Below are 110512 nucleotides of genomic sequence, written 5' to 3'. Positions count from 1 at the left end.
TCTGTTAGAACTCAGTGTGAAGATGGCAGACTGGCCACCCACGTTCCCCTCCTCTCCCCCTTGGAAAACCACTAGTAATAATAGTAAAATGGCCTTAGTTTTCTTTTCCCTAAAATGGGGCTAATAACTATAACCTGTCTCTTGACATTATTGTGTGCCTTAAATGAGTAGATACATGTAAAGTGCTCAGAACGATGTTTGGCACATAGTAAGCATTATTAGGTTGCTCTCTGGAGTTGATGGAACAAGAAATAAAGGTGAAGTACTTTTACTTACTAAAATTATAAAAATAACCAATAAAGAAACTAAATATAAGAGGATGAGGCAGGAGAGATGGAGTGATGGAAGTGAGATAAATCCTCATCTTCCATACCAGGAAGGAAAAATACAGAATGTCTCAAATAACCAGGAAAGCACATTAATTAGAGATGTAAAGGTATCCAAAGAAAGACAAAAGAGCTAACAGTTGTAAGGTTGGGAGGTAAGAAGAGCTGCAGCAGGGGCTGCTGGTTTTTCAAGTGTGTTCTTGGTTTTTGTTTTTTTCCTTTTTTCCCCTTTATAAAGCAGAATTTCACAGCTCTTTCAATTTAGTTCTTCTTCAGGATACCGTAAATCTGGGTCCCTTCTGACCAAGTCTGGCTGTAAATGATTGGGTGATTCAAAGGATGGGGAGGTCTTACCCCATTTCACAGATTGCGAAGCCAAGACAAGCCAAGTCAGGTGATTTGCCATGAGAGCTAGCCTGACCCGCAAAGCCCAGAAAAGGGGCGCCCTGCGCCCTGCCTGCAATTCCGAGAGGTTTTCTGTAATAACTGTCACCCGCCGGGCGGCGCCTGGCTGCAGGCAGCAAGTCGTTACCGAAAAAACCCTTATCGAAGGGCGTCTGGAGAACCACATCCACCCACCCCAGCCTCCCGGGGGTGGGCTGTTCCGGGCTGTGAAGCCCTGGGCTGGGGCAGGGAGGGCCGTGCTGTCAGGACTTAGGGGTACGCTGGGGTTACAGCTTCAGGGACGCCGGATCCCCGACGCGCCACCTCCACTCCTGCAGTGAGACCCCCGCCGCCCTGCCGCCCCGGCTTTTTCCCGGTTGGGCAGTGGACACACGGCGGGGCGGTCAAGGGTCGAGTTTCTTGCAAGATTGCCTGGTGCTGCAGTCAAGCGTCGCGAAGAGCCGTCCCGGTGGCTCCCCTGCCTCCCCCTAGCGGGGATGGAGCCGGCGGAGCTCCGCCCGGAGCGGGCAACCGCCACCCAGCCGGACCCGGAAAGAAGTGGTGGTGGTGGCGGGGGTCCGGCGCTCACTACCTCTGGGTCGGCTCCTAACTGAGCACCTACCTACTACGTGCCGAGCGCAGTGCCGGGTGCTGGGGATGCGGCAGAGAATATGGCCCTGCCTTCAGGGAGCTTCCATCTGGGGGTCGGGGTGGGGGGCTAATGTGAATACGAACTATTTTACGTTTTACACAGAAAAGTTGGATGAAGCCTTTTTAAGAACCCAGTGAATGTGCAGGAAGAGCTAGAAAGCGCCATGAGGAAGAATGTTATTGTAACGGACCAAACCCACCTCCTGGAGTCTTCTAGAAGGAAGGAGAAAGGGGAACCCAGAAGAAGAGGTGCTGGAGGCGAGAAAGGAGAGGCAGGCCAGGCAGCTCATGACGAGCTGGGCAGATAGTTCGTCTTTTATTTTAAGAGCAGTGGGAAGCTGTAAGGCAAGGAGAACACAAAAGGATGCTTCTGGCTGCCGCAGGGAGGGTGCAAGAGGAAGCAGGACTCTGTTAGGAGGATATGGCAGTGGTCCAGGCAGGGTGAGGATGCTTTGGGCCGGGGCAGCGGGCAGGGCTGGATTTCAGGTCTCATTCCTCCTCACCCCCAGCAGGGCGCCCTTGTGCAGTGAACAACTGCTCAGCTCTGGGCAGAGGCCCAGCAACCTGGGCCAGCACCGCAAAGACTTTGCTAACACCCAGCCCCGCAGGGAAGAGGAGGGGTAGGCCGGAGAGAGAAGCCCCGGACCCTGTCCGCCCCAGGGCCCAGAGCTTCCCAGTGCAGCCCACCACGCCTAGCGGAGCGGCTCTCAGGATTGGAAAGGGGCGGGGGCACCACTCTGAACCGGAATGATCTGGTTTAGAGCGGCTGGCTTTTCGTCCTCCCTCTCCTTCCGCGACAGGCTGGGTTTTGCCGCAGTCCCTGACCAAGGTAAACAGAGAGGAGGGAGGAGGGAAGAATGCTCTGTTTCCATGGCAACCCAGAGGGCAGTCGATATGGCGCTCTCGGGTGTGTGAGTGTGGTTTCAGGAGGAAGAAAAGGCTCATTAGAAAAGCAACAGGGAGTAAGGCCAATCCCCACGCACGCGGTGTGGGGTCGTTCTGGAACATGATGTGGGTCTAGAGGAGGGGAGGGAAGGAGGCAGGAGTCAGGCACTCGCGGTGGAGTGGCAGATGAGCCAGAGGGCTGGGGACACACCAAAGTGCTATTGTGACATCTATCGACCTGTCACTCATCCTCACACCCAGGAAGCAAAAAACAGAGATGCCAGAGCTCTCAGAGCCTCCCCAAACTCACACCTGGCTGTCCCTTTCCAGAAAAGTTTTTCGTGGAGCAGCTCAGCGGAGGGGTAGTCACAGATTAGATCCAGAGCCCCAGGCCCAAAGACAGGGTTTGTCTGAAACAAACAACTGCGGGTGAGCTATGGGACACCGCTGTCCCTTCTGTGCTCTCCTCAGGGGCCTTCTGGGCTCTTCCTGTACCTCCTTTAGACCCCTGGAAGGCTGACACCTCAATGTGGCATGATGACTATGGAAAAGTCATCCTTTTGCTGAAGTGGGGAGTGTGATGAAATAGACTAACTTCCACACAGGATTTTGGGTGTAGGGTCACAGAGGAGTGTCCCCCTCAGTCCTCCAGAGGACAAGGACTGTCTTTTTCACCGTGCCACTCTCCAGCTGCTGACTGGAGCCCTCTGTCGCACTGCGGTCTTCCCTCAGGAGCAACATGAGGGCATCATTGACCGCTTCTGGTTTCAAGGCTTCACGTTAGATTCATCAGAAACTCGTTCCACCAGAGGAATCGGCCCAGCAGCTCCTGGGAAGGGCCTTTCTCTCATTTATCTCACCTGTGTGCGCAGGGAGGGGAGAAAATCTGGAACAGAGGGAGCTTGTAGGCGGTAAGCTTCCTGCCCCAGCGAAGCAGAAGGAACCTGCTCAGAGGAGAAGCGGCTGCAGTGACACTACAGGGGAAGCTGGAGGGAGGTGCCCTCTAACCTTAGTTTCCCCAGGCCATGTAGAGAATCCTGGCAGTGGGGCTTCAGAGCCCAGGAAATGCTCACCCACATGCTCTCCAGCCCACACCCTTCTCTTAGCCTGGGCCCTCAGGCTGTGGTCTGCCTGGGGGATAGACACCTTCAGGACAGAACCGGGGTACAAGGGAATGCCAGGGGAGCACAGAAACAAGGCACAGAGATGTTCTCTTCCCTTGCAGAGCACCCAGAAGTGTCAAGTTTACTCAGCTCTTTCCATGGCCCGTGGATTCCAAACTTCTTTGACCTCAACTCCCGCCACCCTCTTCCGGCCACAGCACCTCCTCGCTGTTCCTTGACCAGTCAGTCATGCGCCTGTGTCAGGGCCTTGGCACTGGCTGTTCCCTCTGCCTGGAAGGCTCTTCCTCCAGCATCCACAGGGCTCAATCTCTCACCTCCTTCTGTTCTTTATTCAAATGTCATCTTCTCCATGAGGCAGAGCCACGGATAGAGTGAGGTGAGTGAGGCAACTCAGCCTTCCCTGACCCCTCTATTTACAATTGTAGACTGCCACCCCCACTAGGAGTCCCTATCCTCTTCCCAAAGCATGGAACACCATCTCATTTAGTATTTATCCTATTTATTGTCCAACTTCTCTATTAGAATGGAAGTATCATGAGGGCAGGAATCATCTCTGCCATGTTCTTGTTCTGTTTTCCCCCAGATCCTAGAACAGAGCCTGACACACAGTAGGTTGCTCAATATACACTGCTGAATGGATGGATGGATGGATGGGTGGAGGCGTGGAGGGACAGATGGATGGATGGGCTGGTGGATGGATAAATGAGGCCACGGGTTCAATAGGTTTTGTCTTTCACCTGTTCTCAAAACAAGTAAAAGGTGTTCTGCATGCAGCCTAAGAAGATGCTGGCAAAGTGACCTAACACTCTCTTGGTAAGGCACACGTGGGATGCACAGGACTTACTATTAAAAAGAAAAAGAAAGAAAACTAGCTTTTAAAAAAAAGAATGAAGATGGACTCTGCTATTTCTACCAGACCTGGTAGCCTCTGCAGGCTTTAAGATTCGTTCTGTAGGACAGTGATGATAGCATGGGTAGAGCCTGAGACTGGAGTCCAGGAGCCTGCCCACTGGGTGGAGTAAAGTGTAGTGGAGGGCAATAGCCAAGGTGTGCTCCCTGCCCCTACCCCATGCCAAGGACTTTTGGGGATTGCTCAGGGTGGGCAGCCATGAAGCAGCTCTCTGTGGGCTTTGAGCCCTAATGGGACACGCTGGGAGGTCTCTACCACCAAGAGACTCAGTGGGTGCACTGAGAGAAGATGCAGGAAAGGCGGTGGAAGGGGTGGGGGGAGGGACCACTCAGGACCACACTAGTTCTTCTCTCAGGCAGGGAGCCCTGACACCTGCAACTGCAGGCTCCGCATGCCTCTCTGCTTCATAAGGCTACCACTGTACCGCTCACTGACGCAAAGTCCCCTGTAGCTAACTGGCAACAGCAGGTTCTAACAATGTCAGTCAAACCCCACTTGCAGTGTGAGTCACCTTCAATTTCCTGCTGCCTGCCTCTTTCCTGATTGACCTGATAAATTCAGGACAGCTCTTATTGCTTTTGGCAAAAAAAAAAAACCCTGCCATTAAGATTTACAGAGCCAAAATCTGGTACAATGTAATCTTCAGAGTACTTTGCACAGTGAGTTTCAGAAGATGAGAAGTTAGCATTTCAGAGGTAATTTCATAAAAAGGATGATCAGATTAATCACTGTCAATTTAATAATGGTGTCTAAAATAATTAATTAGCTTTCTTGGAGTCAGCAGTGCGAAAAGGGACCCTAAAAGGTACAAAAATGACTTGTGTCAGACAGTAAGTATGTTTTGGGCACCAGATCTTGAGAAAATTCTCGCTGGTGGAATGTCTGGCATGAGTTCTGTGGCACAGAGACAAATAAGAAAAGCTCTGGGAGTGCCCAGGTCTCCCTGAGACCCTTTGGATGTGACTGGTGGAGACTTGTCTGCACCTGCTGAGTGCCTGCTGACCTGCCACGCGTTGAACTGTCCTGTGACACCTGGAAAATGTGTCTAGCCACGCTGCGGGTTGACAGGCTGCTCTGATGGGAGAGCCAGGGGTGAGTTGTAGTCCGTTTGTGAAATTACCTGTGAGACTCCGAAATGGAATAAAATCAACTCGGCCGTGGCTGGTTATAAACAATCTGAATGGTTCCGTAGCAACGTAGCACTCAATCAGCTGCCACATGCTGGGGCAAGGCTATGTCCCCAGCAGGCATTACGGGTTGCACTGTGTTCCTGAAAAAAAGATATGTTGCAGTCCTAACCTCTAGTACCTCAGAAGGTGACCTTATTCAGAGATAGGGCCTTTACAGAGGTAAATTAAAATGAGGTCATTAGGATGGGTCCTACCTAACCCAATATGACTGGTGTGCTTATAAAAAGGGGAAATTCGAACACACACACGGACACACAGAGAACAGCATGTGAACCTGAATGCAGAAATCAGGGCGATACATCTGCAAGCTAAGGAACACCAAAGATTGCCAGCCAACCACCAGAGCTAGGAGAGAGGCATGGAACCCAGTCAACACCCTGATCTCGAATGTTTAGCCTCCAGAGCTGTGTGACAATATATTTCTGTTGTTTAAGCCACGTGGTTTGAGGTACATTGTTATGACTGACCTATGAAACTATTTCTGTGGGGCATCATGGAGACTTGGGTGTTACTGTTCTTAATGGTCCTGTACTTTTTGTTTTTTACAAGATAGTCTTTTTTAGAGCAGTTTAAGGTTCATAGCAAAATTGAGAGGCAGGCAGACAGCGTTTCCATGTACCCCCGGCTCCCACACAGGCACAGCTTCCCACTGTCAGCGTCCCCCACCAGAGGGGTACATCTGTTGCAATGGATGACACATCATAAGCAGGCAGAGTCTACTTTTCCTTAGGGTTCACACTTTGGACAAATGTTTAATGACCTGTATCTACCATTATGGTATCATACAGAAGAATTTCACTGTCCTAAAAATCCTCTGTGCTTTGCCTTTTCATCTCTCCTCCCCTCGACTCCTGGCAACCACTCATCTTTTTACTGTCTACCTGGTTTTGCCTTTTCCAGAATGTCATAGTTGGGATCATGCAGTATGTGGCCTTTTCAGATTGGCTTCTTTCACTTAGTTTCCTCCACGTCTTTTCATGGTTTGACAGTTCATTTCTTTTAAGTGCTGAATAATATTTCACTGTCTGGATATCCTACAGTTTATCTATTTCTAATTTTTTTCTTAAAAAAAACCCTTTTTTTAACACCAGCTCAGGGCTGAGTAGTAGATATAAGACAAATCTGAGTAGTAGGTATGAATATTCTCTATACTTTTGCTTAAAGGATTAAAAAAAAAGACTCAGCTTCTCTTTACTGGGGTTGGTGGCTCTGAGCCTGGGGCCGTGTGACTTCTGTCTGGGGAGACCCTGCCCCAGGACAAGGCAGCGAGCGGGTGGGCTCTGATGCCCTGTGAGCACCTGCACTCAGCTGGCCAGGCCGGGAGGTTTAGTTAACATGAGCTTTAAACAATACATAGCTTTGAGTCTCAGTGATTCTATTTAGAATGTGATCTTCTGGACCTTGCTTTCCTCCTCTCTAAAATGAGAAAAACTGCCCTCAGAAGGTTGCGAGGATCAAGCACGAGAAGAAAAACAGAGTGACCTGTAAAGTGCCAGAATGTCAGTAGGTGTCTGATTCGATACTTACTGGGTGATTGATGTCACACTTTACAGCCTGGGAGAAGCTCTGGTCCCAGCCTTGGGATCCACACCAGCCACCCAGGTGCCACCCACCAGCCCCTATTCCCACCTCAAGCCCTTGCTGACCTCACGAGGATCTCTCTCCAGGGTTTGCTTCTCGTGCTTCAGGAAGTGAGCTCTTCTTCACCACCACTTCTTCCCACCATGGTCTGGCCACCCTAACCTTTGTAGCCCAGGGTGCTCCCTGGGAGGATGACGGACGGCCAATTCCTTCAGAAAGGGCACCCGTGGCCAAGACGCCGATGACCTCTGGGGCCTGCCTGTGGTGTCCTACCTGCCAAAGGGGGGCAAAGCTTCCACAGGTTGTGGAAAGGAGTCTGAGGGGCAGCGAGGTGAGAGGGGGAGCTGGCCAAGTGGCTCAGGGCTGCAGTGTGTCCTTCAGTGGGGCGATTTACCCCGAACGGCCTCATCTGCTACAGCCCTTTTGGGGAAGAAGAGCCCAGCCCCTTCCTCACGGTGGCACTTCAGAGAGCAGAGCCCGAGCCTCAGCCCCAGTTTTCAATCCTGCCTCCTGAGGAGTCTTCCTGCTCTCTTAGCCTCTTTTTCCCAGGGACACATCAGGTGGGGCTAGTCAGCCATTGCCAGAGGGGTGTGTGTGGGAATTTAGGGGCTGCCTCCCAGTCTAGAAACTCAGGCTTCCTCTCAATGTCTCCTCGAAAAAGGGAAGGTCAGCATGAACCGCCAATACTCCTCCCTCCTCCCCCCTCGACGGTCACCACTGGGCAGTTTGCTTGCTCTGGCTTTCCTTCCCAGATTGAGGTGTAAGTTCCCCCGGTGAGAGCAGGATGGCCTCGGGAAGAGGACTGGGAAATCCTAGACTTGGACTTGAGGGAAGAATTCCACACCTTTTCTTGTCTTTTCAACCAGTGTCATTTATTTCCTGCTTTTTAAGTCTTTTCTACATTTCTTCCCTGGGAGCTTTCTGTGGTGCTGTTAACCCTTCCCGAAGATCCCGTGTTGGAACTGTGGACCTGGAATAGGGCACAGAGGAGGGCTGGGTTGGGGTGAAAGCAGTGGGATGCAAGAAGCAGATGATACTTTAGATATAAGCTGTTTCCGGGCACAGCTTTTCTTAATTTGGGTAAACTTGGATCCTAAAGTGTTGTAATCACTCACTCTTCCCCCGGAGGGAAGTCAAGCCCAGATGGTGTGATCCATTTCCCATGCACTCTGGCAAGGTCACTGGAAGGGCCAGCTGGCAGCTTTCTTGTTATTGTAGAGTTATTTTATCCTTTAACGTTCTACTGATTAAAGTCCTTAAATCTCAAGAGGCCAGATGGAAGCCAAGTAATATTGCCCTTTTGGTTTCCTTTTAATGAGATCAGGACTGGGAGAGGACTGGGATAGGACAGAAATGGAGAAGCCGTCTGCTGGGTGCCCTGGGGCTCGTTGCCCAGAGGGCTTGGTGAGCCGTGAATTACTTTCATCTTCTTCCCTATAGGGAGTGTTGTCAGTCTCTATTTTCCAGAAAACTCTCATAATAGTTTCTGTAGGACTTTGCGCTTCACAGGCTTCAATTAAAATTTGACTCAGCCTGGGGAGTGGGAGGCTAAGAGGCCTGTCAAGACACTTGACCCTGAAAGCCCGGAATTCCTCCTGCTCCACCCCCGGGCTGCTTGGCATATAATCGTGGAGGGGGGCATTGAGGATGTGCTGCGCCCTCCCCCAGATCCTGCTGCCTGGGGACTAATGGTGGGGTGCAGCTTCAGGTCCTGCTCCCCGCAGAAGAGCTTGAAGCAGCCCACCAGCAGCGGGGCACTCCCAGTCCTGCTGGGCTGGAAGGGCCCGAGCCCACCCAAGCCAGCTCTCAATCGAGAGGATGCTGGTTAAGGACAGCCACCTGCTGCGCTGTCCCAGCTGCACCCATATCTGCTCTATGTCTGCCAACAGTTGCCTCATCCCCACGTTCATCTAATGAAGCGGGTGGGGGAGGGCCGGCCAGGCCAGGGTGCTGAGGAGGCAGCTGCAGGGAAGAGGGCTTTGCAGCGAGGTGCCTGCCAAACCCCAGTAACTCCCACCGGCCTCTTAGAGTCTCTCCTACCCTCTCTACATTGTCACCATTTTATTTTACAAACGGTTTTTAGCACCAGCTGTGTACAGAACCCCACATTAGACCCCAGGGAGCAAAAAGGAAACAAAAGAAACAGAAACGCCTCTGCTTTCAAGGATATTTTAATTTAGGTCAAGAAACACAAATCTACCCACCAAAGGGCCTGAGAACAAAACCAAACCACGGGCAGTGCATACTTACGAAACCAGGAGGTTTCAAAAGATGGGGCGAGGGGGCAAGTCGGAAGGACTTTTTAAAAAGTTGAAGAACGCTTGTGCGCAGGGAATGACTGCGACCCAGGGAGATGTTTGCTACCATGCTAAGGATGGGCCACACCTGCCAGCGCCCCGCAGGCGTGGACGAAACCTGCGCACCAGCGCCGCCTGCAGGCTGGGGTTCTGCGCCCCCTCCTGGCCGGATCAGCGGCTTTTAGGCTTGAGGGGCCTGAAGGATTATTTGAGGATTGGTGAAAAAGTGCAGATTATGAGGCCTCAACCCTAGAGGTTCTGCTTCAGTAAATTGGGGGTCCGCTGTAGGATCCACTGTGAACCACACTTTGAGAATCACTCTTTTAGGAGCTCAAACCGAGGCCCTTCCCTGTAACAGCCTCTGGAAGGAAACATTAAGGGCCTGTCCTCTGTTCAAGCCTCCTCTGCACGCAGCGCCTTCACCCCCAGTGCTGTGCCCCCCCTGCACACAAGCCACACACACCACATCACAGACAAGTCACACACCACACCACACACACCCACATACACCACACACACCACACACCCACACACCACACAAAATACACACCACACACACCCACATACACCACACACACACCCACACACACCACACAAAATACACACCACACACACCCACATACACCACACAAAATACACACCTCACACACCCACATACACCACACACACACACCCACACCACACAAAATACACACCACACCCACATACACCACACACACACCACACAAAATACACCACACACACCCACATACACCACACAAAATACACAGCACACACACATACACCACACCCACATACACCACACAAAATACACACCTCACACACCCACAGACACCACACACACCCACATACACCACACAAAATACCACACACACGCACGCACACCGGAAGATATACCAGGGGCCATTCACCCCTGTCCCGCGCCTCTAATCTGTGACGCGCCTCTAACCTGTGATGCGAGGTACGGTGAGTTGGCCGCCCACGCGGTGACGCAGGGAGGCGGCAGGACGAGAGAAAATGCGTCACCGCCTCACCGGGCTTCAAGGTGGGGCGAAGGTCCCGGCTATTGTTCCCTCCCCAGCTCTGCCGTGAGAGAGCCTCTTACCTCAGCGCCGAGACGTATTGGTCTCATTTTGCAGACGGAGAAGATGGAGGCGGGGAAGGAAAGTGATCGGAAGGCGAAAGCAGCGAGGCCCTGAGCCTCTGAAGCGTCCATACCTCCGCGGAGGTACGGGAGGAGGGAGAGGACATTGACGGCCTTGTGCGGGGTCGGGCAGGGGACAGAGGCCGGCAAGCCTGGGCCTCGCCCGGCCCAGGGCCGGAGCCGAGCGGCCTCCCCCTCCTGGACGCCTGTCCGCGCCACCCCCCAGCTAGGGCAGAGAAGCTTCTGGCAGGAGAGGGGCAAGCATCAGTGACCAGCACAGGGTGTGAAAAACTCCCTCGTCCTCGGGAGCCATTGGCACAGCTGTGGGAAGGCTAACATCTGGCGCGTGGCCGCCGGGTGACCTCCTGGATCCAGGGAGGAGCTGGTGCTTGAATAACTCCAGGGCCCGAGAGGGGGAGAGGCCGCTGCCGACCTTCCCCCTCCCCCTGCGCGGGCCGGGCGGCAGCGGCGGCCCGAGTGGAGGGCAGAATGCAGGGACAGAAGCTCCCCGGGCCCCAGCTCGAGCTGGGCCTCCCGCAGCCGCAGAAGGGCGGCGCCGGCCTGCTTTTCTGAACAGTCCCTCCCGCGGGCTCCCGGTCATCCCCGGCCTCGGCCCTCCGTCCCGCCTCCCACCGCCACAGCGCTGACGAGCCACCGAGAAGCAGAGCTCAGGGAAGAGGTGCCAACGAGGTGCCACGAGGGGGAGGGACAGCGCGGGGCCGTCGGCTCTGAGAAGGGTCTTCTAGAAACGGCCGCAGGGTGTGCATCTTCCGGGGATGCGGGGACCCAGGAGCCTGAGGGACGAGGGCCCGGCGGCGCGGGCAGCCGCGCACAGCTCTCCAGCCTACGGCGGGGGAGGAGAAACAGTCGGGTTTCTTTTGCCCATAACTCCCCAGGGCGCCAGAAAACTAGTGGGCAGCAGCCTAGGAGTCCTGGAGAGGAAGGGACAGCCCGCAGCGGTGTGGCCGTGACCGCCCGCGCCTCAGGGCCCTTTCCTTCCCTGCGGGGCCCCGGTTCTGTCCTCCGGGCGAGAGCGGTGCTGGGAGGGAGACTGGGGGGCCTTCTGCTTCCCTCCGGCGCTTCAGAAACCCCAAGTCCTCCGTGTGTGGTGGGAGAGGGGGAGGGGACGGGGGGAGGGCTGGAGGGCACGGGTTGGTGGGGACGTCAGGCCTGCTCGCTGGGAAGGTATCTGAGGCCAGCGAGGCCCAGAGGCAGAGATGCCCGCAAACTCTGGATTCCAGCCGGGAGCAGGCGGCCATCAGACCCCAGGCTCCCGACCCCACCTCCTGAGGCCCCCGCAGGAAGCCTGGCACCTTTCCTGGTGACGGCTGTGCCACCTGCCACCACGTCTGCACCCAGGAGAGCCTGCAGCCCGCGCTCGCGCGCTGCCCTGGGGACTGGATGCGACTCACTCCTTGCTTGCTAATCACTCCCTTCTCCTCTGCCTCGCGTCTCGCACAGCCTTCCCTCCCCTGGGGAAAAGCGTGCCCATCTGACACCTCGTCTGCCTGCTCCCGGTGACGCACTCACCTGTCCTTGCCGCTGCCCCTGCTCTGTGCAAGCCCCACACCGCACTCCCCGGCCTGCTGCCTCCTGCTCCAACCTCCGCCAGGATGACTGTGTGCCCATGCCTCACTCCAGCAAGTGTCCCTCATGGTGAGCCTCAGGCATCTGGCAGGCAGGCTGTGTCCAGCAGCCGTCCTGTAACCTCTCTGCCCACCTGCACACAGAGGGGCACAGACCCGTAGCCTGGAGGCATCGGACGAGGGAGCATCAGAGCGCAGTGGCCAAGCTCTTTCTTCTCAGGCCACCACTCAGCCTTTCCGTGACCAGTGGCACCTCCCCCAAAGGGAGCCAAGAAAAGGGTGACTTCTGGTTTTGTCTCTTCTTTGACTAGAGGCCCAAAGAAGAGTCTAGACAGAGTAAGCAATGGGAGGCCCCAAGACTGTCCAGGATGACTGTGACCTGACATCACGGAGCCTGTCTGATGGGGAAAATGACCCCCTCCTGCAGTGCAGCCAGGGCTCCCAGGGGGCACAGTGTAGAGGCCAGACTTCTAGAGTGGGCTCTGGTACCAGCCCCAAGCCAGACCGTGGGCACTCACAGGCCCACTCTGGGCTTCCAGGTCTTATGTAAAATGAGACAGTCCAGCTGTTTGATCCCCAAGACCACTTCTATGTTTTCTGAGCCATGACGAGGAAAAAAAAAGATCACACCTAGAAGCTGAAGCAGGCTGAAAAGCCAACATTACTTGCCTGTGGGTTTCACGGTATGTAACAGCTCCTTTCTTTCTTTCTTTTTTTTTTTTTTTTAAGGCTAAATACAGAAAAGGCTTCCCAGGCCTGTGAGCTGGGTAGTCATACAGAACCCCACGGTTAGAAGGACCCTGTGTTGGGTTTAATGCTCTGCTGTGGCTGCCTTAAAAGTCTTGATAATTTTTGCACAAGGGCCCCACACCTTCATTTTGTACTGGGTCCTGCAGATGTGAAGCTGGTGCCGGCCACAGGTACTTAGGATGTTGGTCAAGGAGAAGCAGCATGGACATGTCTGCAGTGTTTTGCTCTATAGAATTTTGGCATCTGGAATACAGAAATGTTGAACATTTCCTCATTTTCAGTGCCTGGGGAAGGGGGAGAAGGTGAGCCAATTATGGAAGCACTTGGCGAAAGTTAAATTGTTCAAGGGGACTAGGAGTCCTATGTGCACAGTTACTGCTCTTGGAGTCAAGCACATCCAGGGCTCTGTGGATTGATTCAGACATGTCCTGCAGGGAAATACTACTGCTGTTGCCTAATATCCATTGTCTGCTTCTTCTGTAGTACTAGGGTTATTAGCTGGCCATGGCCCAGAAAACAACTTTTCCCAGGTTCCTTTGCAGCTAGATGTGTCCTTGTGATTAATTGCTGGCCAGTGGGATGTACCTGGAAGTGTCTGCCACCACCCCATTGGTGTGTGCCCTTTCTTCTGAGTTGTATTTTTGATCTATAACATAGCAGAAGAGTTTTAAACCTTCAGACTAGGATCTGATGGAGTCAGAAAAACATATGCTATTGTTATCATTTCACAGTAGAGATTTATTTAAAAGTGAATTGACACATAGTTACCCTTTAATGTTTAGTTCTTCAAACAGGAAGATGAGGCTAGCATCCCATCTCTAAAGGGGATGCTGGTGAGAGGAGCAGGTAATAAGTAAAATCTCAGGCATGGGCAATGAAGAAGAACTGAGCAGGTGGGGTATGGGGGATGGTGAGTGACAGGGGTGCCATTTTAAGGGTAGCATGAAAGGGTCCGAGGAGGTGATGTTTGAGCAGAGAGCTTGGTGAAGACAGGAAGGACCTGTTACAGATAGCTGGGGGAAGAACATTCAGGGAAGAGGGATACAGTCAAATTGTTTTGCCAAAAGTGAGGATCTCTTACGATTCAGACTTTTATTTCCAACTATCTGTTGTCATCTCCATCTGGATGTCCCAACAGCAGCTCAAACCTAACGTGTTTAAAATTTCTCTTCTGCTCCAAACCAGTTCCTCTTCCTCTATTTCTGTTAGTGCCACTATCTTCATATCATAGTGACCTAGACTGAAACATTGGAGTCGTGTGCACCAAATTACCAAGTTATGACCATTTTTCTTCTACAAATGCTCTCCAGTCTTTTCTGCCACCTCTGGAGTCCAGGCCCTGGATTACTGCAGCAACCTTCTCACAGGTCTCCGTGCCTGCAGCTGCTCCAGCTTCTGTCCGTCTTCAGGACTGTGGTCGGTCATCTTCCTTAAGCACTGCTTTGACTTCCTCTGCTCAAAAAGCTTCAGAGTCTCTACAAATAAAGTCTACAATCCTTAGCCCAGTAACTAAGGTCCACCTTTCCTTCTGGTCCCATCTTCCCATGCTCTTCTAAGTACATCTTGGTTTGGATTCTTTGCAGTTTTCCGAAGACAGCTCCTCCTCTTCTGTCTTCATGTTGATTCCTGCTGCTTCCTCCTCCTACTGAAATTTGATTGCCACCTCTCCCATGAAGTCTCTCCTCAGCTTCTTGCTCAGCAGAGTTTTTTGGTTTTTGTTTTTAACATCTTTATTGGAGTATAATTGCTCTACAGTGGTGTATTAGTTTCTGCTTTATAACAAAGTAAATCAGCTATACATATACATATATCCCCATATCTCCTCCCTCTTGTGTCTCCCTCCCACCCTCCCTATCCCACCCCTCTAGGTGGTCACAAAGCACCGAGCTGATCTCCCTGTGCTATGTGGCTGCTTCCCACTAGCTATCTATTTTACATTTGGCTGTCTATTTTACATTTATATAGAAGTCCACGCCACTCTCTCACTTCATCCCAGCTTACCCTTCCCCCTCCCCGTGTCCTCAAGTCCATTCTCTACGTCTCAGCAGAGCTTCTATCCTTTAACCTATAAAATCCTATTTGCATCACTTTTCTTTCTGGACCTTTTCAACTGTAAAAGGAATACAGCATTGAGAAAAGAGTTGAAAATGGAAAAACAATCCATATTCCTATTTCAACAAGTGAGTTCACATTTGATAGTTTTTCTAGTCCTTGACGATCTTCATGCATATTTTTACATAACTGTAATCATAGTAGACATACAACTTTGATTTGTTTTTACTTCCACCCAACATTTCCCCCATCTTTCCACAGTCTTTTCAAAGTTGTAGGAGGTTTTTTTCTGTTTTTTTTTTTTAAAGGTTTCTCTTTTAAATTAATTAATTAATTTATTTATTTTTGGCTGTGTTGGGTCTTCGTTTCTGTGCGAGGGCTTTCTCTAGCTGCGGCAGGCGGGGGCCACTCCTCATCGCTATGCGCGGGCCTCTCACTATCGCGGCCTCTCCCGTTGCGGAGCACAGGCTCCCGACGCGCAGGCTCAGTAATTGTGGCTCACAGGCCCAGTTTGCTCTGCGGCATGTGGGATCCTCCCAGACCAGGGCTCGAACCCGTGTCCCCTGCATTGGCAGGCAGACTCTCAACCGCTGCGCCACCCGGGAAGCCCATGTAGGAGTTTTAAAAAAAGGTCAAAATAAGTCTATAAGTGTCTCATTCAAGGATGTATCTCACAGAGTTGATGTACTATAATTTATTAGACCATCTATCACTGAACATTTGATGGGTTTTGTTATAGTCTAGCTATTATAGAGTAGAAGTTATTTCAGAGAAAAAAGAATATCTTAAGCCTTCTCTGTATTCCTAGCACCTAGCAAACACTTCAATCAATATTTATTGGATGGATGGATACATAAATGAACAAATGCACGTAATGAACATCCTTAGACATAACGTTTTTCCTGATGAATATTTTCCTAGCCAAAGAGTATTAAAAGAGCATTAATATTTTATATAAAATATTAATATTTTAATATAAAAATTAGCATTTTGGTGGGCTTTGCACATTGTGGCAGATTGTATTTTTCAAAAATGGCCACATCAATATATGTCCCATCCCACGTGCTGTGATGTGGGACATCCCTCCACTGAGAGGTGGGGTCTATGTTCTCTCCCTTTGAAACTGGTCAATTTTTTTTTTTATTTTGTTTATTTATTTATTTATTTATCTATTTATTTATTTATTTATGGCTCCGTTGGGTCTTCGTTGCTGTGCTTGGGCTTTCTCTAGTTGCAGCAAGCGGGGGCTACTCTTCGTTGCGGTGCGCAGGCTTCTCAATGCGCGGGCTTCTCGTTGTGGAGCACAGGCTCTAGGTGCGTGGGCTTCAGTAGTTGTGGCACGTGGGCTTCAGTAGTTGTGGCTCACGAGCTCTAGAGCGCAGGCTCAGTAGTTGCAGCGCACAGGCTTAGTTGCTCCGCGGCATGTGGGATCTTCCCGGACCAGGGATCGAACCCGTGTCTCCTGCATTGGCAGGCGGATTCTTAACCACTGTGCCATCAGGGAAGCCCCTGGTCAATTCTTTGTAGCTGTCTTGATCAACAGAATGCAGTGGAAGAAACATGGAACTTTCAAGCCCAGGTTATAAAAGGTAATATGCTCTGTCTCCACCTCCCCCTCTTTCTCAAGATACTTGCCCTTGAAATTCAGCCACTATATTATGAGGAAGCCCAGGCCACATGTGGAGGCCAAATGTGGGCCTTCTGCCCACATTCCCAGTTAGGTCCCCAGTCAATAGCCAGCATCAACCACTAGACATGGGAATGAACAGCCTTAAAATTATTCAGTCGTTCAGCCCCACACATTGTGGAGCAGAGAGAAGCCATCCCCATTGTACCCTATCTGAATTCCTGACCCATGGAGAGAGATACTAAATGATTATTGTTTTGGGGGCAACTTGTGCAGCAGGAGTGACTGAAACACACACGTAGTCAGTCCCATGTTGTGTTCCGAAAGGGTTGTACCAATTTGCACTGCCATCGGCAGTGGAGGACTATGGCAGATTCACCACAACCTCATGAGCCCTGGAGTGTGGCCTCTTCGTGGGCATTTACCCCAAAGTCTTCAAATCTCATCTCTGCTTCTCAACTGTAAGCTCCTTGAGGGGATACATCACTGCATTTTTGTTCACAGTTCTTAGCTGTCACTTGGTAAATGCTCGTGCATTTGTACATTTGTTAAAAGTGTACATAACTAGGGTATACATTGTCCTGGCCAGGAAGCACAGACTCTGACCGTGTAGTAGATTGAAGCTATCTTGGTTTCCTCATCAGAGAAAGCAGATTTCAGAGAAGCAGCTCAGAAAACACACCCTCTAGTCCGATTATACATAAACTTGGAAGAAACTGTACGGTGTGTTAGGAAACAGGATAATGGTATCCTATAACTGGATCAGAGTGTTCCTAGCCCTCATACCTTGCATCCACCCCCAATACAGCTCCAGCTGTGAGAGATTGCAAGATGCCTCCAATTTTGCATTCTACCGAGAAACTACTGGCAGATACGTATCGAGATGGGTTTTCTCCCCCAGCCATGTACACACTCTTTACTATTGAATCAATTTTCATACAGCCCAACAAAGAGGAATGCATGGAAATGTAGAGCGGGCCCTCTGGCCTTTCCTTCTACAAGTTTAGATCCACTGCCAGTTGCCAGCTCCTTGCTTCTTTTCTTCTCTGCCACGCTTCCACTCACCGGCCAGAGAGCTCTCCATGGTCTTCAGCATGAAAAGCACACTCGTCGAAAATTACAGTCCAAGAAAAGAAAAGGATTGCTTTTCAAGTGAATTCTGTCTACTTAACCCAATTATTAATTTAACAAATATTTACTGAACACCTAACATGCACCTGCCCTCAAGGACCTTAAGGAAGCTGCAGTCTAATGGAAGCTCCATCATTTACAGGAGTTCTGTTCATCTGAGAGGCCTGCAGTTTTCCTTGGGTATTTGTTCTAGCATGGCCCTACTATTATACCTGCCAGGATAGGGTCAGGAGGGCAAGCCAGCCTGGGGGTGGTTGAGTGGAGAGGGGTATGTGTGGTGAAATAGAGTTGTGGGAGAAAGTAGTAACTTACTCAGAGAGATACAGTAGTTTAAATGAAAGATCATTTCTTTGGCTACACAGAAAAAATATGTGTTTTATTTAAGAGACACTGTATTCTAGGATATGGACTTTGCCTCTATGGGTTCTATCCAAGGCACTTGGTCTAAGTGGAGTCTAACCACCGCTTTAAGGTAGTTAACTCCAGGAATTTTCAAGATGGCATTAAAAAAACTTTAAAGAGTGCATGCAGAACACTTAACTGGAAGCAGAGCATTGTACTGAATTTATTCTTTTTTTTTTTAAACCAAATTGCTTATTTTTTAGTGCAAAGTTTATTTATTTTTTTATAAATTTATTTATTTATTTTTGGCTGTGTTGGGTCCTCGTTTCTGTGCGAGGGCCCTCTCTAGTTGCGCCGAGTGGGGGCCACTCTTCATCGCGGAGCGCAGGCCTCTCACTATCGCGGCCTCTCTTGTTGCGGAGCACGGGCTCCAGACGCGCAGGCTCAGCAGCTGTGGCTCACGGGCCCAGTTGCTCCGGGCATGTGGGATCTTCCCAGACCAGGGCTTGAACCCATGTCCCCTGCATTGGCAGGCGGACTCTCAACCGCTGCACCACCAGGGAAGCCCCTTAATTTATTCTTAAGGGTGGTTAGCTAACTTGAGATGGAAGCCATATAACACCTTTTCAAACCACCAGGTTTTGGGGCTGATGGCTTTAGTTTAGACTTCATTCTGCCAAGTCTCACTTTCACGAGTTAGCAGGACTACTCGTCTGCTCCTCAGGCTGTCCAGTGGATGATACCCTCCCCATTAGGAACAAAAGGGGCCTTTCTTTGGAGTTGGAGCTCAGTAAGCTAATGCCTGTATTCTGGGCCAAAACTATCACAGAGTTGCCTGATTCCAGTCTACGTACCATGTGTTTGAGGAAGAATCATGCCTGGCTGCGGCTCCTGAAAAAACAGGTTTTGCCCCCAACAGAGCTGATCACCACCTTCTGACTTTCCTCCTATGGAATGCAGTTCATGAAAGCAGTCTGATTCAGGATTGTTATTTTTTTTCCTTCTAGTTTAGAAATGGGAAAGGAAGGAGACAGTGTTTTCTTGGTAGACCAGAAAGCCCAGCCTTCAAGATACAAGGGCGGTACTGTCTCTGATTGGGAAATGGCCAGGTCTGGGGTGGGGGAAGGAAAGAGGGAGCAATAGGCAGATACAGCTGGGCTAGGACAGTTGGGGCGGGTGTGAGTGTGTCAAGGCATGAAGATCTGTATACATCTCAGCATGATCCAGGAATGACAGAGTTGCTTTACAATGCTAAAAAGGGTCATTTCCTAGTTTCATCCTAATGTTATTCTGAAAGACTTTTTAAAGCCATTTTATTCTTACCCAAAAGCACTGTCATCTGTTATTTTCATTCAGCTTCTCAATGATCTCTGAGGTATGAATAGTATCTTTTTTATACCCAGAAATCACAGTGTAAAATGTTAATTGCCCTGCCCCAGTAGTGACAGAGCTCAGTCCTCCAAAGTCTCAGCCCATTCAGGCCAGTGGCTCGTCTAGCCAGACTGACTGTGGAATATTCGTTTCGGGGGCATGAAAGGATTTAGTTATAGCTTTACATTTCATCCACAGCAGTGCCTGGGATTGTTTGCATGTGACTTTGCTAGAGAATATCTTTGGGGTCACTGTTGTCCTAGGTGGACAGAATTCTGGGCACCCATGAGGCTGTTCTTCATACCCATCGTGCTGTATTGGACTCTTCTCCCTAACTCCGACTGAGGTGCCACCCTCTGTAGAATCCATAACCTGTCCCCCAGGTCAGTGCAGCTCATTCAGTGTGGAAATGGAATTACTGATGACCATTCAGGGGTCAAATTAGAGATGTGGCTCAGAGGTAATGCCTAACAATCCAGCAGGCTCAGCACAAAGCCACTGGCATACACAGTGAGATGTGGCAATGTCACTGGGGCCTAAGAAGCACAGGTGCTGATGTGCAAACCCCTCTCACTCTAAGTGGGCAGATTACCGCCCCCCCCACCCCCCCAAGGATCCTTCCCCAAGGCCTTCTTGCCAGAGACTCCAGCCTTCTGCTGCTTATCCTCAGGTATCGTTGGCCCTACCTACGAGCAGGGGAGTGCTGTCACTGAAGCCACCTGGACGGATGGGTGGGCCAGCTAGCCTCTCCTGGCCCCTCACAGTGGACCCTGTAGCATCTGGGACAATGTGCTGCTGGTGAGTTTAACGGCCTAACCTCAGGTCACTAAGGAAGACCCCCAAGAGTACCGGGAATTGGTTGTGCATTTTCCTAATGCCTACACGTTTTAGGCAGTGTCCCTGCTGCAGCTCTTCAGGCCTGGGAATGTTTCCTCCTCCTTAGGCCTAGACACAAAAGGAAAGTCAGTGAGCCTGGCTGCTCAAAAGGTGTCCTTTGACGAGAACTCAAGCCTTTCCCAAAAGGTAGCTTTAGCCATCATCAAAGTCTTCCTGAACAGTAGCACAGCTCAGACTAGTAAAAAACTCAGGTCTTTCATGAGGATGAGACAAGCTATAAGGACCCATCCTTAGAGACTAAAAGTCACTTCTGAATTCATTCATATGGCGGCTGAGTGCCAGAAAAGGGGCACAAATCTAATCACCCTGGGGGAGAAATGACTGCCAGCTGCAGTGGTCAGGATCAGCTCCAAAAAATAGCAGGTTTAATTAGAGCAAAGTCTCAAGGGAAGGGTAGACTGTAGAGGGGGAGGGGACATCCCCAGGGAGTGATCAGGATGGGCAGGAGATACATGCAGACAGCTCAGCAAGGAGCAGCCTACAATGGCTGAAGCCAAGGATCCAGGTGGATAAGGCTAGCTTGGGGCCAGATTGTGAAGGGTTTAAATGTCAGGCCAAGGAATTTATCAGGAGAATGAAATGATCAAACAAGTGTTTTAGGAAGATGAATTTGAAGAGAGTGTGCAGGATGAATTGGAAAATCTGTAAGCATGGCAACAATTAGGAAGCTGTGAGATTAATTAGGCTGTTGTAGTAGTCCTGTGTGAGTTGATAAGGGTGTAAATGAGCATAGTGGCAGCAGAAATGGAAAGGGACAGCTGCAAGAGACATTGTTAAGAAAGAATGGATGAGATTGCTGCCTGATTGGATTGGGGACCCAGGGAGCTCAAGGAGTCAAGATGACAGCAGAGTTTTGAGTGTGGGCGACTGGTAGTACAATGAACAGAAAAAGGGATGTTAGAAGAGGGAGCTGTTTCAGCAGATGTGTATTCAGTTCCACACATGGAGAATGTGCACGATATCCAAGTGGAAATGTCTGACAGGTCACAGGAAATTTAACACTAGAGCTCAGGAGAGACAGTATGGTTGGTGATGAACTTGGGAATCAAATGCAGAGGTGATAACTGAAGTCACAGAATGAATGAGATCTCTAAGGAAAAGCATAAGCAGTGAGACAGAGGACCAAAGCATGACCTTTGAGGAATGCCCGCTTTCAAAGGATTTATATCACAAAGCTGAGTTTAGAAGTGCCACCTACATGCTGCATGTCTTCACCACTAAAATATCAGTTTAAAGTGTATATCTATTTGAGAAAGTCAAGCAACACAGCATTTTTATGCTATAGTAGGAACTAAATTATAAACATGCCTCTAAACAAATCTGGCTGAAGAAAAGGCTGATATTCATAGAGAAAAAAAGAATAAGTGATACAGTGAACATAATCTAGAAGATTAGTGGATTTGATCCCATGAGGATGAGTCAAACAAAGAAAATAAAAACTTGTGAGAAGTATTTACTCATTTTAACACAAGCACCAAAAAATTTACCATGTTTGCAGTGCACTGTCTTCCTGAAGTATGAATTCAAACTAATTCATCAAAGTATTTTTAATAAAAGCTACAGTAAGTATATGCTGGCTCAAACATTTGTGAAGACAAGTTAATATATGAAAGCTACCCAGAGTGTAGTAACCCACACCACCCTTAGTATGCAAACAAAATATCTTTTCTTTTTAATGTGTACCCCTAGTTTTTTTACGTGAAATATTTACCGTATATTGCATTTCTGACACATAAACTTTTTTTAATATAAGAAATGACACATCATTTTTTATTCTTTGTAATTGTGAAGTAGACACACCAACTTTTGAAACAGTAGACTTCGATTTTAACATGTTCTTATATTTAACATGTTTAATTGGTATTTTATCATAACAAATTTAACATACATCAAAAGCAGTTAAAAGATAGAAACTTCCTTTCCTTTGGACATCTGACTTTTAAAAAACAGGAACAAGATTTACAAATTATACAAAATGAGCTGCATATGTAATACTGACACGGAGTTACTGAGAAAATACTAGTTTTAGTTGTTTCCAGGTAAAGCACTCTCTAGTAACATGTCAACCCAGAAAATACATGCAATTGCTGACTAGCCTTAGATATACTACATATACATGTAAGAAAATAAAGATGGAGAGTCAAGCAAAACTTACAAACTTGGTAATTGCTTACTCTCCAGATATTTTGAACATATCTAAAAAATTTAAACAGATAAGATATCATATCTTAAAGAAGGGAACTCAATACAATATTATGGAACAGTGAAACTGAGTTATTAAAACCAAGGCAATTGTTTTCTTGATGTCTTCAGCCTCTTAACTAAGACCTAAATAGTTTAATTCTATCAGCTAAATTTAATCCAAGAGTTGACTTTTTATTTTTTTATTTTTTATTTATTTATTTATTTATTTATTTATTTATTTATTTATTTTTGGCTGTGCTGGGTCTTCGGTTCGTGCGAGGGCTTTCTCTAGTTGCGGCAAGTGGGGGCCACTCTTCGTCGCGGTGCGCGGGCCTTTCACTATCGCGGCCCCTCCCGTTGTGGGGCACAGGCTCCAGACGCGCAGGCTCAGTAGTTGTAGCTCACGGGCCCAGCCGCTCCGTGGCATGTGGGATCTTCCCAGACCAGGGCTCGAACCCGTGTCCCCTGCATTAGCAGGCAGATTCTCAACCACTGCGCCACCAGGGAAGCCCGACTTTTTATTTTTATAGTTATTGATTTTTTAGTTTACAGTCTTTTATTCCTATCAAGTCTTTGAAACCGGTGTGATTTTACACTTATGGCGCATCGCAATTTGGGCTAGGCGTGTTTCAAGTGCTTAACAGCCTCAGGTAGCTGCTGTATTGAACAGCACAGGTTTAGAGAGACATATAAAGAAATTCACATGCCTATGTGATTTCAAACCATGGTCGGTGATATGAAGCAAAGGTGAAAGGTACCAAGAGAGAAAACAGTCAGGGGATCTGCGGGAGGTGGGAATGGAAGGAGTCGGGGGAGGGAGAGCTTCTCTGGGAAAGCAATATTTAGGCAGAGCCTAGAAGGGTGCTGAGGAGGGTTGGCTAGACCAAGAGTGGGGCCGGAGTGTCTCAGGCAGCGGGAGTGCACGGAGGCCCTGGGATGAGAGCTGAGAGAGGGCCAGTGTGGCTGGGCACGGAAGGAGAAGGGCAAGGCAAGACTGGAGTGGAGGCAGGGGAGAGGGGGCAGAGGGAAGATCAGGCAGCATCTTTCAAACCATGTTCAAGACTGTGAACTTCATCAAGAGTTGACTTTTTAAACATTAATACCGTCAAACCTCTTCCAGTAATATTTTTTAAATGCACATGAACTATTATTTAAAAGTTTATCTCATTTTTAAAAATATGGGCCTTGGGCTAATTTGTTGAACACTGGGGTAATATAAACATTAAAAAAAAATAAGCAATTTGCTTTTTTTTTTTTTTTAAAGGATACCTTGGAAAGACAGAAATTGCTACCTTACAAAGTTCTTTTTTTTAAAAATTATTATTAATTAATTAATTTATTTATTTTTGGCTGTGTTGGGTCTTCGTTTCTGTGCAAGGGCTTACTCTAGCTGCGGCAAGTGGGGGCCACTCTTCATCGCGGTGCGCGGGCCTCACTATCGTGGCCTCTTGTTGCGGAGCACAGGCTCCAGACGCGCAGGCTCAGTAGTTGTGGCTCACGGGCCTAGTTGCTCTGTGGCATGTGGGATCTTCCCAGACCAGGGCTCAAACCCGTGTCACCTGCATTAGCAGGCAGATTCTCAACCACTGCGCCACCAGGGAAGCCCAGCAATTTGCTTTTTTAAAAAAATTATTTATACTAAATAACTCAACTGAAAAAACAATTTTTGTGGGGAGGAATCAGGCAGATGATTCTCATTTGGGGGGTTACATTGAAGAAGGACTCAATTAAGGCCGAACGGCACTGTTTTGGCCAACAAAAATCTGAAGGGTTGCAGTTTTTTTCTGAAATGATAAAGTAATGTTTCTTGGTGTAGAAGATATAGGGCACACTTTTACAAAGAAGTTTCATAATAGCTAATTTTTTGTTAAATCTAAAGAGTCTGTAACATACACATATGTATCTTATTTCAGAAGAGGCTGTGACTCAGAGATACTTAGATTCAACTTCTGATTCAGTCAAATAAAGTCCAAAAGTTTGGAATTAAATGACCCACTACTCGCCAAAAATCCACAAAATATTCACACCGGATAGACCAAGATTAACTCTCCTATAAAGAGAAAAAAAAAAGTTTTAGTGGAATTGATTGCCCAGCATTTAAGGTCTTTTTTCAAATAACTAAAATAGGAGTCTTTACAAGGGATACATGTTTAACATTTAGTGCTTTCTGAAATAAGTTATGTTACACATGGTTTATCAGGTGAATTCTAGAAACAGTAATTACTTTCTTAACTGTGCTTAAAACCCAAATTTAGAATAAATGGACTTATGGAGCGTGGAAAATTAATTTTTCAGTGGACCTCAAGGATTATTACAACAGATAGAGTTAAACAGGACAATTTTAGCAAGTAGGATTTAAGTAAAAGTGTCAATTAAATTTTTAAAAATTGAGGAGTTAGAAATGCTAGGCCTCTCAGAGAATTTTACCTGTTCAAAAAAGGTCATTTCATCAACTGTGTTTTCCCATTTCTCCATACCCTCACCAACACTGCAAATGATAAATTTCAATTTGATAGAAAAAAATGTTTTAATTTTGGCTTGATTGTATATGAGACTAAGCATCTTTTCATGTTCATTAACCATTTGCACGACACTCTTCTATGAAAGTCTCTCGTGTCTTTGACCATTTTCTATATTTTTCTTTTCTAATTAACATATATGCTCCTTATACATGATGGATATTAACTTGGCTTTGCTCTAAATGTTGAAATTATAATGCTTTGTCTCAGTTTGTCATTTAGTTTTAAACTTTATTTATGGTGTCTTTTGCTAAACAGGACACTTAAATTACCGTGCAGTCAATTCTGTCTAGATTTCTTTTCCCTTTTGGATGTAAAACATTCATCTCATTCCACTACCGCACAAATATGTGGCACTGAACTGATAATGGATTTGTATCAAACTGCTGTGTTATGGGCATGATTCCAAATGGTCTATATTTGAGCCACTTGCTTATTTCCTTTAAGCAAAGGAAACTTCCTTCCTTTAAGGTATAGGAGAGTGGTTTTTAACATTTGATTGTTCCAAAATGTACTAAAAAGATTAATCATATTTTAAAAGTTAATTTCAAAGACTTTTCCCTTGGTTAAAAAAAAAAAATCCCAAATAAATAAAACAGATTAGTTTTAGTCTAAAATGTTTCATTTTCCACATGTAAGTTCCTCATTCAGAGAAGATAAGCACTTTAAATATTATACCAATTCTTTTGGGCCTCTGCGTAAATTACTGCCCCACTAAGATGTTACAGAAAACCCAAATGAACTTTTTGGCCAACCCAATACTTTTAAAGATTTTACATTTTTATGTATATGACAAACTATATATGGTACTCAACACAAGCTTCATGCTATCATGACAAATCACTTATGTATCAAGTATCAATTTAGATTTTTAGAGAAAAGATAAATTTTCAATTAAAACCAAAAATTCATTATTTATTTAAAATACTTCTAAATTAATTCCTCACTTCAAAATAGTCTTCCAGAAACACTGTTAAGAATTACAAAACAATATATTTATAGCACATTCCATTTTTCTAACACATATATATCTATCACTAAATACTGCTAGAAAATTTAGGAAAAAAGTCTGTATTTACTGACATAGAAGAATATCCAAGATATACCATAAGATTAAAAGGCAGGTCACAGAGTAATACGTTTGGGTACAATATATTTTTAAACAAAATGAAAACTAGAAACAAAATCAACTTTCCCCAGAAAGTAGTCTGAAAATGTACACCTGAAACTGTTAACACACTGGATACCTCGAGGCAGAGTTGATCAGAAGAGAGAGTTGATCAGAGGGGAGTTTTCAATGTCTAGTTTATATACTGCTATATTGTTTAAATATTTCTATACTGAGCATGCATTATTTTTGTAATTAAAAAAATAAAGAAAAAAGAGCCATGGTAGCATAAATATTCTTTAACTCAGTATATCCAACGCATTATTTCAACATGTCATCAATATACAAAATTATTAAGAGATATTTTACTTCTTCTTTTTTGGTACTAGGTCTTCAAATTCTAGTCTATGTAGTTTACACTGACAGCCCATCTCAATTTGGACTAATCATGTTTCAAATGCTCAATGCCACATGTGGCTGGTGGCTGCTGTATTGGACAGTGGAGTTCCAGAACCTGTATAAAACAGGACACCTATAAAACTGAAAAGAAGCATGCATACCAAACTGGAACAGACCCCTGATATTTTCTATTCAGCCCTTCCCTTTACATTTTTTTAACCTCAGGTTACCTAGTGCAGGTAGAGATGGACCCAGAACCCAGATTTTCAGACTTCCAGTCCTTGCATTACCAGATTTACCCAGCATTAGCTGAGGTCCATTTACTTCAAATATTATTTGAAGGACTAAAATTTCAAATCACCTAAATTAACAAGACAGCAATTTTGAGTTTATTGTAACAGTATGTGAGCTTCATTACTAAGTATTTAGAATAAACAAAGTAAACAATTTCAACTGACCATTTTTCCATCCCAATTAACAATATTATGGAACCGGTGTTGACTTAGTCTCTCTGAAAGTGTAAACATTTTGCAGAAGGCTTTGTGTCTGAAATGGGATAGCCTGAATAAATAGGACTCCAGTTTTGTTTTTGTTTTGGTTTTTTAATTTTAAAGTGGCAAGAGCCTGATATATCAGGGTTGTTCCTCTGGGGGACACAGCTGTAAAGCCAATGATGTGGTCAAATTGCCTTTTTATCAATGGGGAATGGAGGTTCCAAGGAATTACTGTAATGGACTTGCTCAAGATGGCAGAGCTGGTTAGTGACAGGGCTGAGTTGGACTAGAAACCATACCTCTTACTGTTCAGTCCACAAATCTTCAGTATATGATGCTGCCTTCTGCAGAATCTTAACATAAGAAAAACAGTATATAAGTTAAGTACTTGTATTTTTAAAGCATAAATACTTACCCAAGCATTCCTGACTCTTTGGTCTTTATGATGTAGAGGAACATTAACAATGTATGAAACATATTATTTCGGCCCTGGAACAAAGACAAAAAATACAGCAAGATTTAAACCTAACCAAACCAAACCATTCAGCCTGATAGGTAAATGCAGATCCTATCAATTTATATTCTACTAACTCGGAATTCCATGTAATTCAGCCTTTCATTCATTCATTAAACAAAGTGCCCACTTTTGTACTAGGAAGTGGGAATACTGTGGTGAATAAAACAGAGAGGATCCATGTAATTGAGGAGCTTAAGGTCTAGTAGGAAAGGCAGACAGGAAACTCAGAATTACAATAAAGTGTGATGAATGTTATGAGAAAGAAGGAGGTGTAGGGTGCCATGGGAACATATGCATTAAACCCAGAGTGGTGAGGCAAGCAATGCCTCCCTGAGAGAGAAATTTTTAAGTTGAGACCAGAAAGATGAGCAGAAATAAACACACTGGGAAGTTCCCATACTTGGGGACCAGCATTTATGAAGGTCTGGATGGGAGCTATTCTGAAGCTGGTACCCCTGTATCCTACACACAAAAAATACTCTACCCCCAAAATTAACAGCATAAACAACAGTGTTGGGATTAAAAAACCTTTAATCACACTTCAAAATACATTATGATATATGTTAACAGTGTAGTAACATATTAAATGTAAATTTATTTTATCTACAAGGGACTATGAGGCAGCATTTTGCCAGCACTAAAATCAAACTATTATATATAATTTCTGGTCTGTGAAATAGCTCCTGATTTAGATTTTCAATTTACTGATTAACTTATACCTGCTTATTCTGACTTAGTGTTTTTACTAAAAAATCTTAGGATATACGATTTTTAAAGACAGTGTTTCTTTAAAAAACAAACAAAAAAAAGGATTTGCATGGAACTTGAATGGCCCAAAATATTTACACTTACAAAGTTGAAATATTAAACTTAAAAAAAAAAAATTCTCTCCTGGGTATCTGATGAAGTGAAGGATACAAGTTATGATTATAGTCTATGTAAAATTTCTTAGTATAGATGCTGGTAACAAAAATAACTGCAAAGGTCATCAACAGAACTGATGTTTGTAATCAAAAGTAAAATACCTGGATAGAAGTGTAAACTGGTACAATCACCTTTTTTATAAAGTAATTTGATAATATATTTTAACAGCCTTGAAAATATTCTATAACCCAGAATTCCATTTTTGGACTTCAGGCTAAAAAACTACCCAAAATGCAGACAGCTATATGCATAAAGGTATTTATGATAATGAAGACTTAGAAACATCCAAAATATCTAACTGTAGGGGAGTGGTTAAATAAACTATGTTATAATTTTATTGTGACGTTTTAAAATAGCCATTAAAAAATGTTTTAACGAAGATTCTTAAAGGCATCGAAAATTATGTTATAACATTAATTTTAAAAAGGATATAAAGCTACATAAATAATATGATTTCAACCCATAAATAAGTACAGAGAAAGACCAAAATGAAATTTACCAAAAAAATTATACCAAATGTTAACAAGAGCTTCCTGTAAATAATGGAATAATGAACTTTTCTTCCTTTTCTTCATACTTCTCCAAATTAAGCACATATTACTTTTAGAGTTTTAGAAAAAGGGATATAAAACTAGCACTTTTTCCCTAATTTAAAAAGTTTACCTATTCCATAAACAAGAGAATCTAATTTTAAAAATATTAACAAAGCAAGTCATCCATGACATTAGTAATAGCAACTGCTACATTTAGAAGTACCTTTGGAAGACTGTAGACATGACGCTGGTAGATTAGCTCATAATGGGGAGGGTTGATAGCACTCTGATAAATGCAAAAAACATTCTCATTTGTCACGTCTGTAAAGGAAATATGCTACATTAAAAAAACAAAAACAAAACCACTAGATGTATTTCATGTGAAAAGCTCAATTCATCCTTTTAGGAGTGGTTGTTTATACCTGGTTTATTTGGTGTCTGAACAAAGTGCTGAGAAGTAAATGTTTTTCCATCAGGGTATTTAGGATGTGGAGGTAGTCTGGAATCAAGGTAGGTACAAAACACATGCATGATGATCTGAAGACGAGGAAACAATTTTTCAAAGTCAGCATGAAAATCGATCAAGTATGTGGTACTTTTAAAACATGTTTATAATGACTCCAATTTTTAAGTTTTTCCCCAAAGAAAGAATTAGCAAAAATGCTTTCAAGTGGTTGTATCTGTAAGATGAAATCTATAAAATGAAAAGATTAGAGCAAGACATTCCCAGTTTTCTGTTAAGTGGATCATTCACACCCATATAGGTAATTAACAGCAAAGTCAAAATAAAATACACATACATTCAATTCTGAATTTGAGTATCAGCATTTAAAACTTCATTTTCACACATAACAGTCACTATAAAAAACAAAATAAACATAATTTTGAAAAACTCTTAAATGCTCAAAAACTTTATACTCTTTGATTTCATAAATCTAATTCTAGGAATCTTTCGTAAAATCATAATCCTAAATAAGAAAGAAACATGCATTATGTTACTCCTGGCAGTATTATTTAAGACAGAAAAACAAAAATCCCTCCCCCACTACGTTTCCCAAACTTTTAGGTCCAATATAGGAGAACAGTTAGATGACAGTGTGTAATGGTGCAAATAAGAACACTGAAAAGTGAGAAAAAGCAAGAGACATAATTTTACATATGGGGTTATTATATCTATATCGATAAAAACATTAAAATTAGCACAATCTAAGTAAAGGAAAAAAAAAGAGGAAAGTATACCAAAATATTAACAGTGGTTGGGTTAAGATGCTGGTACAAAAAATTTTTTATTTCTACTTAGTTTCTAAGTTCTTTTTATTTATTTTATTTTCATTTTCATTTTTATTTATTTATTCATTTATTTATTTATTTTCTTTTTTGGCCTCACTGTGTGGCTTGTGGGATCTTAGTTCCCTGACCGGGGATTGAACCCGGGCCCACGGCAGTGACAGCGCTGAGTCCCAACCACTGGACTGCCAGGGAATTCCCTCTAAGTTCTTTTTAATACTCATTTTTATAAGGGAAAAATAAACCCAGTAACCAAAATGTCAAACTGAAAAAACAAAATAAAACTGGGTACTTACAGCAGAATCAGTGGGCAGGTCTGTATCCCACTTGCGGCCTTTGAAGTCTCCACCTCTATTCCATCGAAATGAGCTCATACAGCCTCCTTGAGAAAGTTCTGTAGCAACAAAGGTAAAATAAAATAAGCTAAGAATATACAAGAAAGAAGGAAAAAAAAGGCTAAGGGGTTACAATAAGGAAAGTGTAACATCATAAAAACCTGATCAAAACATGCAGACAAAGAAATACAAGATATAAAAGATTAATTTAAATAGAACCATGGGGACTTCCCTGGTGGTACAGTGGTTAAGAATCCACCTGCCAATGCAGGGGATACAGGTTTGAGCCCTGGTCCAGGAAGATCCCACATGCTTTGGAGCAACTAAGCCTGTGCGCCACAACTACTGAGCCTGTGCTCTAGAGTCCACGAGCCACAACTACTGAGCCTGCGTGCCACAACTACTGTAAGCCCGTGTGCCTAGAGCCCGTGCTCCGCAACAAGAGAAGCCACTGCAATGAGAAGCCCGTGCACCACAACGAAGAGTAGCCCCCACTCGCCACAACTAAAGAAAGCCCGCTCACCACAACTAAAGAAAGCCCACGCGCAGCAAAGAAGACCCAATGCAGCCATATATAAATAAGTAAGTAAGTAAGTCATGATAAATGTTTATTCCTAAGTAAGTCATGATAAATGTTTATTCCTAAACCTCAGTCCAAACCTAGAATAGAGAAGGGGCAACATTATATTTTCAAATTAAGATTTATGATAAATCTAAAGAGTGAAATACTATTTCTAAAACTTGTTTTAGTGATGAGAACATTTTACAGAGTTTATCCAAATAAATGTAGGGAGGCATAAAGAGAGTATGTGGGAGTATCAGGGAGGCTAAATTTCCTGAGTCTCAAGTCAGTCTTCTCAGAAGATCATATTTCCCCCAAATAATCAGAATATAACAGAAATATAAAGAAGCAACATATTACATATGACTTATAAAAATCGAAAGAAATAGGATCAGCATGCTGAAATTATAAAGAATGTCATTGTGGCATCCATTCTTGGTAGCTTAAGAATAGAAAATGAGTGAAATATTCATGTGAGCCCATTTAGCTCATATTTAAGTTTCCCTATTTAGAACAAAATTAGTAATTAATGTATTCAAGGCTAACTACATTATTTTGACCATTTTTAAGCATATAGAATGTAAAACTCAAAAGTTGTTCAAGTATAAGCCTTAATAAAGCCATAATTAAATACATATTTATAAAATAAGATCATACTTCAGTGATACTTATAATTAAAAAAAAATTTTTTTTTCCATGTTACCTGTATAAAATTTCAAACTAGTGAAAAAGCTTTCATTTTTTCCCTCTTCAAATCTATAATTACCTTTGATCCTTTCAAACAAGTATTCCTGATTTGGCGTGAGGTCTAGATACTGCACGATTGTATTTAGAGTTGGAATGAGTGGAGCTTTGACCAGAGCAGCCTGCTTCAAGCTAGTAATACTAGCCTCTGTTAAAATTAAAACACACAGAACACAGATTATTCCTCATGTGGATCTTTGAAAAAACTTCAAGTGCTCTTCCTTCAATAGATGTTGAAGGAATAAAGGAAAGCAATGATAGTTTATCTTAACAATCTGCATTATCTCCTTTACCTACAATTTATTTGATCACTTCTGGCAAGGTGGCCAGATTTACACACATAAACACATGCATACTCCAAAAACAGCCAAATCCAGTTTGTCAAATCTATAAACAACTAATACACAGAAAATTTTTGTGGGGTATATATAAAAAGACACATGACAGCTTTCAAAATCAGGTTGAATTAAAAGTTGTCCATTATGCCAGTGACAAGTGAAAACTTTTTATGACAGTGATTTCTCTCATCACTTCATGAAAGACAACTATCCAAAGAAATGAATAAACCAACAGAAAGTTTCAAAATGTCCAACCATACTAGTAATACCCAATGTTGGGAAAAAGGCTTTCTTATATGTGACATTATTGCTAGAATATAAATTGGTATAAGCTTTTTGAAGGGCTATGTACATTAAAAGCCTTAATATATTTATACCTATTGAACTTACAACTTCACTCCTAAGAAATTATCCTAAGGAAATAATTATAAATGTATACAAATATTTAGGTAAAAGGACATTTCTTATGGCATTATTAATAACAGTAAAGGGAAAATCTTCTAAATTTTAAATAATAAAGATCAGTTAAATACAATATATTACATACATAAAAGAAATACAAACTAGCCATAAAAATAGTACTGGAGAATATTTAACAAAATAGAAAAAGTGGAGGGAAAAAAGCAGGTAACAAAACAGTATGACCCCAATTTAATTAAAAATATATACATACATATGTACTATTTGCTCAACTCCTAAATATACACTTTTCACATTTTAAAATGTTCTTAAATTATGGTATAACTTACCATTGATATATATAGTATCATAGTATTTTTCTCCAAAAGAAATAAGTGATTGTGATTTAAAACTGATTGATTGTGGTTATCTACTGAAGCGCAATCATGGGTAATATTCTTTGTGTATTTCTGTACTTTCCAAATTTTCTACAATGAACATATGCATGTTGCTTTCATAGTGATAAAACAATGTTATTCTTTTTTAAAAAGCACATCACACTGGTAAAAATGTTGTGAAAGATACATATTTTTATAGCTTATAAAAAAGCTCAAAAAGGATAAGCATAGGTTCAAATAACATTACCAAGAAAGTAACCCTCTGACTTTGGAGTCAGAAAGCTCTGGCCTCAAATCACTGCTCTGTGACACTGGGCAAGTTATTTAACCTCTCTGAGTCTTAGTAGCCTGATCCATAAAATGTGGCACTAAAAGCTAGCTTTCAAGGTTAATGTGAGTGTTGTATACATTATATATAAAACATTTGGATACTCAACACGTGGGTACTTTAGTGATGCACAACTCTATACTTATTCCAGAGAATAAAGACTGATTAAAAGATACCCAAAAGCAAGTGGAAAGTGTTAATGTGCAATCCAAAGCCCTTACATATTTCAAAGAGAAATTTACTCTCTAGAAAGCTGATTGACTAAAATATTCCTTATTTATTTTGAAACCTAATTATTTAACACTAAATAAGTTACAGTATATATATACTTTAGGCAAATTATATTACACAAAACCTTAACAATTTTATTTTTAGCAGGTAAGAAAGTTGAAAAAAGGGGATTTTAAATTAGCACTGTACACATTTTTTATGCTTTGTACAATTTGTAATTAATATCTAATAAGAGACTTGTATCTTGAATATATAAAGAACACCTACAACTCAATAATAAAAAGACAAATAACCCAATTTAAAAATAGGTAAAGGGGAAAAAAAACTGGGTAAAGGATCTGAAAAGATATTTCGCTTATGAAGATATATGAATGGACCAGCACATGAAAAGATGCTCAACATCATTAGCCATCAGGGAAATGCAAACTAAAAACACAATGTAAATACCATTTCATATCCATCAGGACAACTGAAAAAGACACATAATAACAAGTATTGGCAAGGATGTGAGAAACTGGAGCCCTTATACACTGTAGGTGGGGATGTAAAATGGTGCAGCTGCTTTAGAAAACAGTCTGGCAATTCCTCAGAAGGTTAAACATGGATTTACCATATGGCTTAGCAATTCCACTTTTAGGTAATACCCAAGAGAAATTACAATATATTCACACAAACATTTGTACGTATGTGTTCATAGCAGCATTATTCATAATAACCAAAAAAGTTCATCAATCAGATGATGAACGGGTAAACAAAATGTGGTAGATCCAAACAATGGGATATTATTTGGCAATAAAAAGAAATGAAGTACTGATAAACACTACAACATGGATGAACCCTGAAAATATTGTTAAGTGAGAGAAGCCGGTCACAAAGGACAACATATTGTATGATCCCATTTAGATGAAATATCCAAAACAGGCCTATCTAAAGAGACAGAAAGTAGGCTGGTAGTTGCCTAGGGCTGGAGGATGGGTGGTGATGGGAAACGGGTCTACGGGGTTTCCTTTTTGGGTGATGAACTATTCAAACTTGACTGTGGGGATGGTTTGCACAACCCAAACCTTTGAATTGTAGACTTTAAATGGGTGAACTGCATATATCTCAATAAAACTTACATTTTTAAAAAAGTGATATTATAGACATTTAGTTTTTTTCTTCACCTCAAGATAACAAAAGGTGTTGTTAAATAGCCCATTACATGAAGAAATTTTCCACTTGGCAGATTCACTGAAGGAACTCAAACGCTGGGCTCTATTTTCACATACCTCCTATTTGCAGCTCTGGACAACCCATTCGCCTCATTTGTGTGCTGACAGACTCAATCTCTTGTACAAGTGGCACTAATATTGTCTCATTGATCCACTAGGAAGAAATGAGGTAATGATTTTACACACACAATTTTAAAGCATTTCTCAAATAATTATTTTCATGAAACTATTTTTACTGTCCTGTACTTGAATATTAATATAGTGAAAAAGAATGGAAGTAGCAGCTACCTGAAGTCTAGAGAGAGATAAGTAACTATGCTAATGGAGTATAACTTGACTAAGTTATATTCTTAAATCACATATGCCTATTTTTTGAAGATATAAAACTTTCAGTTACATGTTAAGTTTTTCTTAAATTCTTCTTTCTAGGATCATTATACTTAGCTAAAAGGATCATCTTCAGTTTACATTTCTAGGTAATTATTCACACATTTACACATGTAGCATTTATACTGGTTTGTGGTTAGTAGAATAGTTTTTAAAACTAACATAACTGATTAGCTATCAGCAGGCTCACTCAATCCCCTAACCACGTGGAAAACAGATTTTACTGTATTTGAAACTACTTTGTGAATATTACAATATTCACTTTAGGACTAGGAATTTCAAATTCCACTTTGCATGGCTGATATCAAACTCATTCTGGGATGTGAAAAGACTGCCCAAGGAAATACCCCATCTAGTTTGTGTGTTATGTGTTTTGTGCTTGTTCACAGCAACTTCAACCACCATTTCTGTTTTCACACTTCTGTTTAACCATAAAGTAGAAGGATGAAAACAAGCTTCAGATCAAATACAAGTCTATAGAATTCATTATAAAATTTTTGAATTAAAAAGCCTCTGAAAATGAAGTGTTTTTATAATCTATTTAGCAAGAAAATTTGATATACTGGCAAGACCTGAACTGAATTCCTGTGAAGCTATTTTTAGACTTTATCCTACCTAGTGTGACAGTGCATATGCTTTGCTGCAGAAACATTAATGTGGTTGATTACTGAGTACTAACAAGACCCTGCTAGTGTATTACAAAATATATGGTATATGCATATACTGCTTTTTAAAAAAAGCCACAGAAAACCCTAAATTTCAGAACACTGTAGCCTAGGAATTCAGATAAAGGATTGTGTTTGTATTTCTTCTAAGCTAATACTTCTGACCAAGACTTTATAAATATATTAACATTTTTAGAGAAGCCTATGAGTGGAAATAAAAGAAAGTACAGTTCTAGGACATCATTTCACTTGTTCATTCTTCTAACATTTATTAAGTGTATCCTACTTGCCAGCCACTCCTAGGCTGCAACAAAATTATCTACTAGGTCCAGGAGAGAGATCTAGGCCTCATTCCCAGAAAACCTGATTGAGTAGTTCTAGGGCTGGCTCTGGAATTCTTATTCAAAAAAGCCAATCAGGCTTCTGGTTCAAGAAAGTAGGCTACTATTTTCACCACTCCCTCTTGATACCCTATTTAAATTATAGTAAAAGAAGAAAAAAGGAGAACAAGTGATTTCAACATATTTCTAGAAGCTGTAGAGTGGGTGGATGAGTGTTGAAGGATCAAACAGTGGAAGAAGCGGCAGCCTCTATAGAATCTAAGTGGAGGAGGGGCCAATTCGCCCCCCGGAACCGGGACAAACAGGTACTACAGAGAACGACAGAAAGAGGCAGGGTTGAAACCAGGGAACTAACTCACTCTGTATATGCAAGAGCTGGCCTTGCCAACCTCTAGGCCAAAGATTAGAAGGTTCTTCTTTGGAAAAATCGAAGAAATTGATATATTCTGAAGTAGCTTCAAGCATATGTTATGTTCTCTAACTCTGAAGTTTTCTGACGTTAAGGACCTCATTTTTGCTTCCCTCACATTTCTAGACACATAACAGGCTCTGACAGGAAAGCTCTTTGAAAAGTAAAATTGAGATGTTGGGAAAGGGAAAATCTTAGCAACTAAATACACTGTTCCTTTATCCACTCAAAATACACTGATTTGCTAAATACGGAGGGAAAAAAAAATCCCAAGAATACAGACACCATATGGTAAACGTCATGTTTATTCTTATATATGTGCCACACATACTGCACTTTTAATAATACTTAATTCTGATATTCTAATAATTAACATCCCTAATTGATATTCTAACAACATACTTTGTACATTAAGAGGCACTAATATTGTCCAAAGAGTAATGTCAGAACTTACATTTCTGAACTTGGCTGTCCATGAATCCATATGATCAAGAAGTTGTCTATTCATAGTCACTCTTGCCCAGACCTATTAAAAATGTTTAAAATGAACAATCAAATAAAATGCCAGTTATCAATCATTCCTTCCCCCACCCTCAGAAATATTTGGAATACTTTGGAAAAAAACTTCATGAACATCAATACTGATCTAATTAATATGCAGTAGTTGCTATTCATGCACACATATATATTTAAAATTCCTTACATTGATATGTTTAAAGAACATTCTTCTTGCTTTTAAAAACAAAATTCAAGTCCTTTATTTGCTTTTAAACTGATGAAGTTACAGAATATCAAATGTTCTAATCTAAATGTATTTCAAGAGCAAGAGTCTTGTATATGTTAAGTATGAGTAGATACTTGAGATACCTTTTTAATATAAATGAGTGCAGAAAAATGTTTTAGGCAGGAAAGTAATGTTAACTATGTGTCATAAAGAGTAAAACGTACAATATAATTCAGTTTTGGGTACACAAACTTAAGGAGTCTTTCTACCGTTTAATGTGTGCCAGATTTATGTTTCTAGCCAGTAGAAGTGGAGGTTACAGAAAAAAAAGTTCCAGAAGAAGAGACGACTTTCTAACAATCTGTAAATCATAAATATCAAGTCATTTTTATTTTCCATTTACCTCCTCTGCAGCTTGTTTAGAACTGAGATCAGCTTCATCTTTGTTAGCACATGGGGCCTGAGACCTACAGGCAAGCTGATACTGAAACTTCTTTAAAGTTTGTGCATAATCCCCCACAGAACGACTGTAGTTCCAGAAAGTAGGACTGGTGGAAGGTGAAGTAGAATCTGGGCTTCCTACAATGATTAATTAAAAGAGTATCAGTGTGTTGTAGTAATTTTGATATCTGGAGTTGGTATATGAACTCTGGGTATCCAGGAACCTAGGCAATGGCAATCAAAGACAAAGTCTCCTGTCCTCCCTGCTCCCAACGTTCTCTCTTCTTCAGAGAAATGGACTGCTGGTGCTAAAAATTAAAAAGAACATTTTCTGAGCAGTATCACTTTAAGAGCCATAAGCTCTGTAAGTGGCTGAAAGTGTCTGTTTATTTTTGTTGTAAAATTAAGCTTGTTTCATTCTCTTAAGACTTTCAAAGGATTCAGAGAGAAACAAAAGACAAATTTCTTCAGGAAATAAATAGGCTAAGGAGTTCTTGCTTGAATTTTTGGAAGCTCTTTCTGAATGGGATAATTACAGCCTCTTATTAATAAACTAGCCTTTTGGCTAGCAGCTAAACTCACTCTTCCCTGCACTACACTGTGTTCTATTTATAGTCTGTAGTAATTCCTGCCTTGTATTAAGAGACCATCTGCTGATTACACTTCTAAATTTATAAATTTACTTTTAGGAAATGTAAATAGTCACATTTAGGGACTTAATACTACAGAGGAATCTACCACAGTACTTATCACACTTTAAGGTCTGTTTCTTTTTCCAAATAAAATTTGAGCTCTTTCAGGGCAGGGAGTTATTTTTTTCCCAAGCATCTAGCACAGTACCTGAATAAACAGCTAATCTTCAATGACAACGATATGATACTTATGAAGAGTTTATTTTTACAGAGTTTACCTGATATCAAAAATATCAATTAATATTTCATACCCTCACACAAAAGTCACAAATACAAACTAGTTTTTTTTTTTTTTTAATCTTAGCAGAATTTTTAAAAGGAATGACTGTAAAATAATAAAACTGGTTTTCTAGTGATGTTTACAGGCACAAAAGACGAGAAATCATGAAAGGGATATGTGGCAGCATTTCAAGTCACAGCATAAAAACCTTGAAGGTTAGCCAGTCTTGTGCTAGTAGCACTGGTGAAAGTACGTTTCATGCTGGCATGAAAATAAATAATTACATATAATAAAGAAATACCACTCTTGGGGTAAAAAAATTTCAAGTAGGACTTCTGGTAACACTGACTTAGAGGAATGAATTAATGTCAAGAAAAGAAGTTTTAAACAAGCACAAATGATTTAATAAATAGGGAATAAAAAAGGAAGGTAAGAGACATGGTCATGATAGAGCACAAAGTTTATCCTATTTTGATTCATTATTTTGACTATTAACTTTGAAAATGATAATCCAGCTTTCTGAGAGAAAACTTGAACTTAAGAAAAATTTCAATAAAGAGTGGCTTTAGATGACAAAAGAAGTTTTATACAGATGACAGAAATATGTTTTTATATCTGTTGTACATTAGCCAAAGTACAAGGAAAATATATATAGCAAGTGACACAACAGGGCCTCTCTGTAATGACCACCACCACCAAAATAGCACAAAACCTGTAGCTGGAGAACCACCAAGACCAAAGAATCAAAGCACACAGAGATTTGGAATTCTGGCAACATAACAAATCAGGTAATCTGAAACATCTCCAGCTATATATATGCTTATCAAATAAAATATATAATTTAAATGAATAATGGAGCTTGCAAAAGAGGAAGAGTCAGTGGCTAAAAATGAAGAGGGAATTGAAAATCAGAGTGGCCAGCGGCCTGTGTGTGAGCTGATGCCGTGGCTGCTCTGGAGAATTCTGTAGGCTTTGGGAAACCTATCAGCTTGGATTTCAGTGCCTGGGAACTGGAAATGCGGATACAGGTCCAGGAGAGGTAGAGAGCTGGATTGAGACCTTCTTCCTGTCTCTATTCCCTGCACCCCGCATAGAGCCAGGAACCTCAAAGGGCCACATTCTGTGGATAAGGAAAAAACATCTGTCCACCGACACCAGAAGATAACAAGGAAGCTTGTCTCTCTTAGGTTGTTTAAAAAGAAACCCCCAGAGATTTAAAAATTACAGATCTATCTTCACATGGGTTTACAGTGCCCATTTACACTCCCTGTGAGGTCCAGGAACCTCCAAGCCCCAAAATTACTTAAGTTAGTTCAAGGTCAATGATGTTCCTTAGGCACCCGGTAGAGGCAAATATAAAACTGCTAGCAGGAAACAAGGCTTCCATCCAGCCTGCCTAGGACAGAAAAAGCACAGATAAAACCCTGCTGAAGATGAGCTTACCAAAAACAAACAAAAATTACATAAATCACAGGGAAACATGTCTCCAAGCAAATGAGTCAACAAGAAAAAAATGTTAGCATGTAATCTCCAAGAACTTTAGATAACTGAACTACTGGACGGAGACTTTTAAAAAGCATGTTTAAAGTGATTGAGATAGGAAAAAGAATTGAAAACATAAGAACAGAACAAGATACTCTAAATCAGGCATATCTGAAAGAGAACCAAATGAAACTTTGAAAACTGGAAAAAAAAAAAAAAAGACAAAGCGCTCAATGAGTTAGTTAAACAGTAGTTCAGACACTGCTGAAGAAAGAACCATCAGTCCAAACTGGCTAAAACAAACAAACTGTGGGGTGAGGAGTAAAACAGAAAGCTCTTCTTTATAGAATGCCAAACCACTAAATGTAGAAGAAATGAAAGTATTAGAAAGTCTCCATTTTGCAACCACTACTGTATTAACTCACTCGGGACAGGATCATCAATGGATGCTAAAACCACTGGATGAAAGCCTGCTGGGGGAACAGGATAGTCACAAGTCTCAGAAGCATCACACTATAGATTGTTTATTAATTACGGAAGGGAAAAACTCTTACAAAGAAATCAGGCCATCACTATGACCAAGTGATCCAATTTAACTTTACCAATAAAGGGACAAAATGATATCATGTGTCCCCTGATGTGATACATTGAAGGGAACACACCACCACCTAAGTTGTATTCTTGCCAAAAATGTATTTAAACTGAATCTAATAATGAGAAAATGATCACACAAATAGAAATTTGCAAAACTTGCCTTATATCTTCAAAATGTAAATGTCATAAAAGACAAAAAAGAAAACAAAAACTCACAAATGTTCTAGATTAAAGAAGACGAAAGAAGCCTGACAATTAAATGCAATACAGGATCCTTGACAGGATCCACCATCAGTAACAGAAAAAATAGCTACAAAGGTCATTATTGGGTCAACTGGAGGAAATGTAAGTATGAAGAATAGTAGTAACTTAAATATGAGAATCATACTGTAGTTAGAAAGGAAAATGTCCTTGCTCTTAGGAGATGCATATGAAATACTTAGTGATGAAGTGGCCATTCAGCAAAAGAGTGTGTGTGTGAGAGAGGATACGTGAGTGCCCGGTTTCTCGCTGCTGGAGAAAGGAGCTATAAATATGTAAAGGGAGGAGGCCAGAACAAACCCTGTATAGTTGGACTGGGATTGGAGGTGTCATAGGAACTCATGGTTTTTAATATATATAGATGGATAGACGGAGAAATATACAAATGGATGGGGGTGTGTGTGTGTGTGTGTGTGTGTGTGTGTGTTTCCACATATATTTCCTAGCTGTCTGCTCAGTGGACCTAGATTAACCATGGCATATCCAGTGCCCAGACATTAATTTCTAAATATCTTTCTCCACTCAGCAATCATGGCCATGATTGCATGAGAAACAGACTAACTCCAGAGTTAGTTACTACGGAAAGTATAAGAGGAGCCTGGATTATCTTGAGGGAGGCAGGGGGTGGCATGGGGTGGGGGCAGTGTTCAAAGAATGACACCGTCATGTCAAAAGAACACAGACTAGTGAAATCTGAGACATCTAACCATCAAAATAAATGACCTAATTGGAGAGAAGAAAACGCTCTATCTTACAGTAGAATACCAACAAATAAATGTAAAAGGTGGTTGCACAACGAAGTGAATGTACTTAATACCACTAAATGATACACTTAAAAATGGTAAATCTTATGTATATTTTACCACCCACACAGAAAAAGTTTAAAAAACATAAAAGGGATAAATAATGAAGGAATGATGGAATTAGAAAGGCACTATGACAACCAACATAGTAATAATTAAATTTGCAAAGATTATTAAAAGGGTGTTAAAACTATTAAGTGAAAATTTGATGAGGAACAGAATATTTATAGTCTCAAAGTAGTTCCCAACAAAATAACTATTAATTATTTACAAATACTTAAATAAAAATACTTAATTACCTAAAACCTATGGGCACAGAAGGGTTAAAAGTATACAGACAGATATAGATATACAAGGCAAATACTAACCAAAAGAAAGCTAGTATAGCTGTGTTAATGTCAGACAAAATAGACTTGAAGGCAAAAAGCCTAAGAGATAAAGATAAAAGGAGTAATTGACTAGAAGGATATTCTGAATTTACACGCACTTATAATAACAATCTCATGTATATTTAGCAAATCTGACAGAGTTATGAGGAGACATTTAATGGGAAACAATCAGTGGGAGCATTTAACACACTTTCTTAGTAACCAATAAATCAAGCAGATAAAAATTAATAAGACTCCCCTGGTGGCGCAGTGGTTAAGAATCCGCCTGCCAATGCAGGGGACACGGGTTCAACCCCTGGTCTGGGAAGATCCCACATGCCGCGGAGCAACTAAGCCCGTGCGCCACAACTACTGAGCCTGCGTGCCACAACTACTGAGCCCACGTGCCTAGAGCCTGTGCTCCGCAACAAGAGAAGCCACCGCGATGAGAATCCCGCACACCGCAACGAAGAATAGCCCCCACTCACCGCAACTAGGGAAAGCCCGCACGCAGCAACGAAGACCCAACACAGCCATAAATAAATAAATTTAAAAAATAACACCATCATGAAGCTTGACTCAATGAGCAAACATGAAGCCCAATATTTAGAGACTGTGCATTCTTTTCAATATACCAAGAACCACTCCTAAAAAGTGGTCATAAATAGCAGGCCTAAATACAAGTCTCAAAAAAATAAAAAAATTAATAGGGTACAGATCAAAATCTCTAGCCAGAGTACAATTAACTTAGGAAAAAACAGATAACAAAGCCTTTCATTTCACATATTTGGAAATTAAAAGCAACACCAATCACCAATAATACTTCCAAACAATATTTCTACATAAGTCCTATATGTCAATGAAGAAATAAAAATGGAAGTCAGAAAATACCTGGATATGACAAAAATATGTAGAGGGTACATAGGGTTCTTTGTATTCCACTCTATAATTTTTGGTATCCTTGAAATATTTCAAAATTTAAAAAGAAGAAAAAGCATGTATCAACAAATAACAATATCGACTTGTTTCTTTGACATTTGTGGCACTTTCAGGAAAAATTAAATTAAAAATCAATAGAGAGATTTCAAGTGACACAAAGAGCCACGGTCCAATAACTGGCTTCCTCACTGTGGCCATGCTTTAGCACCTAATGTGCTTTCTGTGAAAGTTCCTGAGGGGGAAAAATCATTACTAGGCTCAATAGCCTAACTTGGTTTCAATAATAGACTTTGTAATAATCAAATCCACCCCAAATAGATTAAGATTTGCTAACATTGTTTCCCAAGGCAAACCAGAGACAAGTTAAAAAATGTTCTGAAAACAACAGCACTTCTGGAGTAAATCCATGCTCTCTCCAGCCTCCCTGCCACACCAACCTTCCCAAGGACTACCTGAAAGGAGACAACTATCACTTCACGAAGCTCTGCTGCGGACCGCATCAAAAACAGTTTTATGACCTCAACTTTCAAACAAATTATAACTTACATTATATGAAAAAGCTTTCAATCGTAATGTAGACAAAAGGTTCAAGATTTCTGTTAGCTCAGCTATATTTTACATCTTAAATTTTGGTGAACTTAATTCTTCTAACTGAACAAAATACAAAAACAAAATATATTTCTCTCCTAAGCTACACAAGGTGTATTATTAAAGGACTTAAACATTTATGTATGGGATCAAAGTAACAAAAATAATAGGTTGAAGATAACGTAAAATGACACAAAAAATACGTACATTAGATCTAAATAAAATATATATGTACCCAGCTTAACTCTATGCTGTTTCTCTTCTTCACTTCTAAGAAAAGTATCCAAGGTTCGTAGGTCTGTCATGTAGTCTTCTTTGTCAGTAGGGGAGTTGTAGACGGTGGGTGAAGAACGGTAGCGAGATCTCAATCCACTGTTCTCCACTGGTCCAACAGTGGTAGGGTATGGAGAAGATGGAGAGGGACTATAGCTGGCCAACTATACAAAATAAAAGAAATTTATTTTATTTTTCTTTAACTGAAATTTCTTTCTTTTGGTTTTTGACTTTCAAAAAGTACACACCAATTAGAATGGCCAAAATCCAGAGCACTGACAATACCAAATGCTGGCGAGGATGTAGAGTAACAGGAACTTGGATTCATTGCTGGTGAGAATGCAAAACAGTCACTTTGGAAGACAGTTTGGCAGTTTCTTACAAAACTAAACATACGATTACCAAAACAAACATCCTCCTCCTTGGCATTTACCCCCAAAATCTGAAAATTTATGTCCATACAAAGACCTGCACACAGACGTTTATAAGAAACTTTATTCTTAACTGTCAAAACTTGGAAGCAACCAAGATGCCCTTCAGTAGGTCAATGGATAAACTGTGGTACATCCAGATGATGGAATATTATTCAGCACTAAAGGAAATGAGCTAGCAAGCCATGAAAAGACGTGGAGGAAACTTAAATGCGTATTACTAAGTGAAAGAAGCCAATCTGAAAAGGCTACATATTGTATGATTGTGGAAAAGGCTGGGGTAGGGGGAGGATGTATAAGCGGAGCACAAAGGATTTTTAGGGCAATGAAATTACTCTGTATGAAACCATAATGGTGGATACATGTCATATGTTTGTCCAGACACATAGACTGTACACCACCAAGAGTGAATGCTAATGTAAACTATGGACTCTGGGTGATAACGATGTGTTAGCACAGGCTCTTCTATTCGTACCACTCTGCAGCAAGATGTTGATAGCGGGGGAGGCTGTGCCTGTGCTGGGGGCAGGGGTACACAGAAAATCTCTTTTCTATTCCTCTCAATTCTGCTGTGAACCTGAAACTGTTCTAAAAATAGTCTATTTTCCAAAAAAGTAATATATGTATATTTTAAAAAATGAAATGCATGAAGAAAATAAGCCATACTTGTAACTCTACCACCTAGAGATACTACAAACCTTTTTCACATTTCATGTATTTTCAACTCTTTAAATGTACATATATGTTAATATATTTTTGTTTTCATATAATTGAGGTAATACCCTTTAGCATTATATTGTTTTTTTAAAGTTAACAAGAATTTTTCTATAAAAATCCTTTGTAAATATTCTTACTAGCTATATAATACTTCATAATACAAATCTATCATAATTTATTTTTACATTCTTATATTCTAGACATTTGGATTGTCTAAAATTTTTGGTTACTGTAAATAATGTTATGATTAGCATCTTTGTGCATAAATCTTTGCTTAATTTCTGATGACTTCCTTTAGGAGATCCCTAGAACTGAAATGACTTGATCAAAGCATATGAACATTTTTAATACACATTTCCATTCTATTAAATGAAAATGTTGTACTAAGTTATCCTCCTATCAGAAGAGGACAGGAACACCTATTTTGGTATGTGTCCATCAGCATTACTATTTAAAAATATTTATGATATATAAGAATTTTAAAAAAATGTATATTTAATTTGCATTTTCCTTATACTTATTAAGTTAAACACCTTAAAAATACAATTACTTGTCAGTAGTATTACCTATTTTATTAACTACTTACTCCAGTACATTGACAATTTTTTTCTACTGGGGTTTCATGATCAATTTATATTAGTTTGTAATAAATTAAGGATTAACAAATTTTATAATATTTAATGCTGTTTACAAATAAAAATGTTAATCTTCTTCCACACTGATTTTTCTTTTATTTCAATTAACATGTTAAATCCTTATATATATTATGACTGTGTCTGGGCTACTGTTTCATTAACTGGTTTTATCTTGCTCAAGCGGTGTAATATTTTATGCTTCCTTGACATTATCTTATTTCATTCTCTCAATAAGTGGTAAATATTATTACTGTATTAATTTTAGGTATAAGAGGTTAGGTAACTTGCTCAAGATCATACCAGGACACCATTCCAGTTTTCTGACTCTATTCTGTTCCAAGGCAGTGATTTCCACCATTCTGTCTTCCAGGTCACTTATCCATTCTTCTGCCTCAGTTATTCTATTATTCCTTCTAGTGTATTTTTCATTTCAGTTATTGTATTGTTCATCTCTGTTTGTTCTTTAGTTCTTCTAGGTCTTTGTTAAACATTTCTTGCATCTTCTCAATCTTTGCCTCCATTCTTTTTCCGAGATCCTGGATCATCTTCACTATCATTATTCTGAATTCTTTTTCTGGAGGGTTGCCTGTTTCCACTTCATTTAGTTGTTTTTCTGGGGTTTTATCGGGGACATAATCCTCTGCTTTTTCATTTTGTCTAACTTTCTGTGATTGTGGTTTTCGTTTTGCAGGCTGCAAGATTGTAGCTCTTGCTTCTGCTGTCTGCCCTCTGGTGGATGAGGCTATCTAAGAGGGACTGGGTCTTGCTCTGGTGGGCAGGGCCATGCTCAGTAAAACTTGTCTGCTGATGGGTGGGGCTGTGTTCCCTCCCTGTTAGTTGTTTGGCCTGAGGCGACCAAGCACTGGAGCCTACAGGATATATGGTAGGGTGGCCTCCAGGAGGGCTCACGCCAATGAGTACTTCCCAGAACTGCTGCTGCCAGTGCCCTTGTCCCCACAGTAAGCCTCAGCCACCCCCCACCTCTGCAGGAGACCCTCCAACACTAGTGGGTAGGTTGGTTCAGCCTCCTATGGGGTCACTGCTCCTTCCCCTGGGTCCTGGTGCGCACAAGACTTTGTGTGTGCCCTCCAAGAGTGGAGTCTCTGTTTCCCCCAGTCCTGTGGAAGTCCTGCAACCAAATCCTGCTGGCCTTCAAAGTCAGATTCTCTGGGGATTCCTACTCACATTGCCAGACCCCCTGACATGGGGCTCAGAACTTTCACTCCAGTAGGAGTTCTGTGGTATAATTGTTCTCCAGTTTGTGGGATGCTCACCTGGTGGGTATGGGATTTGATTTTATCGTGATTGTGCCCCTCCTACTGTCTCAGTGCAGCTTCTCCTTTGTCTTTGGTTGTGGGGTATCTTTTTTGGGGGGTTCCAGCGTCTTCTGGTCAATGGTTGTTCAGCAGTTAGTTGTGATTTCAGTGCTCTCACAAGAAGAGATGAGCACATGTCTTTCTACTCTGCCATCTTGAACCAATCTCCTCCAGTTTTCTAACTCTGGAGCTTACACTTCTAACATGTTTTATTGGATCAGAATGATCTGTTCATACAATAGCAAAATGCTGACAACTGTTGAAGATGGGTAATAGATACGCAGGAGTTCACTATACTGGTCCCTTCATTTTTGTGTATGTTTGAACATTTCCATAATCAAAAGTTTAAAAAGTAATTGTTTCTTGAAAATTTAAAAGAACTCAATGGTAAAACTTCTGGGCCCTAATGTGTTCTGTGGATGTATTTGATTAATAGTTTTTAAATTTTCTTCCTTGATTTATTTAGGTTTTCTACTACTCTGTCAATTTTAGCATTTTTTTTTAAAACATCTTTATTGGAGTATAATAGCTTTACAATGGTGTGTTAGTTTCTGCTTTATAACAAAGTGAATCAGTAATACATATACATATGTCCCCATATCTCTTCCCTCTTGCATCTCCCTCCCTCCCACCCTCCCTATCCCACCCCTCTAGGTGGTCACAAAGCACCGAGCTGATCTCCCTGTGCTATGCGGCTGCTTCCCACTAGCTATCTATTTCACGTTTGGTAGTGTATATATGTCCATGCCACTCTCTCTTTGTCCCAGCTTCCCCTTCCCCCTCCCCATATCCTCAAGTCCATTCTCTAGTAGGTCTGCATCTTTATTCCCATCTTGCCCCTAGGTTCTTCTGACCATTTTTTCTTCTTCTTTTTTTTTTAGATTCCATATATGTGTTAGCATATGGTATTTGTTTTTCTCTTTCTGACTTATTTCACTCTGTATGGCAGTCTCTAGGTCCATCCACCTCACTACAAATAACTCAGTTTCGTTCCTTTTTATGGCTGAGTGATATTGCCTTGTATATATGTGCCACATCTTCTTTATCCATTCATCTGTTGATGGACACTTAGGTTGCTTCCATGTCCTGGCTATTGTAAACAGAGCTGCAATGAACATTTTGGTACACGACTCTTTTTGAATTATGGTTTTCTCAGGGTATATGTCCAGTAGTGGGATTGCTGGGTTGTATGGTAGTTCTATTCTTAGTTTTTTAAGGAACCTCCATACTGTTCTCCACAGTGGCTGTATCAATTTTAACATTTTTTTTCCCCAGAAAAATAATTATTCATTTCATTAATTTTTCCAAAGTATTACTTTGGTTCAACAGACACATATAGCATCTATATTCCATACACTGTGCTAAGGAAACAAAGATGAATAAAAACACATAATCTTGTGCTCAAGGTTATAATATAGTAGAAAACAAGATAATTAAGCAATGTTATGGGCTTTATGTACAGAGCTAATTAGGAGATACTAATAATAGTTTTTAAGAAATAAAAATAACTTAAATATTCAAGAGTAAACTAGGGTATATCCACTAGATGAGTATTAATTAGCCATTAAACAGAAATTATGTTTGGGTGGTAGGACGATGAGTGATTTTTTCTACTAATTTCCTAACTTTCTGTAATGATCATATGGTACTTTTCCCATGAAAACAAAGTAAAACTATTTTAAAAAGTCATATTTACCTATGGGTTATGAATTACCCTCATAATATTTAACTTATACAAAATTTTCTAAATTCCATTACTCGCCAAAATTATTATTAGGTAACCAGTAGTATGGAATTTCATTACAAAGAAATATTATGTAAAAGGGTAAGGACAGACAGTGTGTTGATTTCATTTCCAGACATCTCTCATAACTATAGCGATATTAGTCTAACTAGTGACAGTATCTGAATATGTGACCATCCCAGGAATTCCCTGGTGGTCCAGTGGTTAGAACTCCGTGCTTCCACTGCAGGGAACACAGGTTCAATCCCTGGTCAGGGAAGTAAGATCCTGCAAGCCACGTGGTGTGGCCAAAAAAAGGTACTTGAAAATGTGACCATCCCTCTTTTAATGCTTCTTTTATAGCCTTATGCATCAGGCAGGAGCCACAATTTCAAATTTGTCAATTTTGTTTCTATCAAGCCTAAAAATTAAAACAAAAGTCCACTCTACTGTGGGAGATGGAATGAAGGTTTCTCATCATCCTATGGAGAGTATTCATACTCAACAGTCAAGTTACACGACAATCCCAGTTTCTAGCTTAGAAGATACTCCAATATGATGAAAAGCATTAATACTCTATAAGGATATACAAAAGTTTCACATAAAGAAGCAAAGAAAGAGGGAAAACATGAGTAAAGGAAACTAAAGTAAAAAATCATCATAATTTCAACTTTTAAAGACAGCAGAAAGATCCTAGATGGTGAACCTCAGTTCATTATCTTTTCAAAAGCTAAATCTTTTCTTTTGTTTTAAGATGCGATATAAAGAACTTCTAACTGGTGTCAGGAAATCTGGCTTCTATTCTTAGCTCTTAAATGGGCAATTTGGGCAAGTCAATTACCCACTGGTCCTGGGTTTCTTTATTGATAAAACAAGGAGTTTCGACTCACTAGATGATTTTCAATTCAAACCTCCCAATTCTAAAACAGTAATGTGCTTGGCCAAGAGAAAAGAGTCATTACCTTGTTATAACCACTGATGGGTGAGTAGGTCACTCCAGGGCTATAAGAACCACTGCCACCTGATGACAGACCTTGTAGCTGAGGGCTGTATCCAGTTATACAGCTGGTGGTGAACTTGGGGCTGGTACTGGGTGAGCGAGATGGGCTATAACTTAATACACTCTGACCCTGAATTGAAGGAGAAGGTGGAGAGGGAGGGATTTGGGATGCTGCCAGATCATGTGGAGGAGTAGTCTGTACAACTAGAAGGAACAAACAAATAATTGTTGTAAGTATAAATAAAATTTCTATGAAAACAGATTTAATGAACTGAATCTTTTCCTTCAGGAAAAGGGCAAGTAATAGAGTGACCTGGTTGTTAAATTACATAAAGTATTACTACCAAAGGACACAAATGGTTGTTTACCATTTCCATAGAGTTCAAAATAAGAAATTGGCTTTAATGTAGCAAAAGTTAGTCATTTAATTTTAACAGTAATTAAACAATGGAACAAACTTCCATGAGGCTGTGAATGTTACTCAATTTATATAAATCGGAATGATAATCATTGATCTTAAGACAATTTACTGTAGAACTGTTTAATATAGTTGAACCAGATGGCCTTAGAAGTCCCTTCTAGCTGAGTCTATGAGAAGAGAAAATTAAATTGAGAAAGATTTATTGCCAACCTTTCACCCACCTTTGCAAAAGATATGAAACACTTACCAGCTGTTTTTAACCCTAAAAGTGTTTGCTGTCCAGGGCTAACAACCAGACTTGTTGGTGCCACAGTGTACTTGAAATATCTCCAAAAATCAAATAAAGCATTTAGGCTGAAGAGAGATGCAAGGGCAAGCTCTGGAAGAGAACAATTTATTTATTTTTTAAAAGGGGGGTGGAACATTTAAAGGGGGGGGAACAAAACCATGCATACTTTAGCAAATTAACAACAACAAAATTGAAAACTATCTTCTTATTCCTCATAAGAGTTACCACTTCACTTAATGAATGTCTATTATGTGTAGGGCATTTACCAGTGAGTTGCAAAATATTATCACTAATCCTTACAACCGTTTACAGTAAACATTTTCACCTTCATTTTAAAGATCAACCACCAGTTGTAAAGAAGTCAAGTGACTTTTGCAGTAGCTCACAGCTAGTTACTGAAGCCATGATTCTAACTCAGGTATGCAGATTCCAAAACTCTTGCTCTTCCACTTGCCACACCACTTCCCTATCGCAGACTTTAGCTTAATGTATGTATTAGACTTTGGAATTTACTTCAATGGCCATAAGGACCCTTTATACCCAAGGACTACTGAAGAGCAGACAGAGAGGAAGGATGAGGAAACTGAGGAAGCCATCAATGCAGCAGAAATCGGGTTGATCTTGAAAGGTGAAAAGGTAGAGAAGTAGGGAAGGCAATTCAGGGAGACAAATACAAACACTAATCTCACCAGCTCCAAACTTTATTTTTCTTCACAGAACTCATGATTATCTGGAATCGTATTATTAATTTGAGTGTCTCTTCTACTAGAATATTCCTTCCATGAGGGCAGGGACCTTGTTCCCTTCCTGGTGTATTACCAGTTTTGGGAACATAGCAGGCACTCAAATATTTGTCGAGTAAAGGAATGAATACTAAGCTGAATTAAACTTGAACGCAGTTTTTCACTGGAGTAACTACACTGCAGTGAAAATTAATTACTTACCTATATACCAGAGGGGCCAGTGTGTCACATTATAATATGAACTAATCAATTTTCCAGTCCTGAAAAAATTAAAAAGGCTTTTTAATAGTAACAAAACAAAACAAAACCACACAAAAATCAAAACAAACACAAAACCTGTGGAACCAACCATTGGCCTCTTAAATTTTCACTTTTTTCCCCCTTTTTGGCTAATTAACTTACATTTCAGTATATATCATTCCAGCCATAGATACATTTAGGAGTCCCCAGGCTAAAACCACTTTCCTAGCTTCTGTTTCTTTTCTCATCTTGATGGTTCTGTCAATAAGGGAAGCACTAGGGTTTGGCTCCCCTTGCATCTGTTCAAAATCAAAAAGCATGAGAATTAATTAAAAGAAACAACTTCTCCATTTAAGAAATCAAACTTGTTATAAGGTAACTAAAAATTGCATCTACTTTTCCTCATCTTCAAATGTCTTTCCTAACTTTTTCTAATTTTAATATTAGTATATGAAAAGGGAACCCTAAATTACAGCTTCATTGGCACCACATTGTAATCAACAGAGAACTGGCTGTTTCCTTCAGAGAATAATTTAACACTTCCAATAAAGAAAAATACTTTATTTTGTAATTTAAGGGTTAGTGGTTATGTTTCCAATTACGCCCTGTTGTGTTTTTGGAATATGTCACAAGGACTAGGCCAAGGGCTATAAGAAATTCAAAATACCAAGTTCTGGGAGAAAGTATTCCAAATAAGATATGTCATTACTCTCCTCCCACATGCTCGTGCATAAGTCATTAACTGCCTATGATCTTTATTTAACAGCTCTGCACACGACCGACACACGCCAGAGATCTCTGATTCGTGTTGCTGATAAAATATAAGGATTTAATTTTAGAAGGGCGAGTACTCATGGTGTGAAGGGGATACGGGTGAGTTGGGGAGAGTGAGCAGTTTTGGTCCACATTAGGATTTATTAGTTCCTCTGTTTTCCTAGGCCTCATCTCTTGCAGACAAGTGTTAAGACTTGCCCCAGATATATGGAGTCGTAGCCCAGAGAGTAAGAGCAGTACCCTTCCCGCCACCCTGCCCCCGAGTCAACACTACACAGTGCGGAGAGCTTCCCTCCCTGGCTCTCGCAGCACAAACTTTATGGCTTCTTTCCTCCCTTCCACCACGGGCAGTGGGAGGTCTGGCCACACTCCCCTTCGGCTGAACCCTCGCCAGCTCCGCAGGCGCGCAACTCCCACGGCCCGCGTGGACTCAAGAGTCCAGACACCACAAAGATGACCCCGAAAACGCACCGTGTTCTTCGCCCGGAAGCGGCTGGCTCGCGCCACTCTCCACTGCACATGCGCGAAGCCAAGCGTTAAGGCGAAAGCGACCGGCTTGTGAGGCTACAGTTACAGGAAGAACGAGACTGTCTCTTCTCGCGAGAAGAGGGGAGTGGGGGAGGGACAGGGGCTAGGAGCGTTACCAGGGAAACAGCCGTTGGATTTGTGGCGCCCGCTCAGGTGAGGGGAGAAAGCTGAGCAGCAAAAATTCAGACCAGGTTCTGAACCCGCAGTAAAAAGTAATAACTATAAGAAAATGAATTTCTATATATTAATATAACTTTAGCTTCCTTAGGGCGCTTATGGACACATTTTTAAGCAGATTTTATTAAGTAGGGCGGCCAAGTGTAGGATACAGAGTACTTGGTGATGGGTCCAGACACCATCAGTAATGACAAAGCATTTCTCATACTTATGTGTAAAAAAAAAAAAAAAATTAAGTGTTCTGACCCGATGTAAATTCTAAAATATCCGTGTAACGAGGGTACAGCAGTAACAAAAACCAAATTGTTAAAGTTGTTAGTGGTTTTGAGGGTTTTTTTTTTAAAAAAACACCCTTTACTTTTCCTGCATATTCTTTGGAAGAATTTCTAATCCTGAGGAAAAGGTTCATCAGGGAGTTCAGTTTGCTTTTATTTAACAAATACAAACGCCCACAATGTGCCGCTGAGCCGCGCGGGGATGTGAAAATAAAATCTTCCCTGGTTACCGCCTGGAGGAGCTCAGCCCGGGGGAGGCCGGCAGGTTCACTAGAAAGGCAGGTGAGGTGGGGCGCAGTGAGCCCCGAGGAGTCGCGGCGGGCCCAGCCCTGGATCCCCGCGAGCTTCCTGGAGGAGGGGACGAGAGTCTAAAGCAGACAGGCATGGTCCAGGATGCGTGCGCAGGGTCTGGAGACTTGCTTGTGGGGATGCAAAGTGTGCCTGTAATAAAAACATCACGCCATGTCATAATAAGCTAACGGATTGTTACATCTTGTACGTCCCAGTGACCAAAATTTTTTCCTAAAATGCTCCTGAGTTCCAATAGAAGAAAATGAAGTTTCCTCGTGGTATTGCATGTTAATGAAAATCTGCAGGTATGCTATGCTCTTAAAGTTCTAACCAATTTTTTTGAAGTGAAGTTTTTATACTTTTTAGATTGCCTTAGCAGCAATGGTGTTTTGCTCTAGTTTTAGATATAGAGATGAACTAACTTGAAAATTGTGCAAATGTACAGTCAAAATTAGAATACAAGTTTCCTCCCCAACCCATGTCTGACTCTTTCATAAGAAGAAATTGTACATGTTTGTTGTAATTCACAACAGGTACATCTATGTTTTCCCTCTTAATGTAATCTATGAATTACTGTGCATTTATTCAAGGCTTAAAAAGGAACACGACTACTACCTAAATTAGATGTATTGTTGGCATTATGTATTAGTTTGCTAGGGTTGCCATAGCAAAATACCACAGACTGGGTGGCTTAAACAACAGAAATAAATTTTTTCACAGTTGTAGAGGTTGGAAATCTGAGATCAAGGTGCCAGCAGGATTGGTTTCTCCTGAGGCTTGTGTCCTTTGGCTTGCAGATGGCCCCTTTCTCTCTGTGTCCTCACATGGCCTTTTTTTCCTGTGCTTGCACATCCCTTATGTCTCTTCCTTTTCTCGTAAGAACACCAGTCATTTTGGATTAGGGCCCCATCCTTATGACTTCATTTAACCTTAATTACCTCCTTAAAGTCCCTATCTCCAATTATAGCCAAATTGGGGCTTGGAGCTTCAACATAGGCATTTTGGGGAACACAATTCAGTCAATAATACATTAGAACTGTGTATGTTAATTTACAATGATATGATATATATCAAAGAGACTGAAAAAATGGATACCTCAGAGACTTAGATTTTAAAGACATTAAAGTACTTCCCTGGTGGTCCCTGGTGGTCTGCACTTCCAATGCAGGGGGCATGGGTTCGATCCCTGGTCGGGCAAGTTCTGCACGCCATGTGGTACAGCCAAAAAAAAAAAAAAAAAGACATTAAAATACTGTATTTAAAGAAAATACCGTGTATACAAGTTACAGGACAAAAAAAAAAAAAGATTATGGCAGAATGCACCATATTGAGATATGGGGCATATGCCTTAAACTTTCATAGAAGTGATTTGGACAGATCTTCCAAAAACTTAGTGATCCAAGAAATGTTTGTCAGTTCCTGTCATAGTTACTGAAAAATATGTCATAATAGGTTGCCAAGGAAGTTGTCATACACATGGAGTGAAGTACTTCCCAGTCTTCTTCATCCCTTTGAGCATGTTTTATTTTCAAAGCAAGAAGCCATCATGGGAGACCTTTTTTCTTTATTTTGGGAGGTGGATCCTCCCCCATACCTATAAGTTTTACCATTCCAAATCAAGATTATGAATGCCGGAAGGATGACTCTTGTGGGACAATAGGGAACTTCCTGCTTTGGTATTTTGTCATTATATTGGTCCTGATGTTCTTCTCTCGGGCTTCTGTCTGGGTAGGATATCCTTTTTCATTTTAAATAATATATTTACTGTATACTAGGGGATTTTCCATAAAATAAATTTATTTTACATTGGTGAAACTACTTTTTAAAAGTTTGTCTTCTAGTTTTAAAAATAATGAAGTATCATTCTAGAGAACCCAAGAATATAGAAAAGGATGAAGAAGAAAATTTAAACTACTGTAATCCTATTTCCTAGAGATAACCACTGTTAACATTTTGGAGTATGTTCTTCTAGTTTTTTTCTTTTTCTGTATCACAGTATATCGCTCTTCATCTGTCTATCTTTGATCTTAGATGGTTGGCATTATGTTTTATATATTTTTATAACCTGCTTTTTTTTAAAAAATTATTTATTTATTTATTTATTTCTGGCTGTGTTGGGTCTTCGTTTCTGTGCGAGGGTTTTCTCTAGTTGCGGCAAGTGGGGGCCACTCTTCATCGCGGTGCGCGGGCCTCTCACTGTCGCGGCCTCTCTTGTTGCGGAGCACAGGCTCCAGACGCGCAGGCTCAGTAGTTGTGGCTCACAGGCCTAGTTGCTCCGCGGCATGTGGGATCTTCCCAGACCAGGGCTCGAACCCGTGTCCCCTGCATCGGCAGGCAGATTCTCAACCACTGCGCCACCAAGGAAGCCCTAACCTGCTTTTTTAAACTTAATATTATATTGTAATCATTCCTCAAATTATATTTACACAGCAGCACTCTTAACGACTGCATAATTTTTTTTTATGGTTGCACCATAACATCTGCAATTTTGAGATATTTAGGTTGTTCTCAGTTTGTCCAAATGCTAAGTAATACGGGGATAAACTTCCCTACTGGTTAATGACCTCCAAATTCCTTTTGTAGCTGTGTGATTCTAATCAAAGATACAGAAGTTGTCATATTTATAGGATACATGTTGTAGGATTTTGGGTTTTTAGAATGAGGCATTACATTCTCCACATAGAATAAGACACAGAACTAAACTAAACAGCTAAAGTCACCACTCTAGACCACCTACTAGCAGAAAAAATGCCATCCTAAGGAGTGAGATAGCCCACTTAATCAGGGCTGTGATGCTCCCACATATTATGAGTAACTGAGCTCTTATAAATCGCTGATGTGGAATCCTTGCTGACCATTATTACCAGGCTGATGATTAATAAAACCACGACCATTTAGCATTACAGCCAGAGCACTAGGCTGGCAATGGTCAGCTAGGCTGAATGCTGTATCAGCTCTAGATGGAGAGGAGGAGGCTTGTTATGTGTATGCCAGCTGGATTCCATTGTAATAATCTAAGACTCTTCCCCTCATCACCTCCTCCCCCTAAAAAGAAGTTTCATCTAAAGTCTAAATGCTTAAGATAGATACTTTGCCAAAAGAATATTTAGAATAGTGATAGTTTATACATGTCTTAGACTCCCTAGCTAAGTACATTGAATTTGTCTAGCCTGGCAAGAAAAGCTACTTTAGAAAATTAACAAAAAATTGAAATTGGTTCTTGGCAATTTCATCATGAAGACCCCTTGAGAGGTCTAAGTTCTTTCTCTGCTCCCTTGCTTGCATCAGCTTTTGGAGTCATAGAGCCCTGAGCTTCAAGGACCTCAAGAGAGCTTATGGCCCAGCCTTCTGCTTGCAGGCAAGTAAGTTATCAGTATCCATCCTTTGTTTTCTTATTGATAAAGCCCAAAGAAATTAAGTGACTTGTCCAATGTCATGTGAGTGGTTATGACAGAGAGGCGAATAGACCCAGGTTTCCTGCCATATCATTTGTTTGTTTCATAGCATAGTTGAAATGTTGAATTATATCTATTCAGTGCTGATTAAAACCTTACTTATCTTAGAGGTTTTGTCTTTCACTTTGTACCCTTATGGCAGCTATAATCCACTCAACTGCTTCTTCTAAAGGGTCCCAGATTTGAAATCTGAGAACCACATGAGAGCTGGTCAAAAAGGATGGAATTTTTCCTTCACTTTGAACTTCATTTTCTCTGCTAAATTATGAACGTTTATTTACAAACCTTGAAGTAATGGTAAAAGCGTGATGGAAATGTGGTGGTAATTATCCTCAAACATGAAGCACACTGATTTCCTCTGGATTTGCCACTATCTAAGATGCATGTACCCTCTTGCTCTCAGAGATTATATATACTATATTTATATATATTTTTAGTGTTTATTCAGACAGCTAGTGCTGGAATTTTTCCAAACAAAACCAGTCCAGGCTCCTCTTTTTGCATATGTGGAAACTGAGCTTAGGAGGTATTAAGTGGCTTGGTAAAATCACAGTGGAAGAAAGGCAGAGCCATAGCCCAGATCTCACCACTGTCCTACCCTACACTTCAGGGCAGGCACTTCTGCTGTTTTCACTCAACTGAGTCACACACAAAGACACTTAATAAAATGCTTTTGGTAACCACAGTTCATATGATTCCACTTAGCTTGATGTAAAATCTTTCTTTTGATTTTGTGATTATATTTTGATTTGACATAAGTCAAATATGGAAGCTTTCCATGAAAAAGATATAAACCTAATAAGTGTTTTAAAACACTTCCCCCCCTGAATTACAAAAGTACCCATTATAGAAAATGTGGACATTATAGGAAAGTAGAAAAAATGAAATAAAAACCACTCCAGATTATATAGAAATAATCAACTACTATTAACTTTTTAAGGTTCATAAACTTCTAATCTTTTAATAATCATCTCTATACATTTTAAATTTAAAATAAGGCCACCCAAAAACATTTTTTAAAAAGAGGTATCTTAAAAGAGGATTTCACTGAAAGCTTTCAGAGAATGATTTCAGTAACCCAAAAAGCAAAGAGGTACCTCGTTAGAGAAACTTGCCTACCATTGTGGAGATCAGGTATTAAGAAAGGAATGGACCAAAGATCTTAGATTGCAGTTATGAATAGCCAAGTGTGGTACTTTTCAACCCAGAGGCAGTATGACTTTCTACATAAATTCATTTTTTCCCTAATTGTAGGCAATTTGAATAATTAGAAGGAAAAAAAATCAGTTTCAACACTCGAAGCCACTATTGCTAACACTTGCGTACATCCCTTAGTCTTTTTTCTTTTCATATTTTTAGCTAACTTATGATCATACGGCATATACAAATTTGCATCTTGATTTTTAACTTAATATTATAACATTTATTTCCTCATGTTAGAACATACTTTTATTATAATTTTTACAACTATATATTGTATGATTGTATGATTACATCATAATTTATTTAACTATTGCTTCCTTTTTTAAAAATTAATCTATTTTTGGCTGAATTGGGTCTTTGTTGCTGCACGCAGGCTTTCTCTAGTTGCGGTGAGCAGGGGCTACTCTTCGTTGCGGTGAGCAGGCTTCTCATTGCAGTGGCTTCTCTTGTTGTGGAGCACAGGCTCTAGGCATGAGAGCTTCAGTAGTTGTGGTGCGCGAGCTCAGTAGTTGTGGCTCAGGGGCTCTAGGGCGCAGGCTCAGTAGTTGTGGCACGCAGGCTTTGTTGCTCCACAGCATGTGGGATCTTCCCAGACCAGGGATCGAACCCTTGTCCCCTGCATTGGCAAGCGTATTCTTAACCACTGCGCCACCAGGGAAGTCTGAGCCTACTTTTGAATTTTGTATTTATATTACTCTAATTACATTGGGATAAATATTTCTGTACATAAAACTTTCTCTCTTTTGGAGTTTATTTCCCAGTGATAGATTCCCAGAATTATTATGTGCCAAAAGTGTTGAGTATTTCTAAAGTACTTGATATATTTTGAAGGAGTTGCTTTGTATGTGTATCTTTTAGCAAAACCATTTTCGGCATCAAAAAGTGGGACGTGTGAAAAATGGGGCAAATATATTTATGGAGTATTGGGGCAGAATATTTGAAATTGGAACTATTCAAAGAAATCAATTTCTTCTAGTTGCCATATTCACAGGTAATATATTATGGTTGCATTCTGGAGGAAAGTTTCTGAAGGATTTAGGAGATATAAGTCTATGAATTCACATAAAGATCTTAAAGAATTATCATAACATAACCTGATAAAATGTCCTTTAAAAAGTAATTTTAAACTGGGACTTCCCTGGCGGTCCAGTGGTTAAGACTCCGCGCTTCCACTGCAGGGGGCATGGGTTTGATCCCTGGTCGGGGAACTAAGATCCCACAAGCTGCACATTATGGCCAAAAAATTTTAAAAAGTAATTTAAAACTAATCCTAGTACTATCATATCTGTTTTTAAATGACATTTAAACGATATTTCTCTATAAAATCAGTGAGTACAAGAAAACTTTGTAGCTAATAGCTTCTTATCAGTATTATTTTCTCTCAATCTTTGTTCCATTTTGCTGGGTTCAAAACATTTTGGTAGATCCTGCTGTCAAAGCATGGTCTTCTTAATGGGCAGCAGAAGTAGGATCACAATAGTAGGAACTCAGTAAGTATTTATTGAACTGCGCTGTTTAAAATTAGACATTGTCAAAGGGCCCAAGGCAATAGTGTTTCTTAACAAGTAAATATGAGGGAAGAACAACCAACTGAGATCACTATTACTAATCTATATTTCTGAAACAGATGTCTGAGAAGAAAAAGAATGAAGACAATGGAACAAGCACTTCACTAAGTAAAGGTGAGAGCCAGTGCATATTTTATATTGGACTATGATGAGAGAAATATGTGTTGTGTGTGGAAAGCAAACAACAGAGGTAAATAGCCAAGAGCGTTATAGAGCCTCCCCAGACCTGTGGTGGCCCACTGGATGAGCACCTTGCTTTGGTGCAGAAGGACTGGTTAGCTACTTCATCAAAGCTGCTAGAGGCTATAAATTACTGGTAGGTAGAGCTCAAGCTGTCTTTTCATTCCTCAGCATTCTCCCGTCACACAGCTTGCCTTTCACACACATTTACTGCTAATGTTACCACAGGACTATGAGCTCTATATGACATCTTTTTCAATAACCTATAAATAGTGGTATGCTGATAAATGTCTAACAACTGGCTCTCCAAAAATGTGTGTATATATCATTTAAAAAATTTTACTAATATAAAGGATGTATATCAGACAATTTACAAATAATAAAACATATAATACACTTTATGGTAAATTCCATATAGACCACTGATTCTCACAAAATACTTTCTTTGATTATAGCCTTAGCCAACCTATAGCTGCAACAGATGAACGAGTGTAGTTCTAACATGAATGTTATTGATACTTTCCTTTAAGTTAAGGAGTAAGATGAAAGAAACAGAAAGATGTATGTTGGAACTTAACTTGGTTGTTAATGATGTGTATGACATCTTTGCTGAGCTGGATAATAGTTTTAGAATACTCTGGAAGAATATTTCCTCATTTTTTGGGTGCTATTCACAATATAGCGGCTATAGACATGATACCTTTAAATGTAATCTATGTCAGTAACATGTTCTCCATTACTTTAAGTCTAGACAATCAACAAAACCATAAATGAAGACCCGATTCTTAGTGCTTGTTGATTTTTATCCCACCAAAACTAATTTCAGGTTACCAACATGATGTCACTGAACATAGGAGTTAGGAAGAGATGCACAGTAGCACATCATTGCATAGTATTTCCGATATCCAGAGACAACAGACATAAATAGTAGCTTCAAGAGCAAACCTCACAATAAAATCTAGTAAAATAATTTAGGAAGTGATGAGTTTTGAGTATTTATTACATTTATTTGTAACAAATTGATTTAGTGGTAAGTTTATACAATTTAATTTTTACTAATAGCTGTGTTTAACAGCCATCTTGCAAAATTCCTGAAAGTTTATCAGTTCTTGTGAACTGGCTGGTATGAGCCAACTCCAGCACACCAGTGCATAAAGAGAAGATTCTTTTTAGTTTTCTGCTACCCAAATCACGTTCATATACATGCTTGCATCTTTAAGCTGTCAAGGCAAAGGTAAAAAGGTCCTTCTCTGGAAAAGTTTGGAGACCTTTCCCTTGATATTATATCAAGGGTCCATGAAACTTCAAAAGTAATATGTCAAGCATCTATCTGGCCCTTTTGGTTTTTAGGAGTTTTGGTATGGTACTGGAAAATGAAGTCAGCTGCCAACACTTGCAAGTGAGTGGGGAAAAGTGGTGGCTTGGCAAATGGCAGCAAAGAGTGAGCCCACACCATAGGCTTCCTTTCTAGGTAAGATGAGATTATAGTAACCAGCAATGTGCCTAACTTGTTGATTTGTTTCATTGTTGTTAGCAAGCAAAGATACTTCCTATAAGCGGCAAAACAAAGATGGTGCCTGGGATTCTTTGCAAATGATGACAAAACCAAAGCAGAACCAACTTACTCTTGTAACTGACTCAGAAGTGGCTTTGGTCAATGCATATCTTGAACAAAGACGAGCGAGGCACCATTCTGAATTCAGCCGGGTGAATCAGACCCAACCTGACAGTGATACTACTGAGTGTGAGAGTGAAGTATCTAACTCGGGAGCCTCCTCTTGGAAGGAGAGTGAAAGTGAACACCACCAATCACCAGCCAGTATTAAGAAGAGAAAAATAGCTCAGAGGCAAAGGAATATGGGAGGTTGCCAAATCAGGGAAAGGCCCTGCCTCCACTGCAAAGCCATGAGAACCAATGAATGGCTGACCCGCCATTTCCTTCAAAACACTTCAGTAACAACCCCAAAGAAGGGAGATATTCAAGAAGGAAATTCTGGACCTGGTATTAACAAAATTCAGTAATTTGAATTTTAATCCAGTCCTTACCTTACTTGAAGCCAAATGAAAGAGATGAATAAAACACAAAAAATCACCAGAGCTCTAGGTGAGGAGGCTTTTACAATAAAGTCTCTCTACTAACAACAAAAACATTCTTGGAATGCAAGAGATAAAATTTCAGATAATTCTTTGTCCAAAAACAGGCCAGTGAATTTGTTTATGGCACCATTGGAGCATCAAGATCTACATCCACTGTGATTTTTTATTCAAAAGAGCACAAGACAGATACTTTATGCCTTGAGTGTATGTATTTTGTTTATATCTGTAATACAAATAAGGAACCTCTTTGAAAATATATTTATGTTTAGAAACTATTTAAATTTATATGTTTTGGTCATCTGATTGACTGAATGAGTTAGGTAATGTTGGTTGGAATAGAATTGGCTCATATTCTCCAGATCCATATTTACAGGTGGCTCTGCCTGAGCTGTATTTTATTTTTTGGCCGGGAGGCTTGTGGGATCTTAGTTCCCCTATCAGGGATTGAACCCAGGCCCTCGGCAGTGAGAGCGTGGAGTCCTAACCACTGGACTGCCAGGGAATTCCCTACCTGAGCTGTATTGATGCACATGTGTCAGCTTGGGGCTGGAATGAGACCGGATTCCTAGAGTAGACCAGAAGGACAGCTGGGCCATGGGCTGTCCGTGGTTATTGTCCAAAGGGCATGACAAGTATTAAAGAAAAAATTATTCTGGCATGTGTTAAAATGATAAGGAAGACTTTATTCAAGACTATTTGTAATAGGGGTCCAGTCTATTGCAACTGGGGAGAGAAATCAAGCTCAACTCCAAATACAGCAAGTTCAAGTGGGGATTTATAACCAAGGAACAGGGTAAGGGTGTCAGTGGATGGAAAATTACTAAGAGGAGCCATCAAGGGTAGGGGGATTTCTGCTAAATTGACCTGGCATGATTCTTGCTAAAGGCAGACCAAGGACTTATACAGCAAAGGTAGAGGATGAGGAACTTGATCAGATGTCAAGGGTGCTCAGATATCAAGGGTGGGGGACTGTCACTAAACTTACTTAGCAGAATTCTTGCTAAAACTGGACTGGGCAGCCAAAGACAGGATGGGCGCCAAGGTTGAGATCTGGATGAGAAGAGGGCTCGGAGGAGCCTAACTCAAATTTGTCAAAGAAAGAGTCTTTATTGAAAGTTAGCTGCAATCCAGACATAGTTGGGGCTGAGTTTTCCAGTTAGGCGGGGACCCCAGTGGTGGGGAATTCAAGCAGGCCTAGTAGATGGGTGGCTATTCTGGAGGATGGCAGAACCCCAAGTGGGATATAAAACAAGGCCCAGATCCCAGAGAAGAGGGCTGACAAGGACAAGATAAGCAGCAGGGGCTCTGCGCTGGAGTTCAAAGAAGGGTTTAAGTGTTAGGGACGGATTTGGATACTACAGCTTAATACTAAGAACTGAGCCTTTTATGGGGTATTGGGAGAGATACAACAGAGCTATTACTGTGGGCTTGGGAGTTACTCCTGATAATTTCAAGTTCCTTAACTAACGGCAACAAAGAGACCCGGGAGGCAATGTGGAAGCCCCAGCCACTGGAACTAGGCCACTAGAATCCAGGACATGGGGTGACATTTCTGAGCTTATTTGTGGAGACTGTCTTATTCAGATTTCCTCAGGATTGGAACAGGTCTGAGGCTGCAAGTGAAAAGAGGACAACTTCAAGTTTCAATTCAAGCATCAACCTTTTCCACAAAGACTTCCTTTACTTCTTGATTTTACCCTCCTCCACTTTGTCCCCTCAGGCAGAACTCACTGTGCCCTCCCTTATGCTCCAATGTACCTTGAAAAGTTCTCTATCTCGGCACCCTTAACATTTTAATGCATGTATTTGTTTGCATATATATATATATATCTCCACCCTTAAAGATAGAGTCCATGACTTATCTGTATCTCTGTGACCCAGCACAGTGCCAGACAGCATAGCAGATAAATAATGCAGTTGAATCAATATGCAGAGGGATTCATGAATGCAAAAGGGAGGAGCTGAGGAAAGCAGAGGCAGAGAAAGCAGGGCAGGGGCCAATATCTAAAATTTAGTGAATGATTCTGGTATTTCTAACTTGATATGATCAAGATGCTTGTTATCTTGTTTATTTAAATAGCACCAAAACAAAACCCAAATACCAAAAGACAATAAAAACAAACTCAAAATATAGTAAGTTGCAGGGACAGGATTTAGACCCAAATCATCTGACTTCAGAGTTTGGGCTCTTAATTACTGTGATCTTAGCCATTATTCTCTGAAGATGGAAAAATCCTGATTTCAAGGTAAGTCAGTTACCACCTCCCACACAGCCATAAGTGATATCCAAGCTGATATAATCTCATCAGGAAGAGGAGGACAATGACTGTATTCTAGATAACAAGAGTATGATGGGTCCAGGCCCCAAATGTGTTGCTTGTGGATCTAAAATATAAGCAATGAACTATTATCTGAAAAGTCACGTATGTCAAAGACTACTACTTTTCATGGTCTCATCTGTGGGGCTAGCACAGGTCTGAGTTGGGGGGTGGGAGACAGGTGTCCATTGGAAGAAGGAATCATGGATGAGTTAAACCAGGGGCTATAAATATGAAGGGATTAATTAGGGTAATTTGTAAGTACATTAATCGAAAAACAGAGACCAAACGCAGCTGGGAGGACAGCCAAAGCCAAGGAGAGAAATACACTGAATCAGAGGAATAAGGCAAGGGCATTGTAGGATGAGGAGCAAAAGCATGGCCAGACTCATTGGAACTGAATTGATGAGTGAGGTACGGAACACGTGAAGTGGGAGATAGTTCCTGAAACTAGGGCTGCAAATATTAGTTGTGGCTTGGTTTTCATTGTATTCAGAGCCTGTGTGAGCTGTCAGGGTGGGGCCCCTGGGCTTCATAACAGTTCCTTCTTCAGTCTGTCCTTGCTGAATGGGATAAACTTGGCCACCTGTGGTTTTTATGGTAGAAGGTTGTAACCTGTTTGGGTAGCTTGCTTGTGGGGAGGCATGGAACGCTTGGGCTTGCTTCCTGTCTGTGGTCCATCCATGCAACTAAATGGTCAGAACTGACCTGTGTAGCAATGTCCACCTACATCAAGCATCACAACTCGTGTCAGGAACTGTGAGGGAGGGAACTATGGGATGCAGGGAAGTTTGTTTTGTTTTTTTAAACAATATATTCTTTTCTTTTTAAAATTTGATTTATTTATTTTTGGCTGTGTTGGGTCTTCATTGCTGCACGGGCTTTGTCTAGTTGCGGCGAGTGGGGGCTACTCTCTGTTGCGGTGCGCGGGTGTCTCATTGTGGTGGCTTCTCTTGTTGCAGAGCACAGGCTGTAGGCGCGCGGGCTTCAGTAGTTGTGGCGTATGGGCTCAGTAGTTGTAGCTGATGGGCTCTAGAGCACAGGCTCAGTAGTTGTGGCACACGGGCTTAGTTGCTCTGCAGCATGTGGGATCTTCCTGGACCAGGGCTCGAACCTGTGTCCCCTGCATTGGCAGGTGGATTCTTAACCACTGCACCACCAGGGAAGCCCAGGGAAGGTTTTAAGAGATGGATGTGAAATGAGAAATGAGAGTATACACATGGGAGGTGTTTGGAGAGGGGTTGGGGAATAGGGGAACTGGAAACTATAGCTACACTAGCTACACGGTAGATAGTCTCAAACTCTGAACCTCTGCCCTCCAAGATTGGGTAGTGTGGTTTTGGTGGAAGGAGAGGCAAGCCAGTAGCAATAACAGCAACAATAATAATACTGATAAGAGATGACATTTAGAGAGTGCTTGCTATATGCCAGGCACCAAAGTAAGCATTTTATAAGGATTAATTTACCCTTCACAAGCTTGCATCCAATTTTATGGATGATGAAACCGAGGCTCAGGGAAATTAAATGATATACCCAAGATCATAGAGCTGGTGAGTGTTGGGGAGTTGGGTCTTGGGTTTTGTCTGATCACAAAGATTTTGTTTTTACCATGATGATAACACATTATCCATGTTCTTAATGAACAGTGATTAGATAAGAACTTGAGAGACCAGACACCAAATACCGAACCGAGTCCAGAGACTAGAGAAGGACTATTCATGGAAAATGGAGCCAAGGGTCAGAAGCTGAGCAGAGATGGGAGCAGTTAAGTAAAGCAGGGGAGGGCTGACGCTGTTCAGTGGAGAGGCCTTATAGCATCATCTTGCCTCATTTGCAGTGAGTAAGGCTGGACAACTATCAGTAGATCAGGCAGAAACTCAGGGTGGGCTTTTGAAAAAAAGAAGGGAAATGGAAACTTAGCTGAAAGGGTTGGTGAAGGTAAGAATGAGCTTTGTACTGAATGTTGAGGAATAGGAGGCAGTAGTGACTAGAGCAGTGAGGTTGATGGCCAAAGATTTGAGAGGAGAATTGGGGGAGGACACCATCAAGAAAACCACATAGCTACAGCTCCTTCCACTGTTACTGACCCTCCCGCCTAGGGCCCCCAAAAGTGTCCTCCTGCCTGGTGTCATTGGAGCCAACAGAATGAGACTGAGTTTGGTTCAAAAGGAAAGGAAAGCTTTATTCTTTGATCAAAGAGTGGGGAGGTGTGACCTCTCGCTCTACAGTCCACACTCTTCCCAACAGGCTCTGGGCAGGGCTGCTGTATAGGGATCTTGTCAGCAGGGAGGGAGGCAGAGATCTTGCGGGGCAGGCACAGCTGCTCTGCTCAAGGCTCCAGGTTGCAGTGCTGGGCGCAGCGTCTCTGCACACGGCCTGCTGCCGCCACCATCTTGAATTGCAGTGTCGTGTGCAGAGCTTCTGCACACGGCCCACCGAGCTGAGGTGTCCGAGCGGCCATTTTGCACTAGCAACTCTGGGCTGCAGTGCCGGGTGCGAGGCTTCTGCACGCGGTACTCCATGAGCAACTGAAACTAGGCGAAGCACAAAGGAAAAGAAAAAAAAAGGTTAGACTTTATTACTCAGATTCTATTTTTATTTACTGGGAATTTTTAATGGGCTTTGCTGGTGACACCACCGCCATCCCTTTGTCTCACAAAAGAATACTATCTCCCAACAGATTCCAGGGTAGTGTTTTCAAAACAGCGACCCATTAATAGATTGTGCAGTCAATTTAGTGGGTAGTGACTAGCATTTATTAACAAATGCATCGAAAATAACAGTGTCGCACATAATAAAGGTAAGTATTGTTTTTGTTTTAAGTGTGTGTGTACTGAGTTGCAATCAATGCAAAATGTGTTTCTTAACTACGGTAGGATAGAAAATAGGAGCCACCGCTCTGGAGGAGTTTTCTTTGTCGATTTTCTGTATTCGTCAGCTATTCCACTACGTTATGAAGGCAGGTGTCACTCTATGCATTCGTGATTGTTGTATGCTAGTAATTAATAAATCATCACTCAAACACTAAAGGATGGACCAACTGTCTAGATTAGTGAAAAGCTTGAATTAAATTATACAACTTTAAAAGAACTTTAGATTTATTATTTTCAAATAGAGTAAGTGAAAGCAAGCTAACCAACTGTTGCCTGGTACACAGGGGTGGGTTTTGCCTTGGTGAATAAACAAGAGTAATTTGTAATTGACATTTCAAAGAAGTCTTAGAAACAGGCCAGCCTTTGTTTAAATCATAATTACCCTGTTTGTATGTAAAAGGATACTTCTAAAGCTTTTCAAAACAACTGGTTCTTTTAAGTAGATAATTATTCCCTTTCCAATCTTGTTTACACTATTGAGAACTGCAGTGAATTCTTTTGTTTTTTTTCCATAGATAGTACAAAGGTTAACTTCAGCCAGCCCTTCCTCAAATTATCACAAATTCCCAATTAGTGAATTCTAAACAGGGTTTCCCTGTAACAATATACCAAAGACTTGTATGATGTGTTCTTTATTGCTTTGAATAACATCTGACAAGTTTCCAAGTACCAGGCCACCTGGATATTCTCTGTCTGTCAGGAGCATATGGTCACAGAGGTGCATTGGAGGGTAAGAGGAAATACAAATCAGGCACAAACATGCAGGGGTAGTGAAGGAGACAAAAGGGAGAAAATGTCCCTCTTTTTTAGTATCTAATACCAACTAAAGTGTACATTTATAGGCACTTTTTACTGTAAAGAAGAGTTGCACTTTAAATTTAACAAAGCTACAGACGGAAGTAGAAAACCGAACTTTTTTGTATGAGACTGGAAGTTATTAGGCCCAGAGAAGCTGGCAAAAAAGACGTATTCCAAAAAAAAATTATACTTGTCCCATTTTTTTTTTTTTTGTCCCATTTTTGCATAACATTTCTCACTGCAGATTTCCACTCAGTGAACAAAAGGAAGTGCATGAAATACTTAAAAACAAAAACAAAAATGTTATAATCCCAGACAATACTGTTTTCTAGTTCTTATCTTTTATCTTCTGAGCTTGGCCTCTTTCACAGGCAGACCCTCAAGCTGCCTGATTACAGGGGCCTGTTGTCTATAATTGTCTTTGTTTATTAGGGCCCTCTGTCACTATGAAGTTTCATGTGTTCAAAATCTTGATTTAGCAGTGAGAAAATCAGGCAGGGAGCCAACTCTGCTACTAATTAGTGTAAACCAAAAGAGGGAAGCAGGGAGATAAAAACCAGGTCCCAGTGGAAGGGTCTGCAGCCAGGGTTAGTAAAAGTGATGTGGCAGGTCAGAGAGTTGAATGAGACAAAAGCGCTTGGAGAAATTCAACTTAGGGCGAGAGTCTTTTTGTCTCTTTTCTTTGATTGCACCCCTTCAGATGCAGCAAGGGTCTGTGGTAGCCTCCATCGTTTTCCTTCTGTTCCAGCAGCTCCCCATTTTGTTCCACTGTTCTCCTTCCCTTATAGGACTTAGGTCCCAGTCGGTCTGAGGCAACCCGGGTGGTGCCATTCCCCTTGTCAGTGAGTGGTTCATGCATGGGCATGTGATCTAATTCTGGAAAGGGAAGTTTGCTGGTGGGGGCATTCTGAGAAAAGTTTTTTCAGTCTTAAAAAAGACCTGCACTGGGACGAAATTGTCCCTTTTCGTTTGGCGGGTGATGTTGATGACTTCAACTGTGACAGGTACCTGTGTCCATAAGGACATTAGTCTAAATATATCAAAGTGAAAATATGGAAAAGTCTAGGTCCTGAGCTGCTGAATTAAGAAATTCTGGAATCATCCTACTTTTGGACTTTTTGTTAGGCAAGAAAATTTCCCTTATTAAGCATTTTAAGTTGGCTTTTCTTTTACTTGCAGCCATTATGGAGTCTTAATCATCTTTTATCCTCTATAATTTCTAGAGCAGCTCCTTTTGCCTATTATAAGGTGCTCAGACGTTAAATAAATACTAAGTACATGTACTCCTTTGACGGAGCCTGTGGTAGTGATGGTGAGAGCTGTTAATAGCTGAGAAAAGGTCTTTATAAATGTCGTGGACTTTTTGGGTTGACTGCCTCAACCCTTTTCTTTTCTAGGAGCCTCTTTTTTGCCCTGATTCTCATGCATGTTGTTACAGTGTGATCCTGCCTGTTTCCATCCCTTCACCCTGTCCAGGCATTGATTTCAGTAGGACTTTCTTCCAATCAAAGTTCCTTCCTGAGAATTTGGAATTGGGACCAGTAAAGAGATCAGTCTCCTTAGGTGACTGGACTTAGAGCAGGTTTTCACGTTTCCCTTCATATAGATTGGAAACCAGGGAAAGAAGGTTGTAACAAGAACAAAAGAATGAAGCAGAGAAGGGCAGAGAGATGCAATGGGAAGTTCTGATCGTTTTCAAGTCCCTGGTTCCAGTTAATTCCTAAGGCCAATCTGTTTACCCTCTCATAGGCATCATGACACTTCACTCGCTGGCTCTTATAATAAGTTCCCCTTTTTGCTTATGCTAACTCAAGTGAATTTCTATTACTGGAAACCAAAAGAATCCTTAAAACAGTTGTGTGCTGGTAAATGTTTAACAATCGGCTCTGATTGTTAAAAGCCCTGATTTTGTAGCACTTGCTGATTTCTGTGATATAAATACTCCCACTGTTGCTTATTTGACATTAACAAAGTGACATCACTGAACGTGGAGTTGGGAAGAAATGAGCACAGTGGCTCTGGTGAGCTGGTCTGTGACAGCTCCAGCACTGCCTAAAGAATACAACACACAGCATGCTTTTCAGAAAATCCATGTTAAACGGGAGGTTCAGGGATATACACTGATGGCTGCTAAGCTGGGAATTCCGGTATTAAAATCTTTTAATTAATTTTAAATGTGCAGAGTCTTGGGACTCAGGGAATAGAGGAAGTAGGATTAAGTTCTTAAATATTGAAAAAAAACTTTTAAAAGTATTCTAGTGATTTGGGTGTATTGGGACGAGGTGGGAGGTAGGGAGCTTGGACTGAGGAAGGGAAAGAGGCTGGGAGTGTAGCTGGAAAGATGGGGAAGAAGGTGGCCTGTGTGAGGGCAGGGTCCAGGCCTTGACAAAAAGGAGAATATCACCTTCTGCAGGTGAAGACAGGCATTCTAGGGGTGAGAAGCCAAGGCTACCTGGTACCCCAGGCCACCACACTAACAAAGGACTAAATTAGGTCATTTGGCTATCACCTGTAAAATCTCCTGACCTGCTTTGCTTTTGTGTGAAGTTCCTTTAAAGAGGGAAAAGCCTTTTATTACACAATTAAGATAAGAAGGTATAAAATGTATATGCAGGGTTGGAGTAATACATTTATTGTGAATGAGGTCAAATAATCAATCAGTAAGTCTGGCATCATATCCTTCCCTCCTTTTGAAGAGGGGAAGTTGGGAGGGGTGGAGAAAGATGGTATCAGGACTTTAAGAAGCCCCTTCCAAGCCTAGCCACCTTCCCACACTTGATTCCTCTGCCTGAAACACCAGTCACCAAATCTTCAAATGTTGGACTCTTCAAATGTTGAACCACTCCTCAATTTTAAGACCAGTCTCAAAGATCACCCCTCTAACATTTTCTGTGGATCTCCCAGGAAAGTTGGGTTCCCACAGTTGAGACCCCTGTTGTACCCCATCATATCTTGCTATCATGAACCCCCAATCTTTCCTATCATAGGTTTGATGTTCAAAAACTGGATTTTTGGACATTATTCATTGACACTCCTAAACCCCAGAGCTTGGATTTTTGTACTTGAGCTCATGAATGAACATTTCAAATGACTGCACTGTTTAGTTTCAATGGCATCAATATCTTTGTTCACTGGTGTTTGTACATCTATTTGAATAGTTAGTCCTTGACATTTATACGTGGAAAAATGAATGTGTCGATGTTAGTGATAAGAAGAATAGATTTTATAGATTTAGTTCATTTGAGACAAAGCTGGAAATCATTCGACATGCTGGAAGGGGTGCATTTTAGCATCAATTACATATTTGGACTTAAGCCTGTTGACTCTGCTCATTTGTAGAAAAAAAAGATCAAAATTAAAGAACACATATAAAATGCTGGAAAATATATTCCTGAAGAATATATCTGAAAGGTGATGTGAACTAATTCCTTATATAAAAATTAATTCCAGATGGAACAAAATTGAAAGATAAAACAAGGAAACCATAAAAGTACTAGAAAAATGCACTAGTAAAAAGTATCCTAATCTCAAGTAGGGAAGACTTTTCCAAGCACAGTACAAATAAAATCCAGAAGCCTGGGCACTAGTGGAAGGGTGTACACTGTTACAGCCTTCAAGAGAAGGATTTAGCAATTCAAATCCAAAAACTTACAGATATGAACCTCTCACCTACTATTCTACTTCTAGGAATTTATTCTAAGGAGATCATCATGGATATACACAAAGATTTACCTAGTATTTATATTGTTTCAAATGATGAAAAATTAGAAAAATCCTAGTGTCTTCTAATTGTCAACTGGTTAAATCAAACAGAACAAATCCACACCAACCAAAGATAAGGGGAACATTGGGACTTCCCTGGTGGTCCAGTGGTTAAGACTCTACGTTTCCAATGCAGGGGGTGAGGGTTTGATCCCTGGTCGGGGAACTAAGATCCCACATGCCATGCGGTGAGGCCAAAAAAAAAAAAAATTAATATACACTATTCAACAACTTGCCTTTTTTGCTTATAAATATATTTTTGACATAATTCCATATAAGTTCATAAAGACCTATATCATATCTTTTTAATGGTTGCATAGTATTCCATTGTATAGCTCTATCATAATTTGTTGAATAAGTTTCTTATCGATGAGCATTTATTGGTAACCTAAGTATATGTACTGACACGGAAAGGTGTCCAAATGATATCTATATAGAATGTATATATATTTCTTTTCCTTTCCAGCTCTAAAAATGTATGACTGTGTGTAGATCCACTTTTAATTTAGAGTTGCATGGTTTGGCTCTTAATTATAAGCTATATTATAATTATACTTTTAATGTATACATGTTAATTGCATCTCTCCATCTACTGTAAATTGTAAGCTCTTTGGAATGAGGGATTATCTTCACTTCTGTGTTTTCCAAAATGCCTATAAAAATGTTTGGCACTCACTTTGGAAAACAACTTGGCAGATCCTAAAAAAGTTAAACATAAGAGTTACCCTCTGGCCCAGCAATCCACTCTTTTACTTACTTAATTCATTAAGTTTAAATTTTGAATATGATTCAAAATTTCTATGTCTCTTTTACATCAACTATAGTTTTTTTCTTTTTACCTTTTGACCCCCTTTGCCCAAGTAATAATTTTTTTTAGCAAATCAGGAGGTTTTTTATTCTTCGAAAAAAAGTTTCTTGACATTTAAAAAAAAATCTTGATGAAGATCTTGAAAGGAAATTTCTAATTGCAAGTAATGTCACTGTCATCTTTTTAAATTTTTTGATTCTGTAAACTTTATATACAAATGAAGCAACCGCTAAATTCCACAGCTTTAAAAATTAAATACCTATTACCATCGTTTGACAATTTCATCGAGAGAGTATAGATGAGAGCTTAGCCAAAAATTAAAAACACATCTTTTTGGATTTGGATTTTCTCAGGGGAAATAGCCCACAACACTGCATCTTCTGTTTGAGCATATATGGCATCTCCCCTGAGCCTGGTCTTCTCCACATATGATAGGAATAAGTGTGGAAAAGTAAATGTAGCAAGTATTTGTTTTAGTGAAACCTTTAGAACCTATGTCTGAGGCTAGATTGGACACTAAGCCCAGGGACTTATAAAGGCCAAGCCTGTGCTCTGAGGTTTCAACCCTTGATATTCCCTATGAGTTGAGAAAAATAATGATTTCGCCTTTGTGGGTGTGCAAATTTATGTGTTTTTTCTCATTTTTTAATTGAAGTATAGTTGATTTACAATGTTGTGTTTGTTTCATATGTACAGCATAGTGATTCAGTATTTTTGCAGATTATACTCCATTATAAGTTATTACAACGTAATGGGTATAATTGCCTGTGCTATATAGTATATCCTTGTTGCTTACTAAATATATTTTTTAGTTAAAAAGTAAGTTGGACAGTATGTATAGTCTGTCTAAAATTTTGTAAAAGAAAAAAATAAGCTGATTAATATATACACAGAAAAAAAATTTCTGACAAGATGTATATACCCAACTGGTAATAATCATCAGAGATACAGATTGGCACAGGGCAGGGGGCAACATGAGAGGTAGTCTCATTTTTGCTATAATTTTCAGCAATATTTGAATGTTTTTACTATGAGAATATTATTTTAGAAGCAGAAAAATATGTAAAAAGTATACAAAGGTAATATAGGAGTGTTCCTTATAATATGCTTTGAAATAGTGAAAAATTGGATGTTATATACAAGGGATTGGTTAGATAAATTATAATATATCCATATCATGGAATATAATTTAGCTCTCCCCCAAATATAGTATCATCTCACACTTATAAAAGTAACCAATAATAACAGTATGTTTTTTTTTTTTTAAACATCTTTATTGAAGTATAATTGCCTTACAATGGTGTGTTAGCTTCTGCTTTATAACAAAGTTAATCAGTTATACATATACAATATGTTCCCATATCTCTTCCCTCTTGCATCTCCCTCCCTCCCACCCTCCCCATCCCACCCCTCTAGGTGGTCACAAAGCACCAAGCTGATCTCCCTGTGCTATGCGGCTGCTTCCCACTAGCTATCTATTTTACATTTGGTAGTGTATATATGTCCATGACACTCTCTCACCCTGTCACATCTCACCCCACCCCCCCCCCCAATCCTCAAGTCCATTCTCTAGTAGGTCTGTGTCTTTATTCCCGTCTTGCCACTAGGTTCTTCATGGCTTTTTTTTTTTCCTTAGATTCTGTATATATGTGTTAGCATACTGTATTTGTTTTTCTCTTTCTGACTTAACTTCACTCTGTATGACAGACTCTAACTCCATCCACCTCATTACAAATACCTCCATTTCATTTCTTTTTATGGCTGAGTAATATTCCATTGTATATATGTGCCACATCTTCTTTATCCATTCATCTGTCGATGGACATTTAGGTTGCTTCCATGTCCTGGCTATTGTAAATAGAGCTGCAATGAACATTTTGGTACATGACTCTTTTTGAACTATGGTTTTCTCAGGGTATATGCCCAGTAGTGGGATTGCTGGATCGTATGGTAGTTCTATTTGTAGTTTTTTAAGGAACCTCCATACTGTTCTCCATAGTGGCTGTATCAATTTACATTCCCACCAACAGTGCAAGAGAGTTCCCTTTCCTCCACACCCTCTCCAGCATTTATTGTTTCTAGATTTTTTGATGATGGCCATTCTGACCGGTGTGAGATGATATCTCATTGTAGTTTTGATTTGCATTTCTCTAATGATTAATGATGTTGAGCATTCTTTCATGTGTCTGTAGGCCATCTGTATATCTTCTTTGGAGAAATGTCTATTTAGGTCTTCTGCCCATTTTTGGATTGGGTTGTTCGTTTTTTTGTTATTGAGCTGCATGAGCTGCTTGTAAATCTTGGAGATTAATCCTTTGTCAGTTGCTTCATTTGCAAATATTTTCTCCCATTCTGAGGGTTGTCTTTTGGTCTTGTTTATGGTTTCCTTTGCTGTGCAAAAGCTTTTAAGTTTCATTAGGTCCCATTTGTTTATTTGTGTTCTTATTTCCATTTCTCTGGGAGCTGGGTCAAAAAGAATCTTGCTGTGATGTATGTCATAGAGTGTTCTGCCTATGTTTTCCTCTAAGAGTTTGATAGTGTCTGGTCTTACACTTAGGTCTTTAATCCATTTTGAGTTTATTTTTGTGCATGGTGTCAGGGAGTGTTCTAATTTCATACTTTTACATGTATCTGTCCAATTTTCCCAGCACCACTTATTGAAGAGGCTGTCTTTTCTCCACTGTATATGCTTTCCTCCTTTATCAAAGATAAGGTGACCATATGTGCTTGGGTTTATCTCTGGGCTTTCTATCCTGTTCCAGTGATCAATATTTCTGTTTTTGTGCCAGTACCAAACTGTCTTGATTACTGTAGCTTTGTAATATAGTCTGAAGTCAGGGAGCCTGATTCCCCCAGCTCCATTTTTCGTTCTCAAGATTGCTTTGGCTATTCGGGGTCTTTTGTGTTTCCATACAAATTGTGAAATTTTTTGTTCTAGTTCTGTGAAAAATGCCAGTGGTAGTTTGATAGGGATTGCATTGAATCTGTAGATTGCTTTGGGTAGTAGAGTCATTTTCACAATGTTGATTCTTCCAATCCAGGAACATGGTATATCTCTCCATCTATTTGTATCATCTTTAATTTCTTTCATCAGTGTCTTATAATTTTCTGCATACAGGTCTTTTGTCTCCTTAGGTAGGTTTATTCCTAGATATTTTATTCTTTTTGTTGCAATGTTAAACGGGAGTGTTTTCTTAATTTCACTTTCAGATTTTTCGTCATTAGTGTATAGAAATGCAAGAGATTTCTGTGCATTAATTTTGTATCCTGCTACTTTACCAAATTCATTGATTAGCTCTAGGAGTTTTCTGGTAGCATCTTTAGGATTCTCTATGTATAGTATCATGTCATCTGCAAACAGTGACAGCTTTACTTCTTCTTTTCCGATTTGGATTCCTTTTATTTCTTTTTCTTCTCTGATTGCTGTGGCTAACACTTCCAAAACTATGTTGAATAATAGTGGTGAGAGTGGGCAACCTTGTCTTGTTCCTGATCTTAGTGGAAATGGTTTCAGTTTTTCACCATTGAGGACGATGTTGGCTGTGGGTTTGTCATATATGGCCTTTATTATGTTGAGGAAAGTTCCCTCTATGCCTACTTTCTGCAGGGCTTTTATCATAAATGGGTGTTGAATTTTGTCGAAAGCTTTCTCTGCATCTATTGAGATGATCATATGGTTTTTCTCCTTCAATTTGTTAATATGGTGTATCACATTGATTGATTTACGTATATTGAAGAATCCTTGCATTCCTGGGATAAACCCCACTTGATCATGGTGTATGATCCTTTTAATGTGCTGTTGGATTCTGTTTGCGAGTATTTTGTTGAGGATTTTTGCATCTATGTTCATCAGTGATATTGGCCTGTAGTTTTCTTTCTTTGTGACATCTTTGTCTGGTTTTGGTATCAGGGTGATGGTGGCCTCGTAGAATGAGTTTGGGAGTGTTCCTCCCTCTGCAATATTTTGGAAGAGTTTGAGAAGGATAGGTGTTAGCTCTTCTCTAAATGTTTGATAGAATTCACCTGTGAAGCCATCTGGTCCTGGGCTTTTGTTTGTTGGAAGGTTTTTAATCACAGTTTCAATTTCAGTGCTTGTGATTGGTCTGTTCATATTTTCTATTTCTTCCTGGTTCAGTCTCGGCAGTTTGTGCATTTCTAAGAATCTGTCCATTTCTTCCAGGTTGTCCATTTTATTGGCGTAGAGTTGCTTGTAGTAATCTCTCATGATCTTTTGTATTTCTGCAGTGTCAGTGGTTACTTCTCCTTTTTCATTTCTAATTCTATTGATTTGAGTCTTCTCCCTTTTTCTCTTGATGAGTCTGGCTAATGGTTTATCAACTTTGTTTATCTTCTCAAAGAACCAGCTTTTAGTTTTATTGATTTTTGCTATTGTTTCCTTCATTTCTTTTTCATTTATTTCTGACCTGATCTTTATGATTTCTTTCCTTCTGCTAGCTTTGGGGTTTTTTTGTTCTTCTTTCTCTAATTGCTTTAGGTGCAAGGTTAGGTTGTTTATTCGAGATGTTTCCTGTTTCTTGAGGTAGGCTTGTATTGCTATAAACTTCCCTCTTAGCACTGCTTTTGCTGCGTCCCATAGGTTTTGGGTCGTCGTATCTCCATTGTCATTTGTTTCTAGGTATTTTTTGATTTCCCCTTTGATTTCTTCAGTGATCACTTCGTTATTAAGTAGTGTATTGTGTAGCCTCCATGTGTTTGTATTTTTTACACATCTTTTCCTGTAATTGATATCTAGTCTCATAGCGTTGTGGTTGGAAAAGATACTTGATACGATTTCAATTTTCTTAAATTTACCAAGGCTTGATTTGTGACCCAAGATATGATCTATCCTGGAGAATGTTCCATGCGCACTTGAGAAAAATGTGTATTCTGTTGTTTTTGGGTGGAATGTCCTATAAATATCAATTAAGTCCATCTTGTGTAATGTATCATTTAAAGCTTGTGTTTCCTTATTTATTTTCATTTTGGATGATCTGTCCATTAGTGAAAGTGGGGTGTTAAAGTCCCCTACTATGATTGTGTTGCTGTCGATTTCCCCTTTTATGGCTGTTAGTATTTGCCTTATGTATTGAGGTGCTCCTATGTTGGGTGCATAAATATTTACAATTGTTATACCTTCCTCTTGGATCGATCCCTTGATCATTATATAGTGTCCTTCTTTGTCTCTTATAATATTCTTTATTGTAAAGTCTATTTTGTCTGATATGAGAATTGCTACTCCAGCTTTCTTTTGATTTCCATTTGCATGGAATATCTTTTTCCATCCCCTCACTTTCAGTCTGTATGTGTCTCTAGGTCTGAAGTGGGTCTCTTGTAGACAGCATATATATGGGTCTTGTTTTTGTATCCATTCAGCCAGTCTGTGTCTTTTGGTGGGAGCATTTAATCCATTTACATTCAAGGTAATTATCGATATGTATGTTCCTATTCCCATTTTCTTAAATGTTTTGGGTTTGTTATTGTAGGTGTTTTCCTTCTCTTGTGTTTCTTGCCTAGAGAAGTTCCTTTAGCATTTGTTGTAAAGCTGGTTTGGTGGTGCTGAACTCTCTCAGCTTTTGCTTGTCTGTAAAGGTTTTAATTTCTCCATCACATCTGAATGAGATCCTTGCTGGGTAGACTAATCTTGGTTGTAGGTTTTTCTCCTTCATCACTTTAAGTATATCCTGCCACTCCCTTCTGGCTTGCAGAGTTTCTGCTGAAAGATCAGATGTTAACCTTATGGGGATTCCCTTGTGTGTTATTTGTTGTTTTTCCCTTGCTGCTTTTAATATGTTTTCTTTATATTTAATTTTTGACAGTTTGATTAATATGTGTCTTGGCGTGTTTCTCCTTGGGTTTATCCTGTATGGGACTCTCTGTGCTTCCTGGACTTGATTAACTATTTCCTTTCCCATATTAGGGAAGTTTTCAACTATAATCTCTTCAAATATTTTCTCAGTCCCTTTCTTTTTCTCTTCTTCTTCTGGGACCCCTATAATTTGAATGTTGGTGTGTTTAATGTTGTCCCAGAGGTCTCTGAGACTGTCCTCAGTTCTTTTCATTCTTTTTTCTTTATCCTGCTCTGCAGTAGTTATTTCCACCATTTTATCTTCCAGGTCACTTATCCTTTCTTCTGCCTCAGTTATTCTGCTATTGATCCCTTCTAGAGTATTTTTAATTTCATTTATTGTGTTTTTCATCGTTGCTTGGTTCCTCTTTAGTTCTTCTACATCCTTGTTAAATGTTTCTTGCATTTTGTCTATTCTATTTCCAAGATTTTGGATCATCCTTACTATCATTATTCTGAATTCTTTTTCAGGTAGACTACCTATTTCCTCTTCATTTGTTAGGTCTGGTGTGTTTTGACCCTGCTCCTTCATCTGCTGTGTGTTTTTCTGTCGTCTCATTTTGCTTATCTTACTGTGTTTGGGGTCTCCTTTTCACAGGCTGCAGGTTCGTAGTTCCCGTTGTTTTTGGTATCTGTCCGCAGTGGGTAAGGTTGGTTCAGTGGGTTGTGTAGGCTTCCTGGTGGAGGGGACTATTGCCTGTGTTCTGGTGGATGAGGTTGAATCTTGTCTTTCTGGTGGGCACGTCCACGTCTGGTGGTGTGTTTTGCGGTGTCTGTGGCCTTATGATTTTAGGCAACCTCCCTGCTAATGGATGGGGCTGTGTTTCTGTCTTGCTAGTTGTTTGGCATAGGGTGTCCAGCCCTGTAGCTTGCTGGTCGTTGAGTGAAGCTGGGTCTTGATGTTGAGATGGAGATCTCTGAGAGATTTTTGCCATTTGGTATTACGTGGAGCTGGTAGGTCTCTTGTGGACCAGTGTCCTGAAGTTGGCTCTCCCACCTCAGAGGCACAGCCCTGATGCCTGGCTGGAGCACCAAGAGCCTTTCATCCACACAGCTCAGAATATAAGGGAGAAAAAAATAGAAAGAAAAAAAGAGGATAAAATAAAATAAAATAAAAAATAAGAAAAAAAATTATTAAGAGTAAATGTATTCAGAAAAAAATTTTTTTTAATTTTTTAAAAATAGATTTATTAATTTTTTATAGTAAAAAATAAGAAAAAAATTTTTAAGAAAAAAATTTATTAAGAAAAAAAATTTTAATTTTTTAAAATAAAAAATATGAAAAAACTTATTAAAAATTTTTTTAATTTCTAAAAATAGAAAATACAGAAAAAATTATTAAGAAAACATATATTAGGAAAAAAAAATTTTTTTAAGTAAAAAAAAAAAAAAAATGGACGGACCTAACCCTAGGACTGATGGTGAAAGCAAAGCTATACAGACAAAATCTCACCCAGAAGCATACACATATGTGTTCTGGTGGATGAGGTTGAATCTTGTCTTGTGAAGCACACTCACAAAAAAAGGAAAAGGGGAAAATTAATATATCCTGCTCCTAAAGTCCACCTTTTGAATTTGGGATGATTCATTGTCTATTCAGGTATTCAACAGATGCAGGCACATCAAGTTGTTTGTGGAGCTTTAATCCGCTGCTTCTGAGGCTGCTGGGGGAGATTTCCCTTTCTCTTCTTTGTTCGTACAGCTCCCAGCGTTCAGCTTTGGATTTGGACCCGCCTCTGCATGTACGTCGCCTGAGGGCGTCCGTTCCCCGCCCAGACAGAACAGGGTTAAAGGAGCAGCTGCTTCGGGGGCTCTGGCTCACTCAGGCCGGGGGAGGGAGCGGTACAGAGGAGGCGGGGCGAGCCTGCGGCGTCAGAGGCGTCGTGACGTTGCAGCAGCCTGAGGCGCGCCGTGTGTTCTCCCGGGGAAGTTGTCCCCGGATCACGGGAGCCTGGCAGTGGCGAGCTGCACCGGCTCCGGGAGAGGCAGTGTGGAGAGTGACCTGTGCTCGCACACAGGCTTCTTGGTGGCGGCAGCAGCAGCCTTAGCGTTTCCTACCAGTCTCTGGGGTCCGCGCTGATGGCCGCGGCTCGCGCCCGTCTCTGGGGTCCGCGCTGTTAGCCGCGGCTCGCGCCCGCCTCTGGAGTTCGTCTAGGCGGCGCTCTGAATCCCCTCTCCTTGCGCGCCGCGAAACAAAGAGGCAAGAAAAAGTCTCTTGCCTCTTCGGCGGCTGCAGACCTCCTCTCCGGCTCCCTCCCAGCTCGCCGCGGCACGCCAACCCCTTCAGGCTGTGTACACGCTGCCAAACCCAGTCCTCTCCCTGCGATCCTACCGAAGCCCGCGCCTCAGCTCCCAGCCCCGCCTGCCCCAGCGGGTGAGCAGACAAGCCTCTCGGGCTGGTGAGCGCTGCTCGGCGCTGAGCCTCTGTGCGGGAATCTCTCCGTTTTTCCCTCTGCGCCCCTGTTGCTGTGGGATCTGCGCTGATAGCCGCGGCTCGCACCCGTCTCTGGATTTCGTTTAGGCAGCGCTCTGAATCCCCTCTCCTTGCGCGCCGCGAAACAAAGAGGCAAGAAAAAGTCTCTTGCCTCTTCGGCAGCTGCAGACTTTTTCCTGGACTCCCTCCCGGCTAGCACCAAAGCCCGAGCCTCAGCTCCCAGCCCCCGCCCGCCCCGGCGGCTGAGCAGACAAGCCTCTCGGGCTGGTGAGTGCTGGTTGGCGCCGAGCCTCTGTGCGGGAGTCTCTCCGCTTTGCCCTCCACACCCCTGTGGCTGCGCTCTCCTCCGCGGCTCCGAAGCTTCCCCCCTCTGCCACCCGCAGTCTCTGCCCGCAAAGGGGCTTCCTAGTGCCTGGAAACCTTTCCTCCTTCACGGCTCCCTCCCACTGGCGCAGGACCCGTCCCTATTCTTTTGTCTCTGTTATTTCTTTTTTCTTTTACCCTACCCAAGTACGTGGGGATTTTCTTGCCTTTTGGGAGGTCTGACGTCTTCTGCCAGCGTTCAGTGGGTGTTCTGTAGGAGCAGTTCCACGTGTAGATGTATTTCTACTGTATCTGTGGGAAGGAAGGTGATCTCAGCGTCTTACTCTTCCGCCATCTTGCCCCTACTCAGCAGTATGTTTTTATATAGCTCAAATTGTTAATTATCTCTAGGGATACCTTAACCTTCTGAGTTGTTTCTGTAATGTTTCAATTCTTAATGAGCAACATGAATTATTTCTGCAATTGGAATAAAGGACTATTTAATGCATATTGAAATTAGGGATTTTATAATATATTTTAGCTCTTAAGAATTAACTACCTCACCCTGTTATATCAGGTAAATCTATTGTTTAACTTTTATGCATTAGACTTTTGTATACATTTCCAGGAATGTATAATGTATTTTAGTTGAAGACTTTGTTTAGATATCACTTTTTTTTTTCTCTAGATCAGTGCTATCCAATAGAAATTTAATGCAAGTCACATATATCATTTAAAATTATCTAATAACTACATTTAAAAAAGTAAAAGGAAACAGGTACGATTAATTTTAATAATATAATTTATTAACCCAATATATCTAAAATACTATCATTTTGACGTGTAATGAATATAAAAATTATTAATGACATGTTTTACATTCTAATTTTCATACTAAGTCTTTGAAATCTGGTGTGTATTTTTATACTTGCAGTATATCTCAATTTGGATGCTAAATTTTCAACAGTTAAAATGTCCTACCAAAACATTACATTGTTTTTAAAGGAAGAATATTTTACACTGCTTCAGTTTTTAAATTTGAGTTAAGATTAATTAAAAATTTAAAAAATTCAATTCCCCAGTCACACTAGTCATATTTCAAGTGGTCAATAGCCACATGTGGCTGGTGGCTACATTCTTGAAACAGTGCAGATATAGAACATTTCCATCACTGCAGAAAGTTCTATTGGACAGTGCTAGTCTAGACATTGAGCTCTTGACTGATAAAATCTTATTCATCTTTGGAGTCCTACAACTTAACAGTGCCTGTCACATAGTAGGTATTCCATAAATGAGGGATCCATTCATGGAACCTGAGCTGGGGTGATCATAAATGGGAACCTGATGCAGACAGAGAAGGATGAGAAGACAGATCTTCACAATTTGGTGTTGGGTGGTTATCTTCCAGCTGAGGAAGGACAAAAGTTATTGTACTGGAGGTTTTTTGAGCTTGGTGTTGCAAACAGTAAATGATCTATGAATTCTATTTGTTCTTCCCAACTGACTTAATAGAAACAAGAATTTGTGTAGTGGACTTTTAGACCTAAGCAAGCACAAAGGCTGTCTTTGGAAGAAGGCCAGGGCCCAGTGTAAACTGGGTCCCACTGGATTAACATGGTGATTGTCTGCTGGTGGCAGGTGAGGGCAGCAGCGAACCAGCAGGGTGGTGAGCTTTGAGGAGCCCCAAAGTATGGGTAGGTGGGAAAATGAAGTATTAAGGTGAACCCAAATCAGGAACTCACAGACCAAAAGGAAAGCCAAGGCTACAAAGCACAGCATCAGGAAGGATGCGAAACCCAGTTGGGACCAAGGTATAAGGAAAGATGCCAGGACCTGTGGTTTCCCATCCCACCTTAGAGGGAGGTTTGGTCTTTTCTTTCTTTCTTTTTATGTAAATTATAAGCAAATTGAAGAAAATTAAAGTTACTGTTAACCACACAGAAGTGTATAGCCAAATCACTTGTTTAAATTTTTGGTGTATTTCCTTCCTATATCGTCATTATTTTGAATGCATGTTTTGTTTTGTAAGTGGATTCTAAAAAAAAAAAAACCACCTTAATATTCTGTAAACATCTTTCCATGTCTTTACATATTCTTAGTATTCTTATACATCATTTTAAAAAATTATTTATTTATTTATTTATGGCTGCGTTGGGTCTACATTGCTGTGGGCGGGCTTTCTTTAGTTGCAGCGAGCAGGGGCTACTCTTTGTTGCCGTGCGTGGGCTTCTCATTGCGGTGGCTTCTCTTGTCATGGACCATGGGCTCTAGGCGCGTGGGCTTCAGTAGTTGTGGCACATGGGCTTAGTAGTTGTGGCTCGTGGGCTCTAGAGCACAGGCTCAGTAGCTGTGGTGCACAGGCTTAGTTGCTCCTCAGCATATGGGATCTTCCCGGACCAGGGCTTGAACCTGTGTCCCCTGCATTGGCAGGCGGATTCTTAACCACTGCGCCACCAGGGAAGTCCCAAGAGTACTTTTCTAAAGACAGCTATCATCTTTCTCTTTCTGAATTACAGATTCCCCAGGGATAGGTTGATGAAGAGGTGTTTGGTCTAAAATGGTCTTTTCCTAGAACTGAGTGGAAATACCTTGGATGACTGGACAGCCCAGAGTGTTGGAGCAGTGACCCAGGGTCTGAGGATGCCTGCTCTACCCCTGATCACTCCTGAGGATTTGTGTAAGTCACTTCCCCTTTTGGGGCCTCATTTCCTCATCTGCAAAGCAAGGGGTCTTCAATGGTTTCTTTCCATCTGGAGATTTCTCAGTGAGTCTCAAAAACAGATTTTATTGCGGTTGATGGATAGGTTCATGATGTGGATTGTGGTGATGGTTTCATGGGTGTATACATATGTCAAAGCTTTTCAAATGGCATATTTTAAATATGTGCAGTTTATTGTATGTCATGTGTATCTCGATATAGCTTTCTAAAAAAACTTATTTTATCCAGCTTTCAGAATGATGAGGCGGTAGAAAGGATGCTACTCTATTCTGATAAGCATCTGTTTATATTGTCAGTAGCAGAGAGAAACAACAGTGATTTCTGGAGTTTTCCCTACAGCTTCCTACTAAGGCTTGTGCTTTCTCCTCCTCCAACTTCTTCTATTCATTAAAAAAAATTACTGATTTCATCCATTCCAGGAAATGTTGATTTTGTTCATCTCAGGCATTATCCTTGAGTCCTCACTCCTTTTTTGAATGCCCGAGGTTCAGGAGCAAGGGGTCTAAGCTTCAGCTGGATCCCCAATGTGGCTCTAGACTCATCCCCACTATCTTTTTCAGGAAGAGAAGAGAGCTGTCATGTCCCTAACACTTACAGTGAACTCAACTCATTGGGTAGTAACTCTCAGCAAAAATTCCTCTTTGAAAGCATATTGTAAGGGAGATAAAACAAATTCTTACAGTGGAACTTCACACACTGTGACAATTGGGTGAGGAAATGCTCAGAGGCTGCTATGGAGGTGGCTATCTGCCCCTCCTTTCCCACCCACTGGTATATACCCTTTTCCTGACTTCTCCTATACCCAGTCAGGCACCAGTCACTCACAAGGGACTCTGATCCTTCCACTGAAATGCCTCTTTGAGCCTTTCTCATGTATTCCCTCAGCCACCACCCAGCCCAGATGCATCGTTTAAAAATCTGGATTTCTCCAGGAAGCTCCTTGCTTGGCTTCCTGCTTAAAGCATCTCTGCCCTGCAACCATCGTGCATGATTCACCATTCTCAAGACTGCAGTCACTTACCAGCTCAGAAACCTTCCGAGGCTCTACATTTGCTCCTTTCATCAGGTGTAAAGTCTTCTACTTGGACTGTGAGGCCCTCTGTCACCTTCTCGTATCTTCTTTTCATATTCTACCTTCTCCACCATGCCCAGGGTCAGGTCTGCCCAAGTGGGGCAAATTTCCTCCCAACTCTATCGTGTACCATTTTCCCCTAGTTTTCTACCTTTCTCATGTTTCCAAACCACCAGGAATCCATACTCTCCTCAGCAAATCCTATCTGCCCATCTTTTCCAAGAAGCTTTTACTGATTCTGCAAGTACATTAATTTCTTTCTTTCTTTCTTTTTTTAATTAATTTATTTAATTTATTTATTTTTGGCTGCATTGGGTCTTCATCGCTGTGAGCAGGCCCTCTCCAGAAGTACGTTAATTTCAATTCATATGACTACTGTCTACTTGATAGGTGCTGGGGACATGAGGATGAATTATGGTCTCTGCCTCTTGGTTTCTTTCTTCTCCCCAACACCCAAGAGAATGAAAAAACCAGAAACACCCTTAAAGTAGGTACTTGAAAATTCTAACCCAGGGATTTAGAGCGTGTGCAGATAAAGAATTTGACACACCGAGTGAAACAGAGCAGGACTCTTTGGTCTTTGTCCCCCAGGTCCTCTGCCTGCCTTTTGTCTGTGGAAAAACTGTAGCCAAAAAATAAGTTTAATCAGAGAAGTGAGAACATGCAGAAACAAAGGAAAATAGTCAAAGGAGACCAAATAATAATAGTTTAGTCAGTAAGCATAGTCAAGGACCTTTAGTTCTTCCTCAAGGGCTATAGGTAATATTCTGAGCCGTATCCTGTGAGCTGTCTTATAGATACTGAAACCCCCGCCAGGTGGAAGAAGTTAACTACATGATGACCAGACTGTAGCCATGACATAAGCTGCCACGATTCCAAGAATTGGCCTCAAGGAAATGGGAACAAACAGACCCTGGAACTGAAGACTAACTGTACTTGAAACAATCAAGATGATGCTGGTCAGACCACCTCATGACCAATTTCAAGATGACGGTCAGAGCTGACTGTGCTGTTTCTGCATGCAGCCCCCTCCCTCCGCCTATAAAAGCTCTTGCCCCCTGATGGTTGGAGTAGGCCTTTGGACAGATGTCTGCCCTTCCCCCACTCCCCCAACAGTTGTAGGCATCCAAAATAAAGCAAACTTCCCTTTCCACAAACCTGGCCTCTTTATTGGCTTTTGAGCAGCGAGCAGCTGGACCCCACTTTCGGTTACAAGAGGACAGATGAAAATTTCCTTGTGTCTGTTGGTTGATACTTGCTAGGCTGAATATAATGTGTGTGAAGACTAAAATATAATAAAATATGAATCCTAAAAATAAAATGGTGTATCTTCTCCTTTTGCAATGAAGAACAAAGTCAGATCAATGTAGATGTATGTTTATAGACAAGGAAAGGTTGCCTTTGTTTAAAAAAATCCTTTGTTTAAAAATCAGAATATATGTTATGGTCTAATCTTTGTTTAAGAAAAAGCTCTAAAACATGGAAAGAAGTTTGGAAAGATATACTCCAAATGGTTTTCTTTGGGTGGAGGAATTATTGGTGATTAAATAAAACACTTCCTTTTAATCCAAACTTTCTGTAACAAGCAATTTCATTGTCATAATTAGAAAGACATTTTCATTTTGGGAAAAAGCACAGAAACAGGGACATCAATTTGCTACAAATGCAGATGGATCACTTTAGAAACAGTTCAAAATTGAATATTAAAAGGCCTTCTGTTTTGTTTTAGTATAGTGTGAAGACTGGAACAGGCCATATCTACAGGGAGATTCAGCAGATATGGACTAAGTGATTGCAGTGTTTCAGGGTAAACATTATAAAAATAAACAAATGAGCCAACTAATGGAATGTGATAGACAGGATGCCTGAGTAATTACTATAAATGCTGTGCCCCTTTTCTGTCAGAGACCCAGAAAAGACTTTAACCTCTAGGTCTATCAATCTGGCTTCTATCACTGGTCAGAGTTAGTGGCACTTTATGTTCTAAATCATAAAGGCATGATTTGCCCTTGGTATGCTCTAGCAATTTTGTTTTCTTTCCATCAAAGTTTGTTATCTCATTGAAAGAAGGTAAAATGTATGGATTGGTGATATCACACAGGTGGGTGTCGACAGTCTTGAGAATTTGACATGCAGGTGGGAATTTTACCATGTGGGAATTTACTTGAGTTCTTAGACTGCCAACAGGTCAGCCTCAGCCGTGGTCCCTAGAAATAAAGTTCAGGAGTGACACCGAATTCTGGACTCTTGGAAGATCCTTGACTATGCGATTGATCCTGTTTTCTGGTGCCCTTTTGGGGGCATATCTACTGTCGAGAAACATTTGTGGGGTAAGTTATGCTTTCTGATGCCTATTTGAATTTTGCTTACCTGATTCACAGAGTATCTCACTGGATTGTCGCAGAACAATGAGTGTAAGCGTTCAGCATTTTCAGAGTTCTTTTAGATTTGGAGAGAGGGGGTAGTGGAAATAATAGGAATGAGTGATAAAAAAAGAGATGAATGAATTTAAAGGAAAAAAAAAAACAAAAGTGAAAACAGAACACATGCACCCTATTTCTCTCTGTCCTTAATCTTTTTCCCCTCTGATGATCAGAATGTGGGGATGACAGACATCAGTGAAAATAAAGCTGTTTGGTCATTTGTCTCTGTGTCATCTCAGTAAGTGCTGGGTTACTCTCGCATCCTCCTCCCTACCTTTCCGGACTTCATCCTCCATGTCACCTTAAGTCCTCCCATCTTCAGATCTAGTGTCTAGGCAGTGGGACCTCATGAAGTGGGAGGACCAGAGCTGCAGACTTCAGCCCAAATCCAATCCAACTCTCATGGCTTTGTAGGATCCATCTTTGCTCCAAAGTACTTTGGTTTCAAGATTCTATAAAGAGCTTTAGACAGCATTTCTTGAAGAGTGTTCCAGGGAACTAATGAAGTGGCCAAATAAATTTGGCCCAAAAAAGTGGGTGATCAAATAAATTTGGGAATCAGAGGGTTAAACAAACTATAGAATTTCTAGGAACTTTTACTAAATTAGTGTGTATTGTAGATCTATAAGAGGGGATCTAGGTTGCTGCAGCTATCCTTTTTTTTTTTTTTTTGATCCTCAAACTCCTCCCCACCTTTATTTATTTATTTATTTATTTATGCTGAACAACTCAAAGGGCTATTATTCCTTAGAACACACACCAGGAAATATTAGCCCAATGTATTACTTTTCCCAGTGCCTTCCCATTTTAAAGGAGCACTCCTGGGAGTCTATACATTAACCAAAAGGAATGAGACTCGAATGGAAGATTTTTCAGACCATCTATGGCCAGTGGATACTGGGAGGCAGAAGAGACTTGAAGAGCTCACATTCTATCACTTATGTATTCCACTGGAGTTCACTGGAAATTGGATGATACTTGATTTCAGAGGGTCTGGGTTCTGGTCCCTTATTATGGCTCTTTGTACCAATCCCTTCCCCACTGCATAAATGGGCAGGGCAGTGACTCAGGAAGTCAGCCTACTCAGAGAAAGGGAGAGAGGAAAATCCTTTGTCAAGGAAGGGCTATAAGAAATCCAGCTCTACTACTGAACTTTTTTTTAAGAATATTTGTTTGCTTGTTTTGCAACTTCTCTTTGCTGCCAAGGAGTCCTTGATATCCTTCATTACTCATTGTGTGTGTGTGTGTGTGTGTGTGTAGAGAGAGAGACACACATACACACCATGATTTGTCTGGGTTTCAATTGTCCCTAACAATACCCCAAGTTTGGGTCACATGAATGGGGTTTGGAGATGGAACTCTGATACATTTCAGTTAACAACAAAAACACCCTAGGTCTACCCAGATGTAAATTTGATTCCTCTTTTGAGCACTTATAAGCACCAAATTAATTATTCTACCTTTTTAAAACTTATTTCTGAAAAACAGGAACAGACAAGTTTTAAAAGCTGATGCTTTATGAGCAGCAGGTGTTACTTGATAAATAATCATTAGCTAAAGGAAAGGTAACTTTATTGGCAAAGTTCCTGCTAGGATTAGGTACAGCTCTTAATTATTATTTAGATAACATTTCCTTGGGGGAAGAAAAGCCATTCTATCAACTCCTCATTCTGGGGATGTGGGTCAGTATACGATTTATTAATTTCTTGATTGTCAAAGAGATTACTGACTGCTGCATTAACCTCTTATATGCGGAGACTAACAGGAGCAGAAAGCAACAGGAAACAGTGTCGAGGTTTTGTTTTTAAGGTCATGTCTGTGGTTAATATTTTTTAGAGACCAAGTTCTTGAGATCAGACCAAGGAATGAAGAACAAATAAAAACTCTGGTGGAATTGGAGGCTGAAGAACATCTTCAGGTATCTGTCCTGGAGGGGGTTTCTGTTTCCCAGAGTGAATACTCCACAGTTAGACACGATGACTAAGATCTCTTACTTTGGATTGTATCTTGTCTTCTCTGATGAGAAGTATGGAATGCTAACTCATGAAGCTGGGATCCAGAACACCTGGGCTCTAGTCCCAACTGTATGACATTGGGCAAGTCATCTACCTTCTGCATCTCAGAGAAGGTAGGTGACTTGCCCAATGTCATACTGACTTCTCTCCCATTCAGTATAATGAGGATAAATATACCATTCTTCTATCTCACAGATGTTTTATAAGAATGAAAAGAGAAATCAAATGTGAAAGTTATTTTGAAAAATTATTGAGCACCTTTAATGCATTATTTCCCTCCTAAATAATTTATAGTATTAATATTCTGTTATGAAATGAATTGGGTCACTTGAATGTCAACTGTTAAAAAAAACTGCCATAGTTTTAAATAATCTTTACCTTCTTCCAGTTTTAATATTTAACCATATCGGGGGAAAACCATATAACACATATGCTGATGCTTGGACATTTAAAAACACTTCTTGCAACATCATAGCGATTCCACAATGATTCTAGTCTTGGAGGCTTGAGGTAAAATAGATAACGAATTGATTTCTTGAAATCTATTCACGCTGAGCTGTCCATTTCCCTGGAATGACCCAGTCATTGCTTTGGCCTTTTATCCCTTTCAGCTTGATTTCTGGAAATCACCCACCATCCCAGGAGAGACAATCCATGTCCGAGTTCCCTTTGTCAGCATCCAGGCAGTCGAAGTTTCCTTAAAGTCCGAGGTAATTGCTTATCCCATTGTGATTGAAGATGTTCAAGTAATTATCCCACAGCCCACTCTTCCAGAGGCTTGCTGGTCCATATGAAATGAAGGTCCACCCTCTTTTATCTTTGTGTACCCTCTGCCAGGGAAGGGACCTGTGGGTACCACTAGGGCCTTCCTGAAGTCTGGACTACCCCTGCAGTGGGTAGGAAGGTTCTATCCCTCTTTTTTTTGCATTTGGTACAAGTGGGATATGGTAATAAAAAATGTAATGGAAAGGGCAAAAAAGAGTCTCTGGCATGAAATACAAAGGGCAAACTGAAGAGTGTGAGTCAAAGTAGGCAAATGTAAGTTGTTACTCATTTAGTTTTTAATTGGAGATTACCTCTGACCCTGGGTTCCCAGAAAGGGAGAATGAGCCATAACACAACCACAGGACTGACTGTCATCCTATATTTGCAGCATCTGTCTGGCCCGAAGTCCCATTAATGCCCCATCCCCTTTCAGGGTGCTGCCAGAATAAGGGAAAGGCATGACCCCAAAGCCTATAGGACAGAAAGAAGAATGCTTGGGACTGGGGACCTGAATGTCACCACTTCCCTCACAACTGTAGATTCAAATGCATTGCTATAAACTAATCATAGGTGTGACTGATTTAGGTTCTCTTGGACAAGGAGAATGAAGAAACGTTACTTAGGGAAGAGAACAGAATGGTAACTTCAACTTTGAGGCTTATCTATACCTTGGAAGAGGTAGGTGTTTCAAAATGAACATCAGAGAAATGGGCCATGCTTTCCTCTGATAACAAGGCCTATACTTCCACTTGGTGATTTAATGGAAATTATTCTCATATTATTTCCTAACTTCTCCAAATTTCCCTAGGATTTCACAGCCAGTATCAGTGTCACTGCCTTAAGTTAGGACCTGAAGCCCACCTGCCCATCCCAGCAGCCACTGCATTATTTAGACGTGTCCAGGAGTGGCTTAAGTGAGCACAAGACAGCCGCTAATGCTCATACTCTCCCCTCAAGGTCCCCTGGCTGATTTCTGACCTATGCCACCCACAAGCCATCTGAGAGCTGTGCTTCATGGCTGCCACTGATGATGGAATCAGGGGACACTTGATACCACTGACTTCCAGCTAACGGTGGAGTCTCCCAACCTGCCAAATTCTCCTAGACCTCATGGCAGCAAAGTCTTGTGCAATCTCTCTGCTATCTTTCCTGAGTTTTGTTGGTGTGAAGAATGCCCCCTTCCTTCACCTGGATCGCCTGGACAGTGCTACATCTGCCTCTTTGTGACACATAGCTTTTCTTGGGGGGCACAGGTGTCTGCTTGCACTAACTGATTTGGGAGGGTGGGGGAGGGGATGAGGAGATGGGGTTTGGGGGTTAAGGGGAGAGGTGGAGGAGCAGGAAAGAGCCAGAGAGGAGATTATCTGGTAGGTGCTGATTCCCTAAATAAGCAATTCTAAAATGCAGGAACTTAGAAAACAATTTTCCCCCTGCATTTATTTGGTGGCAAACCCTGACCCGACCTAAACTCATTTAGGGGCAAAATCTGACCTGAACTGACTTGCTACTCACTTATTTTACTGCCAGAAATATTAATGTGCTTGAGTATGGAGCACTGCCACATGTGTAAAATGTATCTTTCTACCTTTTTTAAATTGCATACACAGACACACACACAGACACACACAAATCTTAATTTGAAATATGTATGGCCCCTAAAGGGTTTCAGAGTAGGGACTGTGGACCAGTACAGAGAGTGAGTGAGAAAAGGGAGTGGCCGAAACAGGATGCGCTCCCTCCTTTGCCTGGCCTCACAAATTGCTGTCCTACGAGACCAAATGCTGGCAACAGCTGGAGGAGCCGTTTTCATGCCGATCACTCTCCAGACACGCCCAGGCATGTCTCAATCCCAGTCATGGACACAGTTTGGGTGCCCCAGCTGTACAGGATTGCAATCAGCCCTGCAAATAGGAGCCGAAGTGGCTTGTGGCAGAAGTGCCTCTGAGGCAGGCACCCCGATGCCCCGGTCTCAACCAGCCCGGCTGCGTTTTGCAGCGCCTGCTTCTAAATCCACCTTTTTTTTTTTTTTTTTTGTTGCCACTACCATTTGTGTTCCTCTGCTAGTGAGGGGAAGATGCTTTCTGGCTGGGAAAGTTCCACCTCACAGCTGGCTTGAGGCAAGCCACAGGCAAACCAGAGCAGTGCCATTTTGTTTGAAGCACAAAACTGGAAAGAGCCGGCTCCGCTACCACAAAATGGCTTCCCTTTTCCCAGCCCCTGCGGATGCCCAGTGACTCATCATCTCTTAGCTTTGATTCCAGCGTCCCCAGTCCCACAGCATCTGCCGTGTGGTCCTCTCCATTCCCTGAGGGGATGGAAATGGAGGAGAGAGAAAAGTCACTGATGGATGCACCAGATTATTCATTCGCAAATGTCTATTTCTTCATCTTAAACATTTCAGATTTCCTGAGAAATGGATAACCTCGTTGCTGAGCACCCTGGTCTAGTGAGCAAAGTGGACATTGGCTATTCTTTCAAAAACCGGCCCATGAACGTGCTCAAGGTACACAGGTGCAGTGGTGATTTTTCCTCTCGATGCTTCTAGAACCTCGCTCTTCCCAGGCGGGCCGTCAGTCCAGGCTCTGCCTGCAGAGCTGTTCCTTTTTTTTTCCCTCTCCTCCTAACCAGTCCTTGCTGGTTTTGACTATCCACCTCCCTGCTTCCCCCACCCCCCTTTCTTTTTCTTTTTATTGCGCGAGCTGACGCAGGTCTGCAGGAGTGAATTAATGTTCTCCTCTTGATAGATTTGCTCTCAGGGAAACAGGCGTATGCACCAATAGGAACAGAGGAAGGGGGAGGTGGTGCGGGCCCCTGGGTGAGCGGGGAAAGGGGAGGTATTCTGTAATTAATCAAGGTAGCCGTGCTGTGCCTTGTTTTTCTTTTACTCGTTTCTTTCGTTTTTGTTTTTTTTTTAAACCGAGAGTTTAAAAAAAAAAAAGAAAAAGAAATAAAAGTTCCAGGTACTTGCTGAAGCCGCATTTAAAACCAAAAGAGTTCTTCTTGTGCAGAATGATTGGCAACCAAACGGCAAAGGCAAATGCCCAGAAACGCAGGCATTTTTTAGTTGCTAGCCGGAAAAAGGTTATGGTTTTACTTCAACCTGTACGCGCTGACAACAGTTAGTGCTGATAATTTCAAGCTTTTTCACCTTGCCTTGCAAAAGAGTGAAAAGTATTTCCCCAGATTTCCTAGAAAGAGTTTGTTAAGGGGGAAAAAAAAAAAAAAGATAATGTCACGACTCCCTGCTAAATTTGGAAACGTTATGGCTGAGAACCAACGGACTCACTGGGACAGATCGATTTCCCCAGAGCGGTTCTCCCAAAGCAGGCCTGGGAGGAGTGGTTTGCCTACTTTATGACACCGTGGCACATTTGCTCATATTTACTACCTTCTTTTCTTTTGATTTCCTTTTCCCTGTTTCTCCTACAGTTGGGTCAGGAAACCCCAGATTCTCCTCCCCCTTGGATTTTCCTGGCCTTTCCTTCTCCCGGGTGTTTCGGTGGTTCGTGGTTGAGAATGTTATTTGTTTTCCAAAGTTCCCTATTTGAGCTCTTTGGAGGAAAAAGCATGAAACACTTTAAAACTCTCAAAACGCTTGAAAAGTAATTTTTAGCAGGGCTTTACATTTCTCATTTACCTTATCTGTGATGTTTAGAATGCTGCAGGAAGATAGAAATTGATGGTGCAAAAATAATCTTTTCCTCCCCATTTACTGATTCAATTGGCAAAGCCACTGTTCCAAATAAAACTGAGTCCTTTAGATCATAAAATTTAAACTCTGGAAAGGACTTCCAGAGCCTACCATCCTGTTTTTAGGAAGGACTCAAAAGGTTATCACAAGCATTTTTATTACAAAAATAACACAATCATTGCAAAAAATGGAGAATAGAGAAACAAACAAAAAATGAAAAAATCCCTATTTCACTAATTCCACAACTATGGGATTGATAGCTATTAACATTTTGTTGTACATCTTTCTATGTTTTCCTCTCTTTTCTTTCCCCCTTCCCTTTTTCTCCTATGTTTGTGTGTGTACATATATATACATACACATGAGCTAGCCTTTTAAGAAATAAAAATAGTATCATACTATTTGGCAATCTATTTTTTAAAATTTATGGCATATGATGAACATATTTTCATGTCATCACGTTATCTGCAATGATTTTTTACAAACATCAAATGATGCCCCTCTTGTTAGCCTGTATTTAAGTTTACATTAAAGGAAAGGGACAAAAAAAACCCACGTTAAATGCAAAGTTAATTGACAGCATCACTGTCTACACCTCCTCCTTCTCAACCACATCAAGTACAGAAAGAGGAACAGACAACGGGTCTGTGGTGGTGGAGCCATTCACACTTCCATGCTTGTTTTGCAGTTCAGCACGGGAGGAGACAAGCTGGCTATCTGGCTAGAGGCTGGGATCCATGCCGGTGAGTGAGTTACACAAGCTACTGCGCTGTGAACTGCAAATAAGGTCATTTTGCCCAAAATTCCCCATTTATTTTGTCTTTCTGGGGTCAGGCCCCACCTAACCTCACAGCAATCCCTGTGGTCCTATGGCTGACGCTCTCATCCCAATCCCTTCTCTTGTCACACAGTCAGGAAACAGACCCATTCAAACCTAATTTGGTATTGCCCCATCCAGCACCCTGGCATGTACCTCCGTACTCCCCCAACCTGCTGGCCACTGCGTGCTCTGTTAAAAGATAGTGAGAGCTACGGGCTTCCCTGGTGGCGCAGTGGTTAAGAATCCACCTGCTAGTTCAGGGACACGGGTTCAATCCCTGGTCTGGGAAGATCCCACATGCTGTGGAGCAACTAAGCCCATGCGCCACAACTACTGAGCGTGTGCTCTAGAGCCCGCGAGGCACAACTACTGAGCCTGCGTGCCACAACTGCTGAAGCCCACGTGTCTAGAGCCCGTGCTCTGCAACAAGAGAAGCCACTGCAATAAGAAGCCCGTGCACTGCAACGAAGAGTAGCCCCTGCTTGCCGCAACTAGAGAAAGCCCATGCGCAGCAACAAAGACTCAATGCAGGCAAAAATAATAAATGAAATAAATTAAAAAAAAAAAAAGATAGTGAGAGCTAAAAGAGATTAAGAGGGTGGCAAGTAAGGACACCAAGAGTCAGATTTCAGCATAAGAACAGACTAGAGAACATTGCTTTGCTGCCTGGAGCTCCTAGGGCTGTGGCACGATGTACTAGAGATCTATAAAATCACAAAAGGACCTCAGATAGAGAATATAAACAGGTGCCAAAAGAGTTTACTTTGACCTACAGATACAAAGTGGAACTCGTTGAGGGTTTTTGGGTTCTGAAAAATTTCCAAATCTGACTTAAAGTTAGGGTGTAGCGATATCTCTCTTCCAAATGTTCATTGGAATTAGAGTCAGGACACTGTGCTGGCTGTGACCTAGTCTGGTATTTCTTAAGTAATTCAAAAATGACATGCTATAAATCAGAATGTTAATTCATGAGCAAAGGAAACCAATCTACATCAGATCATTCAAGCATGTGCAACCACGTGCATACCGGCTGATACATTTTTCCCTTCAATTAAAATGCAGTTACCTTTAGGGTATTATGAAATGGATATTTAACAGTTGAATAATAATGCCTTAGGATGGCTGAGCACAGGAAATGAATAAATTTTAATCCAGCAGAAACTTCAACTCTACTGCAATTGATCACAAGTAGAAATGTAATTCCCCAAATGGAATTTAACTGGTTCTCTGGGTCTTTAGAGAAGTCTCTGCATAATTAAGTAATCTGATGTTGGTCGTGAGTACTTTTGAGAAGGTATAGCCTGTGTGGTGATTAAGGAAACTGAAAAGATTTCTTTGGTTCATAGGTCCCTCTGAGCCACAAACACAGTTGCCCACCATTGCAAAATGCCTCACTAAAATTAATTGGAAGAATTCTGCTTTTGAGAGAGAATGCATAAGTGATACCTGATTTTTATTGAATATAAGTAAATTATTCTGATTGGAAATAAAAGTATCGACACTGGCGTATTAAACACATTAATAGGAGATTGGGCTTTAGTCCTGGAAGACTCTCACTGACCAGCAGTGATAGTTCATGTTTGGAAAAAACACATTGCCTTAATATTCTCTCCTCTGTTCCCTGGTGAAAGGGGAGTATGAGATTGACATATATGTTGTTGTTTCTGCTCAGATTGCCTCTGATTATGGAAATGACCCATCCATCACTTTGATTTGATACGATGGATATCTTCCTGCTGCTCTGATGGCTATGTGTTCTCTCAAACCAAAGGAAGCCTGGACTTTTTCTCTTCAACAAGAATTTAAGGAGATGTGTAGGAACTTCAAAACAAAACAAAAGTGATTTTTCTGTTCTTGATTTACCCTAAACGGAATGCCTCATCTCTCAGTAGTGGCCCTGAATTGAGGCATATAGTGATGTTTACAATCATTTCATTTTCCAACACACGATATCTTTCCATATTGCCTTGGTCAGAGCTCATTTCAGCTGTTAGGCTGGGCTATTAGAGTTCAGTGTTCACCGTGAGTCACCTAGGAGATTTGTTCCAATTATCCCTGTGTTTTGATGGTAGGATTGATAGAAAAGAGGAGGCGGATGTTACCTGCTGACAATTAGATTGCTGTAGGATTTAGGTAGGCAGTACAATGCATCTGGCATTTTACTTACAATCTGTAGAAGAAATCCTCTGTTATATCACAAAAACGAGTTATGCGGTTTTTTTTTCTTTAAAAATCTCATTATAGAACACCATTATGGCAACTGTGACCCCACATATATTCAAAATGAATCAGAGCTTCAAGTTTATTTTTGGAGAGAGCACACTACAATAGCATTTTTCAACGCGTGTTCAGAAGGAACTTGTAGAAATAGTAGTACTCGTCTCATGAGATACCCTATGAATAAAGGGTTCCACAGTCAAGTTTGGGAAATACCGCCCACTGTATCCCTCTCTTGGAGCTTCATAAAAAACATTAAGCATTAAAAAAAAACTTTAGAAGTTCTGAAGTAAATTAGCCAGTTTAACCTTGTATTTTCCCAAAATGTTCTATCACAGAACCCTCGGGCTCTCCCCACTATTTTTTTGTTTTTTAATTTTTGTTTTTTGTTGTTATTGTATTGTTGACATTTGAGAGGACTGTGGTTCTACGGAACATGGTTTGGCAGGTATGCATTGGAGGAGATGGGGGCTTATTTACTTCTCGCCTCGGTGGGACGGCCGAGAAGCTCCAAGCAGAACCCTGTGTGAGGACTACTGGTCAAGTCTGTGGGCAAGAAAAATGAGTGCAATTCCAAAAGGGCTTTCCCGTGAGGGATTGAGAGAAATTAACAGAATTCTAAAGGAAACTTCTCATTGGACTGAATGACCGTCTTTTTTTTCCCTGTATTTTCTTTCCGTTGGATTTTAAAGAATCGTATGTGGCAGAAGACCTGGTTCAAGGTATCTGGAAGCCTCAGTGTTGGTGTTGATCCTAACCGGAACTGGGATGTGGGTTTTGGAGGTGAGCACGGGGACTTTCCCCCAGGGATAGTCAGATGTTGTCTGGCCAGATAGCTATTTGCATGGCTCTGCAGTGCTGTCAGCCTGCTAAGTCCATTCAGGATTGAAGCTATTTAAAAACCTATTTGAAAAACACTTCACTAAATTCCCTTCACAGGCACACAGTGCTGTCACTGAGCTCTGAGGAGCATTTAATATATTTTGTCTCACATCTTGGTTTTCCCATAAGCTGTATCCCGGCTCAGCTTCTGAGCTTCCAGAGCAAGACTTTGTGTGGTGGCGGGAAGCCTCAGGAAGCCCTGAACCAACCACTAGAGGGGGTTGGGATCTAGTCACAGGAGAAGCATTACATCATCTATGGATGCTTAGAGAAAAAAAACTAAAATGAAGTACGAATAAGATTAAGAAATTGATTTTCAAAATAGATTCAAGGAGAAAATACTTGCTTCCTGTTCTGCCTTTGTTGACTTACAGCTCTAATTTTTCGGGGTCCAGTGCCAGGCTGGTTGGGGGGCTCCTTTTTGCTTTCAGGCACCAGTTAAAACCCCTTATGTTTCTCTAATCACAGAGTTAAAATGTGTTTGGTTTTTCCTCATTAGGTATGATAGCAGTAACATTAGAAACTGTCTTTTCCACTGCAGTGTTCCTAACACCTAGCATAGTGTCTGGCACATAGAAGGCAATCACTAAAGACTTGAAAGACAGATGAATTAATGAGAATCATTGAACCAAGAAAGGATACACTGACAGGATATGGATGAGTGGCAACTTCATTCATCGCTTTTACAAATTCTTTTTTTTTTAGTGTAGGAAAGAAAAAAATCAAAGCATCAGATCCAAAATACTGAACAATGTCCAGCAATTCAAAGTCAAAAGTTTTCCTGGGATGTTGTTCTTATTAAATAATCTCCAAATGAGGTGATAGGTTGTATATATACTTTGTCCGTATCATTTAGAGACTCTGGGGAGTCCCAGCCTCTACCTGTCCCCTCAGAGTTTCTCTAGCATTCAGAGCCCTGGCCAGGCCACAGTGGGCTCACTTCAGTGGTCATGAGTAACTCCAGTAGCTGATAAAATGAGGCCAAAGGTAGCCTTTTTGTCAAAAGTAACTGTGACTTCCTCACCACAGAAAGGGTATCAGAGGTTCCTTGCATTTGTGGCTTTGTGACTTAGAAGTACAGACGCATAGAATCTTCTACTCTTGGGCTCTAAGAATTGGAAGAAATCCCAGAAAATGAGCTTGCTCAACTCCCACCCAATGCAGGAATTCCATCTATAATATTAAATCTAGTTTTTCTTCCAACAACTCCCACAGAGAGGAGATGATTTAATTTGATAGTTCTTTCTGCCATATAGAGGAGCCATGTTTTTCAAGAAGAGAGATGTGTCCAGAATCTCTTGAGTTAGGTCTCCTGACTGGGTCTTTAGGTAGTAATTCAATCTAATACAATGACAATCTTGCTCTGATTTCCAGAGGAGGAACTGAAGTGATGCAAGGTAACTGCCTCCATACACTGTCTCCTTAAAGCTCACTGTTCTCACTTGGCTTCTTCTGCATCCCATCACAACCTGGAACCAGCAACAACCCTTGCTCTGACTCATACCGTGGACCCAGTGCCAACTCTGAAGTTGAAGTGAAATCCATAGTGGACTTTATCAAGAGTCCTGGCAAAGTCACGGCCTTCATTACCTTCCACAGCTATTCCCAGCTGCTGATGTTCCCCTATGGGTATACATGTGCCGAGTCACATAAATTTGATGAGCTGGTAAGTTTCTGAAACTTCATTTCAGCTTGGACACAAACATCCATGGTGTGGACAAATAAGTTTCAGTCATAAAGATAGGTATTGAGATGGGGGTATACTAGTGACAGGTTACAAAGATGAATGAGACATAATATGTCCAACCGCTGAGAAGATTGTGACACAGGCAAAGGTTTGAAAGACTTGCCTAAATTAAATTTCCTTGGGAAATAGAATTCATGAAATTATTGTTGCCTTAATCTAGATGAGCAGGAGCCTGATTTGACTATAAATTCCCAGGATGTGTTTTCTGTTGCTTAAGAAATAATCACTTGGATTTGGACCTGAAGCTCTTGGATTTGTAGTCAGTTGCTCTATGCTAAGCAGTGCTGCCTCCAGCTCTTTGCCTTATACCTTCCTGGTGTCTTTGGCTCTGTGATCCGTCATCATGCTGCACTGGTGTATGCTGGGCATAAAACACTTCCCTAAGGTATCACTTGATACCCTCCATCGTCTTTCCTGTTTCAGGAATGAGCAAACTGGTGGCAGCCTTAAGTCAGATGGTGACATCTCAGGGGGCTGCTTATAATTGAGCAGGTGCTACCCCAGCTGAAGAGAATGTGCAAATATTTCCAATATGGCTTTTAGGCTTGGTTTTTGAAACCCATATATTAGAGATAAGTCCTGAGATGGGACCTTTTGGTCAGTTTACTTTCAAGTACATTGTTGTCAGCAGCTAGCAGAAATGGAATAGATTATTCAAATTCAGGTGTATCTTTCATCTCATCAGTTGCATTTTAGCCCCTGTAAGCCAGTTTTCAGGGTTTTGATGGTGAATATTATCACTAAAGGTTGAATCAAGGGAGAGAGAATGTCAGGGTTGAATGTCAAAGGTACTTTTAGTAGCTCTTATCTAATGTAAGATAACCTTACATTACCTAAACCTGGTGCTTAAATCTCTACCATATAGTCATCCAGCCTATGATTGGATAGCTCCCTGCCTCCAAGGGAGCCTTTTCCATGTTGGGGCAGATTTGATTGTTTGAGCTCAAGCCTTCTGCTTATGGTCTTCACATACCAGCCCTGGTTTATCATCTTGCTCCAGAGAGCAAGTTTATTTCCCTTTGAGAGGCAAATTCATTAATTACTTGAAGATTAGTAACCTGCTTCTCCTAGGTTTTTCCTTGCTAAGTACCCCCTTCCCTTCAAGCACTCAGAATATGTTCCCAACTTCCCTCACCCTTCTGGTTGCTATTTTACGAATATGCTTTGATTTGTCTGTGTTCTTCAAGGGCAGCTCCCAGAAGTGAATGTAAAACTCGCGTTGTGGGGTTAACAAGCATAGCATAGAGCATGACCATAACTGCCCTCATCCAGCTTATGCAGTTGAGGGTCACATTAGTTTTTTGGCAGTGGCGTCGTGCCGTTGACTCATGCTGGGCTCATTGACAGCCGAAACCCCCAGGCTCTGTGAGTATTCTGCTGAGCCAGGTTTCCCCCATCTGGTAATTGTACAGTCGTTTTCCTGGACCCAAGTTCAAGACCTTACATTTATCCCTAGCAAGGACAGTAAAGCCTCAATCAGTCAAAATTGGAACCCTCAAATAATGGAAAATACTTTGCTGAGCTCTACTTCTTGGAAAAAGAGACAATCATAGGGAAATAAGCCAATGTAGGGATCTAGTTTAAAAAAAAAACCAACTTCCTGGATACATCCTTGAGTCAGTACACATTCTCTTTAGCCCCTTACTCCCACCCTATTTCCATTCACACTCCTGAACAAGGAGAGCTGGTGGCAAAATAATGACCCTGGTGTATTTATTGCAAAAAGCTGAAAGATGAAATAAACAACGAGGGTCTGCTGTATTTTCAGAGCCAACAGAAGCGAACTTGTGCTTACTTCCCAGTGAAAATGGTTGAAACAAAAAGGGTGTTGTGCTTAATTAACCAGAGTCCAGTTCATCAGACTGTCCCATTCTACGTTCTGCAACTGGGCATCTGTTCTTCCAAGAGACAAGCACTATCTATCCACCTTTCCTTGGTTCTCTCACTCTAGAATGCAGTGGCCCAAAAGGCTGCCCAATCTCTGACAAGCCTGCACGGCACCAAGTACAAAGTGGGACCTATCTGCTCAGTCATCTGTAAGTATCTAACGTGTTTTTACAAATGACCCACTAAGATAGCAGGCACCATGTGATTTGGGGTCAAAGCCTTTAAATGCTCTGACATGAAATGGGTAGGCCTTAAAAATGCAGGGAACCCAAACTTACACAGTTTTCTTTGGCGAGGCTAGATCTCCTCCATGAGATACTTACTATGTGGTATTTAGAGCAAAGAACTTCCTAAATATTTGAGTTGTGTGTTCTCTGCTCTGCTTGTCCTGATCCTTAATGGCTCACTCTCATTATGTGGAATTTCTTTGCCTGAAAATGGGCATTTATCAAGACTCTGACCTAAGTTATCACTTTTATTAATTACCCATTTCTTGGCTAAGAGAGGCTCACACCCTAAGTAAACCCATGGACTGTATGTGGGGACAGAATGGGTGCAACTCTTAAGAGGACCCAGAGGTTTCAGTGGATAGACTCTGTTGCAGCCATTTGTCCATGCAGAGTTTGGGGAAACAAAGAGGAGGACAAGTCAGGAGTAACAGCAATGGCAGGTATAAAGCTTGGGAGCCTGCTGTCAGACTTCCCGATGCTCCTCTCTCCCATAGTAAATCGAGATAAGAACAAGAAATGACTGCAGCGCTGTTGGAAATCCTAATGCACCCACATGCAGGTTATTAGTCCTCCAAAGGAATCCCCTCACTTTGTTATGGACAAAGCCAGAAACTCAGGACCCCACAGTTGAATGCCCAGGGGTTCCCTAGTGCTCCCATGCCCATGGATCCTTTGGAAACAAATGACTTTTGTAGGCACCCACTGTGCCTAAAAACACACTTTTATTGAGCATATACCATGTGCTAATCATTGTATATGATTATATACCTGTCTCCAAGTACTGGAGACATAATGAACCCACAGAGAACTCACTGTTTAATATGAGAGATGAATGGGAAGACAAACTTTAGTATGATATGTGCAATAGTAGGCTATACATGGTACAAAAGTATTAGAAAGTTGGAGGGATTTGATTTCATCTAGGAAGAGGGCAGGGTTTTGAAGGCTAGAGAAGAGGAAGAGGAATGGGACATTCTGGCTCATTAGCACATGCAAAGGCACAGACATGTGAAACTGCATGATGGGCTCTGTGAACTACAAGAAGGAATGAAAGTGGTAACAAGAGTTGGGGGAGTTCAGGTTTTTGTGTGCCATATTAAAGAATTTAGGTTTTAACCCAAAGGATTCTGGAAGCCATTGGAGAGTTATCAGCAGGGCAGCGAGCGCACTGAGGCATTGTGTTTTAGATAAAACACATTAGCAGCAACATGGAGGATGTGGTGATGATGGACTAGAAGTAGGAACATCCCACAAGAAGAGCAGGAAGAGTTCAGAGGAGAGATGATGGCTCACACTACAGCAGTGCCAGTGAGGATGGAAGGGAGACATTTACAAGGTAAAATCAAAAGTTTTTTGTCATTTATCAGAAGTGGAGAGTTTCTCACTGATGGTCATTGAATGGTGCCATTAACTGAGGGAGACATCCAGGTAGGTGAAGGAGGGGTGGGGTTGGAAAGATGAGTTCAGCTCTGGACATACTGAGGTTGAGATAATTGTGGTGTTTTCAAGTGGAGATGTCCTGTAGGCTTTGGGCTGTATGCCCCTGGGATTCTGCAGAGAGAGAGATTTAAGGGTAGTTGACACAGAGAAGGTGGTTGGAACAGGAGAGCAAGGAGGTCATTTGAAGTGGGAAAAGCCCTGGGCAGAGGAGGGGAGCAAGATGTTGGGCAGCAGAAGTGGTTAGCAATGATGGAGGGCATGGCAGCAGGGCTGGGCAGAGAGGCCGAAAACCTTGCGTTTCAGAAACCAGGGAAGGAGCAATTGTTGGGAAGGAGGCAGTGGTTAACAAGGACAAAAAGGTCACAAAAAGGTCAAATGTGAAAAGGACAGAACATTTACCATTGGGTTTTCATTACTAGCTTATGGTGACCGTAACCAGAGCAGTTTCAGAAGAGTGAGGGTAACTGGAGGAGTACATGGGATGGGAGAAGGGGAGGCCGAGTGAGTAGACTACTCTTCAGAGGAGCATGGATGAGAAGGGGAGGAGAGAAAGGAATGGAGGGTTTTGTTTTTGAGCTAAGAGATTTGTTTATTGATTGTGGGAAAAGGAACAATAGAGAGGGAGAGGTGGAAGATATAGGAGAGAGAAGAAATGACCAAGGCAGTGCTGTTCCAAAGAGGGGGAGAAGAGGGGCAAGAAAGGGATAAGCAGAGGTGGGCAGATCAGGCTTGAACAAGAGGAGAGTATGCCGACATGCTGGGGACACTGACATAGCTCTATCTGTAAGAGGGTGATGGTGGGAATCTGAGGGAGAGCACACTTGCTAGTCATGGTTTTCTTTTCTTTTCTTTTTTTTAAAGCATACTTGATTTTTTAAAAAAATTTATTTTATGTTTGGCTGCGTTGGGTCTTCGTTGCCGCACGTGGGCTTTCTCTAGTTGCAGTGAGCGGGGGCTACTCTTCCTTGCAGTGCGCGGGCTTCTCATTGTGGAGGCTTCTCTTGTGGAGCACAGGCTCTAGGGCGCGCAGGCTTCAGTAGTTGTGGCACGTGGGCTCAGTAGTTGTGGTGCATGGGCTTAGTTGCTCCACGGCATGTGGGGTCTTCCCGGACCAGGGATAAAGCCTGTGTCCCCTGCGTTGGCAGGCTGATTCCTAACCACTGTGCCGCCAGGGAAGTCCCAGTCATGGTTTTCTTAATGGGAGTCTTGGAGAGCAGAGGAGTAATAGTTCACTCACCATATTTAGAACACTTAATGGAAATCCCAAGACTACTGATTTGGTAATATTTCAGATCATGAAAGTTTCTTTTTCTTTTTTTTTCCAGATTATGGTTTTCTTTCTTTCTCTCTCTCTTTCTTGTTTGCTATTATGATGTATTTTTAAAACTTCATAGAAAAAAGAGTCTAATAATGATCATACTTTATTATCAGTTTCAATTTCATTAATGTTTTGTCATTGAACACAAATATATTTATCTAGTTGTAATCAATGTCTGTGTTCAGCTTTTTTTCATTTAACATCATTTCCCATATAGTTCTTTAAAAAATTTATTTTATTGAAGTATAATTGATTTACAATGTTGTATTAACTTCTACTGTATAACAAAGTGATTCAGTTATACATATATATATTCTTTTTCATATTCTTTTCCATTATGGTTTATCACAGGATATTGAATATAGTTCCCTGTGCTATACAGTAGTAGTACCTTGTTGTTTATCCATTCTCTATATAATAGTTTGCATCTGCTGATCCCAAACTCCCAATCCATCCCTCTCCCATCCCCCTTGGCAATCACAAGTCTGTTCTCTATGTCTGTGAGTGTGTTTCTGTTTCATAGATAAGTTCATTTGTGTCATATTTTAGATTCCACATATAAGTGCTATCATATGGTATATCTTTCTCTTTCTGACTTCATTTGGTATGATAATCTCTAGGTCCATCCATGTTGCTGCAAATTGCATTATTTCATTCTTTTTTATGGCTGAGTAGTATTCCATTGTACATTTCCTACATAGTTTTATGTTATTTCCACTCTAGGTATTTGTTATTCAATTATACTGCCATATCCCAGTTATTGGGCCTTTGGATTGTTTCAACTTTTTGCTAAATAGTGCTACTATGAACATATTGGCACAAACTTCTTTTTCTTTCAGGCGATTCCGAAGTCAAATGTAATGAACAGCTTTGGAGCTCTATCTACATATTTTTTAGGCTATTCTCTGGGAAGACTGATCTTCTTACAGTTGCCCAGACCTTTTTAACTGTGTTCCATGTGGGATTGTCCTACCCTTTGGTGGGGGAACCTCCAGGGAGGAGGGCCCCCTGAGTGGTGGCAGTGGGGTAGAAGGCCATTATGGCCACTTGAGGCTGAGGAATGCATGTTTTCTCTGGTTGGCCGCCTCTGAGTGGAGGCTGGAGTTCAGAATGTCAGCAGAATGGCATCATTTGCCCCTGAGACACATACATGGGGTCTCAGCCATTTTATTACAAGGAATCTAGTTTTCCGCCTTCCTTTTCTGAGGTATTTACAAGTACTGGAGACCTTGAAAGGCCTACATTTAGTATGTTTTTTTTGGTAAAGTCACAGATGTTGAAGATACTTCCAATAAGCAAATGTCAGACAAGTATAGGGTTTGCTGTCTGATCTTTTGTAATGTGACCATTAATGGTTAATCAAGTTCTTGCTGCATCTCTGTCCAGAGCTGACTCTGTTATCCTTGACTCTGGCCTCATTCCAGCTTGGACAAGCACTGCCTCTGAGAACTAGTCCCAATGAAGTACTTTTTGCCTCTTGCCCCCGATTGGTATGCAGCTCTGGGCTGAATACCTGCTTCGCTCCACCCAAGACATGGCTGAACGTCTGTGGTGGGTGAGACATTTTCTGGGCAGTTTCTCATCTGGAAAGGGCTATAAGGAGCTGCATCACAACAGGTGTTTGGTCCAGAAGTTGTTACTTGAGTCTTTCTCAGGGGGAAATAAAACACAGACTTTGGGGAGAGAGGTCTGGGTTTGAGTTATAGTTCCATCACTTTGGAACTGAGTAACCTTGGGCAGGTCACTCAAGCCTGGTCACTCAAACCAGGTTGCCTTGGTTTTTTCATCTATGAAATGGGTTGTCGAGAAGCTCTAAAGATAGAATGTAGAATAAAAGAGTTCACTAACTCGAAGGCACTATATAAATGTTGCTTGTTCGTTTCCTGGTGAACTACTCTCCTCCAGATACCTCTGATCCTTAATGTGGTCCAACTTTTCTGATGGGATCTTAGTCATTTATGGATAATGATGATTATAATCACCACTGACATTTACTGAATGCCTATTCTACATACATTATCCCATCTCCTTCACTTAATCTCTCTGAGATTTCCTCATGTGTAAAATGGGACTAATACTAATATCTACTTGTGACACAGGTGAGGATTAAATAAACCAATTTAGCATAATGTCTAACACATTTAATAAACACTCAACAATTGATCGAATCATAAACATTATATTATCCCATTTAATTCTCACTGCCCTGTGAAGTAAGTAGTATTATTATCCTTATTTGACAGAAGAAGCATTTGGGACTCAGATAAGTGACTGTCTTAGGTCACCCAGCTAATGATTTGCAGAATCAGGATTCAATCTGAAGCCAGTCCACTGTGGACCTCTTAGTGGGATCATCTGTGTCATGTGACCACACCAAAGGTATAAGTTAGTAATTTTGGTACCCAGGAAAATTCAGTTCAAGTCAGCAGCCATTTGGTGTTTGTTATTTACCAGGTGCTACCACGGCTGCTGTGGGTGAAGGCAAAGACACAAGACACAAGAGTTCATAGTGTTAATTCCCAATATTAACCACTAGTCCTACTTTTCCCTGGTATAACCTCCCTGGTCTTCCCCTTTGCTTGGCCCCGTTCTTAGGGATTAGGTGACTCTATTTGACCTCTACCTGCCCTCCCTCGGACGGGCCTCAGACCCGACCTATTGCTTAGCTCTTCTGAGTCATGGTTGCCAGAAGTCTTTGTAGGCTAATGCTACCTTCCTTTATCATTTGTCACATCAGTGGCCACATATTACACAGGTGCACACTGTTGGTTTTACTCACACATATAGGTGCTGGGCATGTTATTTGTTATCAGAACAAAGCCTGTTCCATCCTTATGCTGAAAGTCCCCTGAGGGCAGGGACCAAATCTTTTCCTCTATTTGTAATCCCTTCTCTCCCACCAGAGGAAACAATGTTTACACCTAGCACCCAACTGAAGAAGGAAGTGGTGTAGCCTCCCTAAGCTGTAGAAGATGCCAGTAGGAGAGCAGGCAGGATTCCAAATGGGTGGGTGAAGCCAGAGGCTCCTAAGAACACCAAAGGAAGGCTGAGTATAGTGTCCATTTGAGTAACACCTTTTGCTTTTCAAATTAATCTTGTATTTTTTCATAAGCATGGCCCTCTACTAAGCTATGCCTGTTCTCAAGGTCCATGCAGATAGGGGCCTGACTTATTTTTGATAGTGGTGGAACTTAATATAGAGGTTACATAACTGTGAGAGGCCAGTGGCAATAGCGTAACCAGACTTTATTCTCATTTGCCCTTCAGACCAAGCCAGTGGAGGAAGCACTGACTGGTCCTATGACTCTGGAATCAAATACTCATTTGAATTTGAACTGGGAGACACAGATCGATATGACTTCCTCCTGCTGGCCAATCAGATCTTACCCACAGTGAAAGAGACCTGGTTTGGCTTGAAGACAGTCATGGAGCATGTGCGAGACCACCCCTATTAAGGCTCTTGGGAATAAACACCATTAAAAGCTCTTTGGTTTGAAGCAAAGTTGGGTTATGATTATTTATTATTTTTTTAAAAATAAATTTATTTATTTATTATTTATTTATTTATTTTGGCTGCATTGGGTCTTCAGTGCTGTGCGCAGGCTTTCTCTAGCTGCAGTGAGTGGGGGCGGCTCTTTGTTGTGGTGCGCGGGCTTCTCATTGCAGTGGCTTCTCTTGTTGCGGAGCACAGGCTCTAGGCTCACGGGCTTCAGTAGTTGTGGCACGCGGGCTCAGTAGTTGTGGCTCACAGGCTCTAGAGCACAGGCTCAGTAGTTGTGTCACATGGGCTTAGTTGCTCCGCAGCATGTGGGATCTTCCCAGACTAGGGCTCAAACCTGTGTCCCCTGCATTGGCAGGCGGTTTCATAACCACTGCACCACCAGGGAAGCCCCTGCATTGTGATTATTCCTTTTTCTTTTCTTTTCTTTTTTTTTTTAAAGATATGTAATTTTTTTTCCTTAAACTTATTTAATTAATTTATTTATTTTTGGCTACATTGGGTTTTCGTTGCTGCGCGTGGGCTTTCTCAAGTTGCGGCGAGCGGGGGCTACTCTTCATTGCGGTGCATGGGCTTCTCATTGAGGTGGCTTCTCTTGTTGCAGAGCACTGGCTCTAGGCGCGCAGGCTTCAGTAGTTGTGGCTCACGGGCTCTAGAGCACAGCATCAATAGTTGTGACGCACAGACTTAATTGCTCCGCGGCATGTGAGATCTTCCCGGACCAGGGCTCGAACCCGTGTCCCCTGCATTGGCAGGTGGCTTCTTAACTACTGAGCCGCCAGGGAAGCCCCTGATTATTCCTTTTTCTAATCCTGATATAGGAGCATTATATCTTTGATTAATGAGCTGTACTCATTACACTGAGCACTCACTGAGCTGTACCCCTTTATCTTTTTAATCCCATTTTAAGCAAAATGCTACCAACATCCTTTAAAAATTAAAAAAAATTGTGGTGAAATATACATACCATAAAATGATTTTAACCATTTTGAGTGTACAATTCAGTGGCATTAAGTACATTCACAATGTTGTGCAATCATCACCATCCATCTCCAGAAATTTTCCACCGTCCCAAACTGAAACTCTGTACCCCTTAAGCAATAAGTCCCTGTTCTCCCTCTCTCTAACCCATGGTAATTCTATGCTCTTTCTGTCTCTATGAATTTGCCTATTCTAGGTACCATATATAAATGGAATCATATAGTATTTGTCCTTTTGTGACTGGCTTATTTCACTTAGCATAATGTTTTCGAGATTCACCCATGTTGTGGCATGTGTCAGTTCCTTCATCTTAATAGAGTAGCATCTTAGAGCTAGAAAGGGACTTTCGAGTTTATTTATTCAGTAAATAGTAATTAAGCAACTGCATTGTGCTAAGTATCACGCTAGGTGCTGTATCCTCTGATTCCATGTTGCCTTCTGCTTTTCCGTTTCTGGTATGCTGCATCATAAAAACTAGTGGAGACGCAAACCAATGATGCTCCTTCCTCCAGGCTGCCCCATCAAGTCTGGGTCTCAGATTCCATTACAATTTCTCTTTAGACATTGGCTTCCGTTAGAGATTTACATTTTCTTCACGTTGATGGCTTTCCCTGGGAGAAAAGGGTGGGAAGTGAATTTCAGCTTGCCTAGAATTCTGGGTACTTGATTCTTTAGTTCACATTTCTTGCAGATTCAGGTCTCAGCTTCTCTTTTTACTAATTTCAAAGCTGAAATCTATCATGGTGAAGTACAGCCCAGCCTTTGTGATAGACCAAGGTGGGCCTAGGAGTTCAGTTCCAGTGTTGGAAGGACAAAAGAGCCCTGATAGAGGCCCCCGGCTCCACAACTCCTGACAAAGACTCTTCTTGACCAAACCTTGGACAGGCTTCCCTGAGCCCTCTTTTCTACTAGCCTTGTCCTTGGGCCCTAAGTCAGTCTTAGCAAAGAATCCTGCTAAGTAATCCCCCAATCCTTGACATCTGATCGAGTTCCTCATCCTCCACCATTGACGTCTAAGTCCTTGGCCTGCCTTTAGCAAGAATCTATTAGGCCAGTTAAGCAAGAATCCCCCCTACCCTGATGTCTCCTCTTAACAGTTTTCCATCCACTGATCCCCTTGCTCTGCTATCTTTACTGTATTTGAAGTTGAACACAATTACTCTCTCCTATTGTATCTTGAATAAAGTCTTCCTTACAGTTGTAACAAGTGTCAGAATAACATCTCTTTAACACTCTCAACCATGACCCTTGGTTGAATCTACTCCCCTTGAGAAAGTGCAGAAAGTATATAGTTGGTGGGGACAGTAGGGTGGGAGAGGCTTGTGGGATTTGGGGCACCTAGGACAGACTGAAAGGCCCCAGAGTCCTTGAAGAAGTCATGGAGATCATGAGTGTCTTCCATTTGTTCTGCTGTGACTTGGTGGAAAGGACACCAGACTCAGAATCTAGTAAATGCAAGAAAGTCTTATTATTAATAATACCATTAAACCTTACCTTTAGCTCAGATTTCAAGGAAAACTGATAATTTATTCAGACAAACACATTCCTCCTATACCATTTACCTCATATATTTCTGCCTTTTTAGTGGAGTCATAAGAATTAGGTGTCAGATTCATAACAGAAGCCACAAACTTTCATCATGACCTGCTGTCACCA

The 110512-nt window shown here is 41.3% G+C and overlaps 3 protein-coding genes across 4 annotated transcripts; 2 read left to right on the top strand and 1 right to left on the bottom strand.

Moving 5' to 3' along the window:
- Positions 1-22068: 22068 nt before the first annotated feature.
- On the bottom strand, positions 22069-52776 carry TMEM209 (transmembrane protein 209). 2 transcript variants are annotated; one of them, XM_036864012.1, is made up of 16 exons: positions 52707-52776; positions 51624-51760; positions 51423-51481; positions 50437-50568; positions 49731-49972; positions 43909-44110; positions 37689-37864; positions 37016-37087; positions 34817-34913; positions 31877-32002; positions 30510-30607; positions 29349-29463; positions 29150-29247; positions 27368-27441; positions 24860-24920; positions 23985-24482 (listed from the first exon to the last, which is right to left on the bottom strand). In XM_036864012.1, exons 2-16 carry the CDS (start codon positions 51758-51760, stop codon positions 24474-24476), a joined length of 1698 nt encoding a protein of 565 aa, XP_036719907.1. In that variant the 5' UTR covers positions 52707-52776; the 3' UTR covers positions 23985-24473. The 2 variants fall into 2 exon arrangements, with proteins under 2 accessions (XP_036719908.1, XP_036719907.1); XM_036864013.1 differs by lacking the exon at positions 24860-24920 and having other exon boundaries at positions 22069-24482.
- Positions 52777-55052: 2276 nt separating this feature from the next.
- Positions 55053-62245, top strand: SSMEM1 (serine rich single-pass membrane protein 1). The gene is given in 4 exon segments (XM_036864439.1): positions 55053-55095; positions 55098-55234; positions 59792-59846; positions 61447-62245. Coding segments are annotated over 4 exon segments (723 nt in total). The 3' UTR covers positions 61935-62245.
- Positions 62246-87205: 24960 nt separating this feature from the next.
- On the top strand, positions 87206-107831 carry CPA2 (carboxypeptidase A2). The gene is given in 16 exon segments (XM_036863422.1): positions 87206-87235; positions 87237-87271; positions 89201-89282; positions 89991-90125; positions 90730-90766; positions 90769-90806; positions 90808-90822; positions 92546-92647; positions 94524-94622; positions 96328-96368; positions 96370-96393; positions 96395-96421; positions 97561-97656; positions 99222-99420; positions 101453-101537; positions 107644-107831. Coding segments are annotated over 16 exon segments (1233 nt in total).
- Positions 107832-110512: the final 2681 nt, after the last annotated feature.

The sequence above is a fragment of the Balaenoptera musculus genome, chromosome 9, assembly GCF_009873245.2.
Source record: "Balaenoptera musculus isolate JJ_BM4_2016_0621 chromosome 9, mBalMus1.pri.v3, whole genome shotgun sequence".
Classification (NCBI taxonomy): Eukaryota; Metazoa; Chordata; class Mammalia; order Artiodactyla; family Balaenopteridae; genus Balaenoptera; species Balaenoptera musculus.
This window is presented reverse-complemented; position numbering and strand designations above follow the sequence as displayed.

Excerpts from the sequence above, each read along its gene's own strand:
- TMEM209 (XM_036864012.1), bottom strand. The coding sequence starts at position 51,760 with ATGCAAGGGGAGCCAAACCCTAGTGCTTCCCTTATTGACAGAACCATC. Across the intron at positions 30,608-31,876 it reads CTTGTTTGAAAGGATCAAAG|AACTTTCTCAAGGAGGCTGT; the intron begins GTAATTATAGAT and ends TTGTTGCTACAG. Across the intron at positions 24,921-27,367 it reads AAAGAGTCAGGAATGCTTGG|TGTTGGTGAGGGTATGGAGA; the intron begins GTAAGTATTTAT and ends TATCATTTGCAG.